At 42.8% G+C, this 144,179-nt stretch overlaps 1 protein-coding gene across 1 annotated transcript; it reads left to right on the top strand.

The window, feature by feature from the left end:
- Positions 1-65,749: 65,749 nt before the first annotated feature.
- Positions 65,750-130,237, top strand: LOC121444708 (acrosomal protein KIAA1210-like). The gene is given in 14 exon segments (XM_041646612.1): positions 65,750-65,804; positions 71,788-71,935; positions 78,180-78,306; positions 86,786-86,941; positions 107,595-107,774; positions 111,134-111,239; positions 112,957-113,649; positions 113,738-114,617; positions 114,753-115,367; positions 115,584-116,970; positions 116,972-117,536; positions 118,654-118,841; positions 121,190-121,286; positions 129,736-130,237. Coding segments are annotated over 14 exon segments (5,340 nt in total). The 3' UTR covers positions 129,879-130,237.
- The last annotated feature ends 13,942 nt before the right edge of the window (positions 130,238-144,179 follow it).

Here is a 144,179-nt window from a genome sequence, read left to right as displayed (position 1 = left end):
ACTGAGCTGTACCCATCATTAAGTACAAAATGCCCACAGACTTGCCTGCAGACCCAGATGGTGGAGAGAGTCTCTCAATTCGATGTCTCTCTTTCCCAGATAACTCTACCTTGAGTCAACTTGACAGCAAGGTCTAACCAGGGCAGTCCTGGAGAATGGTGACATTTGCGGTAAAATGCTGTGCTCCGGACATGACGCATCAACTCACCGCATGAGACCCTACCTAAGAGCTAGCCAGCGCTGTCAATATCCCAGCAAACAAGACTAATCGCTCCTAGCTGGGCTACCACGTAAATGCATACAGAAATAAGTAGGACATGAGATTGGGAGGGGGACATGTTGGGGAATTTCTGAGAGGAGTTGGGGGTGTGTATTACCCAAATACACTGTGCACATGTATAACATTGTTAGTAAATAACTAAAAGATGTTTTAAAAAAATATAATTTAAAAAAAGAAAGAAGGAAGTATCACATTGTGTGGCCCAGGAACATATACATGCTGTTTCTCTGTATGACTGTCTTTCCTGATATCTGAACTGGTTGACTCCTGATTAGAGTTGCTTTGTTTGGTCTTTCTGTGATTTTTTTTTTCTTTCTTATTTTTTCCTCCGGTGCTGGGTCTGACTGAACTCAGGCCCTTGCACTTACTACATAAGCATCAAGTTAAATAAGTTTTAAAGTCTCAGTTCTATCAATGTCATCTCCTCAGGGAAGTAGTCCTTGGCACTTCCACACAGCGATATCTTCCTTATTGTATGGTCTCGTTCAAATTAATTAGTGTGATCATAATTAATTAGCTATTCATGCAACTGTTGTCACCTCTTTAATTGACTAGACCGTACCTCGCTGGGAGGCCATGGCTGTGGAGTTCACTTTTAAATCCTCCAGCCCCCGTAAAACTGCCAGTGTTTTGCGGCTGCTCAGATATTTCTGGAGTGAGTATTTGCATGAAGAAAAGCAGATGTGAGCAGTTCTAAGTACTGCGCCTTTAAGACAGGGAGGGAATTTATGGGGCTATAGGGAATAAGGGATTAGGGAATGTGTGCAGAAATAGATGGCTAGCCAAGAGGCCTCTTTGCAGCCCCTTTTCTCCTTCCCTAGTCAAACCCTCTTGCCTGCTGCTGAGAGGCCTCGAAAAGGGAAAAGGTTTTAGAAGGTGCTAGGGACCCGTTTTTCTGAGGCTTGTACTGCTGAATGCTGGCAGTTTCTCGGGGCGGCTGTTGCACTTTCGGTTTGGCAACACTACTGGAAAGCATCTGTGGACCGTTAAGAAGTAACCCTTACAGTGTGACATCACGGTAATGAGAGACCTTTCTTAAACCTCCACCACAAGGAGGACCCCCGCCCCCCCCCACCCCTTCCCTTGTTTTCTTCCCTGCTAGGCTGTGAGCCAGTACAACAGCACTGCATCTCCGGGGCTCAGTACAAGAGAGCCCAACAAGTACTTACTAAGTGAAGGAATGGCTTAATAAGCAACAGTGAATGAGCACAGACAATCCGAGAGTTGATTGAGAGCATCCCCCTCCCCCATCCCTACTCCTGATCAAATAGTTTTGCCTCATGCTTTCACTGGGAGCACTCTACCCACTTTTTGACAAAAAGCAACCAAATATGAGGCTTTCTGGAACATCACAGGGGGCTAGACACAGAGAGAGTATTCTTTAAAGGACAGCCCAGGGACCTCCTGACTATGAAGGCTCGATGTTTAAGAGTTTCAATACAACCCCAACCCTTATCCAGACCTTCACGGCCTGAGAGCTCTGCTCTGTTTTCCACGCTGGCAGCCAGCAAAGGACGAACTAAGGCAAGCAAAGGGCTGCGGCTGCCCCGAGTCCTCTTCCAAGCGCTGTTTTCATTTCCAAGGCCCAGTTTTCACAAGCGTTCTGGTGGGGGCACCGGTGGAGAGACAGAGAGAGCCTCCAGAGCCTGGTGGGAGCTAGCAGGGTCGGGGTGGGACCCAGGGGTCTGGTACCTCTTGAAGCTTCCTTTCTTAGGGAGGCCCCAATTTGGCTTTCTTCAGTCTGGGGTGGGGAGCTTTCAGGGGATGTGAGAAAAGCTGCCTCCCTCCTCCCCCCACCTCCCCATTCCTGCTATGATAAAGAGAGGTTCAAAGAGAGTGCCTGAGAAAACTCTGGACGGAGAGCTCCTCCTCCCCACGAGAGACACTGCTTGCTCAGGAGATACTCAAACCCCAAACTGCTTTCTCTGCCTTTAAATAAGTCTCCGAGCCTTCAGAGCTGGGAGGGTGGGAGGCTGTCTCAAGCAGCACCCCAAACCTGCCAGGCCATTTTTGGCAGCAGCTCCCTCATTTAGGGAGTAAGAGAGCAGGGAATGACAGGGAAACAGCTGGCTAGCCAAGCGCCCTCCCTGCAGCTGCCTCTCTCCTTCCCTAGGCAAACCCTCTTCCCTGCTGCTGAGAGGCCTCAAAAAGGGAAAAGCTTTTTGAAGGTGCTAGGGACCCGTTTTCTGAGGCTTCTAGGCTATTACATTTGCCTGTAGAAAGAACTAGGGAGGCCCAGCTACAACTCCCTGGAAAGAGGCTCCAAGCCAGCAAAGCTACATTTTCCAAGTCTTAGCTTCTTCCTGTGGGCACTATGTGATGTGGGAAATGCCTGGGCCCAGCAGGGCATGAGCTTATTCACTGTGTGAACACGTCTGGCTTCAAGGATTGCAAATGGGTACTGATGGGCCCTGCTCTGCTGGTGTGGTCAGGAGCAAGGGACACAATAGAAAGGATAGCTCTCAGTCAAGGTGAGAAGTCTTTCTTTCCTTCCAGGCCTCACAGGGTGTTTCTGAGAGAAGTTATGCTCTTAGGCTGCAAACCCTGAACAAAGGGCTAACTGAGGTGCCTATTTAGCATATCAAAGTGGACCTGGTCCCTAGGTTCTCCCAGCATCCCCCAGTACCTACCTGTTACAGGGACCGGACTGCTATTCCTCCAGCTGCCCTTCCATATAGAATACAGCTTATCTTGGTTACTCAGCCTTTTGTCCCCGCCTTTTACTCCCCCTCTCCTCTCGCCCCTCTCCTCACATGGTCTGGCTCAGTCTAGTAGTGACCACTCTGGGCTCTCTCAGATGTTCCAGCTGTTGGTTATGTTCTCCCTTTCATCTACAATGAACTTTCTCCTCCACCATACCTAGGAGCAGTCATGTCTTTTTTTCCCAGTCAATGCCCACAGGAAGCTGTTTACATGGGACGTTGTGAAAGTGCCTTGAACATTTCAGTAAGCAAAGAGCTCCCCTAACCAGGGAGCTGAACTTCCCTTCTCCTATATTAGCTTTAAACAGTCTGCCATTAGGAAACATTGAGGGTACCCACTAAGTGCTTTCTGGGGCAGGTACTTGTGCTAAGCGTATAAAGTATAGGAATGCCTAAGACATGGTTGGCTTCTTTAGCTGAATTAATGAAGACAGCAAAAGGAGAAGGTAGGAAAGAAATCTTCCTTCAGTGTACTGGCTTATAATTTACGAAGTGAAAATATCATTAGTGCCTCTCTCTCTCTTTCTCTCTCTCTCTTTACACACACACACACACACACACACACACACACACACACGCACAGCAAATCTTTCTCTGTCTCACCAGTCAGATCCCAAAGAATCACATGGAGACTTCTTATGAATTATGAAAACTTGGCCGATAGCTCAGGCTTATTTCTAACTAGCTCTTACATTTTTAATTAACCCACTTTCTTAATTTCCATACTGCCACATGGCTCCTGACTTGTTACCTTGTTATCTCCTGCACGTCATACATCCTCTGTGTCTCCTTGGGACTCCTGCTTCTTCTTCCCAGCGTCCTCTGTGCCTGGAAATCCTGCCTAGTTATTGGCCATTCAGCTCGTTATTAAACCAATCAGAGTGACATATTTTTATACACTGTAATCAAATATTCTGCAACACACACACACGCACGCACGCGCGCGCGCACACACACACACACACACACACACACACACACACACACACACAGGTTTTATGTTTAAAACACCCACTTTCCAGACTCTAGAAATGAATTATCCCCTACCTTTTTGTCCAATAGTATATCATAAGATTCTTTACACAGACCTTTGGGGGAACATTCTAGATCCACACTATAGCAATCCTTCTAATTCAAAAAGGGTCCTGCTCAATGCCCTGGAGAAAGGATTGCTGTACAGAGAGAGCAAAAATCAACCTCAACTTTTCTATTAACAACCATGCACAGGCAATGAAACCTCCATAAAAACTCAGGTAGCTGAACCCACAGAAGTTCCTGGAGGGTGGTGTTGCTCAGAGGAGAAGGAAACTTCCCCCTTCCCCCACATCCCACACTGTGTGTCTCTTCACACTGACCGTTTTCAATATCATTTAATATAAAACAGGAAGCAGAACTGTTTTCCTGAGTTCTTTGAGCTGCTGGAACAAGATAATGAAAGCCAGGAGGAGGTTGTGGGGACCTGTGAAGCCAGTTAATTAGAAACACTGATACAATCAACTTGTCTGTGGGATCCAATACTTGCAAGTGTCAGAACTGAATTCCAATGGAGGACATCTAGCTATAGTTGGTCCACTACAGAATTGCTTGCCTGCATGTTGGTAGAAAGAAACGCCCAGACCTTTTGACATAATCTGTATTGTAAGTGTGCAGTGGGGGAAACTGAGTATTTGGGGGTTGCTTTTCTAATGCACAAATCTTTCCACTTAACCCCTTCAAGGTTTTTCTTTTCTCCCCCCTCTCCATACCACATCAAACATACCAGCCAAATGGTCCACCATTGAACCATATCCCCCACTTCCTTTAAATGTTTTTCTGTGGGTGATGAAATGTAGTGTCAGAGAGAATAAGCCCCTTTCCCAAGGTTGCAAAGCATATTAAGACTAGGCTTCAAAGTACCACAATTTAAAGTCAAGGCAGGCTTTTTCCCTATAAAATATTGCCCATCTTTGATCTCCAAGATATCCTCACTAAGATATAAATGAGAATTGGGATAGCGGCTGTGCCTTCATTACCCACTAGAAAAGATTGCCATGAAGAGGCCTGAAAGAAAGACATAAACAGATGAACTAGAAGGGCCCTTTCAGGCTCCAATTAAACATTTTATTTATTCTTTGTGATCAATATAGTAAATATTTTATGTCTTATTCACATATATCGTAAGAAACCTTGCAAAAAGGCCTCAGGTACCCTTTACTCGTCAGTTGGCAGTGGTGACTTCTCTGCACTTCACAATTAGGACAGTAGCATTAGCACAGTCAGCATTCAGAGCATCCATCACTACCAGGATGCTCTCATGCTGTCGATTTGTAGCTTCGTGAACTTGCCTTTCACCCAGCCCCTTCTGTAACCCTTGGAAACAACTACTTTTCCATTTCTATAACTCGATCTTTCAAGAATGCTATCGAGTGCAATCATGTAACACATGACCCTTTAGGATTGACTTGTTTTTTTTTTTTGTCTACTCCACACAATTTCCTAAAGATTTGTCCTAGTGATTGTATGCATTGATACTTAGTTCTCTATTGTTGAATATTATTGCATAGTACAGACTTGTCAATTTACTTAACCATTCAGCTGTTGAAGAAAATATGGCCTGATTTTAGCTTTTGGCTGTAATGGATACGGATCCATACCTATAAGTAGGTGTGTGTGTGTGTGTACGTTTGCATACATGCATGTTTTCACTTTCCTGGGACAGAGATGTAAAAATGTAATTACTGGATCATATTTTTGTTGAATACTTAAGTATTTTTTCCTTTCTATAAGAAGTCATCTAACCATTTTTTCCAGAGTGGTTGTATCATAACATTTTATATATCCACCAACAACATATGAATGTTCCACATTCTCCAAGACCTCCTCAATATTTTATATTGTTACTATTTATTTATATTTTAATCTTTCTGATAAGTATCTCATTGTAATTTTGATTTTTCATTTCCCTAATGCTTAGTAGCATTGAATATATACTTTTATGTACTTACTTTCTATTTATATATCTTTTTTGGTGAAAAGTCAGTTCCTGTCACTTGGCCATTTTAGACTGATTGTATATTAGTCAGTTCTCCATCATTATAACAAGAATATGAAATAGGCAACTTTTTTTTGACTGAGTGTTTGGGGTTTCCGTCCATAACCAGTTCCTCTGTTAGCTTGGGCCCATACTACAAATTATATAGCAAAACCACTCACCACATCTAACTGATCCAGGAAGAAAAAGAGAAAAAGAAAGAAGAAAAGGATTCCTTGGTTCTTTCAAGACACTCCTCCAATAACCTAAAAATCTCTGATGAGGTCCACTTCTTGAAGATTCTAGAATATCTCAGTAGCTTGATGGGAACCAAGTTTTTAGTACATGGATTATACCAAAGATTCAAATTTTAGCATTTTTATTTAGCAAAAACTAGATATTTAACTTTGGGACTCTTACATCTCTCCACCACTGACCTGCAGCCTCAAGCCCCTAGTGAAATTTGAACATTATATATTAAAAATACTAGATCTTTGTTGACTATGTGGTTTGCAAATATCTCTCATCTAATCTGTAGCTTACAATTCCTTAACAAGGTCTCTCTTAGATCAAACATCTTTATTTTAATCATGTACTGTTTAGCAATTTTCCTTTTATGAATTGTGCTTTTGACTCTTTGCATACTCTAACATCCTGAAGATTTTTCTCCTTTTTTGTTTTTTTTGTAACTAAATTATTTTATTAACATTTTAATCCACTGGCCAGCTTTTTCAATGCAAAATTTTATAAAGCAAATATTATGTTTATACATATATTGATTGACATAATTGATAACTTTTTTCTATTGATTTTATTGAACTATACATTTTTCTCCGCTCCCCTCCCTTCATCTCCCTACCCCTTCAACCCTCTCCCATAGGTCTCCATCCTATTTAGATTAGATCCATGTATGTCTCTCTTAGGGTCCTCACTGTTGTCTAGGTTCTCTGGGATTGTGAACTGTAGGCTGGTTTTCTTTGCTTTATGTCTAAAAACCACTTATGAGTGAGTACAAATGATATTTGTCTTTCTGTGTCTGGGTTACCTCACTCAATATGATGCTTTCTAGCTCTATCCATTTGCCTGCAAATTTCAAGATGTTGTTATTTTTCTTCTGTGTAGTACTCCACTGTGCAAATGTGCCACATTTTCCTTATCTGCTCTTCTGTCGAGGGGTATTTATGTTGTTTCCAGGTTCTGGATATGACAAACAATGCTGCTATGAATATAGTTGACCACATGTCCTGGTGGCATGATTGAGCATCCTTTGGATATATATACCCCAAAGTGGTATTACTGGGTCTTGAGGAAGGTTGTTTCCTAATATTCTGAGAAATCACCACACTGACTTCCAAAGGTGATGTATCAGCTTACACTCCCACCAGCAATGCAGAAGTGTTCCCTTTTCCCCACAACCTCTCTAGCATAAGTTGTCATCAATGGTTTTGATCTTGGCCATTCTTACAGGTATAAGATGGAATCTCAGAGTTGTTTTGATTTGCATTTATCTGATAACTAAGGATGTTGAGCATTTTCTTAAGTGTCTTTCAGCCATTTTAGATTCCTCTGTTGAGAGTTCTCTGTTTAGGTCTGTACTCCAATTTTTTTTGGTTTTTGATTTTTCTTTTTTTATTGATTTTTATTGAGCTTTACATTTTTTTCTCTGCTCTCTCCCCTGCCTCTCCCCTCCCCTTCAACCCTCTACCAAGGTCCCCATGCTCCCAATTTACTCAGAAGATCTTGTCTTTTTCTACTTTCTACTTCCCATGTAGATTATATCTATGTAAGTCTCTTAGGGTCCTCATTGATGTCTAGGTTCTCTGGGATTGTGATTTGTAGGCTGGTTTTCTTTGCTTTATGTCTAAAAACCACCTATGAGTGAGTACATGTGATAATTGTCTTTCTGGGTCTGGGTTACCTCACTCAAAATGATGTTTTCTAGCTCCATCCATTTGCCTGCAAAATTCAAGATGTCGTTATTTTTTCTGCTGTGTAGTACTCCACTGTGTAAATGTACCACATTTTCCTTATCCATTCGTCGGTCGAAGACATTTAGGTTGTTTCCAGTTTCTGGCTATGGCAAACAAAGCTGCTATGAACATAGTTGAGCACATGTCCTTGTGTCACGATTGGACATCCTTTGGATATATACCTAAAAGTGGTATTACTGGGTCTTGAGGGAGGTTGTTTCCTAATTTTCTGAGAAATAGCCACACTGACATCCAAAGGGGCTGTACCAGCTTGCATTTCCACTAGCAATGTAGAAGTGTTCCCTTTCCCCCACAATCTCTCCTGCATAAATTGTCATCAGTGTTTTTGATCTTGGTCATTCTTAAAGGTGTAAGGTGGAATCTCAATTGTTTTGATTTGCATTTCTCTGATGACTGAGGATGTTGAGCGTTTCCTTAAGTGTCTTCCAGCCATTTTAGATTCCTTTGTTGAGAGTTCTCTGTTTAAGTCTGTACTCAAGTTTTTTATTGGATTATTTGTTATTTTGATGACCAATTTCTTGAGTTCTTTGTATATTTTGGAGATCAGATCTCTGTCTGATGTGGGGTTTGTGAAGATCTTTTCCCATTCCGTAGGCTGTCGTTTTGTCTTGTTGACCCTGTCCTTTGCTTTATATAGGAGCTTTTCAGTTTCAGGAGGTCTCATTTATTAATTGTTTCTCTCAATGTCTATGCTACTTGGGTTATATTTAAAAAGAGTTCTCCTGTGCCAGTGTGATCAAGTGTTCTTCCCACTTTCTCTTCTATGAGATTCAGTGTGGCTGGCTTTATGTTGAGGTCTTTGATCCATTTGGACTTGAGTTTTGTGCATAGTGATAGATATGGATATATTTTCATTCTTCTACATGTTGATAACCAATTATGGCAGCATCATTTGTTAAATATGCTTTCTTTTTTTATTTGATATTTTTTGCTTCTTTGTCAAAAATGTTTGAAGATGTGTGGATTGATATCTGGGTCTTCTATTTGGTTCCATTGGTCCTCCTGTCTGTTCTTATGCCAGGCTGTTTTCAGTACTGTAGCTCTGTAGTAGAGTTTGAAGTTAGGGATTTTGATGGTTCCAGAAGTTCTTTTATTGTACAGGATTGTTTTGCCTATACTAGGTATTTTGCTTTTCCATATGAAGTTGAGTACCGTTCTCTCAAGGTTTAAGGAATTTTTTTGATGTCTTCCAAAAGACAAGAATGTTTGTCTTTTCCCCCATTTCTTTGAGGAAATTTTTTATTTCCTCTTTAAGGGCCTCAAACATTCTCCTAAAGTTATTTTTAGGTCATTTTTTTTCCTGCTTCATCTATATTTGGTTGTTCAAGTCTTTCTGTTGTAGGGCCTCTAGTTTTTATTGGTATCGTGTTGCTCTTTGTGGTGTTGCATGTGCTCTTACCTTGTCTACCCATATTTTCCTCTGATTGGTGTAGTTGGGGCTGTCTGTGTCTCTGGTGCTCAGTCTTCCAGGTGCCAGTGGATCCAAGGCTTAGATGGTTGTTCCTCATGGTGCAGTCAAGACCACAGTTCCAGTCACTCTGTTGGTTATTCCATGTTCCTGGAGGTTGCTCAGTTCTCCTGGGGGTTGCTCCACAATACCAGGGGCCTTTTGGGCCTGCTCCCACAGAAATTGCTTGCTTAGGGCTGTTGCTGCTAATGTTGCTGCCTTGGGCCTACTTCAGCAGATGCTGCTGGCTCAAGCCTATTCTGGAGGATGTTGCTGGCTCAGGCCTTCTATATAAGACATCACTGATTCAAGCCTGGTCAGGCAGAGGTCTCTGGTTTTGGCCTGCTCCACCAGGGGTAGCTCCCTTGTACCTGCTCCTGTGGAGGTCCTCAGGCCTGCTCTGGCCGAGGTGGCTGGCTCGGGCTTATTCCCACAAATGTCCATGACTTGGGCCTGCTCCTAAGGAGTTCCCTGGCTTCAGCCTGCTCCAGCAGAGGACTCAGGACTCGGGCCTGGACCCACAGAGTTCTCTGGCTGTGGCCTACTTCTTTAGTGGTAGCTCTCTTGTACCTACTCCTGTGGATTTCGCTGCCTCAGGCCTGCACCAGTGTAGGTCACTGTTTCAGGCCTGTTTCTGTAGATGTCCCTGGCCTGGGCCCACTCCCATGGAGGTCCCTGGCTTGGGCCTAGTCCTGCAGAGGTCTCTGGCCCGGGCCTACTCCCTCAAAAATCCCAGATTAGTGCCTGTACCCACAGAGGTCTCTGGCACAGGCTTACTCCCTCAGTAGCTGCTCTCCTGTACCTGCTCCTGTAGATTTTGCTGCCTCAGGCCTGCTCCTACAGAGGTCACTGTTTCAGGCCTGTTTATGTAGATGTCCCTGGCCTGGGCCCACTCCCATGGAGGTCCCTGGCTTGGGCCTAGTCCTGCAGAGGTCTCTGGCTCTGGCCTACTCCCTCAAGGGAGGTGCTCCCTTGACCTTCCAGTGGAGGTCACTGGCTCAGACCTGTTTCTGCAGATGTCCCTCTTTTTGTTTTTCTAAATGTCTTCTAGATTTACATATAACTATGTCACCTATTTTGAGTTATTTTTTCTTTGGGGCCTATAGCTACTCCCTTATCCTAGGCCCATTTACTTTAAAAATGTTCTTTCACTGAATTGCTTTTGCACCATCAATTGCCAACAATAGGCATATTTGTGTGGGTCTAGTTTTACAATCTCTATTTTATTTGTTAATCTATGTTGATCTCTTTGCTAATGTCATACTGTCTTGATTTTGGTAGGTATGTGATAAGTTTGAAATCAGATAGATAGATTCCTCCAACTTTGCTCCCTTTCAAAATTATTTTCTGTATTTCAGTTCTTCCTTTCCATATAAATTAGATTATACTTTTGCATTAAACTGGCACATAATTTCAGAACAGTTGACATTTTTATGTGCAAATATTTTTATTCCATGAACATACATATGTCTATTTATTTAGATTCTTTTATTAGTGTACCAAATAAGTTCTATACATATTTTTGGATTCATATTTAAATATCTTCAGTTTTATAATTGGTATTGTATTTTTAATCTTTGTGTCCATGAATTTGTTGCAAATATGAAAGAATAAATGGACTTTTCTGTATGGATGTCCTACTCTGTATATTCTGAGTATCCTATCTTCTGTATTATATTCTGATGTTTTGTTGAATTCATCTAAGGTTTTTTGTTTGTTTGTTAGTTACTGAGGAAGATTTACCTTTGCTTCATATTGTATGGAAAAGTTTATTGCTACTACTCATTACTTCCTATATGATCAAAGTTATGCTCCTAATGGCCTCAGGTAAGAGGGCACTTAAGCAGGATGTATCTTTTGGCATGAGGAGTGAAGGGCAAATTCTGATAAAAAATAAAGTCTGCAACAACATAAACAATGACAAAAGTTACATTACTTGTAGGCATGTGACAATTAAGCCTCAATGTGAAAGGAAAATTTTATTTTATTTTATTTTTTTTTTACTGATAGGAACTTTTTTTTATTGAGAAAAGGAGAAAAAAAAACAAGTTTCCACCTCCTCCCAGCCTCCCATTTCCCTCCCCCTCATCCCCCCCTACGCCCCCTCCTCCCACCCTTCTCCCCCTCCCCCCACTCCTTTCCCCCTCCCTCTCCAGTCCAAATAGCAGTCAGGGTTTTCTGCCCTGTGGTAAGACCTAGGACCTCCCACCTCCGTCCATATCTAGGAAGGTGAACATCCAAACTGGCTGGGCTCCCACAAAGCCATCACATTACATAGGATCAAACCCCCGTGCCATTGTCCTTTGCGTCTCATCAGCCCTCATAGTTCGCCATGTTCAGAGAGTCCAGTTTTATCCCATGCTTTTTCAGTCACAGTCCAGCTGGTCTTGGTGAGCTCTCAATAGATCAGCTCCACTCTCTCAGTGGGTGGGTGCATCCCTCGTGGTCCCGACTTCTTTGCTCATGTTCTCCCTCCTTCTGCTCCTCATTGGGACTTTGGGAGCTCAGTCCAGTGCTCCAGTGTGGGTCTCTGTCTCTATCTCCATCCATCACCAGATGAAGGTTCTATGATGATATGCAAGATATTCGTCAGTATTGCTCAAGGATAGGGTCATTTCAGGTTCCCTATTCTCAACTGCCTGAGGAACTAACTGGGGACCTCAGCTTGGGCACCTGGGAGCCCCTCTAGGGTCAGGTCTCTTGCCCACCCTAAAGTGGTTCCCTTAACTAAGAATTGTGGTTCCGTGCTCCCCTGTCCAACCTTCCTTTATCACAATCCTCCTGCTTTCCCAAGGCCCGACCTCCTTCCCTTCTAACTTTTCTCTCCCCATCTCCCCTTACCCCCAACCCACCCCACCCCAAGATCCCAATTTTCTCCCCGGCAATTTTGTCTACTTCCCTTAGCCAAGAGGATAACTATATGTTTTTCCTTGGGTTCCCCTTCTTACTTAGCTTCTTTAGATTCACCTATTGTAGACTCCGTGACCCTTATTTATGGCTAGAAAACAATTATGAGTGAGTACATCCCATGTTCATCTTTTTGGGTCTGGGATACCTCACTCAGGATAGTGTTTTCTATTTCCATCCATTTGCATGCAAAATTCGAGAAGTCATTGTTTTTTACCGCTGAGTAGTACTCTAATGTGTAGATATTCCATACTTTCTTCATCCATTCTTCCATTGAAGGGCATCTAGGTTGTTTCCAGGTTCTGGCTATTACAAATAATACTGCTATGAACATAGTTGAATAAATGCTTTTGTCATATGATAGGGCATTTCTTGGGTATATTCCCAAGAGTGGTATTGCTGGGTCCAGGGGTAGGTTGATCCCGAATTTCCTAAGAAACCGAAACACTGACTTCCATAGTGGTTGCACAAGATTGCATTCCCACCAGCAATGGATGAGGGTACCCCTTCCTCCACAACCTCTCCAGCAAAGGTTATCGTTGGTGTTTTTGACTTTAGCCATTCTCACAGGTGTAAGATGATATCTCAAAGTTGTTTTGATTTGCATTTCCCTGATTGCTAAGGAAGTTGAGCATGACCTTAAGTGTCTTTTGGCCATTTGAACTTCTTCTGTTGAGAATTCTCTGTTCAGATCAGTGCCCCATTTTTTAATTGGGTTAATTAGCATTTTAAAGTCTAGTTTCTTGAGTTCTCTATATATTTTGGAGATCAGACCTTTGTCTGTTGCGGGGTTGGTGAAGATCTTCTCCCAGTCAGTAGGTTGCCTTTGTGTCTTAGTGACAGTGTCCTTTGCTTTGCAGAAGCTTCTCAGTTTTAGTAGGTCCCATTTATTCAATGTTGCCCTTAATGTCTGTGCTTCTGGGGTTATACATAGGAAGCGATCTTCTGTGCCCATCTGTTGTAGGGTATTTCTCACTTTCTCTTCTATCCTTTTCAGTGTGTTCGGGCTGATATTGAGGTCTTTAATCCATTTGGACTTGAGTTTTGTGCACGGTGAAAGATGTGGGTCTATTTTCATTCTTCTACAGGTTGACATCTAGTTGTGCCAGCACCATTTGTTGAAGATGCTTTCTTTCTTCCATTGTATACTTTTAGCTCCTTTATCAAAAATGAGGTGTTCATAGGTTTGTGGGTTAAAATCTTGGTCTTCTATACGATTCCATTGGTCGACTTCTCTGTTTTTATGCCAGTACCACACTGTTTTCATTACTGTAGCTCTGTAATAGAGTTTGAAGTCAGGGATGGTAATGCCTCCAGAAGATCCTTTATTGTATAGGATTGTTTTGGCTATCCTGGGTTTTTTGTTTTTCCATATAAAGTTGATTATTGTCCTCTCCAGATCTGTGAAGAATTTTGATGGGATCTTGATGGGGATTGCATTGAATCTATAAATTGCCTTAGGTAGAATTGCCATTTTTACTATGTTGATCCTCCCAATCCAAGAGCAAGGTAGATCCATCCATTTTTTGGTATCCTCTTCAATTTCTTTCTTCAATGCCTTAAAGTTCTTGTCAAATAGATCTTTCATTACCTTGGTTAGATTTACCCCAAGATATTTAATGCTGTTTGTGGCTATCGTGAATGGCGAAGCTTCTCTGATTTCCCTCTCTGCTTCCCTATCCTTTGTGTATAAGAGGGCGACTGATTTTTTGGAGTTGATCTTGTATCCTGCCACATTACTAAAGCTGTTTATCAGCTGTAAAAGTTCTTTGCTGGAGTTTTGGGGGTCGCTTAAGTACACTATCATATCATCTGCGAATAACGAAAGTTTAACTTCTTCCTTTCCAATTCGAATCCCCTTGATCCCATTATGTTGTCTTATTGCTATTGCTAGAACTTCAAGTACTATATTGAAGAGGTATGGAGAGAGTGGACATCCTTGTCGTGTTCCTGAGTTAAGCGGGATGGCTTTGAGTTTCTCTCCGTTTAATTTGATGTTAGCTGTCGGCTTGCTGTATATAGCTTTTATTATATTTAGGTATGACCCTTGTATCCCTAATCTCTCCAAGACTTTTAACATAAATGGATGTTGAATTTTGTCGAATGCTTTTTTAGCATCTAATGAGATGATCATATGGTTATTTTGCTTCAGTTTATTTATATGCTGGATTACATTGATAGATTTTCGTATGTTGAACCAGCCCTGCATCTCAGGAATGAAGCCTACTTGATCATAATGGATAATTTTCCTAATGTGTTCTTGGATTCGGTTTGCCAGTATTTTGTTGAGGATTTTTGCGTCGATGTTCATGAGTGAGATTGGCCTGTAATTCTCTTTCCTGGTTGAGTCTTTGTGTGGTTTTGGTATCAGAGTAACTGTAGCTTCATAAAAGGAATTAGGTAATGACCCTTCTGTTTCTATATTGTGGAATACATTAAGGAGTATGGGTATTAGCTCTTCTTGGAAGTTTTGGTAGAATTCCGCATTGAAACCATCTGGTCCTGGGCTTTTTTTGGTAGGGAGGTTTTTGATAACAGCTTCTAATTCTTCACGACCAACAGGTCTGTTTAGATTGTTCACCTGGTCCTGGTGTAACTTTGGTATATGGTATTTATCTAAAAAAGTGTCCATTTCTTTTACATTTTCCAGTTTTGTGTTATACAGGCTTTTGTAATATGATCTGATGATTCTCTGAATTTCCTCTGTGTCTGTGGTGATGTCCCCCTTTTCATTTCTGATCTTATTAATTTGCGTATTCTCTCTCTGCCGTTTGATTAGTTTGGATCGGGGTTTTTCAATCTTGTTGATTTTCTCCAGGAACCAGCTTTTTGTTTCATTGATTCTTTGGATTGTTTTCTGTGTTTCTATTTTGTTGATTTCAGCCCTCAGTTTGATTATTTCCAATCTTCTACTCCTCCTAGGTGAGTCTGCTTCTTTTTTTTTCTAGAGCTTTCAGGTGGGCTGTTAAGTCTTCAATATGTGCTTTCTCTGTTTTCTTTAAGTGGGCACTTAGTGCGATGAACTTTCCTCTTAGCACTGCTTTCATAGTGTCCCATAAGTTCGAGTATGTTGTTTCTTTATTTTCATTGAATTCCAGGAAGACTTTAATTTCTTTCTTTATTTCTTCCTTAATCCAGGTATGGTTCAGAAGTTGACTGTTTAGTTTCCATGAGTTTGTAGGCTTTCTGGGGGTAGCATTGTTGTTGAATTCTAACTTTAATCCATGGTGATCTGATAAGACACAGGTGGTTACTAATATTTTTTTGTAACTGTGTAAGTTAGCTTTGTTACCGAGTATGTGGTCAATTTTCGAGAAGGTTCCATGAGCTGCAGAGAAGAAGGTATATTCTTTCCTCTTCGGGTGGAATAATCTATAGATGTCTGTTAAGTCCATTTGCTTCATTACCTCCATTAATTCTCTAATTTCTCTGTTAGGTTTCTGTTTGATTGACCTGTCCATTGGTGAGAGAGGAGTGTTGAAGTCTCCTACTATTAGTGTGTGTGGTTTGATGGCTGCCTTGAGTTTTAGTAATGTTTCTTTTACATACGTGGGCGCTTTTATATTAGGGGCATAGATATTCAGGATTGAGACTTCATCCTGATGAATTGTTACTGTTATGAGTATAAAATGTCCCTCTCCATCTCTTCTGATTGATTTAAGTTTGAAGTCAACTTTGTTAGAAATTAGTATGGCCACACCTGCTTGTTTCTTAGGTCCATTTGCTTGATAAGCCTTTTCCCAGCCCTTTACTCTGAGTAGGTGCCTGTCTTTGTGGTTGAGGTGTGTTTCTTGTAGGCAGCAGAATGTTGGATCCTGTTTTCGTATCCAATCCCTTAGCCTGTGCCTTTTTATAGGTGAGTTGAGCCCATTGACATTAAGTGATATTAATGACCAGTGGTTGTTAACTCCGGTCACTTTTTTAGTAGTAGGGTTTGTGTGTTTCCCATCTTTGAGTTGCGCTGGTGAAATGTCTCTAGATGACTGAGTTTATTGTGGGCATTGTTGGACTCCTTGGTTAGTGATTTTCCTTCTATAATTTTCTGTAAGGCTGGATTTGTGGCTACGTATTGTTTAAATTTGTTTTTATCCTGGAAAATTTTGTTTTCTCCATTTATAGTGAACGAAAGCTTGGCTGGATATAGTAGTCTGGGCTTGCATCCATGATCTCTTAGCTTCTGCAGTACATCTATCCAGGACCTTCTGGCTTTCATGGTTTCCATAGAGAAGTCAGGTGTAAGTCTGATAGGTTTACCTTTATAAGTAATTTGGCCTTTTTCCTTTGCGGCTCTTAATATTCTTCTTTATTCTGTATATTTTGTGTTTTGATTATTATATGGCGAGGGGATGTTTTTCTTTGATCCAGCCTATTTGGTGTTCTGTATGCTTCTTGAACCTTCATAGGTACCTCTTTCTTCAGGTTGGGAAAGTTTTCTTCTATAATTTTATTAAGTATATTTTCTGTACCGTTGAGCTGCACTTCTTCTCCTTCTTCTACTCCAATTATTCTTAGGTTTGGTCTTTTTATTGTGTCCCAAATTTCCTGAATGTTTTGTGATGAGAATTTGTTGGTTTTGCTGTTTTCTTTGATCAGTGTGTTTATTTTTTCTATGGTATCTTCAATGTCTGATATTCTCTCTTCTATCTCTTATAATCTGTTGTTAGTACTTGTCTCTGTCATTCCTGTTCGTTTACCCAGATTTTCCATCTCCATTCTTCCCTCGGTTTGTGCTTTCTTCATTGCTTCCATTTCATTCTCCATGTCTTGAACCGCTTCCCTAACCTGCTTGATTGCTTTTTCTTGTTTCTTTTGGTTTTCTTGCGTGTCTTTGAGCGATTTATTAATTTCCTCTACCTTTTTGTTTGTAATCTCTAATTGTTTATGGCAGTTTTTCACCTCCTGTTTAAGGTCCTCTATTATTTTCATATAGTTCACTTTTGAGTCGATTTCTTCTATTTCTTCAGGAGTAGGGTGTACAATTCTTCTTATTTCGGGATCCCTGGTTTCTGGTGGTGTCATGTTGCCTTTCAGGTTGTTGGAGGAATTCTTGTATTGGCGCCTTCCCATCTCTTCCTTCAAATGGAGCCAGGAGAGGCATGGTCTCTTGGTCCAGACTTTGCTGAGATTGACTCTCAGGGTATATCTCTTCAGTGTAGAAGCAGGAACCGTTCCGGTCCAGATGGGATTCCTCTGCAACCGTCCTGATAGGATTCCTCAGCAACTAAACAGGGCCGCCGGTAGCACAATGATCCAGGGCCAACCTGAAAGGAAAATTTTAGTAAAATTATCAAGTTGATCTAATAAATGTTTATTATGTGGATATCCTCTTAATATTTGAAAACAATAACGATTGTTAATTTATAACTTTTAAAGCCAATTAAGAACCTGTTTCCCAAGGAAATACGAATTAAAACTGCTCCAATTAGAATGGCTATCTTCATGAAAAATTACAACTAATGCTGACAAGGATATGGGGAAAGAGGAGTTCTTGTTCACTATTGACAGGGAGATGAGGGAAGAGGAGTGGATTGTGAGGAAAAGATCATCCCAAACTAAGTGTGTGTGAAAATGTCATGAAAAAAAACCTGTTGAAATTTATACTAATTTAAAAAATTAAAAAGAAGCTTGAAAAAAATCAAAACAAAAATATATACAGACATATTATTTCAAAAAGTACACATCAAAAAGTAAATAGGAATTGGTCATAATGGCGCATACCTTTAACCCCATCACTCTGAAGGCAGAGGCAAGCAGAATTCTGGGATTTTGGGGTCAGCCTGGTCTACACCCTGAGTTTCAGGCCAGTCAGGCCTACATAGTGAGGCCCTGTCCCCCCAAATCTTTTTAAAAATAAATAGGAAGCTGGAGATATAGTTCACTGGTTAAGAGTGCTTCGTGCTTTTCCAGAGGATTTGGCACCTGCATCAGGTGGCTCACAAGTTCCTGCAGCTCAGCTCCAGGAGATCTGATGCCTTTGTCTGAAGTCCCAGGACAGCCCCAGGACAGCAGCATGCGCATGGCATATACTCACTGAGACAGACAGATGCACGTGCATTCACCCATACACACACACACACTCAAATTATAAAGTGAGGAATTGTAAATACACTGAAGACATTATTTCATTTGAGCAGAGGGTACATGTATATGAAGGAGAAGAACCTATTACATGAGTCCAATAGGAAAGACCCACAACTCTCAAAAGCTCATCTTGATGAACTATTAGACATACTTATTTTAAAATGACCTTAAATTATTATTGATGCCATTAGAAAAATATCAGATAAAGATACTTGTGGCCACCCATTAATTCAACTTGGTTCAAAATACAAGTAGAGAAAAACTTGACTGGCCTAACTATAAAAGACATTATTAAAGTCATTCACCTGGGAGAAATATTATTTTCATCATAATATTTATTTTCAAGAATGAAATTAGAAGGGCACAGCCCACAGATCTGCTTAAAGAATCAACCATTGATAATATATTTGTAACTTTTGGAGCATTTAATTCAGCTTGAACATTCCTTACAAATTGCACCATGTTCTCCTATTACAGACGACGCAGTTTTGCTCCATACGGCTTTTGAAACTACTGTTTACTGTCAAGTTTAGCTTTCACGTTTAGAAGATTTTATTAAGAGTATATTTGCATGTGTCTTCTAACCAAAATTTCTCACTATGCTGTGTTCGGGAGTATTTGGGAGTTAAACTGAGAGGACTAGAGCTGTCCCACACATTTTATTTGGATAAAGATGGCCTTTATTATGTCATCAGGTTTGCAAAAAAAAAAAATCGGTGCTAGTAGGGCCTCCTCATGCTCTGTATTTAGAGATTCTCTAAGTATGGGAAGTCTTAAAGAAAAACTGGTAAAAGGTGGTTAAAAACGAGAAAAAAAAACAACGAAGCACAAAGAAAAAACTAAAGATGAAAGGCTTATGTGACTGATGTAAATGGGGATAAGGTCAGGTAGACTTGGGACGCCCGTCCTTTTCTTTTGCTGATGTTGAGCCTGCCTTGCACAAGTCCAGGAGGCCTCCTGGTGGCTCCGGTTTAATAGCTTCCTTTTGTGTGTGTGTGTGTGTGTGTGTGTGTGTGTGTGTGTGTGTGTGTGTACTAGCGGCCTCTGGTGGCCACACTTAGTTTTTCAGCCTGTGTTCTGGGCAGGTTCTCCCATTCCTCAGACTGCATGCCTTGAGCTAAGTTCCTAGCAGTTAGGTTCCAGCAGCTCGCAGCGTTTCTTAACCTGGGGATCGAGTGACCCTTTCACAGGGGTCACCTAAGATCATCAGGAAACAAAGATATTTACATTACAATTCGGAACAGCAGCAAAATTGCAGTTATGAAGTAGCAACGAAAATGATGTCATGGTTGGGGGTCACCACGACATGAGGGACTGTATTAAGGGGTTGCAGCATTAGGAGGGTTGGGAACCACTGCTAACTGGAGGGTTGGGGGGGGGGATGAGCCATGCAGTTGCTGCTGGCTGCTTCTCTGCTTTCTCGAAGGATGGCCTAGCTCATATATACTGCAGTAACCCAAAGGAGGCAGCCTTAATAAGAACCGCCTGTATTTCCTGAGTGGATCTGTTTCCAGGCCTTTCGGGGGTCCTTACCTGAACAATCTTCCTAACCCTCACACCAGAGCTGGAGCCATCTCAGTGTTAGAATGTGCCTGGTTCAATTTCCAGTGCCGCAAATGAGGAAGCAAAGCCCCGCCCCCCAGGAACCCTCCGAGGCTTGCTATTTCTTTTTCACAAAAATTACAGTGGTAGAGAGACATATGCCGTGTGTGTGTGTGTGCGCGTGTGTGTGCCCGCGCGCGCGCGCGCGCGCGCAAGAGCGCATGTGTGAAAACCCAAGCTGGCCTTAAATTCACCATCTTCTTGCCTTGTCTTCTTCAGCATGTGCCTTCCTGGGATGTGAGGAAAGAAATGGAACAAAGAAAGGAACTCATGAGATGCAAAAGGGGAGGGGGACTATTGAGAGCAGAAAGGTGCGGTGAGGTTGGGAGAAAGAGAGAAGGAGCCAGGGGTGGGTATTGCATCTGAAATGAACATGGATGTGTCTTGTCATTATTTCAGTTCCGTGTCCTATTTTATAACTGTCTTCTCTGTTTCCTTGGTGTTTAGTTTTCTGAATTCTCTGTATCTTCTAGAAACTAATCCTCCAGCAGATGTGTATAGGGGTGACAAAGATTTTTCTCCCATTTTGTAGACTTCCTCTTTGGTCAGTCAGTGGTTCCCTTTGCAGTAGTCCAAAAGGATGTGGAGTAGTAAACTGTGTAGTCAAGATTGACCTTGCGTCCCTGACCCTACTGCCTCCGACACCCAACTATTAGGATTATAGGTGTGTGTTACAACGTCCGGTACAACAGCTGTGATTCCCAACTGAGTGACATCACTGAACTTTGTTACTCTTCAGATGATACATGGTACCCAACCTCATGAGGCCACCAAGACTTTACAACTTCTGAGTGCCTCCAAACCCCTCAGTTTGGTATGTAGTGTGGTTTCCTGTGTACCTCCTCTTCAGGTCTCTCTGTCTATAGGTCTCAAGTGGGGCCTGGAAATCTGCTTGTCTTTCCCAAAGTCTGATCTTGAGAAAAGGGATGCAGGGATTAAGAGACTGGGGTTTGGAGTTCAACAGATCTAGGTTTAAAGCTTGATTCTGTCTCATTATTAGCCATGTAACCTTGGACAAGTCACTGGGGTTTTCTGTGATGTGGGCTTCCTTGGAGAGCCTCTGGGCCAGTGGTGCGCTAAGAAATAGGTTAAGTAGCGTGTGCATAGTGCCACACATCCAAAATCTCCAAACCTCTTACTCTCTACTTCAAAATCAAATCAAATCTCAGTCGGATGGTAATTATTATTCTCGTTTAAAACAGCCCAGAATGACAGGCCATGGAAGGACTCTATCTCTTCTCCGTCCAAGGATGAAGTTTATAAGGAGTTTTTGTTTCTCTTCTCGAATTGTAGAGGGAAAGAATCAACAGGGATGTGGTGGGACCCATCTGGGATGCCAGCCCTTAGGAAGCAGAGGCAGGAGAATGAGGAGTTCGAGGTTGCCATGAGCTACATACCAAGCTTGAGGCTAACCTGAAGTACAAGTGATTCTCCCCCCCCCCCCAAAAAAAAACACCAACCAACCAAACAACAACAACAACAACAAAACAGTCTCAGAAAGATGACTGCATTGGAACATGTCTGGAATCCTTGCACTGAAAAAGTCAAGGCAAGAGGATCAATAGTGCCAGGCCAGTTTGACTCCACAGCAAGGACCTTTGTGAAAGAAGTGTGAGAAAGTCGCTTTAAAGCATGGACGCTCAGGATTTCATTGCCTTCTGCTGGCAAGCCTGTTATTATCAAACTGCCCAGGCCAGGCTGGATCTGAAATGTTTCATTCTCTAAGAGGCGCCTTTGTGAGTTGGCGGCCACGTTATCGCTATTGATTGAAACTCAGCGTATCAGGCAGGAAGCCTGTGATAGCAAAGCCAGCCCCAATTTGGCAAGTATGTTCCATTAGCCACAGTGAAGATTTGATGAAAGAATGTGCCCAAGTCTGGGTCCCTCTGTCTCACCACGCAGGAAAACAATCGAAAACTCACGTCCAGCTCTGAGGAAGCGGCAACAGCGATGTGTTCTGTATAGCACAGCCCCACTTAATGCCAATAACCTTTATTAGCTTCAACATTTGGGGGACCCAGGGTTCTAAAACACTTGTGGTAGCTTTGAATTACCTCCCTGCCAAGAGGGGGGAAAAATCTCTGCTTAATTTCAGAGTCCCTGAGGACAAAGTTCTGGAAAGAGGCTGGACCAGAAAGCCTCTAACATCTACCCAAGGCTGATCCTGGACCTGGACTTTTAACCCAGTAATGCTGCCCATGAACCCCTGAGGCGTGTGGCTTTTCTGCAACTCCTTGTACCTACACCATGCTGCCTCCAAAGTAACTGGATTTTCTCACAGTTCCCTTACCATTCCTTCCTCACCTTATCCCCATCTGACACACACCTATTTTGAGAGAGTGCTGGCCAGTTAGCTTAACTGGCCCTGCTAAGAACAGTCTTTGCATGGGTGCTGGGGATTTGAGCTCAGATTCTCTTGCTTTTGCAGCAAGCGTGCCTACCCACTGAGCAAATGCGAACTTCCATCTGGCTTTGATCTCTTCTCTCCTGTCTCTATGTTTGCACTAGCCTTCAGAAATTAAGAAGCAACACTGGGCTTCTGGCTTCCTACAATACAACTTGGACTTTCTTGGGATGCAGCAGGGGGTGCTTTGGGCAACCGTTCTGCCTGAGTACATGTAGCCCTGGTCGTTACACTTAGGCAAGCATTCCGATTGCCTCTACCCTCAGAAGGGGGAGAAGACAAGCTGCAAATGCAAAGGATTATAAATGGGCTCTGAGAGCACACTAGCTGTGCAGAACCTCACAACTGACATGGCACAAGTCAATGAGCAAGTCCTTCTGTCCTCTAACCAGGGTCCCTGCCTATCCTGCAAGTCACCTGTCCTTCTGTCCTCTAACCAGGGTCCCTGCCTATCCTACAAGTCACCTGTCCTTCTGTCCTCTAACCAGAGTCCCTGCCTATCCTCCTGTGCTGAAGGAATCATAGACCAAGTAGGGGCCGGCCAGTAACAGAAGGATGTTGAGGGCCACGCTGGGGTCATGACTAGCAAGTGTGTGGCTTCTTTTCTTTCAAGAGACCTCTGACTACAATAGAGGCAATAGAGACTTGCTTGATAGCTCTGAATTTTTCAGCAAAGGAGAAACTTACCTGCTCAAAATCTTGTGGAAGGAGCTTGGTGGTGATTTTGGAGAAACTAAGGTGGAAGCAGAGAGCTCATTTTGTCACCCTACTTGTTAGAAGGTAACCAAATATCTGAAGCTACCATTCTGCCCTGAACAAGTCAGTCTGATAACCATAAGGACTGTGTGTGTGTGTGTGTGTGTGTGTGTGTTACACCAACGTGTGTAAATGTGCTTGGAAGTGGATTTGCCTGTGTGGGAATGTTGTGTGGAAGCCAGAGGTTGAGGTTGGGATGTCTTTCTCAAGGGTTTCTCCATTCTATTTCTAGAGATAGGGTCTCTCACTGAACCAGAAGTTCATTATTCTGCTAGTCTTGATGGCCAGCAAGCTCCAGTAACTCTACCTACCTCATAATAATGGGTTTATAGGCATGTACACCCATGCAGAGATTTCATGTAGGTGTTGGGAATTGGAACTTAGGTCCTCATGCTTGCACTAAAAATATTTTACCCACTGATCCATATTCCCATCCCTGTTAGTAAACTCTAGGAAGTGTCAAGTCCTCCTAGTTATTTGGGATTCCTGCCCAGGCTGAGCATAGACACCAATGAGCCTAAGATTGTGATCCTAGTATATGTTCAGGTAATCATGTCAATTTGTTTGATGATATTCTGTTTTTTTTTCTCCTAAAGGAAACTCAAGAAAAGCATTTGAGGAAACCCTATATCATCCTAAGGAATAAAATCTTCCAATCTGAAATAATTTTCCTTAAGGGTAACCACGATGATGGGAAAATCAGAGAAACAGCAGCATTTGGAGATGGCTGTCAGGCCAATTCTTCCTTGATGCTCATAGACTGATTTGAAGGTGATTTTCTGTCTCCGTTGTCATGTTTTGTGTTTGTTTTTAATGAGAAAGCATCTTAGGAGCTAGGAAGTGAAGAAACCTGATGTAGTGGTTAATAAACCTGATTGCTAACTTGACGGGATCAAGAATCACAAAGGAGGCAGAGCTCTGGGCATGCCTGCGAGGGAATTATTATATTGAGCTGAGTTGCTGAAACTCATCCTGCCTGTGAGTGGTACAATCCCATAGACTGGGCTTGGAGGTCTGGATAAAATGAAGGGGAAACTCTAACTGAGCAACAATATCCATCTCACTCGAAGCTTTCTGACTGCAAATGCAATATGACCAGCTGCCTCAAATGCCTGCCACTGAGCTCATGAACGACTGTGTCCTCCGTGAGCATTTCCTCCTCTTGTCGCCTTTTTCAGACATTTTGCCCCGGCAACAAGGCAAGTAACTAATCCACCCATATAGGACACTATCATGTTGAATATAAGGAACTAGGAAGAAAGAGCCCGTGCTGCCAGATCAAGACCCCTAAATGGTAACGGGTTGTTTGGAACTCAAAAATAACTTTCGAATCCATCCACAACACACCCTCTCTACTGAAGTGCTGAGTCATCAGCTCTCTTGGAAACAGATATTTGTCTCAAAAGTTCCTTTGCAGTAAAAGTTTATGACATCACCACTATCTACAAAAGTGAATCCTTTAGCCAAATCTGCCTGAGTTAAGCCCCTATTTTCCAAACACCTCCACGCCTTCTGCTGAGAGGCTAGCCCCAGCCCCAGCTAAATGCTTTCTGACACTCTTCTTTTGAGAACTCCAGACAGTGTCTATCAACAAGAGGGGAAAGACTTGAACTGAAAGAATTCCCCTTTTCCTCCCCAGTGTAATAAATCAAGACCTCCTCAAGCCCTACGTGGCTCTTGGCCTCCCCTACAGCAGCTCCTCCTTTGCACATGAATGCTCCCTGTGGGGCCCTGAACAGGCTATCACATTGTAACTGTCTGCTTGAACCCAGGCCCTCCAAGGGCAAGACCCATATTTTATCCATCTCTACTTTCGGCACTCAACACAAAACTTAATCCAAGACAGGTGTTCAAATGAAGGCTTATGAAATGAATTAATGGCCTCATTAAGTCCTTATCCCAGAGAACAATAGGTCAGTGTATAAAGAATATTCTCTGACTTTGGAAAGGACAGAATGAGAAATTTTTAAGGGACTGGCCTTGACCTTGATGGGGGTTCTGTGTGCTTGACTGCTTGTTCCCAGTCAAACTCATCCACCTCCACTCCCCAGATAAGAAACACACATAGTATCAACCCTGCTAGCTACTCGATCCTTGGTTTGCATAGTTGTTCTGGCCTTTTCAACATCATCCCCGATCCTTTGGGCCTAGTTACGACTTCCATGTGCAGAAAGACCACAGCTCTCCGCATGAAGAAAGGCCATGCTCTTCCCATTTACTCTCCTTGGGACACCTTAAAGACTCATGGCCTGGACAAGTCCCAGGCTAGAGCACTGTTCTGGGCTTGTTAGCTTATTTTGTCAGAGCAGAAAGAGTCCCAGGAAATCATCTGTTTCTGATGTGTCATTGCACAGAAGGCCCCAAGATTTAGAGGGCAAAGTGCCTTGCCTGACATGCCCTGAGGAGTACAGTGAAAAGGATCCTGGGGCGGAGGTAACACACGTTTCCGGGATTAGTTGGTACTGGGGTGCTGAGCGAGAAGACAACTGAGGATAACTTTCTTGGCTGCAAAATTGACTGGCAGGGGAAAGTTTAGGGCATTGCAGGTTAAGGGGTGAAGAGGGCTCAGTTTTGGGTGGGTTAAACCTTGCAGTGCCCATGGGACGTGCAGGTAAAGATATCTAATTGAACAAATCATAGAAGTCAGGGTATGGGATATAGCTCAGTGTTAATGTGCATTTCTTGAACACGCCAGTCCCTTGGGTTTCATTTGCAGTACCAGGAAAGTGAGCAAGGGATAGAGAAAGAGAGACAGAGACTTGGGACAGCTGAGTAACTGCAAGGATATATTCTCTTTTCCAATGTCACAAGACGTTTATAATCTGCCACATGTGCAACCTCGAATTCTCACAGTTCTTAATGACATTTCTCTAAATAATGAGGACAATTAAAAAAGGAGCCGGATTCCTTGCATTTAGGTGTTGCTAACTCGGAAGACAACCAGTGTTTATTCAAGGTCCTTTGCTGGGGATAAGAAGTAACAATAGACCAAGCTTAGAGCGATTTCCCGATTCTTGCCCTCTTGGGATGGGTTGATACTTCTCTCCTCACCATCAAATGGCTCATGGCCTGACGCATTTCCTAGGTGACATGCTAGAGGATCTTACTACAACTAGGCTCCAGATCAACAAGGTAGGGCTAACCATCCCACTTTTATGAATAAGATGAACAAGGCACACGGAGTGCAAGCAGATTGCGTGAGAGTGCACATTTAGAATGCGGTACGGCCGGGCTTCTAACCTCCAGCTGTCTACACTAAAATGCTTGTTCTTAATCATATTCAGCCTACTTAGGAGGGCCATTGGACTGTAACTTCTGTCTTTTTTTTTATTTCAGAAACCCTTCCAGTTTCCTTTCATCTTCAGGGAGTAACTGATGGATGATTCTGTCAGTGCGTCGGCCACCTGGGGCTGCTACCGACTTCTCAAGAAGAGCTCTCCTTTAATGTAGAGAATAGAAGGTGAGGCCAAAGCACTCAAAATCATGCCCTGTGCTCAAGGATCCCCCTATAACAAGGCACCCATGAGATGACTTGAATGGGATGTGAATTCACAGTGTGTGCCTGGGCCTGGGTGTCATTCACCAAAGGCAAAGCTTCCTAGAGGTGGCAAGTGAGTGTTAGCTGGTTCATCTAAAAGGGGAGCATAAGGGGTGAGCTATTTGAGATAACAGTGGGAAAATTCAGAAATCACTAGAACTTGGAAGGACCAGAAAGGCATATCATTGTTAGATCCTTACTCATCTCTTCCTCCTCTTCCTTCTTCTCCTTCCCTCCTCAACTTCCTTCTCTTTGTCCTCTGTCTCTTCCTTCTCCTCCTCTTCCTCCTTCTTCTCCTCCTCTTTTTACTTCTTCCTTCTTTTCCTATTTCTCCCTCCTCTGTCTCCCCTCCCTTACTACCCCTCAGAGTCTGACCGTGTTAACCCAATGTCTTTAAACTGCTCAAACCCGTGATTCTCATGTCTCCTAAATGTTAGTATGACAGGCAGGCACCCACGCTTCTCATTTTCTTCACGAGTAAACACAAAAAGAGGAGTGAGGAGCTGCCTGGATTAGGGTTCCTGTCATATCAACCAGTGTCCTTCTATTTATGGGCAGGACCTCTACACATGAAGTTCTGGAGGTGCTGACTAGGAGGTCAAGTGCTAGAAGAATCGGGTAAGTCCCCGCCACAAAGCTGCCTTGTTCACAGTTCTTTTGCACGTCAGCAAAGCCTGGAAAGTTTTGCTTTGATTTTGCTCAGCTCCATAGGCCTTCTTGACTCTGGCAAGAGCATGTGGTTTGCTCTTGCCATGTGTGCCCCTGCACTCCTGACCGACAGTGGCCATTTCATTTGGCCCATGCCAAAACTGGAGCGTCAGTGGGACAAGCTTCTCAGTTCTATTTGCCCAGCAGGAAACATTTCCAGTAAAGAACTAAAGTCGCTTTATTCCAACGACACTTTTAGATTTTAAAAAATGGAACCATAGAGTTTTCATTTATAAACTCCTGGCTGCCCTGTTGTTTGGGCAGGAAATACCAGATTTTTACACGGTGTCAAAAATTAATTGACTTCCCCTCTGCTCCCACAAAAAATGTTGCTCTTGACATCTAAAGTTATGGGGGCTGGAATCCCACCTTGCTTGGGTCCTAGCCTACCTCGTCATGGAGGACACATAAATTAGACACCAGTCCTTTCTTCTGGGTCTTTATTGACCTCTTCTCATCAACAGAGATTGCCAAGTCATGGAGAAAAACCACTTCTTTCCGTTTCGCATTCAGAACTCGCTGGCAGTGGGGCTTAGTTTTGGGCAATGCGGATAGCAGAGGATGTACAATTCTTGACTCCTGAGAGGGTGTTCTATGGGCCCCCAACTTTCCCCTGGAGTCTCAGGGCTCTGCCTCTCACCCTGAGTTTTTCTTTTGCAGGTAGGACTTCGCCTTCTATGCCTATCAGGACTTGAGTTTCTCAACCTTGAATACTACACTCAAAAGAACTGTCATCCTCTTGAGGTAGCTACATGATTCTAGATCAATATATGTTTCTTGTTAGGTTCCAGGATGGCCTGCTTCGAACTAAGCATCAGCACAAAGCAGACTAATTGGGCTATGGGATGAAGGAAGCATGCAGTTCATGTGACCTACACATCTGTCTCACCTAATCAGAATACGGTCTTCTTAAGAAAAGGAACTTGAGCTAGCAGTGGCGCACGCCTTTAATCCCAGACCCTGGGAGGCAGAGGCAGGCAAATCTCAAGGCCAGCCTGGCCTACAGAGTGAGTTCTAGGACAGCCCGGGATGTTACACAGAGGAACCCTGTCTCTCACCACCCCCAAGGGACTTGGAGAACCTTTAAGACTCAGAGAAAATCCCTCTGCTTTACTCCTCTTCCTCCTTCCCTGCTTCCTCTTTTCCCATCTTCTTCCTCCTTGGCAGTGCTGAGGCTCAAACTCTAGGACCTCATATTTAGAAGGCAAAGCACTCTACAAACTGAGCTGTGTCCCCAGCCCCTGGCTATTTTTCTGTTTTAAGTTTGAATTTTATTTAGTGTTGATATCAAGTTTCACTATATAACCCAGGGTGACCTTGGAATTACTATGTAACCTAAGCAGGCATTGAACTCATGATCCTCTTCCTCCAGCCTTTTCAATGTTGGGATTACAGAAGAAAACTAAAACACCCAGCTATTATTGGGGATCTTAAGATAAGAAATTTGTATTTTGGAAATACACCTATGTACCATTTTACTCTTTTGTAATTATTTTATTTTTAAATATTCATTCTATAAATTCATAATTATTTATCAAGTACTCTACTTTGTTGGACACTATGCTGTCTACGATGACAAGCCAACTCAATGAAGTGTTAGTCAACTTATTTTTAAAATTATAGCTATCCTAGTGGGTGTGAACTAGTGCATCATTATGGTTCTGATTTGCATTTTTCAAAAGGCTTGTTCACTTGCATATTCTTTGAAGAAATGTCTATGTCGTTTTCTCCAGTTTTAATCAGGCAGCTTGTTTGGTTTGTTGAGTTCTAGGAGTCCTTTATGTGTTTTGGATATGAATCCCTTATCACATAATTGGTTTTTATATATTTTCTTCCATTCCATTGTTGTGCTCACGTTTATAGAATGCCTTTTCTCAAGATTACAGTACCATTTCTGATGCTCCAAGTCTATAATTGACTGAAATATGGATAATACATCATGCAACAACTAAGTAACAACAAGCATTTATTAATTACTTACTAAGTCTCAGGGATTATTCTTAATGCTGCATATTAATTCATTTAGATAACTACTTAACATTACTTTCATACTTATTTTTCTAACGAGTAAATTGGGTTGCAGAGAGTTTAATTTGCCTAAAGTCATCCAGCTAGTAGGTACCCACACTGGGAGGCTCCCAAACACTATAGTTTAAATCCCATGCATGAGCCGGATGGTGGTGGTGCATGCCTTTAAATCCCAACACTCGGGAGGCATAGGCAGGTGGATCTCTGTGAGTTCGAGGCCAGCCTGGTCTATAGAGTGAACTCCAGGACAGGCTCCAAAGCTACAGAGAAACCCTGTCTCAAAAAACCAAAAAAAAAAATCCCATGCATGCAATCTTGCTACCCTGTACTCTGCCTTTTCCAAGATAGGAAAGGAAGCCTACCAACTATCTAGAGAGAAGAGGTGGCTTTCGCATCTGAGGTTAGAGAAAAGTAAGGTTTTGTTGGTATGGGAAGATCCAGAGCACATTAAGGTCGTGTGGAATCAGGGAGAGAGGCCTTTGTGAAGGCAAACACAGGGTAAACTGGGAGTTTTGGGGTCCAGTTACAAGATGTGAATAATCATTCCATCCTCCTTGGACCTTTGTCTGCTTGGAGTCATACTGGAAATATATGCCTCTTAGCTATATTTCCTTATGGTTGAATAACAGAAAAGTAAACACGGCTTCAAGCACAGTGTTCAATTAGACCTTTATAATGATTCTGCCATCTAGGAAGTGTCAATGGCATTTCTATTATATAGATGGGGACACTGAGGCCCAGGAAGCGTAATGTGGCCATTATGTGGCCAAGTTAGAGGACAACAAGACCCTTGGACCTTTTCATCTCTCAATGAGTATTTTGTACAACTATCAAAAGGACAAGTGTTTTCTCCTGCATGTGGGCCAAATAGAAGAACAAAGCCAGATATGCTAATCTTTCTGTGACCTGGGCCAGAACCACCCTGATGGTTCCCACAGGAAAGTTTTGTGGGTCATTAACTGGTCCCTCCTCAGACTACTGCTCAGCAGGAGGTACTTGGCTAGGACCATTGGTTTAAGAATCAAGGATCCAAACATTCAGATAACTCTTTGCATCATATGCCTCCCTCTGAAGAAGCAGGAATAACTCTACAGGAAAGGAGCAGAGTATAGTGTCCTCTTCACTCCAAACACCTAGCAACTGAGTAGTTGCGTGAGGCCATGCAGCTAAGTGTTGGAGCTTCAGACTTCAATACCAATCTTAGTATTGATTTGTTCATTTTTATAATTGTATATTCATTGTACCCAGCACTGGGCTCCCTAAAGACAAACCCCCATGTACAGTAGGTATTTTAACAGTCTTCTTTATCTCCCTCTCCCTCCCCACGTTCCTTCTAACCTTCTCCCCTATCCCCAGTCTCCCTTCTGCTTTGTTGCCATGTGTTTATAAGTAATTTTATGCATCAATATAAAATCTACAATCCACAAATGAGAGGAAACATGTAATGTTTGTATCTTTTCATTTTGCTTCCTTTGCTCAATATAATGATTTCCAGTTGCATCTATTTTCGAGTAAGCCACACAATGTCCTTCTTCACTATGCCTGCACAAAACTTCCCTGTGTACATGTATCCCATCATCCTTATCTGCTCATCTATTGGTGGACTCCTAGGCTGATTCCATATCTTGGATATTGTGACTACTGTTGCGATAAACATAGACATACGAATATTTCTGAGTCATGCTTTATACTCCTTGAGGTATATGTGCAGGAGCAGTATATCTGGGTAACACCAAGATACCAAGCTGCCAAGAAGCATTGCAGGAGGTGTGGACTTTCACCATGGGGCATGATGTTACAATGAGGCTGAGATATTTCAAGCGTTGCCACTAAAGACCGTGTGGACAACCTGGGTAAATGGTAGGCAGCAGGCTGGAGAGCGAGCAGCCAGCTAGTATGAGTATGAATATGTGTGATAAACAAAGACCACGTAAATGAGAACCAAACAGGGCCATCCATCCTTTCAGAACTCAGGTTGGCTTGGAACTTGCTATGCAGCTCAGGGTTCCTTTGAATTCCAATTCCAAGCTCCCAAGAGTTGTGTTACAGGCATATACCCAACTTGGAAAATTTTGATATTAACACAAATAGAATTAAAATTATCTGATCTGATTGATGCCAATTTATTCATGTGTGTATCACATTGTTAAGTGTTAAATAGTAGTTTCCTGTGTGGGGGGAAAAGAAAATTCATATTAATAGTGTTTTGTGGGAGTAGGGTCCAGTGTCTGGGGTCCTGAAGACGCGATCAACCTACCGAAACTAAAATGAAGAAGAGAGAAAGTATTCAAGAACGGATGCTTCCAAATTTCAGTGGGGTGGGAGTGAGGGGAATCCAAGGCAATTTTTACAAGGTCCTCTTTTCAGAAGACTTTTCCAGTCAGCCAGTTGTCTTCATTCACCTGTGCCATGTCGCACTAGAGAAAACTGTCTTATTGAGAGGTGGATTAGATGGAAAAAGGAAAGACACTGCTCACCCCCATTTCCACCCAGAGGCACTCACTATCTCCAGATAGAGGGACCTCTGCCTTAAATAAGAAGTCACTAAGAAATGAATTCATCAAAAAAAGTTACCTTCAGTAAGAAGTCATATACACATGAATCATTCTCTCCCATGTTGCCGAAACTGTCAGACAAATATATATATGTAAGATTTCAGAGCTATCATAAATCAAGTCTCTATCATATATTAATATTGAAACAATGAATTAAACATGTATATAGTGGTTTCCAGACATTAAGGAAAGGGGTAGTCACCTTGCAAGCCCATCATTAATGCTCTTTTTTGGGACTCTTTCTAGGCAGACCTAGGTTCTCGATAGCATGAGTTAGGTGTGGTCCTCAGCATTGTTTGTCAGTTTGACAGGCTCTGCAGTCAACTAGGAGAGAAGCCTCTGGACGTGTCTATACCGGAGAGTCTATACTGGGTTAATAGCATTGGGAAGATCCACTTTAACCATGGGTGGCACTATTCTATGGACTGAGGGTTCGGACTACACACAAAGGGGAAAGTGAGCTCGTTGCCAGCATTCATCCCAATCTGCTTCCTGACTAGGGACACAGTGTGAGCGCCTACCTCAAGCTCTTGCCACTTTGCCTCCCCTGCCATGATGGCCTGCATTCTCCAACTGTGACTTAAAAGAAACCCTTCCTTAAGTTGCTTTTGCTGCTTATTTTGTCAGGGCAGCAAGAAAACTAATGACTATGACAGGAGTTTGGTTCGGTGTCTTGCTGGCTCCAGCTATCGTCACGTGACACCCAGCAGCTCTCTGAGGTCCTTAGGAAACAGGACAGAGACTTTGATACTGACGAGAGAGGCAAATCTACCAGTCCTCCAGTTTTTATTCTCAGTGGGATTGAAAGCAGTTGCCACACAATTATCAAAATAAATCTGTGGGGATTGGAGCAATGGCTTGGTGTTTGAGACAGCAAACTGCTCTTGGAGAAGCCCAGAGTTTAGTTCCCGGTATCCATGTCAGTCAGTTTTCAACCTATAATTAGTCCAACTCCAGGGGATCAGATGCCCTCTTCTGTACCCCAAACGCCTGCACTTACATGCACATACCCACACACAGGGGTGTACATGCACGCCCCCACTAAAAATAAAATGAAATGTTAAAAAAAATAAAACCCAAAGTTGTGTTACATACAAATGTTTTGGTCACTGATGAACTGTATCATTATCCCTAGTGACCTCAGAGTTGTCTTAGTTTCTGTAAACACCCTCTATAATGTTTGGGGGGAAATGAGAATGAAATTTCTGCCCTGGCAATGCAGAAGCAGGCATGGGCGGCCCATATTTGGTGGTTCTGTCTATGATGTTTACTCAGCAGTAAATGTTGAACTCCCCAGAATGTGTATCAGGTCCCAAAGAAACCTGGGACAAGTCTCACTCAGTACCTGTGTGTCTTCCTAGCCCTTCTCTCCCTGCCCTTAATCTAAACCTCTCCAGCTCAGGGACTGGGCTTTGCTTCCTCTGGCTCTGGATTGCTATATAAGTCAGCCCTTTTAGCCATACACTGTGTGGACTCTTCCTTTGGCCTCTCTGTTCCTCGTGAGTCCTCTCTCTTTGTCTGCTTGCCTTCTCTTGTCTCCTCTCTCTTCTCTTCCTCTCTCACTCTCCCTCCGTCCCTTCTCTCATGGCTTGATTCAGTCTGGAAACTTCCAGATCTCTCTGGCTATACTCTTCCTCATATCTATAACAAAACCATCCTTCTCAACCATACCTAAGAGTGCTAATGTCCTCATTTTCCCTCGGTGTCTTCATTGTCACATGTAGGGGTGCTTTCTTGGCATGAGAAGCCCAGATTTTCAAGATCCAAGAAACATGATAGGGGTTCCATCTAAGTGAAGGTGGAGAAGGCTTTTATGTTTCAGCAACGCACACTTTCAGCACAGCATCCTGATGCTTGTCTGTAATCCCAGCATTTGAGATGCAGAAAAATTGTAAATTTGGGGGCTGCCTGGGCTATATTGCAAGAAAGACCTAGTCTCAAAATTTTGTTTTATATTTCCATGTACTGTTAGAATTTCCTTTTTTGTTAAGAATATTTTAATACAGTCTTTTCTCATTTTACATAGCTATTTCTGTTCCCCTCCCTCCCCACCCTCCCCCCAACCCCCATCCACTCCTCAGAAAGGGTAAGGCTTCCTTCCCCGATGGGGAGTCAAACAAATCTGACCCTTCACTTTGAGTCAAGACCAAGGCACTCCCCCCTATATCTAGGCTGAACAAAGTATCCCTCCAAAGAGAATGTGCTCCTAGATGCGAGTTCATGCACTAGGGATAAATCCTGGTCTCACTGTCAGTGGCCCCACAGACTGCCCAAGCCTCACGACTGTCACCCACATTCTGAGGGCCTAGTTTGGTCTATGCAGGTTCACCCTCCCCACACACACCCCAGGTATCAGTTCAGAGTTAGGGAGCTCCCACTAGCTCAGGTCAGCTGTTTTCATGGGTATCACCATCATGGTCTTGACCTCTTTCCCATATTATTGCTTTTCCGTCTGTTGGACTGGTCTCTGGTAGTTCGGCCCAGTGCTTTGCTGTAGATCTCTGCATCTGGATGAAGGTTCTATGATGACAATTAAGGTAGTCATCAATCTGATTACAGGGGAAGGCCTGTTTAGGCGCCCTCTTCACTGTTGCCTAGAGTCTTAGCGGGGCTCACCGTTTTCCACCATTCACTTTGGAGAGTTCTTGGAGGTCAGTTTCTTTTTTTTTTTAAATTTTTAAATTTATTTATTTATTAAAGATTTCTGTCTCTTCCCCGCCACCGCCTCCCATTGCCCTCCCCCTCCCCCAATTAAGTCCCCCCCCTCAGCCCGAAAAGCAATCAGGGTGCCCTGCCCTGTGGGAAGTCCAAGGAACCCCCACCTCCATCCAGGTCTAGTAAGTTGAGCATCCAAACTGCCTAGGCTCCCACAAAGTCAGTGTGTGCAGTAGGATCAGAAACCCATTGCCTTTGTTCTTGAGTTCTCAGTAGTCTTCATTGTCCACTATGTTCAGAGAGTCCGGTTTTATCCCAGGCTTTTCCAGACCCAGGCCAGCTGGTCTTGGTGAGTTCCCAGTAGAACATCCCCATTGTCTAAGTGTGTGGGTGCACCCCTCACGGTCCTGAGTTCCTTGTTTGTGCTCTCTCTCCTTATGCTCCTGATTTGGACCTTGAGATTTCAGTCCTGTGCTCCAATGTGGGTCTCTGTCTCTGTCTCCTTTCATCGCTTGACACTTAAGGTCATGCTCAACTTCCTTAGCGATCAGGGAAATGCAAATCAAGACAACTTTAAGATACCATCTTACACCTGTCAGAATGGCTAAAATAAAAAAAATCCTCCTGGAGGTCAGTTTCTTTGAGCACATGCTTCTGTTAGTACCACCGACCCATCAATCATCGACTCAGGGTTCCAGTGACATAGGGCAGCACTTCTCAACCTGTGGGTCGTGACCCTTTTGTGTTGAACAACCCTTTCACAGGGGTCACCTAAGACCATAGGAAAACACGGATATTTACATTCTGATTCATAACAGTAGCAAAATTACAGTTATGAAGTAGCAACGAAAATAACTTTAAGGTTGGGGGTAACAACAGTGCAAGGAAGTGTCTTAAAGGGTCACAGTGTCAGGGAAGTTGAGAGCAATGGGCCTAGGGAAAGTACCAGGAGCTCTTCTTCAGTGTGTTAAAGATAGAAATGAAAACGGAAAGCCAGTTGGAGACCATTTGGGTAGGCCAGTGTGAAGCGTTGTGTGCTGACACAGGGGGTCACTTTTCTCTCAGGTGCCTGGGCAGGAAATCCTATACTGTTCTTTGCCTGCCTAGCTAAATGCTAGAAATGCTGTAAACTGAGCCAAGCAAGTCTCCTGTCCTCACCGGGAGTGGCATCCTTGGCTGGGTCCTTCCCGATGGTCGGGGCAGGATGTAGGATTTGGACAGATTGCCCGTAGGGGAAGTTCCCGGCCCAGCTCCTCCTGATCTTAAAGGCAGCAGCTGGGGAGCCTTGGCAGTTCTGTTCCAAGCTCCAGGCTGAGAGTAATGCGGACGTTAATGTGTGTGCTTTGTCTATACCCGTGGTTTTCAGGTTGGAGATCATTATTTTGGCCATGGTTGAAGGCAAGAGGAAAGAAAATTGGATTTGTCCTAAACATTCTTCCATTCCCAGGCTCTTGAAGGCCAGGAGTTTGGAGAAGGTGGAAAGAATTATTTCACATTTCTCTCCCAGCTAGAAGAGAGGAAATGAATGCATCCAGCCCCCCCAAAAAATTGGCAAGAGCCTTCCATATTTTTTCACCTTTATTCCCAACATCTGCGGCCTCATCTGAGCCCCAGGTTCCTCTTAGGAAGTCAGGCAGATCACACAGGCAAGAGGTGGACATGCTTAGAATGCTCATGATGTCTGTTTACAAACTTTGTCATCTCTACTCAGTCAAGAGGTCCCTTAGGACCACACCTGGGGCCAAGTTTGTGTTATTGACTATTTTAAACATTCTGTAGAATTCATACTTCCTCCAAGTCTCCTTGCTCTCTACCATACACACAAAACCCAAACCCGACTGTGGTATGTGATCGGGATGTTCCTGGCTCTTTTTGTTTTTCTCAATCCCCTTCAGAGGCCTCCGAGCAAAGGTGAAGATTGTTTAATGATGGAGGAGGGAAAAGTAGTTTGGCTTGGGAGCATACATAGTAGGCTCCCTTTATCAGAGGTTTGTCCGCAGTATTTTTCACTACCCATGGTCAACCACAGTCCAAAATTTCATTGCTATAACATGAGAGAGAGAGAGAGAGAGAGAGAGAGAGAGAGAGAGAGAGAGAGCATTCACATAACATTAATCATCATGGTATGTGGTCATAATTGTTCATTCATTTTTACTTCTTATTGTCACTGTCTTCCATACCATACTCGGCCAACATTTTCCTTCCAGAAGTCTGTCATAAATAACGATGGGTCTTGGGCTATATCATCATTTTCAATACTATGACCACAGATCCCCACAGAACAGTACCTGAGAATCATTTTACAAAGTGCTTTAATTACTCTGTCTCAGCTACTATGGTGGATGAAAAAAAAAAGTGCCTGGATCTCCAGAGGCTTAAAATGTCAGCTAAGGAGACAAGGTGTGTGCGTGTGAAACAACCTGAAAATAAGAAAAGACAACATTTGACGTAAGATCAATTTCCTATCAGGGTTTGAGCCTTTGGAAGGGACCGTGTGCAGTCATGTTATCATTTCGGTCCTCATAACAATTCTTTGGTCTCGGATGTGTTAGTGTCTTCACTTTGAGCCAAAGACTACATCATTTTCTCTCACACAGTTGATAAAGGCAGACAGAGCTATATCCTCAACTTCTTATTTTGACAACACCTGACACGCAGAGAAAAGTGGGAACAATGCTAAAGACTCGTGTGTGTATGTGTGTGTGTGTGTGTGTGTGTGTGTGTGTATTTGTGTGTATTTCACTTAGATTAACCAACTATTCACTTCCATGGTTGCTTTGTCATTCTTTTCTGTCTCTGTGTATATAGAAGCACAAAACCTATGCATTTTCTGACCAAATTGAGGCTCCATTGCAAGAATCACTGTGTTCCGTTCTGAATATTTCAGCACACATCTGAAAACATCTTACAAGATCATCATGCAGTTATCACACCGCAGAAACTTCACCTTGAGACAGGATTTGCTTGCTTCTTATTTATATTTCGGGGTACTAGGATTGAACCTGGGGCCTTGCACACAAACCACCCTAGCACTGGGCTTTGTCCTAAGCTCTCCTTTGACTTTTTAATTTTGAGACAGGATCTCATTGTTTCCTATGGTGTCTTTGATCTCTGTCTCTCTGTCTCTCTCTCTCTTTTGTCTTGGAGTTTCAATCCTCCTGCCTCTGCCTCCTGAGAAGCTAGGATTACAGGCTGGTGCCACCAGACTCAGTACATATCAGGACTTGAATTTTTCTCTGACTCCAGAGACTGATCCCAAGTGCTCTAGAAGATCAGTAGAGGTTTTCCCCAGTAAAGTCTTGGGATAACAGGGCAGATTTTCTGTGGACTTCTGATTATTCATAGGCAAACAACCATGAACTGTGTATGACATAAGAATAAAATGAACTCTGTGTGGGTTTTTGAGAAATGCTACTTATTTGCCTTCTGAATTGGCATCCCTGGCCAGTATTAAAAATTGGCCCTCCTTAGCCAGACGGTGGTGGCACACACCTTTAATCCCAGCACTCGGGAGGCAGAGGCAGGCGGATCTCTGTGAGTTCGAGGCCAGCCTGGTCTACAAGAGCTAGTTCCAGGACAGGAACCAAAAGCTACGGAGAAACCCTGTCTCGAAAATCCAAAAAATAAAAAAAAATAAATAAAAAAATTGGCCCTCCTTGAGGGAGGAGTGATTATATGAGCAAAGGGGTCAAGACCATGATGGGGAAACCCACAGAGGCAGCTGACCTGAGCTAGTGGAAGCTCACTGACTCCACACTGGGAGCTGGGGAACCTTCGTGGGACTGAACTAGGCCTAGCCCAGTGTTGTATTTTGATCCCTATGTGTATGTACACAGGAAAAAGCTTGACCTTGTTTTCTGGGTCTCTTCCAAAAAGTAGAAGCCTACACCTATGTGTGTTTGCTTCCCCCTCTAGACGATTCATGTCATATGTTACACACTGGAGTATTTCAAATGCCAGCCAGGGTCACATCTTTGTAGATCTTGCATTTCAAAACAAATCCCTAGTGGATGTTTCAGGGAGTGGGCTGATTGGCAATCTCCTCGAATCCATGTAATGGACTAATCGTGTGTCTCACTCAATCTTTGCTAGAGACTTTTATCTCACAGAAGGGAAAGATTTGACACCCTAAAGCAACTATTGGTGTGGGCAGGAGCGTAGAGTCCTGTTATGAAGCTCAGGTGAGCTTTGAACTCACCATGTAGCTCAGGCTGGCTTAGAACTCATGATCCTTCGCCTTCAGTCTCGCCCGCAATGACTAAACATACCTTTAATATTTTGGTTGTGGCCTCGGAATGGCTTTCTTTACAGTCCGTTAAGAAAAGTTTTGAATTCAGTAGTTCGCAGCCTTCCTAATGCTGCTTTTTGTTGTTACTGCATGACTGTGTTTTTGCTACTGTTGTGAATTATAATGTAAATATGAGATGTGCAGGGTGGTCTTAGGGTGACCCCTGTGGCCCCCTAAAGGTCTCAGCCTCCATGTAGAGAACCCTGGTTGAGACGGTTCAAAAACAGTGAAATTCCTTTTCTGTCCTGGGCACCCCCCCCCCCCCCCCCCCCGCCACACACACACCATGCCCTGGTAAGTTTCTACTCTGCTCTCTTTAGAATTTTCTACCAGCTGATACCTTGGATTCCTTAGCCCTTTGGGGTTCAGAGAAATACGAAAGAGTATCTGGTAGTTAGCACTGAGGATGCTGAGGAAAAGTGAGCGTTCACAACTCCTAATCTTGTAAGAAACAAGTCCAGCCCTTTCTGGATCTGGTTCAGGAGACAGTTCTTTTAGCGAGTCCTTGCATCCGCCCACAAGTTGGGAGCCATGTGTGTGTGTGAACTTGAAGCAGAAAGGTACCCCCACGTGGCAGTTACCAAGGCTGTGTCCACAGCGCAGGCTCCTAGACACTTCAAAGGGTGAGCTGCATAAAGAACTAGCGGCTGGCTGAAAAGCTCCATGGCTGGCAAATAAGGTTGCCTGAAGACTTAATGTAAGTGGCTTGTGCAGCCCATCTGGTCCCACTAGACAATGGAGTCGTTTGTGGCAGAGCCCTGAAAGGCGGCGTAGGGCCTTGCACCTGCTCTAGAAGGATGCTAGCAGGAAAGAGGGGGAGTGACAAGTAACCCTGGGAGGAGATGAGGGGATGCAGGTGGTGCCCCTCTTAAGAGCTAAACTTGTAGCGTTTCTCCCGTGTGTGTGTGTGTGTGTGTGTGCCCACGTGCGCGTGCGTGCATGTGTACATAGGCACAGCAGTGTATAGCTGAGAGAGCTTGCACAGCACTGCAAAGCTTGGCCCAGCTTCTAAGACTTGCCAATTAGGGTGCAAAGCAGAGACAAGTGCATCCCTTGAGAAGCAATCTGGAGTCTCTGAAGCCTCCGGACTTCTCGGTGTTTGGGCTTTTTCTTCTTCCAGTCATAGTTCCAACTTGGCTCACCCAAGTCACCGAGCAAGTGATTAGCAAATGCTAGCGTTTCCTCCAAACCACTGCAGTACTTGATTAATTTACTTTCTGACTTCATAAAGACACAGAGAATGGCGGTACTGCGGGGGAAACTCTGCAGGGCTGCAGAGGATAGGAAAGTACCTGTTATTTGGGCCATTCCCTAGGTCTCGAGGTATTTTATGGCAGTTTAGCTTCACCAATATTTGTAAAAAGTGACTCGAAAATTGAAGAAGGGGGGCTTTTACATGGAGGGTTCTGCAGGACACACAGGCTATGGAGAGAGACTTGGACAAGAGTACAGGCCTTGACTTGCATATGTAATAAGCAAAACAAAACAAAATTAAAAAAAACCCAGCCTTGTCAGGGTTTACTAAACGACTAAACGCACCCCACAAGCCTGGATTAAAATCCTAAAGACTAAACCAGTATTAACTGGCAAAACCACTCATTAGCATTCATAGTGAGGGTTCCACTAAATATTGCTTTGCAATTACACTGAATAGAGTTGTTCTGACACTAGGCAACAACAGCCACAGCCTCATTGACCGAAAGTAAACAAGTTTTGAGATGGAAGGGGGACCTTGGTGACAAGAGAAGAGAAAGGAACCAGAAGAAGGGAGAATTTGGAATCAAGAAAATCACCTTGCATTTTTTTAAAAAAATCTGTCCCGATTTTCTAAATCTATTCCAAGCTGTATTTTGAAAATGTGTTCTGTGTAGTTACTGGGTTACTTAGTGCAGCAGTTTTTCAAAATAGTATATTCTTTATGCGATGTGGACTCACTGTGTAGCACAGGCTAGCCTCAAGCTTAGATTCTCCTTGCCACTGCCTTGTAAGTGCTGGGGTTACAGGTGTGCGCTCTGCCACATCAGGCTTTCAGCGTATTTTTAATGTATGTGTGTTGTTGCTTTTGGATTTGTGTCCATATTTTAAGCATTGCCAACAAGGAAAGTATAACCAAGACAAATATAGTCAGTTGTGCGCTTAATTGGTGAGAATGTTGGTAGACATGGTCATTTGTCGTTCACTAATGAAGCTATTTGTCCATTTACAGAACTCTCTCCGGCTAATGCTTCATCTTGGATGCTAAGGTGAGCTGTTTTGGGCATGGTGATGTGGAATTAAAACCACTTTCTGCTTTTTTCCCTCAGCATTGCTTGCACATCATGCTCCCAGTCCCCTGGTGGTGACAAGATATGGAGCATTTAACAGTTAGGAGATTTATACTAAACTTCATTGGGGCTCTATTAGGGAAAAAGTGTTCTTGGCCGAGGGTACTGATCAGAGGGAGAACTTGAAAGTCACTATAGTGAAAATTAACCTTGTGGCCACACATTTGTGTCTTGTGGGCCTGGGCTCCGGAAACCCTGCTGGTCTCTGTAGGCAGTGTCCCTGGCAATATTTAGAGGACCATCCCCAGATCTCCCCCCACTGCCGTACCTGGTCTATGACCTTGGGCAGATGCTGTGTGCGTTTACAGGGCTGCTTCTGTGTTAACACACTATAGTGTCAGATGACAGAGAAGTTGAGCGTGGATGGCGACTGCTGGGACATAAAGGGTGACGATGGTCATGATGGTGGGAGATGGAAATGTCACCATTCCCCGATGAGCAACGAGCTGGTCCTCTCTCGGGACTCAGGGCCAGTTCATAGGAGATTTTTCTTTTTGCAAATGGCTTGCTTTTTCAGGGCTCCTTCAGCCCAGCGTTGGTTTTCCATGACAGGATCTGCTGCTGCCTGAGGTATTTGGGGTGGAAAAGGGAGACACCGTGGACACAAAAGCCTGTTTTCATGGTCTCAGGTAGATAAATCTGGACTTGAACTCAAGGGGCAGATCATTTTAAAAGCAACCCAGGGACTGTAGCTCAGTGGATAGAGTACTTACTTTGAATGTACAAAGCCCTGGGTTTGATCTCCAACACTGAATAACCGTGGCACGGGGTTGCACACCTGTTATCCCAGTACTTGGGAGGTAGAGGCAGGAAGATCAGAAGTTCAAGGTCATCCTCTGCCTCAGAAAGTTTGAGGCCAGCTTGTCATATATGAGACCCTATTCACCCCCTCCCAAAATGAGAACAAGAAGGCAGAAAAGAAAAGGTGTATGTGTGTGTGTGGGGGGGGGGGGAGGAACAAAGATAGTACTTTGAGAAGGTTGACCAGGCAGGGTCTATATAAATATACGGCATGGACCCTCTCACAGGACCTGAACTATGCAGGAGACCCAGTACACAGCAATGGCATGCACTATACAGCTAGCTTTGGGCTGACTCCCCCAAGTGAAACCGGTCCGTTTCCTTCTTGGAGCCAAGCGAGCACAGCATCTGACACAAATACCCGCAGAAGGATGTCGACGTAATCCGACTCTAGCAGAGGAGCTAGCTTCTGAGCAGGTGCTCATCCCAGCAAACCATAGTTTGGAAGAGCTGGCCTGTGGAGCTGTGGCTCAGCAGAGACTAAGGAAAGGAAGACAAAGGTGCTTATAAGTAAACAGGGGGAAGAGCTTAGGTTTTTCTTGCTTTTGTTTGGGTTTGGGAGAGGAAACCTGGGGCACTTGCCCTGGTCCCAGTCATTTTCTCTTTGCTCCCCACAGGGGTTTTCCTAGAATCCCCATTTGGCTGTATCTCTAGGATTGCATCCTTTTAAAAATCCCAGTTGACCTTGCAAATGGAATCTACCAAACAAATTAACAAACCACGCCCAGCCCCAAACTCAGACTTGGGTCTGTCTCCTCTCTAGCTCCCAAATGCACTGCAGATTTCCTCTCTAGAAATATACATTTATTATATGAGTTGGAGGTGTTTGGGCTCTTTAGCCAGTGGTAGAAATGGGTATGTTGAAGCCACTTAGTACCCAGCAAATGTCGACCCCCTTCTAAGAATCTCACTGGAACTTTGCTCGAATGGGATGAGTTGCTGGGATAGCACTTCTGGTCATTAAACTCTGAACTGGCTATTGTACGTATAGCTTTTGCTCCAGATAACTAGTTATTAAATCCTGTCATTGTCATAGCCATAGAATGGCGTCAGGTAAACAGAGAACTATCAACATGTCAGTAACCATGCCTATCGGAAGAAGGAAGAAAATAGCTCCAGCCTTGCCTATGTGACACCATGTTGTGGATAGGCAATGAAAGAGTCACAAAAGAGTTTGGAACATGATCAGAGCCCGTTAAGGGTAGGAAAACAGAGCCCGTGGGTGGGAGAATGTTCTGTGGTTCATTTGCCAGCTATAAGATGAGACTGCTGCAGAGTACAGGAGAGAGAAAGGATCCGCTTATTAGCAGTAGAACAAAAGCATGTATCAAGGAAACTGTGACATCCAGAGGGGTCTTCTGCAAAGATCCATTCGTCATAAGGCAGAATAGTGTGCTATGATGAATTGTTTTTGGCATTCTCCTGTGATATACCATTCCTGTCCTGAACAGTTTCCACTCGAGGTATAACTGGGCTTGCGTCTGGTCAATCTCTCTGGACTTTTCTTCTCCAAGCCTCTGGAAGCCAAGGCTGTGGATTTCCCCTTGGCTGATACCTTGCCATTCTGCCCCTCAGACAGTACCTTTGGATATATTGACATGTGCTGGTTAGTCCTTGGGCATTTGTGAATTAACCCTTGACGGTGTGCATTCATGGGCCCTGTGGGCTTACTGGCGGTCATCTGGAGGAACCGATCAGGGTGATGAGACACTCATACTATGCTAGTCAGTTTCTCCCCAGTAAAGAATAGAATTCAGGAAGGCGAGGCTGACAGCTCTGTAGTCCTGCTTGTGAAATAGTTATTATCTGTCATGCATTCGTAATGCTCCCCAGACTGGGTGCAAAACTTCTTTGATACCCCTGGGAGCAATGTGGACTGCTACTTGAAGTTGGAGACCACAAATAATTGAGATTTCCTAAGATCCAGTTGCTAATAATCAAAGTCCCATGCATGTCCCGAAAGTGGCCCACAGCCTTGTATCGAATTCTCTATGCCACCTGCAGCCAGTACTCCTGAACCTGAAGACTGACTGTATGCCAGCTGCATCTCGGGAAAAATAACGGTGGCGAAGTCTGCCTCCCCATGAGTTCTCAGTTGAGAAAGACAAGTTTAGGCCATTGGAAAGCACCAGGAATGTGAGGCTGTGATTTCTTAGACAGTGAGCTCAGACCCTGCTTCCCTGCCTCAGCGTAACTCAGAGTGTGTTCGATGGCCACTAGTGATCCTTACAGCACTCAGATTCCCTGCCCTCTCTTCTCCCTGCTTTCAAAAAATTAATTTATTCGGTGCCGGAGAGAGGACTCCACAGTAAAGAGCACTGGCTGCTCTTCTAGAGGACCCAAGTTCAATTCCCAGTGCCCATGGTGGTTCACACCTGTCAGTCCCAGAGGATCCCACCCCTTTTCTGGTCTCTGCTGGCTCTAGGCATAGATGCAGGCAAAATACTCACATACACAAACATAAGTACATAAATACAAAAATAATTTATTCTATTTTAATTAAAATACAATTACATCATTTCCCCACTGTTTACTCAAAGCAACACCTTCCAGCTCCCTGATGTTCCTTCTCAAATATATAGCCTCTTTTCTTTATATGTATGTACACACACACACACACACATACACACACACAACACATAATTGCAACCTGCTGACTTGATTTAGTGTTGCTGGTATATTTTGGTTTAGGGGCTGGCCACTTGGTATGGAATAATTAATTAGGAGGTTCATCCTTTCTGCCTCTTTTGGCATTTATTAATTGCCTGTAGCAATTCACCTAGGGATGGGACCCCATAAGACTACCATCTTCCACACTCCACAACACTGGGATTATAGATATTCATGGACACACCTAGCTATTTTTTCTTACACCTGGGTGCTAGCGATCTGAGCTCAGGCCCTTATGCTTGGACAATGAGTGCATTTACCACTCAGCCATCTGTGCAGCCCTCAAGCTTGACGTCTTAATGCACTGCATAGATTGCAGTATGATTGACAGGTTTGTTTCATTATGTAATTCGCTTCTTGCACCAATTTCCTTTCAGTCCTTTAACAGTGCATGTTCTGCTGAGCTAACTACCATTCTAAGAGTTGGTTCACCACTTTCTCAAGTCACATAATTCTTTGTCATTTGCTACTTCCAGAAACTAGTAACCAAAGTGTGGTGCATAATAGCATTGCCATTTCTCGCTTAATTCTCTATACTTTCCTATCTTCTTGGTTTTTCTTTATAAACCAATCTATCTCTTCTACACACATCACAAATTTCCTAGTTATGATTCGTGGCCATCCAGTTTGAAGAGGTAGTCATACTATTTTTCCCTTCTTGGCATAGTCCTCATAGTTCAGGTGCTTGCAGCTTCAAGTTTTTATGGCTTCTTTAATAGCTATTAAAGCCACCATTCAACACAAGCAAATGCACTTTCTAATCCACCAGAAAAATGTGTCAACGAGCTGGCCGACTTTCAGAAGGCCAGGTTAAGTTAGTAAGTAAAAAGCTTTTGCCATTTGATTGCTTCAAGTATATACGATACCCTTTTGCTAGAGTTCCCAACAACCAAAGGAGGTGGAGGGCACTTTTACTCCCTCCAGAACATTTGACCAAAACCCTGAGATGGTGTTTTGGTTGTCAAAAGTGGAAGGCACAATACTGACATCTAGTGGGCACAGGCCAGAGATGTCACTAAAAATATCCATGGGCTCACTCCTTCCAAATGCGCTGCTAGTGAAAGATACAATCTTTTTTTAATTTATTTTTTTCCACTAAAAAATTTACACTTCCTCCCCTCCTCCCATTCTCCTCCTGCTCTCCTACTCCCCCTCCTCCCTCCCCCTCCCTGCTTAAGAGAGGGCAGGGAACCCTGCCCTGTGGGAAGTCCATGGGCCTCTCCCCTCCATCCACTCCTAGGAAGCTTTGCATCCAAATAGACTAGGATCCCAAAAAGCCAGAACATGCAGTAGAAACAAGTCCCAGTGCCTTTATCAATGGCTTCTCAGTCAGCCCCCATTGTCAGCCACATTCAGAGAGTTCGGTTTGATCGCATGCTTGTTCAGTCCCAGTCCAGCTGGATTTGGTGAGCTCCCATTAGATCAGTCACACTGTCTCAGTGGAAGGACCAACCCCTCATGGTCCTGAGTTCCTTGATCACCTTCTCCCTTCTTCTGCTCTTCAACTGGACCTTGGGAGCTCAGTCCAGTGCTCTGATGAGGGTCTCTGTCTCTATCTCCATCTGTCACCGGATGAAGATTCTATGGTGATATTCGAGATAATCATCAGTGTGATAGTGGGGCAAGGCCAGTTCAGGCACCCTCTCCTCTGCTGCCCAAGGACTAGCTGGGGACAGTCCCATGGACACCTGGGAACCCCTCTAGAGTCAAGTCTCTTACCAACCCTAAAATGGCTCCCTTAATGTAGACATCTTCTTCCCTGCTCCTATATCCGCCCTTCCTCCATCTCCACCCTTTCACTCCCCTAAGCTCTCTCTAGTCTTTCCTTTCTCCCTTCTCTCTCCCCCTCCCCTTCCCCCAGTCCCACCCCTACCCCCATGCTCCCAACTTTTGCCTGGGCTATCTTGTTTGCTTCCAATTTCCAGGAGGATCTGTGTATGTTTTTCTTTGGGTTCACCTTGTTATTTGGCTTCTCTAGGCTTGCGAACTATAGGCTTAACTAAACCAAGGCATAGGTATGGAGGACTAAGGGAGGAAGACTAGCATTGAGAGTTTTCAGATTATCCCTGACCAACAGAAGTTTCTTCAGTGATGGACATATTCTCTGCCTGTGCTATTTAATGTAACAGCCATAATTTAAGTTGCCTTACGTTATTTGTGTCTTCTTTATGAAATTCTGCTTTGTAACCTTTAACTTTTAAATATTTATTTCTTTTTCAAAAATTGACCAAATATATTTGCTTTTAGTGTACTTATTTATAGATAGTTAAGAAACATAAGTAATTTGTGAATCATTTACTTCCAAATATCAATAAAATAGAATTTAAATTTCTCTCCATTAAAATGACAATTAATATCAAGAGTTGAATAAGAGATTATATAATATGATGTTGCACTATGTGTGAAGTTTTTTTAGATAGCACACAACATAGAATCAAAACATTCTATGTTGTGTTGAGAATTGATTAATTATTTCTTAATGTTTTTATTTGTTATCTGAATTATTTTGTACAATATACTTTGATTATATTATCTCCACTCTTCTAACCCTTCCCAAATTGTGCCCTTTCCTACCCATCCAACTTCATGTTCTTCCTCTGTTAAAAGAAAATCAGAAAACAAGCCCTGGAGTGTGGTTGATGCAGCCAGTGTCCGTCCGTTAGAGAAACCTGACTCTCCTGCTGATAGCTCTCTGTTGCCAATAGCGCCTTATCTAGGGCTGGTCCTTCGTGTCTTCTGCCCCTCTTGCACGCTGGAGTTTTGTCTGGCTTTAGCTTGTGCAGGTCCCGTGCGTGCTCTCACAGTCTCTGTGAGTTCAAATGTCCATCGGTCCTGTTGTGTCTGGGAAGGGCCGTTTCCTGGGACTCACCCACCCCCTTTTACTCTTACAGTCTTTTTGTACCATTTTCCACACAGATCCCCTAGCCTCGAGGGGGCGGGGTGTATATAGACATTTTTTTTTTATGTATGTGGTGTTTTGCCTACATACATATATATCGCAAGTTAGAAGGTGCCAAATCCCCTGGAATTGGAGTTACATGGTAAGTCATCTGATTTGGATGTTGGGAATCCAACCTGGGCCATGTGGAAGAGCAGTAAGTGATGCTAATGACTGAGTTGTCTCTCCACGCACCACCAATTTCTGCTTTAGGGGTGTCGTCCATTAGAACATTAGATTATGTTCACAATACCACTTCCTCACTTTGTGGCCTTGTGTCTGTGACTTATGCCATTTGAGTATCAGTTCCCCCATCTCTATAACAGGAATTAGTCAAGAGACGCACTGTTGAGGCCTGCGAGTGCCCCTGAAATGAGGATTGGGATGAACGTGTGTGGTACAATCTCCAGTGCAGAGGGCTGAGGGATTTAATTGACAGAGGTCTGTGATAACGTTTAGCAGTTGGTATTATGTAAATGGAAGGCTCAAGAACAAAAGCTTCTGTAGAAGCAGAGACCTGGCTTTTGGGCCTCACAGTAACTCTAGAGACATGTCCCTATGCCTCTTTGGATCTTGGCTGGTACCTCTCTCTGTGTGGGAATAGTGGCCATTGACCCTCACAGGAAGGCTGTTTGCCCAGTGGTCCACCACACAGAGTTGCAAGGAAGTGGAAGGGCCTCACAGAGAGTCCCACTCTCTTTAAGCTTCAGGCTTACGCTGGTAGTTTGTCCAGAGCGGTGCTGCCTTGTTGCCATGGGATCAGCCTCATTCTGGAAGAAGAGTGTCCGGACTGGGGAGACGCACTGGAGAGTAGCAGGAAGGCAGCTGCTCCTCACAGTGATGGGTCCTGCTGTGGCTCACCTGGCCAGTAGCGTGGCAAGACAGCTCGCTGGATGTTTGGGGCTAGGAGACCAGAGCACTGCATGGACTGGACTGATTCCAGGTTTCTAATGAAAGAGTAAGGCACCTGGCTCAAGGGAAGAAAAGAGGTGTCTCATGGCAACTCCTTAGCTAGGGAGCTACCATGCTGTCTGAAGCCATAGCTACCCAAGAGCTCCGGCACCTATCTAAACCAAGAGAGTATATACACTTTTGTATATACTTACTTACACCTACCAAACAGTTTGGCTTCATACAGTAGGAGGAGAGTGAGACTTTGGAGTCAGAGACGAGAGGAGAAGAGGGATCATTTTTACCATGAGGAGGGAAGTCTTTCCATGGGGAAGCAGAGTCAACATGTTTGAACTCTGCCTATACTGTGCCCCATGCAGAGATTCATCGCATTATCTGTAATAGAAGTGCCCTTCTCGATTTTGACCACTGTTGGGAGCTTTCTAAAGTACATAGCAGGCATTCAAATGACTGTTAGTGAGTTTATGAGCCATTCTCATTAGCCTATGATATAGGCACTAAACAGCTCCATTTAGCAAGTTAGGCCTCAGTTCAATGTTTTGCCCAAGATCAGAATACACAAAAGTGGTTGATTAAGAGGCACGATTCAAACCTACATTTGTCTGACTCCACAGCTCCCCCCCTTTGCAAATGTGTTATATTTCCTCCCCGAAAAGATTATTGTGTCTGATTTCTGAGAAACATCTTCTGAGAAGCTACTGGATCAGAGAAGCAAGAGAATGGCCCCAAGACGTGATTTTATCATTTCCACACCTGCGCCTACCTACTTGAGCTATCTCTCGAATTCGGTCGCTAGACACATTCGATCGTGTCTATTTTATAGGGCAGGGAACTGAGGTGTAATAGTGTGTCTGACTTGGTCAGAGTCTAGAGCAGTGGTTCTCAAACTTCCTAGTGCTGCGACCCTTTAATCCAGCTCCTTAGGTTGTAGTGACCCCCAACCATTAAAGTATTTTCATTGCTATTTCATACCCGTAATTTTGTTGCTGTTATGAATGAAATATCTGACAGTCATGTGACCCCAAAGGGGTTGAGGACCCCTGGCCTACATTAACTGGAGCTTTTGATCTTTAAAAAAAAAAAACCTTAAATTCGGTTAGGGAGACTTTCACCCAACTTAGTCAAGGCTTGGTGGGGGAAATCAGCAATAGGCTTTGTATTGTTTGAGCCGTAAGGATTTTTGAAAGTAGAAACATAAAGTAGTTTATTCGTCTGATTTGAACTCAAGTATGAACATTTCATACTGAGTTATCTGTTTCAAGCAACAACTTTTAACAATGGAGCTCAGTTATCTACTCCAGCACGTAAGGGAGACGCTCCCACTGAGGGCTAGAAACAGTTAACGGCCCAGAGAAGAGATAGGAGCCTGGGAAAGTCTAGATATGGATAAGGAAAGAACAGTGGCACAGTAGGTATTGTTTTTTAGAAAAAAAAATGAGGTTACTGAAGACCGATTGAGTTGTGTTGTATTTGTATAGGCTTTGGTCCTTATTTCCCACCGTGCGGCCTTCATGGGCCAAAGAGCAGATTCTACAAGCTGAGGGTCATGGCGTTACTTCTGCATCCTCATTTAGATGTTGTTTTCCCATAAACCCACCTGTCCTGGGAAAATGGAAAGTTGGTCAGTCAGAGGGAAACTCCTTTGAGACCCACGGAGGTGGTATGGAACAAACCTATGACCCCAGGGTTGCAGAGGTGGGGAAAGGAACCCTTGGCTTTATCTGGCTAGATAGTCTAGCCTAATTAACTGATCAGCCCCAGGCCAACGAGAGACTGCATTATAAAACCAGTGGGTGGTTCTTGAGGAAGAACAATGTCTGCTGCTGTCGTTCCCCCCCCCCATGAGAGTGTGCACCCACCTACCCCTGGACAAAGGGAAAATCAAGAAAAGTTTCTTTAGAAGCAGAGGAAAGAGTTCGATGACTTTTCAAGTCTAAATCTATATACATTTTAAATGAAAAAAAATCACTTAAATTTCTAAACAACCAGAAAAAAAAAAGAGTTGTACTGAAAACATAGCAGGCTCTCAGAAGGTCCTTGTCCTACAGCCAGGCCAGTGGGCTGACTCAGGCAGGGTTTGTAGGGAAGCTGCAAAGTGTGACCTCACTAAGAGGAACTGGGAGTTTGGCAAGAGGGTCCCGGCGACTGTAGAATCCAGACTGCCCAGACAAACATGAGCACTGAACTCCAAATCTAGCTTTACCCTCTGAGCGCTGAGATGAGGAAACTGAGGCCCAGTGAAAAGACTTGCTTTGTTTAAATGTCATGCAACGAATTGATGCCAGGGCTCAGGTTTATGATCTCTAAAAATCCTGGGAGTCCGCTATGGAGACTCAAACTCTACAACTTGGTTTCTGTTTTTAAATAACGTTCTGCTAGGTCTTACAGGTGGCACCCTAATTAAAAATGCTTGCTGCTCTTCCAGAGGCCCCTTGATAGCTTTGGGGCATCTCCAGGTTGGACAGCTTACCACAGCCTGTAACTCCAACTTCAGGGGATCTCGTATCCACTTCTGACCCGGGCTGGTAACTGCATACACATGGCGTACATACATGTAGCACACCATACACACGAATACAAATACATCTTTTTTTTTAATTGTAAACTGATTGGCCTATTAGTTCAGGCTTCTTATTAACTCTTATAACTTATATTAGCCCATAATTCTTGTCTGTGTTAGCCACGTGGCTTGGTACTTTTTTCAGCGAGGCAGTCACATCTTGCTTGCTCCGTGTCTGACTTCCTCTCTGAGTGACAACTGCAGACTGACTCTTTCCTTCTCCCAGAATTCTCCTGTTCTCATTGCCCCTCTACAGGTCAACCAGCATTTTATTAAACTTAAACAATACAAGTACAAGAAACAAATCTTTGCAGGGTAAATGCCACTCTCCCCCACACCAAAAACGATTTTCCTTTTTTTGGCCACAGTAATGTCCGAAGCTCATTCAAGTGACATTTTCTTCACCTCTCTCACCTTGTCGCCTGCTTTCTTATGACTTGTGATGTTTCCCGTTGATCTATAGGCTTCTTTTTGAAGTCTGACTGCCCACCACCACCCTTATCTGCGGTCGAAGTTTGCAGAACTCCCTGGGGGTTCTTCTTCTGTGCGCGCATGTGCAACTCTCCACACATGATCAAATTTATTCCTCATGAACTTCCTTCACCCCTCAGCAGACTGCACAGCAGTCTGGACCGGAGCAGGCCCACCACTGAAGTGTCCTTGCTGGGCACTGGGAGGGCAATGGAGACTTTACGTCCAGTGTGACCCTTTTGTTACCCAGCCCCTAATGGCCAGGGATTCTTGTGCCTAAGACACACCAGAGTTTTCAGCCCTCCTGCTTCTCCTTACCACTTTCCCTCAAGGGAGTGTTCCCTAATGGATAGAGCTTTGCAAGAATCAGTGATTTCTTACCATGGCAGTCAGTCCTGTTTCTTTTCTTGCTTAGGAATGATGTATAGTAAATTAGTATAGAATACTTGGAATGCAGGCCCTTGGATTGGGTGTTTTGGGGGAGGAGGAGGCAAAAAAAAGAAACTCCTTTCTGCTCTTGACTTTGGTCTTTCCCTTCTTCCCTCCCTCCCTCCTTCCCTCCCTCCCTCCCTCTTTCCCTCCCTCCCTCCCTCCCTCCCTCCCTCCCTTCCATACTTCTTTCCTTCCATGTTTTTTTTTTTAAACAGCATCTCATTGTGTAGCCCCAACAGGGCGATATAGACTAAACTGGCATAAAAATCCCCTGCCTTTGCCTCCCAAGTCCTGGGATTAAAGACACATGCCACTGTGCCTGGCTTTATTCCTTTGTTTTAAGACAAGATTTCTCTATTGCAGCTCACACTGGCTTTGAACTTGAAATCCTCTTTCCTGCTTCAGCTTCCAGGGTGCTGGGATTACAGACATGCCACCATGGGTTCTGGACCTTTCTCCCTTCTCTAACTAGCTGCCCTCTGTCCTTGCCCGGTCCTAGGCCATGTTTCAAGTAAACCCCTTTTCTGTTGTTGTCCAGTGGAGCTCTAGGGCTCCAGGACACCCCATTTCCCAATCCATTGCTCTGCTGCCTCCTTTTTTGCCCTGCTAACACTGTTTAGAAGTTTCACGATTTTGCTCCAACCCCGAACCAAAGAAACATGAGTCAAATTCAACAGCAATCTCAACTCTGAACCAAAAGATCTGAGGAAGGCAGTCCCATCCCAATGTCGAGGCTGGAGTCCTCAGGATCTTCTGAACCACCTAGGATCTGTGACCGTCATTTGCTTTCTCTGCCTCTTCTCTAGCTCGCCCATGTTGATCCCTTAGTGTCTCAGTGTTCACCGGACCCACAGAGTAATCTGAGTAGTAAATGGTGCATTGCTTCCTTTAGCACTGTTGCTTTAAATGGAGCCATGCACAGCAGCACCTCTTATGCTGGCATGTTCTCCTAAAAACGTGCTTCTCTCTCTCTCTCTCTCTCTCTCTCTCTCTCTCTCTCTCTCTCTCTGTGTGTGTGTGTGTGTGTTCCTGTGGATCTGCACCTATGTGTGCATGTTGGCTTGGGCGTTGTCTACCTTGTTTTGGGAAACAGGCCCTTTCATTGATTTGGAGCTCACCAAGTAGGCTAGCCGGGCAGCCCAGTGAGCCCCAGAGATCTGCCTGTCTGTATCTCCATCCCTGGGGTGATAAGAGCCCTCTGTTATACCTGGCTTTTGAAAATACGGTTTCTAAGGATCACGTTCATGTCCTCAATGCTGGCAAGGCAAGTGCTTTCCTGGCTGAGCCATTTCTCCAGCCCGGGCCAGACCTTTTGGCATTGTGACATAACGCTCTCTCTTCTGCAAAGTTTTTGCCTACGAACTGCAATGAAGTTTTCAAAATCGTAAAAGTCTCTCATAACAATTGAAATAAGTGTATGGTTTTGTGTTTAGCTGTATTCATACCTGTCCTCAGGCACATGCGACCTGTAGGACGGGGTGACGCATGCCTGGAAAGTCCTCCTGTGTCCATGGAAGTTTCCTATGATCACTTCCTCATGTTGCTCCTCCCAACATCTGCCTTTACATCTGTAGCCTCACTCAGACGTAAATCTCAGCATCCTGTTCTGGCTTGCTTGCTGCCCACTAAACACACTTTGTGGTATATCGTGGACACACTTCTCCGGCTTACTAACCATCCTCACCTCTGCCCTCTGGGCCCCTGTATGACGCATGCAGACAATACACCTTGTAGTTCTCTGTCTCGTAAATCCTAGGGATGAAAACATCTGTCTGTCTAGTTAGCTTTTCTGTGCCTTGGAGAAATACCTTTTAAAGATTTGTTCTATGGTTTTTAATGATGTGTATGTGTGTTCGGGTCTATGTGTGAGCAAGCGTGTGCCATTGCTTGGGCCCGAAGAAGCCAAAGGCTACGGTTCCCTGGGAGCTACCTTTCCAGGTGGCTGGGAGCCACCCAATGTGGGGGATGGGAATTGATTTTAGGTTCTCTTCAAAAGCAGCACATACTCAGAACTATCGAGCCCCCTCTCCCTGGCTCCTCCTGGGCACTCCTGTCTTCAAATGTTATTTCCTAGCTCATGAAGATGGGTACAAAGCCTTCCCCAGGGTAAGGCAGATGGTGCTGGCAAGGAAGACTAGACTCCTACACACCGCTCTGGATTCCTCACTCCAGCAGAGGTTCCGGTGAGTGGCTGCTCTGGCTTCCCTGGTCAGCAGTGCTGAGGGCATTCGTTCTGTCTCACCCCATGTCTTAGAAGGCTATGGCTTGGTGCTGTCTTGAGAGGAAGCCTATTGTTTTAAAACTGATCACAGAGAACAATCACAAATCAGGACTTGATGGCAACTTGCCACTGCCCATGGGCGGCTAATGGTTTTCATGAGGAACTTAGTGGATCGAGGTTGGGTGGGGGGAGACTGGATGCAGAGTCTGGGAATTTCAGGCCACCAGAGGCTCTTGCAATGAAGGTATCCATCCTTTTAGCTGCTTTGGAGACTAGTAGACCCCAACGAGAGTTCCGTGGGCTGCTCCAGCCCAGTAGCTACCCTTCTACTTTCCCTGCCCTGTGATTGTGTGAGGGGACAACAAAAATCAACCCTGGGGTAACTGTGGAGATTGATAGTACCAAGCCAGAGGCCAGCCGGCCACTTGAACTCTAGGACAATTCTACAGTGCAATTTTCTGTTCACATGATGGAGAATTCTAACGCTCAAGTTCAAACCTCCTCACTCCATTGGGCATTTAAAACTGAACAGGATCAGAGAGAAGATAGCACTGACATGGGCCTTAAAGTAACAGATCTCAGTGCTCCACCTACCCCCCCCTCCCATGCCAGCACACTTGGGAGACATTCCTTGGCTTGGAAATTACTTACCCAAAGCATAAGTGTATGTGTGTTCCTCTGAAGTCGGTGAGAACCTACCTAGGACAGAGGTTAAAATTCTGGATGGTGTCCATGTGAAGCAGCCTCTACAATAACTATAATACCATGGAGTAACTGACCTTCAACATCTCAGGGTTTGGCATAAGCTTGAACTGGTGCAAAAGTCACCAAATTCAACTGACTCTCTGCAGGCCCCACTGTTAGTGAATTCAGAATGAAGCCGTGTCAATGCATTGTTTTGGGGATTTGGGTTTTTCTTCTTATTTTTGTCTTTGTGGTTTCTATTTTCCCTTATTCTTATTGCTTGCATGCTATTTTTTAAAGTAACATTATTTTTATTCCTCTTCTTACATTTATATAATGAGGCTTACACGTTTTCCTCTATTGTGAAAAAGGTTCTTTGTATCTCTTTTCTCTCACTCTTCCTAATTTTCTTTCCATCCCTTCTGCTTGTTTCTCTTTTCATTTAAACTACTTTCTTCTTTCCCACTCCTCTTTTATTTCATTCAATTACCATTTCTATTTTTTTTACCATAAGTAATTTGACTCATGGTTCACATTTTGTTGTTCATTTATTTATTGATTTTTTAACTTTACTTTTTTAATTTATTTTTTATTTATTGTTTATTGAGAAAAGGAAAAAAAAGTATCCGCCTCCTCCCAGCCTCCCATTTCCCTCCCCCTCCTCCCACCCTTCTCCCCCTCCCCCTATCCCTCTCCCCCTACCTCTCCAGTCCATAGAGCAGTCAGGGTTCCCTGCCCTGTGGAAAGTCCAAGGTCCTCCCCCCTCCGTCCATATCTAGGAAGGTGAACAACCAAACTGGCTAGGCTCCCACAAAGCCACAGAACAAGTTTCACTAAGGCATTTTATCCCTTGGATGAGCCTCCCTCGGCCTCTCCCCATCTGCCCATCTTTGCTTGTGTCCTTCTGGCTCCTGGCGGTCTTCTTTTCATCTTCATCCCTCATTTATTCCATCACCTCGCCCAGCTCTCTTCCTTTTTTTTTCTTCCTGCCTTGAGACAGGTTTTGTCTCAAGAACTTTACACACACTCACTTCCATATAAACACATGCCTGAAGGTTAGAAGCTACACTCTGTGTGTGACAGGCCTGCGGCATTTAGCTTTCTAATTTGGGGATAGCTCACATCATATACTTGTATTCAGATCAATTCATTTTCTTTCTGATTTGGGGATAGCTCACATCATATACTTGTATTCAGATCAATTCATTTTCTTTCAGATTTGGGGATAGCTCACATCATATACTTGTATTCAGATCAATTCATTTTCTTTCAGATTTTGTAATGTATTTTTTGTCTTTATAGTGGAATAAAATTCCCTTGTGTATGTGTATTGTGTTTTCATTATCCAACAGTTGGTGGACATCTATGCTGATTCAATGTCCTTGCTCTTATGAAAAGGCTACAATAAACACAGATGAGCAACTGTCTCTGTTGGAGGATACGAAGTCCTTTGAGTGTGCATTCAAGAGTAGTACAGCTGTCATATGTGATTTCTAGAATTAGTCTTTTGAGAAACCTCCATATTAACTTCCATGCTGACTCAACTAGTTTATACTCCCACCAACAATGAATAAGTCTTTGCCCCCACATTCTTAGCAGCCTTTGTTTTCTGATGCTAGCCATCTGACTGTAGTGAGAAGGAATTTTAGAGTAATTTTAGTTTGCATTTCCCTGATGGATAAAAATGTCAAATACCCTTTCAAGTATTTCTTGTACATTTGTATTTATTCTTTTTACTTAAATATTTTATTGAAATTTTTCTCATAAAATATATTCTAATCACATTGACACCACTCCCATTATCAAAATAACAATAGTAGATTTCTTTCTATGACCTATGACTTCACCAGCCATGAGTTTTTGGCCAGGTTTATAGTACCATGTTTGAATCTTCCTGTGGAATGTGCCTTACATCCATCCAATCAAAAAGTGGTTGGTTGCCTTAAAAACACTAATGCCACTATTGAATGAGTGGGCACATCATTTTTGGCTGGCTGATATGTTAACTCATAGGATTCACATCTAGGGAAGACCATCAATGTCTTTTCTCCCCCAGTAGCCTGCATAACATCTTCCTCAGCTATGAGAAAGAGCTAGCAGGGGAGAAACTTGCAGGTAAGTTCCAGCAACAGCATGTCTTCAACAACAAGATCTTACAGCCCAGTCCTAGCCGCAAACCAAGAGCAATGACAATGGCTTGTATTGCTTTGGAAGCCTTTAGGGTCTTTGATGGAGGAAGGTCATTGGTTAAATAAAAAGAAACTGCTTGGCCCTCATTGGTTAGAAGATAGGTGGGAGAAGTAAACAGAACAGAACGCTGGGAGGAAGAGGAAGTGAGCTCAGATTCCACAGCTCTCCTCTCGGGAGCAGACGCCTCAGAGAGACACCATGCTCCCAGCTCCCAGGCAGACGCAAGCAATGTAGCTCCGACCCAGGATGGACATAGGCTAGAATCTTCCCAGTAAGCGCACCTAGGGGCGCTACACAGATGATTAGAAATGGGCTAGATTAATATGTGAGAATTAGCCTAGAAGAGGCTAGATAGAAATGGGCCAAGCAGTGATTAAATGAATACATTTTTTGTGTAATTATTTCGGGTAAAGCTAGCCGTGGGGGCGGCCGGGTGCCGGGGACGCAGCCCGCCGCTCTTATTACTACAGGTCTTCTATACCTGCACCCATAAGGAAGTATCCCATTGGGATTTTTCTTAAATAACATGGCTTCTGGGGGTGCATCTTTCAATCTCTCTTTTAAATTTGTATTTTTAATTAGCTTACCAAAAGGTTTCCATATAGCTTTTTATACACGTTTGGCTTTGTTTAATCCTTCCCCCAGTCCATTGTCTCCTCCAACACTCACTTCCCATCCTCACCTAAACTTTTCCACCACCATTATTCCGTGACAGCATTAGTCATGTCACATATGTTCTACTGGCCTTCGCCCATTAAAGCCTCTCCTTCCCACACCTACTGGTCCCTGTCTATTATATTGGCCTACACAGACACTCCAGGTTAAAAACACAGATCTTAAATTTAAAGTTGGGATTCACACGTGAAAGAGAACATGGCCCATTTGTTTTTTGGGACCTGGTTTACTTCACTTGGTATAATATTTTCCCCTTCCATCCATTTATCTGAAATTTTCACATTTTCCTTTTTGTTTTCAGCAGAATCAATTTCATTGCATATATGGACCACATTTTTATGACCCATCCATCAATTAGCAGCCATCTTTGGTGACCCCATACAGATCTTTGCATATATGCATAAGAGTGTTACGGCTGGGACATACACATAATAGTTTTATTTTTAGCTTTTCTGAGGTTTCCATGGTAGCTGCATCAGTTCAAACTTCCACCAATAGTGAATAAGGGTTCTCCTTTCCCCCACATCCTGGCAAGAAATTCGTTACCCATTTTCTTTGGGGTAGACATTCAGTCTGGGATCAGATGGAACCTCAAAGAAGACTCGATTCTTGGTTCAACAGATTCTGTATACTGCTCTGCCATTTTTAGTTCTGTAATTTCTAGGCTGCCATGGTTGTTTCTTTTCCCGCTTCTTTTGTGTTTGGATTTTTTCTCTAAGGCCCTAAGGTACATCTTTAAGTTGCTTATTTGAAACCTCTCTGAATTTTTTATTTAGGCATTTAGACTTATGGACTTATGTCTTAAGACTTCTTCCATTGTAACCCCTAGATTTTGGATTTTGGTATTTTGTGTCTCCATTTTCATTCAGTTCTAGGAATTTTAAAATGTTCTTGACTTTTGCAGAGATTCACTTAATAGTCAGTAATATGCTGTATAATCTCCACAAGTTTGTGAATTTTCTGTGGTTTCTCTTGCTTTTGATTTATAGATGTATTCTACTGTGATCAGATAGTATGCAAAATGTTATTTTAATTTTCCCATATTTTTTGAGAAGTTCTTTGTGTCCTTAAATAGGATCTGGTTTACAGAAACTTTCGTGGGCTACCCAGAAGATTCTGTATTCTGCGGTGTTTGGATAGGCTGTTGTGTAGATGTTGGTTAAGTTCATCTGTTATGTGTCTTAATTACTGCTCCATTGCTATGAAGAGATACCACGACCAAGGCAACTCTTCTAAAAGAAAGCATTTGATGGGTGACTTGCTTACAGCTTTAGAGGTTTACTCCATGATCTTGATGGTGGGAAGTGTGGCGGCAGGCAGGCATGGTGCTGGAGAAGTAGCTGAGAACATTGTATCCTGATCTGCAGGCAGAAAGAGGCCTGGTGTGATCTTTTGAAACCTCAAAGCCCACTCCTAGGGACACACCTTCTCCAGCAAGGCCACAACTCTTAACCATTCTAATCCTTCTCAAACACGTTAACCACAATGCAGAAATAGGATGGTTAATGTGTGATTTTATTTATGGAATGTGGTGCACCTCTGCCAAATGACTGTTTGTTCAGAACTGCAAGTCATCTTCGTGGATTGTCCCCTTAACTACTATGAAACGACCTTTCTGTATCTTCATCAGATCTGGTTTGAAATCTATTTTGTGAGATATTAGATTAGTTTTATCATTTTGTTTCCCAGTTCCATTTGCCTGGAATACCTTTTTCCATCTTTCCACCCTAAGATAGCATTCATCTTTAAAGGCAAAATGTATTTATTAAGGTCAAGAAATAATTGATTCTGTTTTTATTTTTAAGTCCAATCTGCTAGTCTGTATCTTTTGATTAGAAATTTGAGATCATTAGCATCCAGAATTATTATGGGATGTATATGGTCTCTATCACGGTTGATTTTGTAGTGTTTGGTGTTTTTCTAATTCTCATTTGTTAAAATCCTGTTGTTGAATATTTAATCCCATTCCTGTAGGCTCTTTAAAGTGTTTATCATTCTCTTCCACCCAAAGCCTCTGCAGAGTTGGCTTAGTATTCATAAACCCCTTTAGTGTGCTTTTTATCATGGGGCATTTTTATCTCTCCTTACATTATGATAAATGTTTTTGCTGAATATAATAGCTTTGGCTGGCAGTGATGACCTTTCAGAACTTGAATTACATCTTTTTATGTCTTCCTGGCTTTTAGTATTTATTTATTTATAAATCAGTTATTCCGTTGGACCTGCCTTTGTATGCCACTTGGTGTTTTTTTTTTCCTTCTTGCAGTTCTCAATGTTCTTTCTTTGTTCTTTTCTGTCTCTGCCTATTTGTTGTTCACTTTTTCTAGACATGGAGAATTTTTGAGCAATTTTTTATTTAAAAAATTTATTTATTTTTCATCATGATCACAGTTTCCCCTCCCTCCTCTCCTCCCAGCCCCTCCCCCAACTCCCCTCTACCTCCACACCCACATCCACTCCTCCTCTATCTCCATCTAGAAAGGGGCAGGCTTCCCATGACATGGGGAAATTTTTGCTGTGGTTGTAAAGAAAAGATTTTCCATACCTTTTGCATGGAGCTCTTCTGTGTCTAGAATTTGTTGATTTGGTCATTTCAAGGTGTCTCAATTATCTTCCATTTCAATGTATGTGTTTTAAAATATTTATTGTCATCTTTGATAGAACATACCAATTCCTCTACCTTGCCTCTGTACTCTGATATTTCATCACCCCCATTCATTCTATGGTAAGACTTTCTACGGAGCGTTTTGTTTGACTTCCTAAAAGTTTTTATTTCCAGCATTGTTTCAGTTTCAAGTTTCCTTGATATTTTTTACCTCCTTGCTGAATTCTGTTTTAATGTCCTGCATTGTCTTTCTTACTTCATTCTGCTGTTCATTTTCTCTTAAAATTCCTTAAACCATTTATTTGTTTCTTTGAATATTGTCATCATTCTTCATTTGAATGATGCAGCTGGTCACATACCATCCATAATTAGAAAATAGAGATGAAAGCCTGCATGCATGCTGCTTGTTTTGCTTTTTCCATTTCATACACTGCGAAATCCTTTGCTCAGGGAATAGTCCTACCCACAGTTAAGATGGGTTTTCTCATATCGCTGACTGTAATGAATTTAATTCCCCCTAGGAGGGCCTAGAAGTTCACCCAGGTGATTCTAGAGTCTATCAAGTTGATAATTAAGTTAATATTTAAACTGTTTTCTATTTCCTTACTATTGTTAATCTAGCCTCAGTAAACATGGACGTGCCAGAAACTCTGCGATAGGATGTAGAATCTTTGGGGTATTTTTTGGGAGTAGTATAGCCAAGTAGAAATGAAAAACTTAATGAATCAAAAAAATACAGTGGAAAGCATCACAAATAGATTAGACCAAGCAGCAGAAAAAAAATGTCAGGCATAGAAGGGTGGACACAGAAGCACAGAAGGAATTTAGAGTCCCAGATAGACAGGACTAGAGGAGAGTTTCTCCATAACTTAACATTGAAGTCAAGATATCAAAGTCACAAAACAAGGAAATATTATCAAAAGCTGTAAGAGAAAAAAATGCCAAGCACTTAAAGAGGAAAGATATCAGAGCATCCTAAGTGCATCCAGCAGAAAACTCATCGCATGGTAGATGCCAAAGCCCTGAAAGCAAATGACTGTTATTTAAGATTGATTAATCCAGTAACTTTGTCTTTAATAATGTGTGGAGAGGGGCTGGAGAGATGTCTCAGAGCACTTTAGAGCACTGGTTGCTCTTCCAGAGGACCCAGGTTTGATTCCTAGCAGCTACGTGGTGGCTCACAACAGTCTATGACTCCATTTCTACGGGCTCTGACAGCTTCTTCTGGCCTCTATGGGTACTGCATGCACATGGTGCCTAGACATACATCCCAGGTTAAGCACTCAGACACATTAAATCATTTTTTTAAAAAAAGATAGGTAAATAAATCTTAAAAAATTAAAAAAAACTATGGAGAAATAAAGACATTTAAAGACAAGTAGAAACTAAAGCAATCCGTGCCCACCAGTCTAGCATTTCAGGAGATATTTAAAATAATCTTGACAAGCCAGGAGGAAAAAGGCAGTAAGCAGCACTTCTTCATTGTTTCGGCATCAGCTGCTGCCTCCAGGTTCCTGCCAGAGTGCCTTCGATGATTCTGCTCATGGGTGAGGTAGCAGCTGCTGCCTCCAGGTTCCTGCCAGAGTGCCTTCGATGATTCTGCTCATGGGTGAGGTAGCAGCTGCTGCCTCCAGGTTCCTGCCAGAGTGCCTTCGATGATTCTGCTCATGGGTGAGGTAGCAGCTGCTGCCTCCAGGTTCTTGCCAGAGTGCCTTCGATGATTCTGCTCATGGGTGAGGTAGCAGCTGCTGCCTCCAGGTTCCTGCCAGAGTGCCTTCGATGATTCTGCTCATGGGTGAGGTAGCAGCTGCTGCCTCCAGGTTCCTGCCAGAGTGCCTTCGATGATTCTGCTAATGGGTGAGGTAGCAGCTGCTTGCCTCCAGGTTCCTGCCAGAGTGTCTTCGATGATTCTGTTCATGGGTGAGGTAGCAGCTGCTGCCTCCAGGTTCCTGCCAGAGTGCCTTCGGATGATTCTGCTAATGGGTGAGGTAGCAGCTGCTGCCTCCAGGTTCCTGCCAGAGTGCCTTCGGATGATTCTGCTCATGGGTGAGGTAGCAGCTGCTTCTTTGAACAGTCCAAGGGATGCCTATGCATTTAAGATCTAAGGAGATCAGAGGTCCAGAAGGCTTGCAATTGTCAGTCTAACTGAGACTCTTCAGGGGTCTCATTTTCTGGGAGGCATTGTTATTTCATTGAGTGTACACCCACTAAGGATAACAAAATGGCCTCTCCTTAGCCCAACTCCTCCCTGTTAAGAGTGATTTTTATCCAGAGGCTGCTCTATTTCATGCGAGACACAACTGAGAGAACAAAGACTATTTTTTGAGAGCATGGGGTGACCGGCAGATTGTGTCTTCCAACCCACACAGTACAGACTACAGGTTCTCAAGAAGAAACCAAAAAGTTACGAGTAACTGTCATGAGGGGTACGGGTGATCCAGCGTGGGACGAGAGCATGCTCTTGGGGCCTGGTTTCTCATCTTTGCTTCCTGACTCTATATCCAAGGTCCAGGGAGTGGCTTTCGGTGTCTCCCCTCCCGAGTTCCTGTTGCCGACTCCCCTCCCTGGTGCCTCTGGAGTTGTAAGGACAGGGATGAATTGAGTCAAACCACACAGAGTCTGACCAGCTAAGAGAAATTCATAGCCCACGCCAACATTCACTTTTCTTTCTTCTACCTCTGTTCTTGCCCCACTTTTTGAAGAGGTTCAGTTCTCTCAACTAATGTATTATTGACTGTTAGGATCTGTAATAGCAGGAACTATGACAAAAACTAATAAAATAAAAAAAAATCTCAGGCACACCCTGCTTGAAACAGAAGTGAAGGCTAGTGGGGAGTTTGGGGACAGTGCCTGTAACACATGTTCCCAGTAATACCCTCATCCAGACTTTGTCTCCAAGTTCCAATCACCTCTCACCAATACCAGCAAATTACAAAATTCAGTGGGTGAATTTATTTATTAAGTCAAAGCTCTTGAGTTACTTTTGTTTATTTATAATAGGTTCGCCTATGTAATCCAGAAACTCTGTTCGCAGACCATAGTGACTGGCCTTGAACTCACAGACATCCTCCTGCCTCTGCCTCCCAAGTGTTGGGATTAAAGGAGTGCACTACCATGCCCAGCAAATCATCTTGATGATTATTTCCACCAGCTGCTCTTCAACAATGCCTTTGAGAAAACACTTCATATCCAAACCCTAATACTGAAGCCAGCCCAAACTTCTGAGCCCAACTCATCCTCTTGCCTCAGCCTTCTGAGTGCATGTATTACAGACATGCACCACCATGAGGTTTCTTGATGGCTGTTAACCAAAGGCTGCTCTCAGCTACAAGACTGAGAACACCCAGCTGCCCGATGGTCTCTGCCTTTGTGGTCTTTACACCATGACAATTTGTTTCGTCAAGGCCAACAAAAGCATCTGCTACAGCCTCAAATCTCAGACTTATGTATCTAACATCTAGACCCTCTTTTACTGGGCTCACATAGTTAGGTTAGGCCCACCCATAACCAAGGGGAGGGAAAAACAGGGCATGCATACTGGGAATGCAAAGCTTGGGATCTAACCACTTGTAGTGAGTACCTTGTACACAGAGTGCTCCTAGGCAATGATGCTACTTAGCTAAGCAAAATGCTGTCCCTGACCACCAGGTGATGCTGGTTATGGAAGATGTATGTGCAAAGAGCCAAGAGCAGGATGGGATACACATGGCTGTTTGAGTCACCAAGAACAAGAGGGAACTTAAAGGTATAGGCATTTGGGAAGATGGCGTTCCAGGCATAACGGACAGGCTGTGCATAGTTCAGATAAAGCAAAATAACATAGTACGTTTAGGGAATGAACGGTTCTAGGACACCACAACTTGGGGATAAGAGTACAGGAGGCTGCTGGGAGATGGAGGGCAAGGGGCCACCCCGAAAGTATACAAAGTTAGGGTTTTACCCTTTATGCAGCAAACACTTGGTGACTAAGTTTAAACAGAGAAAGGAACTAATGCAGCTCGTCAGGCAGTTTAGTGTGACAAGAAGAATGCAAACACACTGTTCATATTTTACAGCAATTCCACATTGAACTGATATTTTATTTCAATCAGATTCAATAAAATACCTTATCAAAAATAATTTCACCTGTTTTCAGGGTTGCTCCTTTTTAAAGTGGTGCTGCTAGGGAATTTTTAATTGTGCATATGGTGGACAATTGTGTTTCTGTTCATGTTTGTTGGGCCAGGACTTTACTGTTGATAAAGAAGAAGGCCAAGGGCAAAGCCCGAATGCTATGTTTCAAAATCAGGGCTAGGAGAATGGGCCGTTAGAGGAACCTGGGAAGGGCCAGCCAATAAAGAAAGAGGAAAATTCGGGGAGTGTGATGTTCTGCACAGCAACTGATACAAATGTTTTAAAAGGGAGAGTAGGAGAGAGAGAGATACTGTGGGAAGGCTGGCTCTGGGCAGAGCAGTTCTGTTCCCGGGGCCGAGCAAGGCAGGTGGTTTTGGAGTCCTCGCTGGGACGAGCATGGAGAAGTCCGAGTGAAGCCATAGAACAAGTGAGTAGAGACAACTCAGGGTTTTGTCCCACAGAAGATGTGGAGGGGACAGGGAAAGACTTGCAGTAAAGGGGAGGTTTATTCATTGTGCCTTGATTTTGGGCTTGGTGACGAGTGGACCCGCCTGAGATAAGTGATTGCTGGTGATGTCGTGGGGCATTTAGGATCAGTTGGGGGAAATGAGGCATGTATTCCAGGAAAAAAATTCAGACTGAACTCTGGGGTTTAAATGGAATTGCTTCTCATAGTGACACCGAGTTGCAGGAGAGTTAAAATACCCCTTTGTCTTTGTTCCTCCTTTGTCTTTTGTCAATTTCCCTTTATTGACTCTCCTTCCTTCTACCACTGGGGATGGCGAAGCAAAGGTGTGAGCCTAAGAGGGCCTGGCATCGTATGCAACAGGCACCTTTGCCAGGGGCTTCTGAAGTTCAGACATAGCTTCTTCCCCTCTGTGTGGTGTGAGTGCTGAGAAGTACTGCCATGTTCACTAAGATGGCCACAGTGTCACAGTGAGTCCCCATTCATCAATCCCAAACACTACCACCCCCTGCAGCCCTAGGCAAGCTAACTTATAAATCCATGCATTTGCGTCTTCTATTATTGGGATTACTGTCTTTTTAAGAGATGATACCTACCTCTAGTGGTAATTACTTTGGTATATTTTTCTTAAATAGTTAAAGAAAATAACTTAAGGCAAAATGATTTTTACTGTATCCTATACATTGAAGGAATCATCTTTTCCTCTTATATTCTGCATTTTTTAGTGAGTTTGCCATGACTGAGTCTTTAAGTGAAGTGTCCAGCAGCATGGAAGGTTTGGAAGATGAGGGTAAGTCACCCGATAAAATCTTAATTAATGACCAATGCTGGATTCACTGTGTACCGTCATCAGGAAAAAGCCCAGTCCTATCAGAAAGGGGACCAATAGAGGGGGATAGAAGGGAAAAGGGGTTTTAAAGGAGGGATGAGGAAGAAAAAACAATAGAATCTACCTGACACAAAACTAGGCCTAGGAAGTGGAGCAGCAGAGAGGAGGGTGGGGCATGGGAGGGGAGGAGCAACAAGGCCTAAAACCTTTGCAGATGCTGCTACTCACTAAGGTAGAAGTAGTTCTGTTTATTTAGAAAGAAAAAGCAGAACAGAACCATAGCATCACGAATTTCATTAGGATTTCATTGCAGATAGTAATGCAGATTCAGCCTAGGGAGGGAATTGTAATGAGGAGTAAAGGGGATAGAAACAAAAGAGGCCACCACAAGCATCTAAGTTCAGAGCATGAAACGGCTCATATGCATATCCTAGCTGTTAATGTTTATGCATATGTGGGTGTGAGTGCCGAAGGGGCCACCATGATAGGAACTGTGGAAGAGGCCTTGAAGAAGGAAGAGGCCTGCAGAGGAACACAGCCACCAGGTTGCTGGGAGTGGAAGGGGGCAGGAACAGTAGAATGAGGTGAGGAAATAGGAGGAGAATCCAACAACAACAACAACAAAAATCCTTACTTGAAAATGTCACAATGAAACCTATGTGTGCTAATTAAAAAATAAAAATAGTAAAGTAAAAAGTAAAAATACATGTCATTTGCAAACTTTCTTCAGATATGTATTCATGGACTAAGCTGTGGTGCTATCTATGAGTGACAGATGAACCTGAGAGGAATGATAGAAACGGAGAGATAAATCACAAAGACTGGTTATGAATTTCTTTCTATAATTAGTGTATATTAATTATATAAAAATGTTTTTCATTGTCAAGTTTTTATATATGTATGTATCTCAATTTTAATATGGTTGCCCCATTACTATTTCTCTTCCAAAAGTATATTTAAATGGAACTGTGAGACACAAAGCGAAAATTTACTTTAAAGATATAAAGATATAAGCAAATGTAATAGCCAATTGGGTTGTTTTTTTTTTAATTTATTTGCTGAGTTTTCTTCAGTCGTGTATGGCGTAGAAGACTGCCTATCTAGAACTCCTTATGGCTTCCTGTGGGGAGGTGAGCTCACTGGACTTGTGAGGTATGGCATACTGAGATTACTCACGGAGCCTTGAGTGCTCTCGAGCTCTGGTTAGCAGGGTCTCAGAGAGTTTAGGCACCCCAGAATATTTATGAAATGGAGGCATGGATGAATGAGTGAATGGATGGATGAAGGAATGAGCAGAATGCTACTCACCAAAGCAGACCCAACTAAGTTATCAGCTGACTGAGACTGATTCCTACCGGCAAGGGCAGCAGTGTGCTAATCTTGATGAAGGGTGGATAGCGAGAAATTCTTTTGCTCTGTTCTCTAGAATTTTCAAAACATTAATTAAAAAAAAAACCAAAAAGGCCATTTGGAGATGGAAGGTAGGAAAAGTTAGGTGTGTGTGTGTGTGTGTGTGTGTGTGTGTGTGTATGCGTGTCTGTCTGTCTGTGTTTATTTCCCAAGGATCAAAGCAAGAAAAAAATGTTGTCATTTTATATTATGCATTTTAAAGCTGTGTTCAACCCAGATGGAATGGATTGCCCATGTACATGGTGGATAAACAAACACAGGAAGCAGCAGAGACAATTGCTTCACGGATTTGTGATTGCTTCTGCAGGTGGCATGGAGCAGCCTTTAAAGGGATGTTCCGTGGCACGTGACACGTTCATTCAGGCTTTGTTGAGAAATGATACTGAAGGTTGCTTGTTGTTTGGAAATCAATGGCTTTGTTGGAGAAAGCTAGATAGCTGTCACTCTCAGTTGTCACCACTGTGTTTTCTGGCTGTAATAGTGACACCTTGTGGTGACATGAGTTAAAGGCAAATAGGTGACTTAAATACTCCAGGGCATAAAGTTTTTACCCCATACCTGCCTAACTACCCTTTATATTTTTAGTGACTTTTGAAAACAAGAATTGTGTGGCTCATTTGCTGGCAAGTTAAAGGAAATCCTTACAAAAAGAAAACTTGAAAAAGCATCTTTATATACTCAAACATCTGGCAAACCTCTTTGACTGTATTAGGACTTCACAAGTGTGTGTCTAGCAGCTGGTTGCTGTCTAAGCTAGTGCCCTGCTTCCACACCACTGTTCAGGATCAGTGAGCAACCAACACACCATGTTTGCCAGTTGGGCCTCTTTGTGTTGCCCCAAATCCCTGCTAGCAAAGCTATGCAAATCCCATGCTCACAACAATTAGACCCCCCAAGGGTACGATGGAAACATTCTTTGTCCTCTAGTGCCTCTAGTGGAAAGAGACACGCATCGTTTAAAGTATTTTGAATCCTTCTGGGAAAAGAAGTTGCTGCTTCCCTCCAAAGAGTGCAGAATGGGTGAAAACTGGAATCGGTGCATACCGAATGCTAGTACACAAGTCATCCTGTTAAGTCAGAAGGATAAAGCATGTGAGAGTGTGATTTGGTCTGCTCTGCTCATGATTACACTTGGCAAGCTCGGTTTTGCAGCCTTAACCACTTATTGGTAAACAGCTATCCCATGTTCACTGGTTGTGTGGCAAATGGAGCTATCCGCTGTGGCTGCATCTATCTTGTCTTTGTTGCTTTGTAAGAACTCTGAAACATCTAGCTTAGCTTTCCTGGCATCCGTTCCTGGATTCTGAAGCAAGGGGGAGAGGGGCAGTAGGCTCTGTATTTCTAGGCATGGTGAACATTCAGAAAGTCAGTCTTGGTCCTCCGGTTTTGAAAGCAGATGCTAATGCTTCTAATGGCTGGAATGTAGCAGGTTCTTTCCTGCTTAGCCCAACTCTTCCTTAAGGGCCTGCACACTAATGTGGTGGGTTGGAGCTGGCTCAGGCTGGCTTAGGCTGGCTCAAACTGGTTCAAGCTGGTTTCAGAAACTGATTCAACACGGCCATAGTAGGAGTGTTTCCACTGCACCAACAGGTGAAGTGTGCACACCAGGGCATTTCCCTACAAGGGGCTAACTGTGAAGCATTGTCTAGGATAAAACTGCAATTATGATTGCACCAATTAGAACTGCACATTACCTTAGTCTTATAATCCCAGCACTCAGGGCATAGAGGCAGGAAGATCGCGGGTTTGAAGCTCCCCTCATCTGTGAAGTGAGACCCTGTTTTTTTTTAAACTGTACAATTCCCTAAATTAAAAAAAAAATCAGATGATTAAAAAAGAAAGCGAAGTCTGAGGTAGAGGCACTCACCTGCATCCCAGTACTCTTGGTTACAGCAAGTGGATGGATCAACAGTCTGAGGACGGCCTAGGCTACACATCAAAATCCTTAAAAAACTCACAGTTTCATAGATTCACAAATTTAAAAGATTAAGAGATTGATAGTGTAGGCCTAGAATACCAGGATTTTGAGGTGGAGGCAGGAGGGTGAAGAGTTTTGAGGCTAGCCTCAGCCACATAGTGAGACCATGTTTTTTTTTTCCCTCACAACTTTGATGTAAGAAACTAGAAACTTAAATAAGAACACCTAGCGTTGGTGGTGGCACAGGACAGCGATGCCAGAACTCAGTGATATGGAAGCAGGAGGATTGTGAGTTCCAGGCCAACCTGGGCTACAGTGTGAGACCTTGGTTTTTAAACTACCACAATTTCTAAGATTTAAATATTAAAAGACTAAAAGAGGAAGCCTAGCCTGTAGTGGTGGCCTATAATACATCAACTAGGGCACAGTCAAGCCTGGGGTCCTTGCAAATTCCTATAATACCGAACTCCGTATGTGAAGGGACAAAGATCAAGAGATTGAGGATAGCCTGGGCTATAGAGCAAGCCTCGGTTTTTCTTTGTTTGGCTGGTTTGTTTTTGTTTTTTTGAGACAGGGTTTCTCTGTAGCTATGGAGCCAGCCAGTCCTGGAACTCTCTCTGTAGACCAGGCTGGCCTCGAACTCACAGAGATCCACCTGTCTCTACCTCCTGAGTGCTGGGATTAAAGGTGTGCACCACCACTGGCCTGCAAGGCTCAGATTTTTTAACCACCACAGATTTCTAGATTAAAGAAATTAAAGAGTAAAAAATAAGGCTAGGATTGAGGTGGTATTCCTCTGGGTGTGGACGTAAGAGAATCCCAAAAGTGAGGGCTATAGAATGAGCCCCTGATGCTTTAATCCCCACACTTTCCTAAATTTAAGTATTTAAATGGTTAAAAGAGATAGACAAGCCTGGGATGGTGGCCCAGGCTTGTAATATCATCCCTGAGGGTGTAGAAGGCAGAGGATGGAATTTAAGGACAACCTAGGCTACAAAGAGAATCCTTTCTAGAAAAGAAACATGGACACACAATTCCCTAGATTTAAGACATCAGAAGATTAAAAGAGCAGGTCAAGCCTCGGTAGGTGTCATAGGCCTGTAATAACAGCACTTATGGTGTGGAGGCCAAAGGATCAAAGGTGCGAAGTTAGTGTAGGCTACATATTGGGACCTTAAAACACCTCACAATTTCATTTATTAAAAAAATAGAATATCGAAAAGAGAAGGCAATGTCTAGAGTGGTAGCACAGGCCTGCGATACCAGAACTTAAGTTTGGACACAGGGGAATCAAGAGCCCCACCCATTTCAGACCATGCCCTTAAGTAGGCCCAGTGCTCCCCAAGCCCCTCTGCTCCAGGCTCCGCCCCTGCTTGGTCACACCTCCCTTAGTCCCCGCCCCTCAGCTGCCCGACTCCACCCTCAGCATGCACTACCTCCCCTTCTTATCTCCCTAAGCCCCGCCCCCAGACCCGGCTTTCATCTTCTATGGCCCCGCCCCTTCACAACCGTGGCCCTTAATGGGGCTGGCCTCTACCAAATAGTGAGGTCCCATTTTTAAAACCCCCTCAATTTTATAGATTTAAGAAATTAGTTTAAAAGAGAAGACAAGGCATAGGTGGTTTTATTTATTACAGGCCTGCAATACCAAGACTTGGGGTGTGGAGGCAGGAGAATTGAAAGTTTGAGATCTGTATTTTTTTTAACCTCTAGAATTTCCCACATTTATAAAATTGAAATATTAAAAGACAAGGTCAGGTCTGGGTGGTGGCCCAGACCTGCAATAACAGCATGGGGTGCTGAGACAGGAGGATCGAAAGTTTTTGACCAGTTTGACCTACAGAGTTTTGTTTGTTTGCTTTTAATTTTGTTTTTTTTTTCTTTTGCTCTTGCTTTGTTTTGTTCTTATCCTCTCCACTTTTCTAGATTTGATACATGTGTTGTTATACCAGCCCTCTGGCTGCACAGGCAGGAAGAACCTAAGTTTGAGGCCACCCTGGCTTACAGAGTAAGACCCTGTGCTTTCTAAAAATCCCTACAATTTCCAAGATTTGAGCAATTAGAAGAATAAAGATGAGGTCATGTCTGAGGGTGAGTATCACAGGCCTGTAATATCAGCACTAGGGAGCTTCAAGCAGGAAGATCACAATTTCAAGGCCAGCTGGTATATATATATATATATATATATATATATATATATATATATATATATATATATATACACACACACACACACACATCCTGGGCCTTCCCTTCCACAAATTTAAATAAAATAAAATAAAGAAGGTTGAAAGCTAAAACAATAAAATGTAGATGAGCTTTCTCAATCATTGAAATTAACAAGCAAATTGGTACTTTGTGAGTATTGGCCTGGATTGAGGCTACCTTAAGACCCCACAAGCTATGTCCTGGGTTGTTCCTTCCCACAGCAATCCAGATACCTGCTTATTGAATTTCTAAGGATGTCACAAACACATGAATGGTATGGTGGGTACCAGAGGCAAAATCTTCAAGGCACCCGAGACCATAGGCCTCTTCCTGCCGCTACAGCTCTGTCTCTCCCCTACCTTCACTTCTTCTGCTGCGCTCAACCTCATGGCCATTTCTCATTTCCAGGAAAGAAGAAATCCAAGTTTAAAGCCTTTAAGAGCTTTTTTGGCAAGAAGAAGAAGAAAGAGCCGGAAGATGTCCAGGAAGGGAACGTGGTAAAGCCAAGGCTTTCTAGTAGCAGTCTGAAGCCAGTTACGGAAATCAAAGTGCACAAGTAAGCTCAGATGGGGTCAGGGGCTGGGGCTGGAGCTGGATTCAAACATGCACAAGCAGGTAGAACAATCAGACTCCAGGCCTACTGCTCACGAGGAGCTCGTGGCCCATTTCAGACAGTCAGGATGGCTCATGTCATGCAGAGGTTTGGTCTTTTGACCTGGTTTGCTTACCTCATCTCCAGACTGCAGATCAGGAAAATGGACTCTAGGTTCCTATGTAATAAAATCTCAGGAAAAGGAGTGTTGAAGCATAGAAGAGCTTAGCCATAAACTCTTTGGTTGTTTTAAAGTACACAAACAAACTAGCATGCTCAATCCATCTTTCACTCCCCCTCGGGATACTGGGTGGTCACAGGGATATGGGGAAAGCTGTTTCTTAGCCACTAATTGACACCCATTCACATTTTTATATGTGGTGTTCCAATTTAAACATTACCTTTCTCATTCATTGGGATCTTCTGTACCTGCAGCTGTCCCTAGACCAATCAGATCTCCCTCTATGGAACATTTTGGTCAATTCTCAGGATGTTAAACTGCAGACATCTGGAGGTGCCACACAGAGTTCACCATTGCTCCTCACCATTCTCTGAGGCTCTGCCATGCCAAGACTCTCCCAGTACTCTCCTCTCCCAAACACTTCCCATGGCATTATGACATTAAAGTATCTGTGGTTCTTTAATGACCGTACCCATGATGAGGACTGTCATATAGCTTTGCCAAGAGGAGGGGGTTGAAAAAAAGGGCTCATTTCATACTGTTCAAGCAATACCATTGTAGAACATTGTCTCAGAGTTCAAGGTAAGACTAGAAGAAGCCTGTCTACACAACAGAGTGGTGGGGGATGGAGGGAATATCTAGCATATTCTGCATTGCTTCTGCAAATTAGTAATGGCTATTTCTATAACAATGGTAACTTCTCACTCCAAAATGGTCTGTTTAGTCTGCTGTTTTTGCTACTGTCTTAGTTAGGGTTTCTATTGCTGTCAAGAGCAACTCCTATGAAGGAAAACATTTATTTGAGGTGGGAGCTTACAGTTACAGAGGTTTAGACCATTATCATCACTGTGGGACATGGCAGCATGCAGGCAGACATGATGCCAGAGAAGGAGCTGAGAGTTCTACATCTTGACCCTCAGGCAACAGGAAGTTAGTCTGAGACACTGTGCTTGGCTTGAGCATGTAGGAAGAGGGCCTGCTTGTTCACCCTGGCCGCCTGGATAGCTTAGCCCCGAAATAACTACACAGAAACTGTATTAATTAAACCACTGCTTGGCCCATTAGCTCTATCTTCTTCTTGGCTAACTCTTACATCTCAATTTAACCCATTTCTATTAATCTGTATATCACCATGAGGTCATGGCCTACCAGCAAAATTCCAGCACATCTATCTCCAGCGGCTCCATGGCGTCTCCCCGACTCTGCCCTTCTTCCTCCCAGCATTCAGTTCCATCTTCCCTGCCTACCTAAGTTCTGCCTTATCAACAGGCCAAGGCAGTTTCTTTATTCATTAATGCTAATCATAGCACACAGAGGGAACTCCCACATCATGAGTATATATGAGACCTCAAATCCACCTCCACAGTAGCACACTTCCTCCAACAAGGCCATACCCACTCCAACAAGGCCACATCTCCTAACAGTTCCATTCCCTATTTGCGAGGGAGGGAGGAAGCATGGGGGGTTAGAGGAAAGAAGGGAGAGGGGAAAATGTAGGTGGAATTTTCTTATACTAGGAGGTGCTTACAAATTACCACACAGAGGCTTATATTACCTATAAATGCTCAGCTGATGGCACAAGGTTATTACTAACTAGCTCTTATATTTAAATTAATCCATTTTTATTAATCTATATTTTGCCACTTGGCTTGTGGCTTGTTATCTCCTTTTCTACACATCCTGCTTACTCAGCAGCTAACTGGCATCTGCTGTGACTGCCCTGACTCTGCCCTTCTCTCTCAGTATTCTCCCAGTTGTCAGGCTGCCTTGTCCAATCTCTTTCTGCCCTGCTATTGACCAGTCAACTTTATTATTAATAATGAGTAAAATCCACAGAGTTTCCCCCTTTTTGTTTAGTTAAAAGGGAAGGTTTTAACTTTAACATAGTAAGATTAAATATAGCAAAAACAGTTATTAAGAATTACAGTAGCAAGGGCTGGAGAAATGGCTCAGTGGTTAAGAGCATTGCCTGCTCTTCCAAAGGTCCTGAGTTCAATTCCCAGCAACCACATGGTGGCTCACAACCATCTGTAATGGGGTCTGGTGCCCTCTGCTGGCCTGCAGGCATACACACAGACAGAATATTGTATACATAATAAATAAATAAATATTTTTTTTTAAAAAAAAGAATTACAGTAACAATATCCAATCCATTTGTATTTGGCAAAATTAGAGAAAATATTATCTATCTTATCTTGGTGAGTATCTAATTTACATTTTATCCTAAGAAAAATTTTAACTATGACTATTTAGTCTTTAACTCTGTCAAAGACCCCAGAAGGGTGAAATGTTACCTAATGACAGGAACATCAGGCTGCCTGGACAGTCACCCAAAGTTCCTTTGTAATGTTGGGGCATCCAACTCTGGCCTACAGGCCTAGCATATCTGATAGACTATCCTGTGAAGAAGAGAATTTTGAAGAACTGTTATTCCTTGTCTTGGCAAAGTTTGGCATTCACCTTTCTTGAGTCCTACTGGTCCAGTTTGAATAGTGACTGACTACCAGCAATTGAGGCAAGGGAAGCTTATTTGTTTATGACTAGATTTTGCCATAAAGAAAGAAAACTCCATACAGAGTTTCTTCAATGCCTATTTTCTTCTCTAAAGTATATTGGTGCTGCCAGGAGCAGATGTGTCTCATTGTCACGAAAAGCCTTAGGTTATTAACCATATTAAATGTCATATTCTGTAGGTCTTTGAAAAGTCTGAAGATCATCTATCTATCTAAACCTATGTTTATGACTTTGAAATGTATCTAACATGACTATAATTTTGACTATTATAAATGACTATTAATCTGTATTTTGAAATTACATATTACATTTTTAATTGAGCTGTATAAACACAATACCATAAACAAGAGTAGAAATATACATACAGTATAATAAAATTAACAAATTTGTATCAATAAACTAAAATCCATATCAATGTAAAATATTTTGAGGTTAACTATTGTTTTTTGGTTTAAAGTAGATTCAATAATCTACCCCTTCTCCCCATTATTTTTTTTAAAGATTTTATTTATTACATATACAATACAGTGTTCTGCCTCCATGTCAGAAGAGGGCACCAGACCTCATTACAGATGGTTGTGAGCCACCATGTGGTTGCTGGGAATTGAACTCAGGACCTCTGGAAGAGCAGTCAGTGTCCTTAACCTTTGTGCCATCTCTCCAGCCCCTCTCCCCATCATTTTTATAGTATATTTATATTTATTATTTTAGAAAGAGACATTTATTTTTTGTTTAGTCCTTTTTGATCATGACCAATAACAATTTATAACCAACTGACCTTAAATGAAAATAAACATTTATAATCAGTATTTTGGAAATGTGGACATAGTTTTCTAAACTACTTCCTGATGATTGGGGGCACTGGCAATCTTTGGAGAAACCCAGAGGAAAAGAGAATAATTGTTTAATCTTAGCTGGAGTATTTTGTAAGACTGGATGATCTCAGTCAGTAGCCTTGAAGTTGGGTCACCTGGACTGTCTTTATTGGTATCTTGTCCCCTTGCTCTGAAAATACATAAATTTTAAAAGGTAACATACATATCTGTATCAATATAAATACTGAATGTGCAGAGTACACGAGTTAGCCAATGAATCTTTGTTTTATGTGTTTGAGCAGGCAAAATATGCATTACATGTCTTGTAGTTTCTTTAGGTTTATTTTCCCATGTCTGTAGTCAAGATTTTAGGGGGTCTTTCCTGATCAAATCTGATTTTCTTTACCCAAGAATGAATCCATCGCCTCTTATTTTATGTGGAAATAAAAGCATAACCTTTCACCCAAAGTAACATATTTTTTAACTTAAATTTTAAAGTTATTTTTAAAATATATAGGTTGGTTCAGTCTATTGGTTTTTATTGTCCAGTGTCTCTTAGCAGCCAAAAAGTTCAAAGATAACACAATAATACACAGTATTTAGACTCTCTGTGTATTTTACATTTTATGTGACTTATTTTTATTACTCTATTCTTTTTTAAGGATTTTATTTTAAAACTGTACTTTTTACATCAAAGACTGTATATATTCTTTTTTCTCTCTCCCAAGCCTACACACATTTTTTAATACATTGTGACCCATTTAGAGGCTTTTTTGGGGTCTGAATCTGTCCTTACTGTGCATCTTTAACCCTTCCTGTCTACATGAGCAAAACTCATAAACCCATCATGTAGCGTGCTGGCAGAGCTCTCAAGCCTGCAGGCAGCAGCTAGAAGAAGCCTCTCTGTGCTGCTAGCCATAGAAGAGATTGCAGGAACCCATTATGCCACTTAAGCTCAAGACCACATGCTGCAGCCAGGAGATGTGTCTCCATACCATGGCCTACATGAGAGACACAAATTAGGAAGCTGCTCTTGGTTATATTTCTTTTTTGAAAAAAAGATTTATTTTATTTTGTATACAATATTCTGTCTGCATGTATGTCTGCAGGCCAGAAGAGGGCACCAGACCCCATTACAGATGGTTGTGAGCCACCATGTGGTTGCTGGGAATTGAACTCAGGACGTTGGAAGAGCAGGCAATGCTCTTAACCACTGAGCCAACTCCCCAGCCCCTGGTTATATTTCTGTGCGTCTAGAATTCCTCCCTTTTAAAAAGCCTTTTCAGGCTTTATGTGGACGTATGCCTGCCACAGAGTGCCACATGTAGGCAGAGTTTTCCTGTCCTGGGAGTAGCTTACAAATTACCACAGATGACTAGTGTTATTACTAACTAGATTTTACATTTGAATTAACTCATTTTTATTAATCTACATTTTGCCATGTGGCTCGTGGCTGGTTGCCTCATTTTCTACGTGTCTTGCTTGCTTGGCAGCTGGCTGGTGTCTGTTGTGTGATGCTTTACTCTTTTGGCTTTTTGAGGGGCTCACCACCCAGCTCTCAAATAAATCATACACAAAGGCTTATTCTTACTTATAATTTCCCAGCGTTAACTTGACTTGTTTCTTGCCAGTTTTTCTTAAATTATCTTGATTACCTTTTGCCTCTGGGCCTTTATCTTTTTCTATTTTTTTTTTCGAGACAGGGTTTCTCCTTAGCTTTTTGGTTCCTGTCCTGGAACTAGCTCTTGTTGACCAGGCTGGCCTTGAACTCACAGAGACCCGCCTGCCTCTGCCTCCTGAGTGCTGGGATTAAAGGCGTGCACCACCACCGCCTGGCTTATCTTTTTCTATTTTCACATACCTTTCTTTACTTCTTTCTCTATCGTTTGCTGGCCCCCGATGTCCCCCTCTTCTTGTTCTCTTGCTCCTTTTCTTCATCATTTCTCCTTCTTTCTTTTATACTGTCTGCCTGCCAGCCCTGCCTATTCTTTCTCCTGACTCACTATTGGCCATTTAGCTTTTTATTAGGCCATCAGGTGTTTTAGACAGGCAAAGAATCACAACTTCACAGAGTTAAACAAATGTACCATAAACAAAATTCATACACCTTAAAATAATATTCCCCAACACTACCCTAACTCCACCCCTTTCTCCCAGGATTCTCCCTTGTCTGGCTGTCTTGTCCAATCTCTTTCTTCCCTGCTATCAGTCAAACAGCTTTATTTTTAACAATAAGCATAATCTACAGCAGGGAAATGACATATTTATATTTATGTGGCTTCACCCAGAAACTGATAGAAACAGATTCAGAGACCCAAAACCAAACATTAGGCAGAACTTGGGGAATCCTGTAGAAGAGGGGTAGGAAAGATTGTAGGAGTCAATGGGGGTCAAAGGCATCACAAGAAATCCTACAGAATCAACTAACTGGGCTCGCAGGGACTCACAGAGACTGAATCGACAATCAGGAAGCCTGCATGGAATTAACCTAGGTCATCTGCACATATGTTACAGTTGTGTATCTTGGTCTTTGTGTTTTTGTATTCTCACTCCCCATCTCACAGACTGATTTATGGTTCAATATATATGCATCTCTGCATTCTTTCTGCGCTGTCTCTTGTATCTATATCATGAAAATATCTTGTACTTTGATTCTTAATCTTGGACTGCTTTTAAAATACTTTTTCTTTCCATGTAGGCCTAAGAGTAGCTTGGGAACCAAGTCCATATCCCATGACAGTGTCTTCTGTTTGGAATCTGAGCCTGAGAAACGGGCAAGCAAACTGCCCTTGTCTCAAGAGCCCCAGAGAAGCAGACCACAGGAGGTAATGATGAACTTGACCTCAGTCTAATTCGACACTATTCCTCTATCATATCCTCCTCAAAGGAGGGAGAGATTTAATCCTGCTCAAAAGTTAATTTTACCTCACAGCAATATCTTAAACATCAAATAATCCAATATTTAAATAGGTGTGTACTCATGTAACATGGCCAACACAGAGTGTTGGCTGTTGTTAGTGTACTTAAGACACTACAAGGATACTATCATTATTTTGATAGTGGGGTGTTCACTATGTGCTAACATACCAAACTCAAGCTTTTCTCTCTCTCCCACAGAGATTTCCTATTTCCAGAACTCTGCCTAGAGTGACAGGAACTGATGTCCTTGGAGCTTTGAGTACATCTGTGGGCTGCTGTGGTCCCAAAAGTGAACTCTGGGTCTCAGGCTCCATGGTTGCTGAGGTAATACCATGGAAATGTATGGAGCATGGGCAGCTAAGTCAGATAGACAGATTGTCCTAGTCAGAATTTCTATTGTTGTGAAGAGATACTGTGAGCATGAAAACTCTTTTAAAGGAAAACATTTAACTGGGGATGACTTATAATCTCAGAGGTTTGGTCCATTATTGGTCATGGCAACAAACATGACAGCATGCAAGTAGACACGGTGTTGGAGAAAAAGATGAAAAAATTCTGTATCTTGATCCACAGGCAGCATCAGAAGAGACTGTGTGCCATACTGGGCATAGTTTGAACATATAAGACCTCAAAGCCTTCCCCCATAGTGACATCCTTCCTCCAATAAGGCCATACCTACTCCAACAAGGCCACACCTCCTAACTTTGCCATTCCTTGTGTGCCTATGGGAGCCATTTTCCTTCAAACCAGCACATTCCACTCCTTGGCCCCTATATACTAGTAGCCATGTCATAGTCCAATTTCAAAAGTCCCCATTGTCTATAACAGTGCTGGCATTGTTTAGAAGTTTGAAGTTCAAAGTCTCTTCTGAGACTCATGCAATCTCTTACCTGTAATTCCTTGTAAAATCAAAATGAAAAAGCAGATCACATACTTCTAATGCATAATAGCACAGGGCATACATTACAGTTTAAAAATGTAGGAAAAGGAACATAAATGAGAAAATCCTGGACCAAAGCAAGACCAAAAACACGCTGGGCAAACTCCAAACTCTGCATCTCCATGTCTGGTGTCAAAGTGCTCCTCAGATCTTCAACTCTTTTCAGCTTTGTTGACTGCAACACACTTTTCTCTCTTGGGCTGGTTCCACTTCCTGTTATCAGCTCTGTTTAGCAGGTATCCCATAGTTCCTGCATCTCCAAGATTTGGGGATCTCCAAGGCAATTCAGGCTTTACCTTCACAGCTTCACACAGTGCTGTCTCTGGGCCTCCATACAGGGACACCCTGGCACATACCTAGCCTCAGAAGCTTTCTTTAGCTGTGTAGGGAGATTCCATAATTCATTTCTTCTATTCTTGACCCTAAAGCCAGAACAGTGTGGCCGAAGCTGCCAAGTTCTGCTCCTTGCTGGGGCTGAACAGGACCTCCTTGTTCAAATATATTTTCACCAGCTTTTGTTTTCAGTGGTTTCTTTCACAGCCTAATATTGACTTTGCTGGAACTAGTGCTGTAGACAGACCAGGCTGACCTTGCACTCGGACATTCGCCCGCTTTTGCCTTTTGAGTGCTGGGATTAAAGGTGTGCACCACCACACCTGGCCCTAAACTTTTCTCTCACTCCCTTTCACAAATTGGAAGCTTAGCTGGGTGGGATCTTGCTCTGAGGTCACCACTCCCTTAATTCCACTTAGCATCAGGCTTTTCTTTAATCTGTTTACACTTCCTGGTGCCCCTTTTCTCTTCCAATTGTCCATTTTGTAATTTTTCTTGTTCAGCTTGCTCGTTTTCACTATAGATCTGCATATGACTTGCCACTAATAACCACACAAGACAGTTAATCCTAAATTGTTTGAAAATGTTCTCTGCCAAAGCTGTTAATCTATAATTCTTTAATTTAGCTACGGACAGATTTTTTTTAACAAGGGCAGAAAACAGCCTCATTCTTCACCAAAATATCATAATAATGATCTCTAGGCAACCTACTAATATTCTTCTCTGAAACCTCATGTGCCAGGCCCCCACAGTTCACAACAGCCTCAGCACCACTGTCTTTCATGCTCCTACTAGTTTGGCCCATTAAGGCCCACTTAAAGCATTCAGATGTTTCTTTTAATCCAAAGTCTCAAAGCCCACATTCTTAACAGAAGTACGGTCAGGCCCATCACAGCAATACCCCAGTACCTGGTATCAACTTCTGTCTGAGGGTTTCTATTGCTGTGCAGAGACACCATGATCATGACAACTCTTATAAAGGAAAACATTTAACTGGGGCTGGCTTATAGCTCAGAAGTTTAGTCCATTCTTAGCATAGCAGCAGGTGGGCAGGCATGGTGCTAGAGAGGGAGTTGAGAGTTGGACATCTGGATTGGCAGGCAGCAGGATGGGAGTGAAACTAGGTTTGGCTTGAGCATCTGAAACCTCAAAACCCACCCCAAATGTCATATTTCCTCTAACAAAGCCACACCTCCTCCAACAAGATTACACCTATTTCAACAAGGCCACACCTCCTAATAGTGCTACTCCCTATGAAACTATGGGGGCCATTTCGATCAAATAACTACATAAATCTATGCTTGAATTCTTGTCCTGCAACTTAGTGGCTGTGACCGTAAGACCTTAACTTCTCTTAGCCTTCATTTGCTCATCTACAATGTACAGCATTGATAACTCCCTCAAAAATTTGCTTATGGGGATTGAGTGAAGAGTCTGAAAGTTTAAATAAGTTATTAAAGGGACTGGAGGTATGGTTCAGTGGTTAAAAGCATTCTTTCAGAGGACCTAGGTTTGATTCCCAGTATCCCACAATAGCTTATAACTGTCTGTAACTCCAGTTCCAAGGAATCCAATTCCTTCCTCTGGCCTCCATGGACACCAGGGACATGGTGCACAGACATACATACAGGCAAAATGCTCACACACATAAAAGGAATATAAATCCATCTAATAAATATTTTTAAAATAAATGATTCACCCAGCTAGTATATTGTTGACTTGGAAATGTATTTCAGGTGTATTAACCTCAAAATCCATGGGCTCCCTCTACCTCACTTCCTAAGATTCTCTAATTCTTCATATCTGCCCAGATATGGTAGCACTCTTAACAGTCCCAGAAAAAAATTATCATTTACATTAAGAAAGCCCCTTACCTCCAACTAATCCTAAACTTATAAGATGCAACCATTCCTCAGCCAGATACTTCTAGAACTCTGATCCAGGAGTGCTCTTCATGGAGTTGGATTGAATGCCAGGGCATCAATTTTTAGCAGCTTGTTTCTTGTTTACGGGTGGGTTTCTGCCTGAGCATCCCTGTGAAACTGGGGAAGCTGCACAAGGAGACCATGCCCCACTGGAAAGCTGTTTTGATATGATTTTTGTATTTGGCAAAAAAGAAGTTGAGTTTATCTTTGTCACATCTGTTTGAGGCTTCAGGTGACTGGCTCTGGCTTATGCAGAGTGTGTGCAAATTGTGCTGGGTGCTTTAATCTTGAAGGGTGGGGAAGATGGCACTGAGGAGATCAGCAGAGGGCATGGCTCTGGGGTGGGGGTCCCTAGTGTCACTGGAGTGTTGCCTTCTTGCAGCACATTAGGGAAAGCCTCTTCTCCTGTACTTTCTAATATCCAGTCTGAAATAGCAACACCAGCTTTTGCATGCCCGCAGTTACATTCTCTACCCCTTCTTGGCCATGGCAAGTGTTACAGGTTGTTTCTTATATTTGGAACCAAACAGTTCGGTACTCTTTCCCTCCTGTAGTAGTAGAGTTTCAGACATTAACAGTACAGACATTCAGTTAAAAACCAAGATTAATTTTTGAGAAGAATGCAAGGAAATATTATAGGAGCTTTATTTGTCATGATGAAGGGACGGGAAAAACCACAATAGTTCAAAGGCAAGTTTTCTTTTTTTTCTCCAACTCAAATCAACTTAAATGGGTTTTACTTGCTTCCCACTAACAAATCTTTATTTCCATTCATGAAAGCAGTAAGTTGGCCATATTCAGCTTGCTTAGCCAGTAATTCAAAGGAAAACCCCCAAAAGACTAGTAAAGAAAAATGGAGGAATTAATACTCCCTAAATTTTTAAAAAATATGATTAAGGTTGAAAAGTGTTTATAATTCCTAGTAGGAAAACATTATCTAAATGAAGACCCTAATGGCAAACCACTGTAAAATGCTTCAGCCGCATTTGATGCAGAAGGGTAGGGATAGTCTTCGAAGCACCCCAGCTCTCCTGATGAGGTCAGAGGTACACTGGTTTGTTTGCATTATTGCAACATCCAGTGAGCGAGCTAAGCTGCTCTTCATTCAGCAAGGGCTCTGTTTGACATTACGCTTGACCTCCCAACTTGGCTGACAATTTACTGATGAGATTCATAACCTTTGGGTTGTTCTGATATTTTGACATATTTGCTGGGTTCTGGGCCACAAATGACCAGTGTGGGCCTACATCTCATGTGTTGATTGGGCCTGCCTGATCCTTCAGGCCTCTTCCTGTCAAACATGTCCAGGGACAGCAGAGGGCGCTGCATTAGTGATTTTTTTTCCTATTACTGTGATAAAGACCATGACCAAAAACAACTTGGGGGGAGGAAATGGTTTATTACATCTTCTACTTCCAGGTAAACAATCCATCACTGAGGGAAGCTAGGGCAGGAAGTCAAGGCAGGAGCAAGGGGGCAGGAACTGAAGCAGAGGACACGGAGGAACATAGGTTACTGGCTTGCTCTGCGTGGCTTTCTCAGCCTGCTTTCTTACCCCACCCAGGATCACCTGCCCAGGGGTGGCACTGCCCACAATGGGCTGGGCCCTCCTCTATCAAGAAGTGATCAATTCCCCATAGACTTGTCTACAGGCAATCTGATAAAGCATTTTCTCATTTGAGGTTTCTCTTTCCAGATAACTGTGGCTTGTGTCAAGGTGTGTGTGTGTGTGTGTGTGTGTGTGTGTGTGTGTGTGATGCCAACTAGGTTAGGTGACAATAGATCCTCAATGACCATTTTAACCTCTGGGTAGAAAACTCCCTTCAAGTGCCAAGATGGCTGTACTTCATGAAGGTTAACTGGTGGCAAGGGTCTCAGATGCCCGGCAAGGTGGCTGTCACGTTTCTATAATATAAGCATTTATGATGCTGAGGCCGGAGGATCATAAGTTCAAGACTTGTTTCTCCTACACAGTGAATTTCAGATTGCCCTGGAGTATGTTCTGAGGCCTTGTCTCAAAACACCGAACACACATACATACACAAAACTAAAACAATCAAGGCTCCTGACATGCAGTGCTCCAGAGATCCCGGTAGAACTATAGAATTGTCCACTGTCCGGGTCCCTTGAAGAGTTTGGGTTAGTTTTTAAATTAAAAAAAAAATCTATCTATATGTGTGTGGGGTATGTACACATAAGTACAATTGCCCACAGAGGTCAGAGGGGTTGCATTCCTCTGGAACTGGAGTTGCAGACTGTTGTGAGCTGCCTGATGTGGATCCTGATGGCCAAGCAATCACTCCAGCCCCAGAGCAGGGTTCTTAGTGGGTCATAAATGACCTTCGCAGCATCTAAAGAGTGTGAGAGGGAAATCCAGGTATCCACTTTTGTCCCAAATACTAAAATGAAGCCAATTTTCTTCCTTTCCAGACATTCACCCGATGCCCTCTCTGATGTGCTGGGAATGTGTGTGCTTAGATGAGGCTTTCCTTATTTGATTACAAACAGTTAAGATGTGATTCTGTGTTAATAGCATCTTCATGCCGTTGAGTTTATCATTTAAAAAACCCTGTAAGAAACACCTTTCTTACTGCTCTCAGGCCCCAACCCTCTTTCTGCAGTTCTTCTTTCTTTTTTTTAAATATTTATTTTACATGTATTTGTATTTTGCCATGGGTGTTGGGTACCCTGGAACTGGAATTATAGACAGTTGTGAGCTTCCATGTGAGTGCTGGGAATTGAACCCAGATCCTCTGGAAGAACCACTGATCCACCTCTGTAGCCTTCTGCAGTCCTTCTAAATGGAGCAAATAGACCATTGGCTCTGCCTGTTGCCTTTCAGCTTCCTAAACATGGCCTTCAGTATGGGACCTCCCATCCCTGGCACTTATTGCTGGTGGGGAAACAAGAGTGCATAGTGGGTAAGAACACAAGCTATCAATTTAGCAAGAGATTACAAATACTTGCCTTGTAAGTGGTAGAACTATGATCAGTTACATCTATTCTCAAATCTCATTTCCCCCCACCTAGATAATGGAGCTCATACTAGCAAACACTTCTAAGAACCGTGATTTTTAAATGAGATACGCCCGCGGAGATTTCGCACTGCCTGGCATTTTATCATCCTTTAGTGAAAGTTATTTGTCGTCATTTGTAACTATTTTCATTAGACCTTGGCTTAGGGATGGTTTATTGAAGCAATAGTTGATTTAGGCTTAGTTCCTAAGTTCCCAGTAAAGACTGGTAGCAATAAAGGAGCACCAGAAACCCTAGCCAGGAGTTATCCAGGAGTAAAATCTTGGCAAACCTCTATTGTGTCCATTTTTCTTTGGCTAATGTCTGGAGGCTCTATGTCCTGAGCTATGTAGACCCTTAGACAGAAGCAAGAAATGTTAGCTCTGAAGAATAAAGAACCGTGAGTTATTGTAGCCCAGTTCATAGGATCGGGTGAGGCAAACTGCAGATGGTACAATCTTGCTAAGCACCAGTGAGAGGCTCTCGCTTTGATTTCCCACAACAGATGAACAAATAGATAAATATAATTTAAAATCTATAGTCTAATGACCATGATGCACTTGCCTGGCCATGGTCCTCTTGTATCATGGTCCTTAGTCTGAAATTAGTCTACCCTGCAAAGAGACCATTTTTATCTTTTTTTATAAAATTAAAGATTGAACTATACATTTTATTTTTTAAAGATTTATTTTTTATTTTTAAAATTCATTTTACATACTAACCACATTTTCCCCCTCTGTTTTCTTCCTCCCCAACTTTCTCCCACCTCCCCCACACCTCACACTCACTCCTCAGAGAGGATAAGGCTTCCCATGGGAAGTCAACAAAGCCTGGCAGATCAAGTTGAGGCAGGACCAAGGCCCTCCTTCCTGTATCTAGGCTGAGCATGGTATCTCACCATAGGGAAAGGTCTCCAAAAAGCCAAGAACTAAAGGTTTTAGATTTTATTTATTTAAATCTAGTCTCAATGGTACAGGCTTGCTGAGCATGAATCTCTAGATTTTTCTTTAGCATTCCCAGAAAGATAGACCATAATTATATGAAGACAAGAAGTGAATATTTTTAAGATCCAGGCCAGAAGATTCTTGGAGTAAAAGGACTGAGAGATTATATATAGTGTGGAAGTCAATCTCAGATCATAAAGATTTGCTTCTGTAAGCACTAGGCTCCAAAGACACGGCCAAGATTCAAAGAAAGATCAGAATGAAGCAAGATTTCTAGACAGAATACAGAAGGGCCTAAAACCAAGACTCTGGCTTTAATTAAACATACTTCTGACTTTGTTTGGGGATTGGCAAAAGTATGTAGAAACCCAGAGGCAAACCCAAGACTGCTGGTCGTTGATTTCAGTGGGTATTAGACGTGAAGGCAAGGAGGCAGGAGATTCCTTCTTGAACCTATTTCTCAGTTGTTATTTTATACACACACATACATATTTATATATACATACATAAATAAAGGTATACATACACATAGACAATTCATGTCTACACACATACACACATAGATGTATACACACACACATCCCGATGACTAAGCATCCCAAATTTGAGCCTGTGGCGGCCATTCTTATTCAAACTACCACACAGCACTTTCAGCTTAGACACTGATCTACAGAGACTCCAAGGGCATTGCTCACATTCAAACACATGTATACACACACACTCACACACACACACTCAACGTCTGTGGGTGTGCACACATTCAAGGCACATTTGTAGTAGTTAGAGGACAAATTCACAACCTCAGGTGTCTAATCTTGCCTTTCAACCCCCTTGGTTTCAGCCAGGGGTTCTTTGCTGTTTTCTATTGTATACATCAGGCCACCTTGCCTGCAACTTTCCAGAGATTCTCCTATCTCTGGCTCCCATCTTGCCATCGAGGCAGTGGCATTACAGATGCTTCTGCTACCCATTCTAATTTTTACATGAGTTCTAGAGATTTAAACTCAGATCCTCGTCTTTGCTACTGAGTCATCTCCCAGCCTGTATTAGAATTTATTAATTTTACATAATGCTAGGTTTTATTATGACATTTTTTATATGTGTCATTTTTTTTTCTTTTTGGCCTGTCAGTCTTTCACCTGGTTAAGGAACAAAGGACACCAGTAGCCGGGGTAGGGGTCGGGGAGAAAAGCCTAAGCTTGAACCTCTTCTATTCTCCTTTTAACAGATCCCACCAGTGCACTCACGGAGACTCAGTGTCTCTTCCAGTGTTACCCAAGCTAAGAAAGACTCGAAGGACTTGGAAAAAAACTTTGCCAGAGACGAGAAATCCAAGATCTCCCCAAAGAAGTTTCCAGCAGACCGTTCAGCAACATGGAGCAAGGTGAATTTTAGTTCTACTCGCAGGGATAAGTTTGAGGGTGGCCACCCATCAGAGGCATCATTTCTTGTTCTAGTTTCTATTGCCATGCCTCAACTCTAGGGGCAAACCAGAATGGTACTTTGGGAAAGATACTGCCACTCTTGGTTTTTGATTTGCATCAAAAATGGTTTACTTTTTCCATTCAGATTTACAAATCAAATAATCACCAGTTTAACTCATAAACAATGGAAGATATTGTTTCTGAAATACACAATAGTTTGTGGATATGTTCAGTTGTTTTATGAAAACTAAAATAGAGATTCTTTAATGAATACCACTATACACTTTTTCAATATAAAGTCAGAGGTTAAGTAATACACTATTATTTCCTAACTGTCTACCATAATAAAAGGGAGCTGGCACACTAGTGGGCATACATGCATAAGTGTTTTGTATGTTTAGATCTGCCAACCAAATAGTATTTATTTATTTATTAAGGATTTCTGCCTCCTCCCCACAACCGCTTCCCATTTCCCTCCCCCTCCCCCGATCAAATCCCCCTCCCTCATCTGCTCGAAGAGCAATCAGGGTTCCCTGACCTGTGGGAAGCCCAAGGACCACCCAGCTCTATCGAGGTCTAGTAAGGTGAGCATCCAAACTGCCTAGGCTCCCCCAAAGCCAGTACGTGCAGTAGGATCAAAAACCCATTGCCATTGTTCTTGAGTTCTCAGTATTCCTCATTGTCCACTATGTTCAGCTAGTCCAGATTTATCCGATGCTTTTTCAGACCTAGGCCAGCTGGCCTTGGTGAGTTCCCGATAGAACATCCCCATTGTCTCTGTGTGTGGGTGCACCCCTCGTGGTCCTGAGTTCCTTGCTCGTGTTCTCTCTCCTTCTGCTCCTGATTTGGACCTTGAGATTTCTGTCCGGTGCTCCCATGTGGGTCTCTGTCTCTGTCTCCTTTCATTGCCTGATGAAGGTTAATATTCATGAGGATGCCTATGTGTTTGTCTTTGGATTCACCTTCTTATTTAGCTTCTCTAGGAACATGAATTATAAGCTCAATGTCCTTTATTTATGGCTAGAAACCAATTATGAGTGAGTACATCCCATGTTCCTCTTTTTGGGTCTAGCTTACCTCACTCAGGATAGTGTTTTCTATTTCCATCCATTTGTATGCAAAATTCAAGAAGTCCTTGTTTTTTACTGCTGAGTAATACACTAATATGTATATATTCCATACTTTATTCATCCATTCTTCCGTTGAAGGACATCTAGGTTGTTTCCAGGTTCTGGCTATTACAAACAATGCTGCCATGAACATAGTTGAGCATATACTTTTGTTGTATGATAGGGCCTCTCTTGGGTATATTCCCAAGAGTGGTATTGCTGGTTCCAGGGGTAGGTTGATCCCGAATTTCCTGAGAAACCGAAACACTGCTTTCTAGAGTGGTTGCACAAGTTTGCATTCCCACAAGCAATGGGTGAGTGTACCCCTTTCTCCACAACCTCTCCAGCAAAGGCTATCATTGGTGTTTTTTATTTTAGCCATTCTGACAGGTGTAAGATGGTATCTTAAAGTTGTCTTGATTTGCATTTCCCTGAATGCTAAGGAAGTTGAGCATGACCTTAAGTGTCTTTTGGCCATTTGAAGTTCTTCTGTTGAGAATTCTCTGTTCAGCTCAATGCCCCATTTTATAATTGGGTTGATTAGCCTTTTACGGTCTAGTTTCTTGATTTCTTTATATATTTTGGAGATCAGACCTTTGTCAGTTGCGGGGTTGGTGAAAATCTTCTCCCAGTAAGTGGGTTGCCTTTTTGTCTTAGTGACAGTGTCCTTTGCTTTACAGAAGCTTCTCAGCCTCAGGAGGTCCCATTTATTCAATGATGCCCTTAGTGTCTGTGCTGCTGGGGTGATACGTAGGAAGTGGTCTCCTGTGCCCATGTGTTGTAGAGTACTTCCCACTTTCTCTTCTATCAGGTTTAGTGTGTTCGGACTGATATTGAGGTCTTTAATCCATTTGGACTTGAGTTTTGTGCATGGTGATAGATATGGATCTATTTTCATTCTTCTACAGATTGACATCCAGTTTTGCCAGCACAATTTGTTGAAGATGCTCTCTTTTTTCCATTGTATACTTTTAGCTCCTTTATCGAAAATCAGGTGTTCATAGGTTTGTGGGTTAAAGTCAGGGTCTTCTATTCGATTCCATTGGTCGACTTCTCTGTTTTTATGCCAATACCAAGCTGTTTTCAATACTGTAGCTCTGTAATAGAGTTTGAAGTCAGGGGTGGTAATGCCTCCAGACAATCCTTTATTGTATAAGATTGTTTTGGCTATCCTGGGTTTTTTGTTTTTCCATATAAAGTTGATTATTTTCTTCTCCAGATCTGTGAAGAATTTTGATGGGATTTTGATGGGGATTGCATTGAATCTATAGATTGCTTTTGGTAGAATTGCCATTTTTACTGTGTTGATCCTCCCAATCCAAGAGCAAGGGAGGTCCTTCCATTTTCTGGTGTCTTCTTCAATTTCTTTCTTCAATGCCTTAAAGTTCTTGTCAAATAGATCTTTCACTTCCTTGGTTAGATTTACCCCAAGATATTTTATGCTATTTGTGGCTATCGTGAAAGGTGATGCTTCTCTGATTTCCCTCTCTGCTTCCTTATCCTTAGTGAATAGGAAGGCAACTGATGTTTTGGAGTTGATCTTGTATCCTGCCACATTACTAAAGGTGTTTATCAGCTATAGGAATTCTTTGGTAGAATTTTTGGGGTCGCTTATGTATACTATCATATCATCTGCAAATAACGAAAGTTTAACTTCTTCTTTTCCAATACGAATCCCCTTGATCCCCTTATGTTGTCTTATTGCTATTGCTAGAACTTCAAGCACTATATTGAAGAGGTATGGAGAGAGTGGACATCCTTGTTATGTTCCTGATTTTAGTGGGATGGCTTTGAGTTTTTCTCCGTTTAATTTAATGTTAGCTGTTGGCTTGCTGTAAATAGCTTTTATTATATTTAGGTAGGACCCTTGTATCCTTATTCTCTCCAAGACCTTTATCATAAAGGGGTGTTGAATTTCGTTGAATGCTTTTTCAGCATCTAATGAAATGATCATATGGTTTTTTTCTTTCAGTTTATTTATATGGTGGATTACATTGGTAGATTTGCGTATGTTGAACCAGCCCTGCATCTCTGGGATGAAGCCTACTTGATCATAATGGATAATTTTTCTTATGTGTTCGTGGATTCAGTTTACCAGTATTTTATTGAGAATTTTTGCGTCGATGTTCATGAGTGAGATAGGTCTGTAATTCTCTTTCTTGATTGGGTCTTTGTGTGGTTTTGGTATCAGGGTAACAGTAGCTTCATAAAAGGAATTTGGCAATGACTCTTCTGTTTCTATATTGTGAAATACATTAAGGAGCATAGGTATTAGTTCTTCTTGGAAGTTCTGGTAGAATTCTGCATTGAAACCATCTGGTCCTGGGCTTTTTTTCGAAGGGAGATTTTTGATAACTGTTTCTAATTCTTCGCAAGTAGCAGGTCTATTTAGATCATTCACCTGGTCTTGTTTTAGCTTTGGTATATGGTACTTATTTAAAAAAATTTCCATTTCTTTTGTATTTTCCAGTTTTATGGCATACAGGCTTTTGTAGTAAGATCTAATGATTCTCTGAATTTCCTCTGTGTCTGTGGTTATGTCCCCCTTTCCATTTCTGATCTTATTTGTTTGCGTGTTCTCTCTCTGTCGTTTAATTAGTTTGGATGGGGGTTTGTCGATCTTGTTGATTTTCTCCAAGAACCAGCTTTTTGTTTCATTGATTCTTTGGACTGTTTTCTGTGTTTCTATTTTGTTGATTTCAGCCCTCAGTTTTATTATTTCCAGTCTTCTACTTCTCCTGGGCGTGTCTGCTTCTTTTTTTTCTAGAGCTTTCAGGTGTGTTGTTAAGTCCCCAATGTATGCATTCTCCGTTTTCTTTAAGTAGGCACTTAGTGCTATGAACTTTCCTCTTAGCACTGCTTTCATTGTGTGCCATAGGTTTGAGTATGTTGTCCCTTTATTTTCATTAAATTCAAGGAAGACTTTAATTTCTTTCTTGATTTCTTCCTTGACCCAGGTGTGGTTCAGTATTTGACTGTTCAGTTTCCATGAGTTTGTCGGTTTTTTGGGGGTAGCATGGTTGTTGCCTTTTAACTTTAATCCGTGGTGATCTGATAAGACACAGGTGAACACTGATATTTTTTTGTATCTGTGGAGGTTTCCTTTGTTTCCGAGTATGTGGTCAATTTTTGAGAAGGTTTCATGAGCTGCAGAGAAGAAGGTATATTCTTTCCTATTTGGGTGGAATGTTCTATAGATGTCTGTTAAGTCCATTTGCTTCATTACCTCCAATAATTATCTTAATTCTCTATTAGGTTTCTTTCTGATTGACCTGTCCCTTGGAGAGAGAGGTGTGTTGAAGTCTCCTACTACTAGTGTGTGTGGTTTGATGTCTGCCTTGAGTTCTAGTAATATTTCTTTTACATAAGTAGGTGCTTTTATATTGGGGGCGTAGATATTCAGGATTGAGACGTCATCCTGATGAATTGTTCCTGTTATGAGTATAAAGTGACCATCTCGGTCTCTTCTGATTGATTTTAGTTTGAAGTCAGTTTTGTTAGAAATTAGTATGGCCACACCTGCTTTTTTCTTAGGACGATTTGCTTGAAACACCTTTTCCCAACCCTTTACTCTGAGTAGGTGCCTGTCTTTGTGGTTGAGATGTGTTTCTTGCAAACAGCAGAATGTTGGATCCTGTTTTCGTATCCAATCTTTTAGCCTGTGCCTTTTTATAGGTGAATTGAGCCCATTAATATTAAGTGATATTAATGACCAGTGGTTGTTTACTCCGGTTATTCTTATTGCTTTTGGTAGTAGAGATTGTGTGTCTCCCTTCTTTGAGATGTGCTGGTGAAGGGTCACTAGATGCCTGGGTTATTGTAGGCAGTGTTGGCAGTGTTGGATTCCTTGGGTTGCGATTTTCCTTCTATTACTTTCTGTAGGGCTGGATTTGTGGCTACGTATTGTTTATATTTGTTCTTATCCTGGAATGTCTTGTTTTCTCTGTTGATAATGAACGATAGCTTGGCTGGGTATAGTAGTTTGGGTTTGCATCCATGGTCTCTTAGCTTCTGCAGTACATCTATCCAGGACCTTCTGACTTTCATAGTTTCCATAGAGAAGTCAGGTGTAAGTCTGATCGGTTTACCTTTATAAGTTACTTGCCCTTTTTCCTTTGCAGCTCTTAATATTCTTTCTTTAACCTGTATATTTTGTGTTTTGATTATTATATGGCAAGGAGATGTTTTTCTTTGATCCAGTCTGTTTGGTGTTCTGTATGCTTCTTGAATATTTAAATGAATATCTTTCTTTAAGTTGGGAAAGTTTTCTTCCATAATTTTGTTGAAAATATTTTCTGGGCCTTTGAGCTGTGACTCTTCTCCTTCTTCTATTCCTATTATTCTTAGGTTTGTTTTTTTTTTATTGTGTCCCATATTTCCTGAATGTTTTGTGTTGAGAATTTGTTGGCTTTGCTGTTTTCTTTGATCTGTTCGTTTATTTTCTCTATGGTGTCCTCAGCATCTGAGATTCTTTCTTCTAGCTCTTGTATTCTATTGATTATTCTTGCTTCTGTAGACTCTGTTCGTTGACCTAGATTTTCCATATCCAGCTGGTCCTCAGTTTGTATTTTCTTCCTTACCTTCATTTCAGTTTTCAATTCTTGAACTGTTTCCATTACCTGTTTGATCATTTTTTCTTGGTTTCCCAGGGTATCATGTACGTATTTACTCATTTCTTCAAACTTTTTGTTATACTTCTCATCTATTTCTATAAGGGCATTTTTTACATGTTGTTTAAGGGACTCTATTGCCTTCCTAAAGTCATTTTTTTTCCACTTCTTCTGTGTTAGGTTGTTCAAATACTTCTGTTGTAAGATCATTGGGTTCTGGTGTTTTCATGTTGTTTTTCAGATTATTGGGTGAATTCTTGCCTTGGCGCCTGCCCATCTCCTCCTCTTGATCCTATCTAATGGGTCTTTTAAAAACCGGATCAGGTTTCCCTGCTGGCCAATGGCTCCGCTTACAAAATGCCCTCGCTCTGTTTTCTGGTTCCTGCCGCAGGCCAAGAACCCTCTCACCCCTCCGAAGGGTCTTCAGGACAGGACCAGGCTCCCCGTGTGCCAGTGACCTGGCCAACCAAAGGCATACCTCTTTGATTTAATTGTAGTAGGGCGATCTGCTCTCCTTATTGCACGCCTGTCCCAGCCGCTTGGGTCTGCCGCTGCGCCGGTCCCCCAAAGCCTCTTCCTGAATGCGGTGTTGCTCCACCGCGTCTGGCTGCCGTGCTGTGCCACCTCTGTGCGTCTGGTCGCCGCGCTGCCTCTGTGTGTCTGGCCGCCTCACCGCGCCGCCTCTGTGCCCAAATAGTGTTTATTAACAATTGGCAAATTAGTAGATTGTAATCATATTAACAGCTCCATTCTCAAATTAATTTGTGTTTATCTTAATTCACTGTTGTGAACTTAAATTGATTTAAAATTTGGAGCCATTAATACTGGGAACTAAAAGTGAACAGAAACATAATTTATACCAAAACCAACTAGCCTGCTGGAACAATGCTATTTTGTTGCTAAAAGATCCTGTAAAAGCATATGGGCGTGTAGCCCAGTGATATTATACCTGCTTAGCATTTGTAAGGCTCTGACTTAAAAAAAAGGTTGCATAAAGAAAAGCAGCCTTTGGCTACCGATGTCAAAAATTAAGTTAGACCAAAATTAGGTTTGACTAAAGTTAAAACACAGACTGATAGTAAGTGAATGAGAAATCATTAATTTATGAAATTAGGTTATGACTGTTTACTGGAGAGCACCACTAAATCAAATGGGTTGGAATGGGCAGTCTGAGTTGGTGGAAGGATTAGATTGGAAACTATTTTTTATTGTGGGAAAATGTGGTTCGCATAAAATGAATCATGCAAACTATTTTAGAGTATGATTTGGTGGGGTCATGAAGCCCACCATCGCTATCTAGGTCCAGAGTTTGTTTGACTCTCCCAAGTGGAAGGCTGTGAAGCAGTGGCCCCACTTTCCTCTCTTCTATCAACTCCTGACAGCACCAATTCAATTTCTCTGTCTTTAGTTTTCTATCTGATAGGCGTGGAATGAATACTATGAGGTCTTCGTAGATAGCTTCTTTGTTTAAGCGTATTGGTTTTGAAGTTCATCCATGTTGTGTAGCATGTATCGGAGCTTCATTCCTGTTCAAGGCTGAGACGTTGCCCTTTGCTTGTAGGTGTCACACTTGGTTTAGTCATCAATCCTTTTGTGGATGTTTGTGTCTCAAAAACAAAACCCAGACCCTCAAATCGAACTGCGTCGAGGCAGGTTGCTATAAGGTAGTTATTGGGCCGTCAGATAGAAGTGAAGTCTTTGGTATTACAGTGTATTTCCTAATTATCCCCAGACATGAGTGGCTCTGCCCTGTCATGACACCACACTTGTTACTTTACTATGGTAAACCCAAGGGGCGTGCAGTTGGCAGCAAGCAGTTTCTAAAGGAGCAACTCTCATAGGCATTGGGAAATAAACCAGCCTGGGTAGAAGATTCTTTAAGCAGATAGGTTGCTTACCCATTCTAGCCCCTAACTCCTATCCCCAAATGTTTCCCCATCCCCTTCTCACCGAACAACAAGCAGAAAACTAAACAGAGTAGAAAACACCTAGATAAGTCAGAGTAAACAGTGACTAAATCTCAGCTTTTTGGAGCGATTTGCAGGCTTTTTCTTCTCTCAGCTGCTTCCCTCTGCTGGCGGAATGGGGAAATGCATGCCATCAATTACTGCCCTAGGTGCTCAGTCTTGCTTTCCCTGAGTGCCCTGGGTTGGAAATGGGAGGCTTGCTTAAGCAGTTGCCTCTGCAGTTTCTTCCTCCTACAAGTCCTTCATTGGAGAGTGGGGTCCCTGGTATGTTTCAGCTCCAGTCTGCAAAACACGTAGTTTCCTCCTGGATTACCGCTCACCCCCCTTGCCCACTCGGCGCTCCCCCGACCCTGACTTAGGCCTCTACTCTAGTACGGGGCCTCCAGGTCTTTACATTAAGCAAGAAAGGCAGTGAGTACCAACAGGTATCTCAGGATGTCACATATGACATGTGACTGTGTCTGATTGCATTCTTTGTCATGCAGAGGAAACTAAACATCCCCTAGTAGATATTACTACTGAGCAGGGCATAATTCACCTTACACTTTAACCAGAGGATCTCCTTGCCTAATGCTTCCCAGCACCCCATCATCCCTAGAACTTTGGCCATCTCCAGCCATAATGCAGTGATGGAACTCTTTTTTTTCCCGTTTATTTATTTATTAAAGATTTCTGTCTCTTCCCCGCCACCTCCTCCCATTTCCCTCCCCCTCCCCCAATCAAGTCCCCTCCCTTGTCAGCCCATAGAGCTATCAGGGTTCCCTGCCCAGTGGGAAGTCCAAGGACCACCCACCTCCATCCAGGTCTAGTAAGGTGAGCATCCAAACTGCCTAGGCTCCCACAAAGCCAGTACATGCAGTAGGATCAAAACCCATTGCCATTGTTCTTGAGTTCTCAGTAGTCCTCATTGTCCGCTATGTTAGGCAAGTCCGGTTTTATCCCAGGTTTTTTCAGACCCAGGCCAGCTTCTTTTTCAGTATTGCTTTTAAGAGGAAAAAGAATAGTATGATAAAGAAATCATGCACACAGGACCAATACATTTTCTCACTTGTGAACAGGGTGGAATGGGTTAAAGGAACAGAAGATTAAATAGCCCAGCCTCAGTCCCACTGAAGGGTAAATGTTTCTGTGGTCACATGTTGTAGGTTAGGTTGTTTTCAGTTCTTCCATTATTTCAACTACTGGAGTTCATTTAGATTGCCGCCCAGCTGCTTCCTTCAATCGCGATTCTTGTGTTTTTTTGGCAGTTTTCTTCATAATTAATTCACTCTTAATGTTGATCAGTAAGCCTCTGAAACTTAGAGCATTCCTTGTTAAGTTCATGTGATAAATCAGAGGAGAGTGGAACAACACCTTCCAATTATCACATGGAAATTGGCAGTTTACAGAGCACTTGGTTTTCTCTATAAGACTTTAAGATATAAAAGGAAAGATGCTATCTGCCCATTTCAGATGAAACAAGGGAGGTTCAGAGAGGTAAGATGACTTGGACAAGGCCACAGAGCTGATCGGTGATAAGCTGAGATGTGAGCCTGGGATCCCTATTCATATTCCATAGCATTTTCTTTTTTTTATTATTTTATTTATTTATTTATTTTGGTTTTTTGAGGCAGGGTTTCTCTGTGGCTTTGGAGCCTGTCCTGGAACTAGCTCTGTAGACCAGGTTGGTCTCGAACTCACAGAGATCCGCCTGCCTCTGCCTCCCAAGTGCTGGGGTTAAAGGCGTGCGCCACCATCGCCCGGCTCCATAGCATTTTCCACTGAGCCATGTGACAATAGCAATGACATTGTTTATTAGCTAATACAATGGGGAAGCTGACAATTATCTCACCTCCAACATGAATATGGAGTAACACGGGGGGGGGGAGGTTTCTTGTGTGAAAGGCACTGTGCCAAGCACTTCTTATGGATCATCTTATTTATTCTTTGCAACACCACATCAACATCTCTATTACTGCTTGAGACTTAAAGAGGTTAGGGAACTTGAGTCAGGAAATGATACAGCCAGAACCTCAAATTAAGAGCTATTTAATTTCAAATAACCTGTGTATGTGTATGCAAACACACACATACACACACACACACACACACACACACACACACACACACACGAAACCCAGGGCTTTAGGTGGAGACTGCTTGTTCGTTTCCCGGCCACTCAGACTTAAATAATCACACAGAAACTATATTAATTATAACACTGCTTGGCCAATGACTCAAGCATATTTTTAGCTAGCTCTTACATCTTGAATTAACCCATTTTTATTAATCTGTGCATCACCATGAGGTTGTGGCTGACCGGATAAGGTTCTGGCTGGTGTCTTTCTCCTTCAGCAACTACATGGCATCTCCCTGACTCAGCCTACTTTCTACGTATATCTCTGTTTGGATTTCCTGCCTGCCTGCATTCTGCCGTGCCATAGACTGAAGTAGCATTATTCATCAAGCAATAAATCAACACATATACAGAAGGACATCCCACATCATTTGCTCTCTTCTGTCTAATTAAAAAGGAAGGGTTTAACTTTAACATAGTAAAATTACATATACAAAATAGCTATAAAGCAAGAATTATAGTTACAATATTTAGTTCATTTACATGTGGAAAATGCTCTATCATCTACCCTATCTTTGTGTGTCTAAAGCTTTATATCTAATTTAACCTTTATCATAACTAAGGAAAACTCTTTAAAGACCCCAGAAGGATATAATATCACCTAAGTAATCAGGAAATACATTGTAAACAACTTCCAAAACTCTAGAATTAACAGAGACATCTTGCTGCCTGGACAGCCACGCAAAGTTCCTCTGCAATGTTGGGGCATGCTTCTTCAGCCTACAGGCCCATAGTATCTGTCAGACTTTTTCGTGAAGCAGGAAATTTGAAAGACTGTTTTGCCTATCTTGGCAGTTTGTCAGTCACTTTCTTCTGTATCCTGCAAAATGTCTGGCAGTTTTTCTGTGAAGCAGGAATCCTGAAGGACAATCCCATCTTTTGGAAAGTTTAGCAGTCACTTTTCTGTGGGTCCTGCATGTCCAGTTCATACAGCATACCATCAAGCAGTCCAGGCAAGAGTAGTTTCTTTCCCAGATGGCTAACCTTGCCACATTGAAGACAAATTACATAACGAATTTCCTTAATGTCCATCAGTCTCTCTGAAGTAATCGGTGCTGCCAGAAGCAGACATGTCTCACTGTTGAGAAAAGTTTAAGTTTTTAAAACCTTTTAAATGCTGTGTTTTGTAGGTCTTTGAAAGATCTGAAGAATAGCTATCTATCTGAAATATATCTCTGTATATCTAGAAAACCTAACACGACTATATTCTAGATGACTATTGATTAGTCTGTAATTCTAATCATACATTACATTTCTAAATGAGTTGCACAAACATTACTTTTACTGTCTCTTTAAAGACGTTGTTTTATTGTAGTAGGAGTGGCGGGCTGTGTCCCGCCACCCGGCTAGCTTTACACCTGAAATAATTACACAGAAACTGTACTCTTTTAAACACTGCCTGGCCCATGAGTTCTAGTCTCTTATTGGCTAACTTTCACATCTCAGTTGACCCATTTCTATTAATGTGTGTAGCACCACAAAGTGGTGGCTTACCAGGAAGGATCTTAACCTGCGTCCATCTTGGAGAGGAGAGCTATAGTGTCTGCCTCACTTCCCTTCTTCCCAGCATTCTGTTCTGTCTACTCTGCCTATCTAATTTCTGCCCTATCAGGCCAAGCAGTTTTCTTTATTAATTAACCAATGAAAGCAACAGATAGATAGAGGCCCACCTACATCATTTCCCCTTTTTCTGTTTAAACAAAAAAGAAAGGCTTTCACTTTAACATAGTAAAATTACATACAACAAAACAGTTATAAAGCAAGAATTACAGTTACAGTACTTATATCTATTTTATCTTTGATCATAACTAAGGAAAACTATAACTATAGCTAACCATTCTTCAACTCCATCAAAGACTCCAGAAGAATATAATATTACCTAAGCAAACAAGAAATAAGCAACTTCCAAACTCTAGAAATGACAGAGACATCTCGCTGCCTGTACAATCACCCAAAGTTCTTTTGTACCATTGGGGCATCCATCTTCGGCCTACAGGCCCATAGTATCCAGCAGACATTTCCATAAAGCAGGAAAATTCAAAAACAGTTCAGTCACTTTCTGCTATATCCTGCAGAATGTCTCACAGACTCTTTAATGAATCAGGAACCCCAAAAGACCATCTCACCTTTAGGCAAGTTCAGCAGTTCTCTCTCTGCGGGTTCTCTGTGTCCAGTTTATGCAACAGTCCAGGCAAGAGCAGTTTCTTGCCCAAATGGCTATCAAACTCCATAAGGAGCCTCTTTGATACCCATCTTTCTCTTGAAGTAGATTGGTGCTGCCAGGAGCAGACGTGTATCATTGTCATGAACAGCCCTAAGTTATTAAAACATTAAATGCCATATTCTGCAGTCTTTGAAAGATATGAAGAATGCCTATCTAACTGAAATATATCTATGCACATCTAGAAAATCTAACTAACACGACTATAAGCTTGACTATTATAGATGATTATCCATTAATAACCTATATTTCCTAATTATACATTACATTTTTAAATAAACTACACAATCACAATACCTTTATAAAGATCAGAAATACATATACATATAACCAAATTGACCTTAACTTAATACCAATAAAGCAAAATTTATACCAATGTAAATTATTCATATCTATATCATATCCCCCTTTAAATGTAAAAGAACATTTATAAACAATATTTGGGAACATGGATGCGGTTTTTTTCTCTCCAAACTGCTTCCTGCTGTATGGGGTGGGCGCTGTTAATCAGATCTTTTATGGTGTAACCTGTGTGCCAGGTTCATCTCAGTCGGCAGTTGAGTGAAGCAATTTTTTTGAGCGTGTTCACAGCAACCTTTCAGGAGGGCGTGGTCTATCATAACAAATTTGGATAGAAGCAATCCACAGGGTCTCATCCTCTGTGAAAACAAAAGAAGACCCTCTCCAAAGCATCATATCATTAGATCCAAATTCTGAAGTCATACCCTTATGATATCCATTCTGGTCTAGCTTGGTAGCCCATATAATGAAATGTCTCTCTGTACTTAGCTACTTTACAGTCATAAATTTTAAAGAAAACACAATGTACATAATCCAGACTCTCTGTGAATTTTCCATTTTTATGTGGCTTATTTTTCTTTATTTCTTTTAATCTATAACTGTCTTTACTCTGTCCCTTTAAAGACTTTACCCCCCCCTTTTTAAATCTCTCTATATTTTTTCTCTCTCTCAAGCCTACATACATTCATCCAACATTGTGACACATTTAGTGGTCTTTTATGTCTGAATCTGTCCTATTATGAATCTGTAATTTTTTACTATCCAGGAGCACTTCTTAAAATGTTAAGCACTTCTTAAAAACTTAAGTTGCACCATGTAGAGGTAATACGGTACCTCCTGTTTACTGCCATTCTAAACCTTAATTGTGCTGTTATTAGAATAATTACGATAGTTCCTGCTTGAGACCAGCACAGTTCAGCATGGCGGAGCTGCTTGTGCCTCTGAGTCACTTGTGCCTCTGAGCTGCAAAGCCAAGGGCTGCTCTAGATGTTGGCTCCACCTCTCTCCAATTTCAAAATGGAGGATGTACCATTTTGTGCAAGCTCTGGGGCCGCCAGGTAGGAGCCACACTCAACACTTTAATTCTGATACTGAGCTTTTGGCACAGAAACTCTTTTCATCCAAGTTACAGCCAAATCTGACATGCAGAGCACTGTGTAGCCTGAAAACATCTCTCTGTATGGCGGCAGGAATCCGCCATGCTCTCCAGCCTGCCTAAGTCTGATTCCGTCGTCTTCCCAGGCAGGAAGAGCTGAGCCAAGGGCATGGTCTCAGTTACTTTCTTCCAGATCCCGAGCAGGAACACAAACATCCAGTCCCATAAAAGCCATTGAAATGCTTTATAGCCAGAGTTTGCATTGGTGGCACAGCCTAGGAAGCTGCGTTTTAAACCTGCGCAGCTTTTTTCCTGCTACGGCTGCTGAGTCAGGGAAATTTCTTTGTAGCATGCCACCCACGAACAGCAAAAAGCTGTGTTAAACTCTGTGTTTTCTATGTTCAAAATTAAGCTCTCTCAGGTTTTATGTGGAGTTCGTTACCACCTTGGAGCACCACTCTGTAGTAAGGAACTACTGTAGCGGCAGGCTGCGTCCCTCCACCCGGCTAGCTTTACACCCAAAATAATTACACGGAAACTGTATTCTTTTAAACTCTGCCTGGCCCATTAGTTCTAGTCTCTTATTGGCTAACTCTCACATCTTGATTAACCCATTTCTAATAATGTGTGTAGCACCATGACGTGGTGGCTTACCATGAAGGATCTTAACCTGCGTCCATCTTGGAGAGGAGAGCTATAGTGTCTGCCTCACTTCCCTTCTTCCCAGCACTCTGTTCTGTCTACTCTGCCTATCTAATTTCTGCCCTATCAGGCCAAGCAGTTTTCCTTATTAATTAACCAATGAAAGCAACAGATAGATAGAAGACCCACCTACATCATTTTATCTACACTTTTTTTCTCTCTCCTAAGCCTATGTACATTTTTAAGCACACTGTGTCTCATTTGGACGTCTTTTATGTCTGAATGTGTCCTATTGTGTATCTGAAATCCTTTTCTGACAAGCAGCATTTTAAAATGGTAAGCAGTGTGGTCATGGTACCCCTGGATCCTAGCTCCACCTCTCTCAGCCTTTAACATGGTGGTGGTACTTCACTACCAGCTATGGGGACCACCGGGTGGGAGCCATGCTCATCACCTCAACTCTGGGAAGCAGTTGGCCCATGCCACCATCAAGCAACTTGTAGCATGCTGCCCACAAAACCCATTTAAGTGCAGGAATTCTCAAAAGAACCAGAGTTTATGCTGCCAGCACGAACCAGGAAGCCTTCCCTTAAAGAAGCTGAGCAGTTTTTTTTTTGCCTCTAATACTGAGTCAGGAAGAATTCTCTTAAAGGAGTTGTGCCTCTGATTGCTGCCAGCAAACAGAGTCTATCTGAAAAAAAATGCATACCAAGAAGTTGTATTTAACTTTGTTTTTTATGTCTAGAATCCTTTTCCAAGCTCTCTCAGATTTTATGTGGATGTAGTCATCCCATGTTGGGTGCCATTTGTAGGCAGAGACTGCTCATTCATTTCCCTGCCACTCAGACCCAAATAATCACACAGAAACTATATTCATTACAATCCCTATATCTCTGTTAATATTTCCTGCCTGCTTTTATTCTTCCCTGGCATAGGCTAAAGCAATTTTATTCATCAACCAATGAAGCAACACATATACAGAAGGACATTCCACATCACAGGGCCTTGTTTGATGAAACCTCAGGCTAACAGTTCCCAGATTTTCCAATTTTTAAAGGTTGATTCTCATCACATAGCCTAGGTTGGTTATGCACTCCAAATTCTCCTACTGCAGCCTCTCAATTGCTTATAGACAATGCCACAGCACATGACTGTTATTCTTATTTAACACAAGACACGACTTTTCTCCATCCTGAGAAACAGACCCAATTGCTCTCTCTCTCTCTGTTAATCCCAAAGATACAAAGAGAAGATACAACTCAAATCACCATGGCCAAATAAAATAAAGGATGTTTTTGTTTTCATGTACATGGGCTGTCTTCCCTTAAAGTGGGGTTCAAGAGGTCAGCATTGGATGTGAGGAAGACAAGGATTGTTTACAGCTCAGGGGTAGGGGGTATAGGAGCAGAATATAAGCATAACAAGTTAGTCATAACAAACACCTGAAACAAAGACATGATTGCAAGATGGTCATATCATGGTAGTCATCGTAGTCATAGGTGGTCATATAACCTTTTAAAACAAAGATAGGGTTGTAAGATGGTTATAAACATTTTTTGAAATGAGGACATAATTACCATTATTGGAACAGGCAGTACAGAATCATTTGTCATTAGGGTTACAGGTGTGGCATAATCCAACACTTGAGAAACATAATTAATCATAAGCAGGAATGAACCTAGTTTGTCTTTACTATAAGATGGCTTTTAAACCTATGATGGAGGCAGGCTGGTTGTTCATATCCCTTCACCAGTATCTTATTAACTACAAAGAAAGACATGGAAGTCTAATAACACACAGAGAAAATGATGTAGTTGTTGAAATGATGACCTAAGGATTCATAATTGATCGAGCTGCTTCCTCCTGTGTCTAGATACTTGATAGGAGGGGAAATGGGACTGAAATGTGTTTTATTTTTTCAAAGCACCCCCATTAACCTAGCTAATAGCAAGAGTGTTCAGTCCAGTCACAACAAACCAGTACTGAGGGATCCCTTTGCTTTTCCCAAAGCCCTAACTAGCTTTCTTCCCCAGGAAGGATGTCCATGTTCAATCTCCTTACCCACAGATGTGAGGAAAACACCTCCATCTACCTCAACACTGTGCACATGGGTACAGTTAGTGTGAGCTGGTCTGAGTTCAGATGGAGGAGCTGGGGAAAGAGAACTAGAAAAAGGAGTCCCATCCCCTTTCCTCCCCTTTCCTTCCAGAACTCTACCAGAAGGGGATATGATTTGCTCTTCCTGGGTAACTCACACTCTCTTATGATTGACTCCCTTGGTAACTATTTTAGGGAGACACTAAACAATATGGCTAAGGGTAGAGATGAGGCATAAGAAGGAACCAGAAGAAATCTGTAGATTCCTCTAAGACAATTGATGGGATTATTTAAGAGCTCCATGTGTTTTCATCTGAAGATGTGCTAGATCAGTTGTCAGGTTTTATTCTCCACTCTGGCCCTAAATTATCTATCATAAAAATCAGAGAGTCTGTCAAACCTTTTGGAGGCCCTTCGTCTGATATTCTTAGCCTCCAGATCTGTTTTATTTTGTTCTGATACTGGGTATTGAACTCAGTGCTTTTCACATGCTAAACCTATGCTCTACCCCGGAGTTACACCCCCAGCTACTGTCAAGTCTTGATATGTCCCCCAAATGTACATTTCAACACTCACTTCTAGATGATTTTAATGTGGGGGAGTCCCTGAATCCTATGCTAAGAAATACAGTCCAGAACTCCAGAGAATATAGGGTTTTTTTACCCCACTGGTGGGGTAAAGGAACTATGTAAATATAAAGTTATGCCACTTCTACACAACATACTGTGAGCCTACGAAAGAGGCTTTGGAGGCTAGTTTGAATCGTATGTCTGAGTTCAAGGCCCCATAGTAAGGGGATTTTTCTTTGTAGTTTTTAGTTCGGGTTGGAGGATATATGTAGGTCAGGGCTTAGATCAATGAGAGTTGACCTAGTACAAGAAGACTACTGGTTGGGGTTAAGTTTGATAGCTTCTTGGCTTTGACTGTGATTGGGAATACATGAACTCCCTCTTCTATACACCCAGTTTGGAAAATTACAGGTTTTTCCCTGGCCTGATCATTCTGTTGTACTATAGAATGTCACTGGAGCAAAGAATGCTATTATGTGGTTGTTCATACTGCAAGGTTTGAGAGATCAGTCAAATGAAAACTGGTCTATATTGTTTACTATTTTCACATCCTACGTTCACTTTCATACAAAGCAAGTTGCAAGTTGTGTGGTATGGTATCCTTTTAGTGTTCCACATCTAGATCTTTTGTTTTTTCTTTTTTTCTTGTTTTTTCTTTCTTTTCTTTCTTTTTTTTTTTGGGGGGGGGCAGGATTTCTCTGTGTAACAGTCCTGGCTGTCCTGGAACTCACTATGTAGACCAGGTTGGACTTGAACTAACAGAGATCTGCCTATCTCTGTCTTCCGAGTGCTGGGATTAAAGGCGTGTAGACCTTCTTCTTTTAATTGGAAACAGTGAGGTCTTGGCATGACTAAAATGACCCAGGAAACAGAGGCGCTTGCTCGACAAATCTGGTGGAAGCTTTTAACACAATTAATTCACCAGTTAAAATCATTGCTTAACAACAGCTATGCATTCACACACAGAGAAAGTGTGTATAAAGAGTATATATTATAAGGAGTATACTCAGTATAAAGAGGCAAAACAAGGGGTGGGCAGTTAGCACATTTCTGATCATGTCATCACAAGGAATTGAGTTTGACCCTCAAATTCATTTCCAAAAAAGAAAAAAAGAGTTGCACAGAATAAATAAATAGATAGATAAAGATAAAAACTCTTCTTTATGAAGTTCAAACTGCAATGGGGGAATACGGGCAATGAAAGAGATTAGGAAGGAAACACATAAGACAGTGATGAAAGTGTCAGGGGAAAGACAATGCAAGAAAGAGGATCCTAAAATGTCAGAGCTGGAGCTGGGGAGATGGCTAAATGGGTAACATTTCTTTCTGTACAAGCAGGAGGACCCGGACTCAGAATTTATGGAAAAACCAGGTGTGGCAGCACCTGCATCTGTAACCTCAGTGCCAGCAGGAAAGGAGCAAAGACGGATGGCTCCCAGGGGCTCACCAGCCATTCTAGACAAAATGGCAAGTTCTAAATTCATTGAAAGACCTTTTCTCAAGAAATGAGATGGATTGTAGTTTGTTTGTTTGTTTGCTTGTTTTTACACTCTGGGGGCCCTCACCCAGCTCCCAAATAAATACATGGAGACCTATTCTTACTTATGAATGCCTGGCCTTAGCTTGGCTTGTTTCAAGTCAGCTTTTCTAATTTAAACTAACCCATTTCTCTTCTTCTGCATTTTGCCTCTGAAATTTTTACCTTTCTTTATTTGATATGCCTTTATTCTCTTCTTAATCCGTGGCTGGTTGTGCGACTGGGGGATTGGCCCCTCACATGCTCCTCTCCTTCTCCTTTTCTCGCTCCTTGCTCTCTCTTGAGCCTAGATTTCTCCTCCTATTTATTCTCTCTGCCTGGCAGGCCTGCCTTGCTATTGGCTGCATGGCTCTTTATTAGACCAATCAGATGTTTTAGACAGGCACAGTATCACAGTTTTAAAGAGTTAAACAAATGCAACAGCAAAGCAATTTGCCACTTCTTTGCATCGCTAAACCAATGCTCCACCGCATAAACAGATGTAGCACATCTTCAACTAATATTGCACAGCAGTGGGGAGGGACAGAGAAGGACACCTGATGTGTTGACCTCTGGCCTTCATGGGTGCATACATGGGCAAGGCTACCTGCATGCACATACATAGCACCCCCCATACACACATCAGTGATAAAATGTTCAAAGTAGGTTGGCCTTGGAAGGCTTCCATGAGAAGACAGATTCTGAGCAGAGACTTACTTAAGTGAGGGAGGGAGCTAGCTACGTGGACAAGGTGGATAGCAGACCCATCACCATTGGTACAAAGTCCCCTGGAGAGCATGCTGGGACTGTTTTAAGAGAAGCAAACCAGCAGTGTGTCTGGATCAGTAAATGGTAAGAAGATGAGGACAAAGGAGCAAGAGGGGGATACAGTCACGTGAAGTTAACTGGGACATAGATGGTGCTCATACACTTGCAAGAGCCAGAGCTATGAGATGGTCTTTCTGAAGTTCAGAACAGCAAAGCACGAGATGTCATTCCATGTGCTGAGCAGTCAGCTAGTAATTGTAGGTGATGGCTCAAGCCAAATAAACTATACTGGGGAGGGATGTTTATAAATTAATGGATAAAGTTGCATAAAGAAGTTAAGAAAAGCCAGGCAGTGGTGGTGCATGCCTTTAATTCCAGCACTCGGGAGGCAGACACGGGCAGATCTCTGAATTTGAGGCCAGCCTGGTCTACAGAGCGAGTTCCAGGACAACTAGGGCTACACAAAGAATCCATGTATCGAAAAACAACAAGTTAAGAAGAGCTTGGGGCCTCGGCTAATGCTGTGTGGTTGACCCCCCAAAACAGCTGCAGTGTTCCTTTAGATTAGAGGTAAAGCCAGAAAGGTGATCTCTGTTTATCAGTACCCCGACCCATTAACACTGCTCAGTCCCCCCCCCCCACTGAAATCACAGACCATAAAAGGACCATAGCTGGAGTCTCGATAAGCAGCTGAAGATATCCCTGTGTCAGCATACAGTGTTCGTAGGCAATGTGGCTGCATGTGTACTCTGCCTCTTGCCAAGGGCAAGTCCTTCGAAAAGGACTTAGTGGATAAACACAAAAGGAACATGCTGTCATGTGCTGCTGATGTCCGGGAGTGAACATGTCCATTACCTGCTATTCAATGTGACTTCTTTGCAGGTACTTAGGAGTAGGTGACCTCATGCGTGTCTCTTGAGGGTGTAGAAAATGTTATGCCCATAATCCTCCAGGGGACTATTTCAAAGTTCCTACCAAGGAATGCAACCAGGTGCCCCAGATCCAAATAGTTTTGGGAGATGGAACCAAGCACAAGGAGGACAAGGCTATGGGCTCTGCCTATGCTTCCTTGGAAGTGGGAAAAGTCAGTTCCCAGAGACTTCCTGTCAGCTTTGGACCCACAAACAGTAAATATAAAGTTAGTGTGCTCTCTACAAAAACAGAGCTTGCAAAGAGGGCTTCTTCCAACTGGATTTTCTCCATGCATCTAACACTCCAATACAGCAGCTCCAGAGCCCATGGAGTTTCTTTCGTACAAGGTTGCACCTTGCTCCCTAGACAAATGTCTTTCTGTCACTAAGAAGGGAAGATGGGACACGAGAACATGCAAGGATTCCACCTTGTAAACTCCACTATGTGTTCCATTTGTGAGGGCAACAGGACACCCTGGTTGCTTCCTGAGTGAGGAAGCACCCCAGTTTCTTCCTGTTTCTCACTTTACAAAGGATCCCAAGTGACATTTGCACAGGAAGGGGAAGAAAAGAGGGCAGTCATCCACGAAAGGTTTCTGTAAGCATTTCTCAACAAGGAAGAGGCACCTCTGGCTTCAAGGGCAGGGCCAGTGTCTGCATGTATTGAGTCACGTGTTTTTCCACTCTCCAGAGCGGCTTGGAATTGTTCTCGGAGCTTGATCTCTCGCAGTCTTCTCAAAGCAGCGCTCAGCTGCTCTCAGGGTTCAGCACCCCAGCCACCTCACAAGGCTGCTTGGATTCTTCCGCTGCTAAATACAAGATAGCTTTAAATCCCCGGAAACAGAAGAGGAAGAAGACAGCTTCCTCTTCTGTAAGTCTTCTAAGAGATTCTAAGAGAAAAGACGAGTTCTGACCCGTGCCCTCTGCTGTTAAGGAAACTCTCCGTGTATAGATGTGTCCCGCTTTTGAACATGGTGCCATGGCATTGTTATCTACAAAGTTCATGCTTCAGAACCGTGCAATTGAATTTTCTTTTAAAAAAAAGACGCCCCAAATATCAAGCTTTAAGTTGGTGGCTTTGTGTTAGGCCACATTCATAGATACCCTTGGCCACATGTGGCCATGTGCTGCCTGACGGCCACAGCTGGACACAGTTGATGGGTGGTCCACACCCTTTAGTAGGGATAGTAATGCCCATATATCACTGTCCTGGCCTTGATGCATGCAGTGGGTGAGCAAGCTTGTGCTGACTGCGTGAAATGTCCCGTCAATTTGAAACTTCTATGAAAGGAAATGGGGGAAAGCAGAAACAGAGTTAACCCTGTTCAACCTACTTATTGGTTAAGTTCCTGGAAATCCCTTCAGTCCTCTCTGCAGAGAGTATTCAAGCCTAGCAAGGATGAAGATTCATTGATTGATTGATCGTTTGAGACCCATGAGCTATAAACTGCTGGGCTGCTCCACTCTTTCCGAGACCAGGCTTTCGGCAATTCTAGTCATTCAGAATTCAGCCCTTCCAAAGACCTCCACACGCTGCCAAAGAGTTCTGCATGAATTACTAGCAAGTCAAGCTATACTTAGGCAGAGCTAATAAGTTAGAATCATAGCAACGAACTCTGGCGAGATCTCTCAATGGTTGCCAGATCATACTGCTCTTACGAAGAACCCAGGGTTGGTTCTCAGCACTCACTCATCTCATGTCAGGTGACCCCCAATTGCCTGTAACTCCAGCTCCAGTAATCCAATGTCCTCTTATGGACTCTTTAGGTATCTGCAGACACATGTGCACAGACCCACACAAAGACACAGCACATACATATATCTAAAAACAAAACAAAAAATTTTAAGAGTATTCTCTTAAAATCACGTGTTCAAGGCTACTCCTCACTTTCTCTTCTACCAGGTTCTATCTTTGATCCACTTGGACTTGAGTTCTGTGCAGGGTGGTGGATGTGTCTCTATTTGCATTCTTCTATGTGCCAACATCCAATTATGTGGCACTATTTATTGATGATGCTTTTTTTTCCCATTGTATAATTTTGGTTTCTTTGTCAAAAACCAGGTGTGCATAGGTGTGTGGGCTTATGTCATGGTTTTCAATTCAATTCCATTTATCCATCTGTCTGTTTTTATTCCAATACCATGAGGTTTTTATTGTTATTACTCTGTAGTAGAACTTGAAATTAGGGATGGTGATCCTCAGGAAGTTCTTTTATTGTATAGGATTGGTTTTAGCTATTCTGGGTTTATTGTTTTCCCATACGAAGTTGAGTATTGTTCTTTTAAGGTCTGTAAAGAACTGTGATAGGTTTTGATGCAGTCATTGAATCTGTAGATTGCTTTCGGGAAGATTGCATTTTTACTGTGTTGATCCTACCTATCCAAGAGCATGGGAGATCTTTCCACTTTCCGATGTCTTCTTCAATTTCTTTCTTCAAAGACTTGAAGTTCTTGCACAAAGGTCATTCTTTTGCTTGGTTAAGGTTACCCCAAGATGTTTTATATTATTTGTGGCTATTGTGAAGTGTGCTGTTTCCCTGATTTCTTTCTCAACCTGTTTATCATTTGTATTGAGGAGAACTACTGAGTTTTTGAATTAATTTTATAACCAGCCATTTTGCTGGAGATGTTTATCAGTGTAGGAGTTTCCTTGGTAGAATTTTTGGGGTTGCTTATATACAGCATCATACTATAGCAAAAATTTGACTTCTTCCTTTCCAATTTATATCCCCTTGATCTCATTTTCATGTTAACTAAAACTTCAAGTATTATATGAAATAGATATGGACAGCCTTGTCTTTTCTCTGATTTTAATGGAATTGCTTTGAGTTCTCCTCATTTGATTTGAGGTTGGCAATCAGATTGTGGTATATTGCTTTTATTATGTGCACATATATTCTTTGAATCCCTCCAAGACTTTTATCATGAACGGGTTTTGAATTTTGTCAAAGAGTTTTTCATCATCTAATGAGATGATCATGTGTGGTTTTTTCTGGATTGTTTATATCGTGGATCACATGACAAAATTTTGTATGTTGAACCATCCCTCCATCTCTGGGATGAAAGCCTCTTGGTCATGCTGGATGAATTTTTTGATGTGTTCTTGGATTTGTTTTGCACGTATTTGGTTGAATATTTTTGTATCAGGGCCCACAGAGACTGCACCAACAGCTAGGGAACCTACATGAGATTGACTTCAGTCCTTTGCATTTATGTTACAGTTGTGTAACTTTGTGTTCTTGTGGGACTCTTAACATTGAGAACAGAGGCTGTCCCTAACACTTTGTCTTGCTCTTGGGACCCTACTACTCATACTGGGTCACCTTCCATGGTCTTAATGCATGAGGAGGTGTTTGGTCTTACTGCGCCTGGTTGATAGCTATGAGAGGCCTGCTCTTTTCTGAATAGAAAAGGAGGAAGAGTGTGTGTGTGTGGGGGGGAGGTGGTATGGTTGGGACTGTGAGGGGAGGGAGGGGAAACAGCAGTTGGGATGTAAAATAAATAAATAAAAATAAAAATATCACATGTGTGAGGACATGAGTTTGGTTCCCAATACCCATTTAAAAAGATGGGTACAAAGAGAGATTAGTGGAACAATGACACATATATAGACATGTCAAAGTGACTGGGACAAATCTTATGATGCCTCAGCCCGCCACAGGTAACTACAGACAGCTAAGAAATACTAAGATTGGGAAAAATAGTCTTCCCCAGGGAAAAGAATACCAATTAATTTACCAAATGATCAGCCCTAAAAACATACAAATAAGCAACATTATATAGATCTAACAGGTAATATTTAGGAATATTTGTGCACACATAATATGTGCGGGCATATAATGATAATTAATGAAAAAAGAGACCATAAATGTGAAAGAGAACAAAGAGGAGGATGTGGAAGTGTTTGGAGGGAGGAAGAGAAAGGGAAGAATGTTGTAATTATATCATAATCTCAAAAATAAAAATTGTAAAAGATATCTCAATTTTGCTTTTAAAACAAAATATGAATTGGGAGGGCAGCTCTCAACTGGGGAGCCTAGGGGCCAAAGCCTATTCACATATTGGGCCCCATGGACACCTCCCATCACCCAGAGAGGCAGGCTCTCCACTATGGGAGACTTCCTGTGAACCTTCTGGCATGCCGCCTCTGCCTTGGTCACTTGTGTAAAGATCTGGGGAATATGGCAGTCAGAATGAAGTTCTTTGTTTTTCTTTGAAATTTTGTTTCAGGCCAAAGCAAAGCAGGAAGAGCAGCCTGCGTCACTGGTGACTAAAGAAAAGGCCACAACCAAGACAAAACACGCCGACTGGAAGGAGCACAAAAGGGACAGCACAGGTTAGAATCCCTTCACTGCCCGTCTGTGGATCTCATGTGTTCTTCCATGAACAGTACAGTGTGCTGGGAGTATAAACAAAAACGCCCTCTCATCAGGGCTGCTACCCTGGGTCCTCTTGTGTGTCGGATACACACAAGTGAGCTGGAGAGAGGGTTCTACAGCTAAGAGTGTGCACTGTTCTTACAGAGGACCCCAGTTTGGTTCTCAGCACTCAAATAAGGCAGCTCACAACTGTGCATAAGCCCAGCCCCAGGGACATCTGACACTTATGATTTCTGTGGGCACCTGCATGTATGTACCCATACCCAGAATTAAAAAATAATGAAAGCCTATGAATGTATTAGGGCCCTGGGCACCTCACCACAAGCCAGGGAGGCAGGCTTTCCACTGTGGGCGACTCTGTGTGACCCTTCTGGCGTATTGTTTGCTGCCTATCTCAGTAGTGAAAGGGTTAAGGACCCTTTATGAGGTATATTCCCAGATGCATCACTTAAAAATATCACAAAAACAAAACTTTTAATTAAATTAAAGATATGTTTACAAAAGTATGGCCCGAGATTCTCCTCCTAAACCGACAGAAACAATGGTTTCTTTGTGGAAAGGATCACACATGTTTTTTTTTTAATTTTTTTATGATTTATTTATCTTTATGTGCATTCGTATGAAGGTGTCAGATCCCCTGGAACTGGATTTTCAGACAGTTGTGAGCTGCCATGTGGGTACTGGGAATTGAACCCCGGTCCTCTAGAAGAGCAGTCAGTGCTCTTAACAGCTGAGCTGTTTCTCCAGACCCCACATATTTTTTTTATCCTATCTAAATGAATTTCCAACTGGAGAGGCACGTTGTTTGTAAATGTGTTCAGTTCTTTCAAATGGCTATGCTTGCTGAGTTCTGTGGAGTGCAGCTAGTGATGGCCTATTCAGTATTCTTCCCCGACAATGCAAGAAGATAGGAACAACAGAACTGGCTCCCCCAAATTATTCTCGTAGGAGCCACAGTTCTCTTCCAGTTTAGAGAAAGTGGTTGCTGTTCCACAGGAAAGGCCAGATTTAGAAAGAGCACAGGCCCTAAATCAAGGAGCTCTGTGCTGTATGCTGCAGATGCAACCACTAGGTGGCGCGTCAGACTCAATGTCTGTGAAGAAGGACCCAGCACAGCGGGGCTGTTAACTTAGATCAAACTGAGCTGTAGAGGAAAAAGTCCCGAAGGAGTACCTCACAGATGCAGGAGGCTCACAAACATCTGTAACTTCAGTTCCAGGGCATCTGAGGTCTCTTCTGGCTTCTCCAGACACCAGGCACACACGTCATACAAAGACTTACATGCAGGCAAAATATCCACATCCACACAATAATAAAATAAAAGTCATTCAAAAAGAATCTCCCTTGCTCCTGCTCCAGTTAGGTTTCTCAAATGTAATCATTGTTACAAAAATCACCATTTGCCTCCTTTGAATCTCACACCTAATGGTCAAGCAGAATACTGATGGCATGCTAATGACCCAGTCCAAGACTATCTGCTCATAGGATCGAAATTGCCCTTCACTAGAAACATTTTCCATCGCTTAAAGCTGGCAGTGAACAAGGGAATATCTCCTGCATAGTTCCATGTTCATATCAGGGAATTTGGTAGCAAACATAGCCAGGGGAGAGTGGTACTCTTTTAGGAAGTCGAAAGCACACACATCTCTCCTTTCCTTTTTACATTTGGTACAGGGCCTACAATCCAGGAGCAGAGTTACAAACCTGACTCTCAGGATAAGAAGAAGACAAGACATCAGTCTCTAAGTACTGATGCTGCCTCGAGCACAGGCCACTCGGTTTCAGGATCCCATCCAAGAAGACGCAGAAGAAGAGTCAAAAACGAGTTGGGTTTAGTAGAGAAAGACCTTCTAAAATCCACGAAAGAACATGACCTGGCTGGGAAAGCTGGCTCCTCACCTACTGAAGATTTGCCTGGTAAGGAGCACTCTTTCTTGAAGCTTTGTCTGGAGAAGCAAAGCACAGAGCAGAACCCAACTGCACAAGCAGCAGTTACTACTCCTCAGAAGATGCCTTCCAATAAAGGGAATGTGAAGGGGAAAATGGCTACTGTAGATGTTGAAGCCCAAAGAACACCAGCACCACAAGTGGCAGAATTCACAGTGAGCAGTCCACTACTCAGCCGTGAAGAAGGGTTTTCTGAAGGCAAGAAGAAAAAGGAGAAAGCCAGTTCACGGATAAGACAAGCATCCACAAGCCAAGAAGAGGCCACTGTCTCGAGGACAGTGGAGGCCCAAGCGTGTGCGTATCCTTCTCAAGTCCATGGAGAAGAGGGAGAAGCATCCAGCCTTGTTTTGCAGAAGTTTCTACCAAGAAAGGAATTATCCTTGGAGAGCACAACTTACCCCAAAGGGAGGCATCCCAGAGGTGGCCTTCGGGCCTTTTCAGCAAGTGTTTCAAGCACTACCGCAGGAGATGATGTTTCTATGCCCATGTCGCCTCTTCCCCTCAGGAGGTGGCCTTCGGGCCTTTTCAGCAAGTGTTTCAAGCACTACCGCAGGAGATGATGTTTCTATGCCCATGTCGCCTCTTCCCCTCAGGAGGTGGCCACCTGCAGGGGAAATCTCCACCGATTCATACAGTAGTTCAGAGTATGAGAGTAGTTCTGAAGTGCAACTGGGCTCCGTGCATTCTTTCCAGCTTCTATGGAGCCCTCAAGATGACGATGTCTTCCTGAAAGCAGGAAGTGCAGATGCAGAACTGAGCAAGACGGGGTGGCAGCAGCCTCTCAGAAAGGCCAAAGCTAGAGAAGTCTCCTCAAAATCAGACAGTTCCTTAGACGATCAGAGAAGCTGCGAGATGACATCTGCCCAGTCCTTCCAGTCCTTGGACGAGTTTGAAGGATGCTCAGAATCAGCAAGTTTTATCAACGATTCTGTCTCTGAAGAGAAGTTGGCTTCCAGGAGATATTCCCAGGCCTTGCTGGAGTCTGAAGAAAATGAAGTCTCCACAGAGTCAAGCAGTTACTTTGAGAAGTATCACAGTTCTGAGGATATGAGCAGCTCGGAGGAAGAACAGCCTCCTGAACCTTTCAAGCAGGCCCTGGGTCAGTCCAGAGACCAGCAAGAAGTGTCCCCAGTTTCGAAGAGTATCCCAAAAGAGTGGAGTGGTTCTGCCAAGCCAGTGCACCCCGTACACACTTCTCCACCCATTGTGAGCCCTGATACTCAGCAGCACCTCCCCATTTTGGGGAACGTTTCTGCAGCACAAAGCAGACCCGTGGAGTTACTACCTCCCGGCCACACTGTCAGGTTATGGATGAGCCCTCAGTCTGAGCATCAAGTGTTTGCAGAGGACACTGCTGCTGACTGGGACATTTTTATGCAGCCACCATCCCCTAGAAAGGCTTTGAAGCACCCAGTGATGCACACCATTGAGCAAAATATCCCCCCAAGTCTAGACGTTTCGACCATGGGAGAGGCAGCTTCCATGGAAGCCCTGCTTCTCAGCCACCACTCTCAGGCCCCAATCAGACCAGTGCTTGAGCAAGATATTTCTGCAGGCCCAGAGCTTGGCATTTTTGAACAATGTGTTGCTGCACAGTCTCCCAGATACCCTTCTCAGCCTTCAGTGGGACCAACCATCAAGAAAGAAGTTTCACTGGGTGCAGAAAGTGCTGCATTTGAGGGAAGTCATTTTATGGAGCCCCTGCTTCCTCAGCATCTTCCTCAACCCCTGTTGAAACCCTTCACCCAGCACCAGGCTTCGACTTTTGAAAGAGGTGTTCCTATGGATTCAAGGCTTCTGGCACAATCTTTCCATCCATGGCTGAAGCCTCAAGGGAAGCAATCATTTTCCGGTTCAGAGAGCACAGCTTTCGAAGGGAACTCTTCTATGGAGCATGCGTCCCTTTCCCTTTCCCAGCCTATGAAGCAGCCTTATCAAAATGTGCCTTTAGAATCTGAGGCTGTCGCTGCTCAGGTCATTGCCATGGGCCCACTGCACACCAAATATTCTACTCATTCCTTACTAACTCCTCAAAGTCAACCAGTCGCAGAAAGTACCTCAGTAGAAGGTGCCTCTTTGATGGAGCTATTGCCTCCTCAACCCTCAGTAAAGTCCAAATTCCAACCACAGATGACCCGAGATCCAATGCGTGCTTCCACTCAAGGGGGATACCCTATGGAGTCCGCACCTACTCAACATATCTTCCAAACACAGCCTGTCCCTAAATTTAAGCAAGTGCCTACAGGTTCAGATAGTCCTGAGGCCCAAGAGATCATGTCTGTACAGCCAGGTTCTTCCAGATGCCCTTCCCAGCTATGGGTAACTCCTAACTTTGAGCAAATACCTGTACTCCCTGGCAACGTTCCTGCTGCATGGGCCATTCCTATTCATCCACCAGCTCCCAAAATGCCTTCTCAGCCCTTGATGGGATCAGGAGTCCCACAGTCAGCCTCCACAGGATCCATGAACACATCTATACAACAAGTCACTGTAGAGCCATTGTCTCCTAGAAACCCTTTGCAGCCATGGCCAACTTCTCCATTTGAACAAATCTCTGCGTCCCCAGACAAGGCTGCAAAGGCAGCATGGAGCTTTCCTGTTGATCCACCAGCTCCCAGAGAGCTTTCTCAGCCCTTGATGGGATCAATAGTCCAACAGCCAGTCTCCACAGAGTTAGTGGCTATTTCTGTACCACAAAGCGGCTCTGTGGAGCTCATGCCTTCTAGATTCTCTTTCCAGTCAAGAGTAGATCCGGAGACTTATGCAGCAGATGAGAAAGTTTCTCCAATTATGAAGCCTGGAAGACATCAACTCCCAAGAAGCACAGAATTCAAGGAAGAAGTTTCCTCAGATTTATTGGGAGCTTCTGGAGAATGGGGCATTCCTATTGAGCCAATGCCTTCAAAATATGGACCTCATCCATGGTTGGGTTCTGAGTCTGAGCGCCAAGCCTCAAGTTTAGAAGGTTTTGCCAAAGAGGGGGACATTTATAAGGAGGCATGGATTCCCAGAAATCCTTCCCAAAGCATTACAAAACTTCAAGTCCAGAAGACTCCCTCAACGTGCGAGAGTCCCTCTTTTGAGGGAGGCATTTCCTGGAAGCCACCGCCTCCCAAAGTTGCCACCCAGTTCTTAATGAGTTCTAAAGTTAAGGACATGCCCTACAGTCTGGAGAGTGCTGATGATCAAGACAGCTCTAAGAAACAACAGGGTAGAAGTGCTCCTTCCCAGTCCTTTGTGAAATTTATGGCAGATCAAATCTTCTCAGAGAGTACTGCTGGGGAGACGGCCATTTATGGAAAACCTGTGCTTCAGAATCGAAGCCGTCCTTCCAGATCTTTGGTGAAGCCTAAACTGGAGGAGCAAGTGTTCTTACAGAACTGGGATGGTGAGCCTAAGGAAGACACCACTTTGAAGAAGCTGCCCCTGAAGCAGCCTCCGCAGTCGCCCAGAAGACCGAAAGAGTCCCAGGAAGTTGTGTCATATTCTAAGGGCGCCCCTGGGAAGTGGAGCAGCTCAGCAGTGGACAGTTCTCAGTCCCTGGGAAAGCTTGAATACAGGCAGAAAGTCTCCGTTTCTGTGAGTTTTCCCGAAGAGTGGAAGAGGTCCGAAGTCCAACCGCCTTCCACACAGCCTTCTCAAGGCTTCGATGTAGCTAGGTCGCAGCCACCGGTTTTATCAAAAGCTCCTTTTGCAGGAGCTTTTGTTCCTGTGGAGTGGCGCAGTTCTGAGGGGCATCGGTCAGTCTGCTCAGGCTTTAGTGATCTCTGACTATCAGCAACAAGTTTACTTAAGTTCTTCCAATGCTGCCACGGAAGGATCCACTTCTAGGAAGAATACTGGCAGCTGGTCCATGCCAAAAGGCCCAGATTCTACAAAGAAAACCATGAAAGACACACAAGGCTATGGGGACTTCATTAAAAGCACCCCAACTTCCGTTACCAAACCTGGCAAGTTCACTTGGGTTCCTGCCCAGAAAGCATTTGCTTCATCTGGCGCTTACTCTAAGGAGGAAGTTCCTCAGCGCCGTGACGAAAAAGAGCTTTCTTCGTTTCTCTCCACCAGCAAGTCTGATGTAGAAAATGTTTTTGGAGTGCGACTGCGGAAAATCTCCCAGAGGAGTGGGATCCCAGAGCCTATCGCGCCAGTTGTCCCAGCAGGCAAAGAACAGACGAACAAAGGAACTCCCCAGGGCTTCAGCGGAGGCCATGAGAAGTCCAGCCAAGCACTTAACTGTGCACAAAAGCAAGGAAGCAGGCCCAGATATGAAGACATTTTCAAGAAGCCAACAGTTTTCCGACCTCCAGGTAAGAGTTTTGTCTCTCCAGAGAGAAGACCTGTAAGACAAAGCCTTAGATGAATGGGCCATGAACTCTGTGGCCTCTAGGTTTCCAACTGTACGACTTTGACAGAACTAGCTGTGGATTTAGAGATGGGGCTAGTGCTGCATCTTGGATGAAAATATTCAGAAGTAACTCCTTTGTACTCTTCCTTTTCCCCAGGAGGCAGCGGTCAGGGCATCCATTTACTTCTCATTAATAGACGCAGGACCTCCTCCTCTCCCTTCTCCATCTACCTCATGTAGAGCGTTCTTTGGGCAGAATCCCACGAGTTCCTAAAAATTAAATAATAACTTTACATACACCATGTCACTTTAATCTGTCAGATCCCCCAAACCCAGTTCATCAAGGGCAATACGAAATCATCTTAATTTACTCCAGATCAAGGTGACCTACTCTTTTCAAAACACATTGTGTCCTTAGTATCATCCCTGCCTGTTCTTGTCTCTGCCTCTGATCACACCTATTTCACAGTGACGTTTGCACAAGGGACCAAGAAGTAACAATCTGTAAGATTTTTCTTAGAGTTGGAGGGATTGCATCAATGGTCTGAGTCTTTGGCATCTTAATAATTTTCTCAGCCTGTCTGACAACCATTTTCCTGTCCTGATCTGGGGATGGGAAGAGGGATGGCTAAAGGAAAGAAAGGATTCGGGAGCTGGAGAGATGGCTCAGTGGTTAAGAGCATTGCCTGCTCTTCCAAAGGTCCTGAGTTCAATTCCCGGCAACCACATGGTGGCTCACAACCATCTGTAATGGGGTCTGGGGCCCTCTTCTGGCCTGCAGGCATACACACAGACAGAATATTGTATACATAATAAATAAATAAAATAAATATAAAAAAAAGGAAAGAAAGGATTCACTAAGAGTTGCCCATTTGAATGCGCAACTATTTAACTACTTAATCCTGCCTTCCCACTTTGTAGGAAGGGTACAAAAGAGAATGGCCTTTCCCTAAATGGTCTCTATTTTTGATTGACAACCAGAAATGATCCTATTTGGATCACTGTTGTGGGCAATCTAAATCAGACTGAAGACTCTTTCTGCCTGGCTTCCTTTCTAATTCTTTTCCTTTCTTTTTCAGAAAAGACCTCTAGTTTGAAGTCAGATTACACTACAGAACCATCTTGGATCAGTGTGGCAAAACAGAGGCAAAAGAGCTTTGCCTCCCACTTCCCTAAAAAACCCCGGACCAGAGCTGAAATTAGGGCTGAGACCAAGGAGCAAAAATATCAGTCAAAATATGATCCAGGCATGGAGAGTTCATGGAAGGTTAGTGGATCCACTGACGGAGCTTGCACTAGGAGTTCTGCCAGACACGCAGTCACCATCTCTTACTGGGAGCATTAGCCAAGGACAATTCTTTATTTTGTATTCACACAAATGTGACAGCCTAGATGCTCTTACAGCATTTATGAAAAGTAATGGATATGAAGTCTATAAATTAAGCCTTGTCCGAAATATTCTGAAGTGGAATTCCATGAAATTGGGTGCCTAAAAAAGGAGATAAAACAACAGCCCTATTACTACAAACAGAAATAATAAGACAGAGATAACAAATAAAGTAAAAACGGAGCAACTATTTGTTATACCTTTAAGTACATGCACATGTTTTTGTTTTTCATAAATGAGAATCAAACTATGAACACAGAAGGCCCCTTTATCCCAAGAGTCTCTGAGGGGAGCTGCACACAGTAAGGAGCCCTGTAGTTGAATGTCCTTTCCACTTTAACTCGTTATTTATATGTTATGATGGTTAACTTTTCAGAATCTGAGCTCAAAGATAGTATTCCTCCCAATTTCAAAGTTCGAATTATTTTTACTATATATTTTAGCAACCTCAGCCTAAGATGTTTCCAAATTCTCCTTGTAAGTCCAGGATTTTTGCTTGTTTGTGCAATGAAGGCCCTTTAGAGCTTCTCTCTCTTGGGTCTCAATGGACAGCATCATTGCTCTTGCACTTTGGGGCACTCATGATGACACCATCCCAGGGCATCAGACACTTAAGACAGCTAAGTAAAAGACAGGAAACATGAGCATACAGTGTGGGATGCTGGACCAAAGGGAAATTCACAGCCAGGTGGGTATGAGAAGGGGTGAGGATTCTGGGCCACTAGAAATGGCTGTCAGTGTAAACTTTATCAAGTGTTTATTTATGAAAAATCTCACTGAATATTTTTGGACCGTGATTGACCATGTGTAATTAAAACTGGGCAGTGAAAGCTTAGGGAAGGGGAGCTCTTTTTTCATTTAATGTTTCGTTATGCACTCCTTTCCATATCAGTCCCTAAATACGTACTTTTAGGTGTTGATGTTCACACTTCTACATACCGATTTGGTTGGTTTCACACTTACCTGTAGATTTTAAAATGTTACAGGATGTACTAGACATGAGGATAGGGATGATGGAATAATGCTTTCTTCTTAGGAAATCTGCCGAAAACGAACCTCAAGAAAGCAAATTACATTTACATATCAAAAGCTGTCTCTGAGATCCTATAGAAGTGCTTACTAAATTTATTAAGGGAGTCATGCTTTAATCATCACTCTGCTTTAAAGATCTTTCCAATTTTTTTGTCATTGGCTACCTCTTTTGTCAGGGGAAAATACCCTAGCGTGTGTAAACTGTTGACTTAGAACAGTTGTGGAGAGATCAACTTTAAAAGGCTACACAATACAGTTACATCGTTTCCTAGTGGAAAAAGCACTTCTAGTCGCATACCAACCAGTTTTGGAAGGTAGAGATCATATAGTGCTTCCTTCAACCAACTGGATCAGATTTGCTTGGAACCATCACATCTTGTTAGCTCACAGCTAAGTGATGGTACAATGTTATAGAGAAGGTTGTTCTCCCATCCAAGTAATAACCAGCTCCAGCACTACTTAGCTTCTGAGATCAGAAGAGACTGGGAGCAGTCAGGATGCTTTGGTCATAGACAAGAGAGAAGGTGTTCTCTTATCAGTTTGTTTACACTATTTGTGTTACTAGACAGCTTTTCTTCCTGGTCTGAAAGAAAGGTGGCAAACTTGATGCAGTTTGGGATTTGTTAATAATTTAAGTTCTGGTACTGGAGAGATTACACAGTGGTTATGAACATTTAGTGCTCTTTCAGAGGACATGGATTCCGTTCCCAGCACCCCCAGAGCAGCTCATAACCAAGTGTAACTCCAGTTCCAGGGATGCAATACTCTCTTCTGGCCTCAACGGCAGTGTCTGTGGTGCACACACATATATGCAGCAAACCACTTGAATACACACACACACACACACACACACACAGATACATAATTAAATAATATATATGCCAAATAAATCATTAAATATATATGTATTATATATGTGTGTATTACAAGCCCAAGGAGCTTTGTGCTAACTTTTGTTATTGATCTATATAATCAATTTTTAATAGTTAGAGATTTCTAGCCAGATGTATACTTCTGCATCAATATCTATATCCTCTATCTTTTTTTCCTAGTGTTTTCAAGTGTTTATTTTTTTTTCTGATTATTGTTGAACTCATAATACCCAGGACAGGGTTCACACCATGTTGTCTTCTAAGTAGCTTGCTGTCTTTATTGTAAGGGCTTACAAAGATTTTCTTTTCATTTTGCTATTACAGGAACCAGAACCCTCAACTGATATCCCCTCAAGAATGACTTTTTATTCCACTGTTCCCAGAGAGGAGTCGTCAAGGCTATCTAAGTCTACAAAATCAGGTGAAAGTACTCATTCTCACATGTCAAAAAAGCCCAGAGGAACGTGGTGAAACATTTTGCAATTTCAAGTTCAGGCAATGTATTTCTCTTATTGATCGAATCAGCTTCATTATTCTTTCATGTCTCTTTCATGAAATGCCACAGACATTAGCTTACTTTAAGGAAATCCAATTGTTATAGCTGAGTCCAGTGTGCAATTTCCATAGCTCTTTCTAGTCTCTCACCTCACTGATGAAGCGATCGAAGCAAGGCACAAAATCTCCTTGTGGCTAGGTAGGAGAGGAAAGTACCATGCCATTTTCAAGCTGATAGCAAGGCAGTGTTTCTTCACCTGTTCTAACCTCAATGAAATCTGTTGACAATAATCCACTGTATAGGCCCATCAGCACGATTCACGATTACTGCAAAGGCTTGCTTCACATGCCCTTTATTCTGACTGAGGGTGTGAGACATGGGGGTATGATGTTGAAAGCTGCAAAGAAATGTGACAGGTAATGATAGACTGTGGCCTCATCGGTGAGAGTTATGTGCCAGAGGGATTTCCTCAGCAGGAGCTGATGTTGAGGAGGATGAGGGTTTTTTTTTTAAAAAATAGCATAATTACTTATTGATTTTTTTTAGGAATCTCACATCCTATACCCCAATCCTGTTCACCTCCCAGTCCTTTCACATCTACTCCTCACCCCTGCAGCACGCCTCAAAAATAATCTTCCAAAATTTAATTTAAAACAAAACAAACAAACAAACATCAAACCCCACCTTGGTCCTCCATCACTCCAGCCTCAGTTCATCCCAGCGACATTGAGAACTGCGGTGTGTCACACAGTGTACCCTTTGTCCAATCAGCCCCATCCACAAATGTTCATTGCCATGAGTCATTGGTCTGGTTCAAGGTCTCTGGTCTCTGGCACACCATCATCCCCCGGACCCTCACCAAAACTGGAGAGGAGGATGATTTACATTCGACTCAGGAACCCATTATTTGGCTGTGGAAATAGCTGTGATCGTACTGATCCATGTCTTTTTTTTTTTTAATTTTTTTTATTAAGAAAAGAAGAAAAAAAACATAAACAAAAAACAAGTTTCCACCTCCTCCCAGCCTCCCATTTCCCTCCCCCTCCTCCCACCCTTCTCCCCCTCCTCCCACCCTTCTACCCCTCCCCCCACTCCTCTCCCCCTCCCTCTCCAGTCCACAGAGCAGTCCGGGTTCCCTGCCCTGTGGTAAGTCCTAGGTCCTCCCCCCTCCGTCCATATCTAGGAAGGTGAACATCCAAACTGGCTAGGCTTCCACAAAGCCAGCACATTAAGTAGGATCAAAACCCCGTGCCATTGTCCTTGGCGTCTCATCAGCCCTCATTGTTCGCCATGTTCAGAGAGTCCGGTTTTATCCCATGCTTTTTCGGTCACAGTCCAGCTGGCCTTGGTGAGCTCCCAGTAGATCAGCTCCACTGTCTCAGTGGGTGGGTGCACGCCTCGTGGTCCCGACTACTTTGCTCATGTTCTCCCTCCTTCTGCTCCTCATTGGGACCTTGGGAGCTCAGTCCAGTGCTCCAGTGTGGGTCTCTGTCTCTGTCTCCATCCATCACCAGATGAAGGTTCTATGATGATATGCAAGATATTCGTCAGTATTGCTCTAGGATAGGGTCATTTCAGGTTCCCAATCCTCAGCTGCCCAAGGAACTAACTGGGAACCTCATGTTGGGCACTTGGGAGCCCCTCTAGGGTCAAATCTCTTGCTCACCCTAAAGTGGTTCCCTTAACTAAGAATTGTGGTTCCGTGCTCCCCTATCCACCTTTCCTTTATCCCAATTCTCCTGATTCCCCAAGTCCCCCCTCCTTCCCTTCTACCTTTTCTCTCCCCATCTCCCCTTACCCCCATCCCACCCCACCCCCAAGATCCTAATTTCTCACCGGCAATTTGGTCTCCTTCCATTAGCCAAGAGGATAACTATATGTTTTTCCTTGGGTTCACCTTCTTACTTAGCTTCTTTAGGTTCACCTATTGTAGACTCCGTGGCCCTAATTTGTGGCTAGAAACCAATTATGAGCGAGTACATCCCATGTTCATCTTTTGGGTCTGGGACACCTCACTCAGGATAGTGTTTTCTATTTCCATCCATTTGCATGCAAAATTCGAGAAGTCATTGTTTTTTAACGCAGCGTAGTACTCTAGCGTGTATATATTCCATACTTTCTTCATCCATTCTTCCATTGAAGGGCATCTAGGTTGTTTCCAGATTCGGGCTATTACAAATAATACTGCTATGAACATAGTTGAACAAATGCTTTTGTCATATGATAGAGCATCTCTTGGGTATATTCCCAGGAGTGGTATTGCTGGATCCAGGGGTAAGTTGATCCCGAATTTCCTGAGAAACCGAAACACTGACTTCCACAGTGGTTGCACAAGATTGCATTCCCACCAGCAATGGATGAGGGTACCCGTTCCTCCACAGCCTCTCCAGCAAAGGTTATCCTTGGTGTTTTTGACTTTAGCCATTCTGACAGGTGTAAGATGATATCTCAAAGTTGTTTTGATTTGCATTTCCCTGATTGCTAAGGAAGTTGAGCACGACTTTAAGTGTCTTTTGGCCATTTGAACTTCCTCTGCTGAGAATTCTCTGTTCAGTTCAGTGCCCCATTTTTTAATTGGGTTAATTAGCATTTTAAAGTCTAGTTTCTTGAGTTCTTTATATATTTTGGAGATCAGACCTTTGTCTGTTATGGGGTTGGTGAAGATCTTCTCCCAATCAGTAGGTTGCCTTTGTGTCTTATTGACTATGTCCTTTGCTTTACAGAAGCTTCTCAGTTTCAGTAGGTCCCATTTATTCAATGTTGCCCTTAATGTCTGTGCTTCTGGGGTTATACATAGGAAGTGATCTCCTGTGCCCAGCTCCTGTAGGGTACTTCCCACTTTCTCTTCTATCAGGTTCAGTGTGTTCGGGCTGATATTGAGGTCTTTAATCCATTTGGACTTGAGTTTTGTGCACGGTGATAGATAAGGGTCTATTTTCATTCTTCTACAAGATGACATCCAGTTATGCCAGCACCATTTGTTGAAGATGCTTTCTTTCTTCCATTGTATACTTTTAGCTCCTTTATCGAAAATCAGGTGTTCATAGGTTTGTGGGATAAAATCCGGGTCTTCTATACGATTCCATTGGTCGACTTCTCTGTTTTTATGCCAGTACCACACTGTTTTCATTACTGTAGCTCTGTAATAGAGTTTGAAGTCAGGGATGGTAATGCCTCCAGAAGATCCTTTATTGTATAGGATTGTTTTGGCTATCCTGGGTTTTTTGTTTTTCCATATAAAGTTGATTATTGTCCTCTCCAGATCTGTGAAGAATTTTGATGGGATCTTGATGGGGATTGCATTGAATCTATAAATAGCCTTTGGAAGAATTGCCATTTTTACTATGTTGATCCTCCCAATCCAAGAGCAAGGGAGGTCCATCCATTTTTTGGTATCCTCTTCAATTTCTTTCTTCAATGCCTTAAAGTTCTTGTCAAATAGATCTTTCACTTCCTTGGTTAGATGTACCCCAAGATATTTTATGCTGTTATTGGCTATTGTGAATGGTGAAGCTTCTCTGATTTCCCTCTCTGCTTCCATATCCTTTGTGTATAAGAGGGCGACTGATTTTTTGGAGTTGATCTTGTATCCTGCCACATTACTAAAGCTGTTTATCACCTGTAGGAGTTCTTTGGTGGAGTTTTTGGGGTCGCTTATGTACACTATCATATCATCTGCAAATAACGAAAGTTTAACTTCTTCCTTTCCAATTCGAATCCCCTTGATTCCATTATGTTGTCTTATTGCTATTGCTAGAACTTCAAGCACTATATTGAAGAGGTATGGGGAGAGTGGACAGCCTTGTCGTGTTCCTGAGTTCAGTGGGATGGCTTTGAGTTTCTCTCCGTTTAATTTGATGTTAGCTGTCGGCTTGCTGTATATAGCTTTTATTATATTTAGGTATGACCCTTGTATCCCTAATCTCTCCAAGACTTTTAACATAAATGGATGTTGAATTTTGTCAAATGCTCTTTCAGCATCTAATGAAATGATCATATGGTTTTTTTCTTTCAGTTTATTTATATGCTGGATTACATTGATAGATTTTTGTATGTTGAACCAGCCCTGCATCTCAGGAATGAAGCCTACTTGATCATAATGGATAATTTTTCGGATGTGTTCTTGGATTCGATTTGCCAGTATTTTGTTGAGGATTTTTGCGTCGATATTCATGAGTGAGATTGGCCTGTAGTTCTCTTTCCTGGTTGAGTCTTTGAGTGGTTTTGGTATCAGAGTAATTGTGGCTTCATAAAAGGAGTTTGGTAATGACCCTTCTGTTTCTATCTTGTGGAATACATTAAGGAGTATAGGTATTAGATCTTCTTGGAAGATCTGGTAGAATTCCGCATTGAAACCATCTGGTCCTGGGCTTTTTTTGGTAGGGAGGTTTTTGATAACCTCTTCTAATTCTTCGCGACTAACAGGTCTATTTAGATTGTTCACCAGGTCCTGATTTAACTTTGGTATATGATATTTATCTAAAAAAGTATCCATTTCCTTTACATTTTCCAATTTTGTGGCATATAGGCTTTTGTTGTAAGATCTAATGATTCTCTGAATTTCCTCTGTGTCTGTGGTTATGTCCCCCTTTTCATTTCTGATCTTATTAATTTGCAAATTCTCTCTCTGCCGTTTGATTAGCTTGGATAGTGGTTTGTCAATCTTGTTGATTTTCTCCAGGAACCAGCTTTTTGTTTCATTGATTTTTTGTATTGTTTTCTGTGTTTCTATTTTGTTGATTTCAGCCCTCATTTTGATTATTTCCAGTCTTCTACTCCTCCTAGGTGAGTCTGCTTCTTTTTTTTCTAGAGCTTTCAGGTGGGCTGTTAAGTCTCCAATGTGAGCTTTCTCTGTTTTCTTTAAGTGGGCACTTAGTGCTATGAACTTTCCTCTTAGGACTGCTTTCATAGTGTCCCAAAAGTTCGAGTATGTTGTTTCTTTATTTTCATTGAATTCCAGGAAGACTTTAATTTCTTTCTTTATTTCTTCCTTAATCCAGCTATGGTTCAATAGTTGACTGTTCAGTTTCCATGACTTTGTATGCTTTCTGGGGGTAGCATTATTGTTGAATTCTAACTTTAATCCATGGTGATCTGATAAGACACAGGTGGTTACTAATATTTTTTTGTAACTGTGGATGTTTGCTTTGTTACTGACTATGTGGTCGATTTTCGAGAAGGTTCCATGAGCTGCAGAGAAGAAGGTATATTCTTTCCTATTTGGATGGAATGTTCTATAGATGTCTGTTAAGTCCATTTGATTCATTACCTCCATTAATTCTCTTATTTCTCTGTTAGGTTCCTATCTGATTGACCTGTCCATTGGTGAGAGAGGAGTGTTGAAGTCTCCTACTATTAGTGTGTGCGGTTTGATGGCTGCCTTGAATTTTAGCAATGTTTCTTTTATGTACGTGGGTGCTTTTATATTAGGGGCATAGATGTTCAGGATTGAGACTTCATCCTGATGAACTGTTCCTGTTATGAGTATAAAATGCCCCTCTCCATCTCTTCTGATTGATTTAAGTTTAAAGTCAACTTTGTTAGAGATTAGTATGGCCACACCTGCCTGTTTCTTAGGTCCATTTGCTTGATAGGCCTTTTCCCAGCCCTTTACTCTGAGTAGGTGCCTGTCTTTGTGGTTGAGGTGTGTTTCTTGTAAACAGCAGAATGTTGGATCCTGTTTTCTTATCCAATCTCTTAGCCTGTGTCTTTTTATAGGTGAGTTGAGTCCATTGACATTAAGTGATATTAATGACTAGTGGTTGTTAACTCCGGTCATTTTTTTTTAGTCGTAGAGTTTGTGTGTTTCCCTTCTTTGAGTTGTGTTGGTGAAGGGTCTCTAGATGTCTGAGTTATTGTGGTCATTGTTGGACTCCTTGGTTAGTGATTTTCCTTCAATTACTTTCTGTAAGGCTGGATTTGTGGCTGCGTATTGTTTAAATTTGTTTTTATCCTGGAAAATTTTATTTTCTCCATTTATAGTGAATGAAAGCTTGGCTGGGTATAGTAATCTGGGCTTGCACCCATGGTCTCTCAGTTTCTGCAGTACATCTATCCAGGACCTTCTGGCTTTCATGGTTTCCATGGAGAAGTCAGGTGTAAGTCTGATAGGTTTACCTTTATAAGTAATTTGGCCTTTTTCCTTTGCAGCTCTTAATATTCTTTCCTTATTCTGTATGCTTTGTGTTTTGATAATGATATGCCGAGGGGATGTTTTTTTTTGATCCAGCCTATTCGGTGTTCTGTATGCTTCTTGCACCTTCATAGGAAAATCTTTCCTTAGGTTGGGAAAGTTTTCTTCTATAATTTTATTAAATATATTTTCTGGACCATTGAGCTGCCCTTCTTCTCCTTCTTCTACTCCTATTATTCTTAGGTTTGGTCTTTTTATTGTGTCCCATATTTCCTGAATGTTTTGTGATGAGAGTTTGTTGGACTTGCTGTTTTCTTTGATCAGTGTGTTTATTTTCTCTATGGTATCTTCAGAATCCGAGAGTCTTTCTTCTATCTCTTGTATTCTGCTGGTTATGCTTGTTTCTGTAGTCTCTATTCGTTTACCTCGATTTTCCATGTCCAGACGGCCCTCTGATTGTGTTTTCTTCTTTGCCTCCATTTCAGTTTTCAGGTCTTGAACTGTTTCCATTATCTGTTTGATTGTTTTTCCTTGGTTTTCTAGGGTATCATTCACTGATTTATTCAATTCTTCAAACTTTCTGTTATATTTCTCATCCATTTCTATAAGGGCGTTTTTTACATGCTGTTTAAGGGTGTCAATCACTTTCATGAAGTCAATCTTTTCTCCTTCCTCTTGATTAAGGGGTTCTTGTCCTCCCGTTGTGAGGTCGCTTGTTTCTGGTAGCTTCATGTTGCTTTTCAGCTTGTTGGGCGAATTCTTGCCTTGACGTCGGCCCATCTCTTCTTCCAAATGCTCCCTATGGATTTTCTTTTACCGGATTAGGTCTCCTAGCCTACCAAACGCTGTCTCTCCCCAATGTTGGCGCTCCCAATGCTGGGTCTCCTGGCGCCGAAAGATCAGGCCTCCGTGCTGGTTGGGCAGCTCGCAGACAAAGCGCCTACCCTGCTTGGTGCAGGCAGGCCACAGAAACAAAGGAACTGCTGCCCGCCCGGGAGCCCTGGATACTCGGACCCAGCACCCAGATAGGCTGCGCTGGGCGATGCCACGCGCCAAAAGAGGGCAGTGGGGGCGAAGTGGGGAGGGCTCTGGACGGAAGCTGGGTGGGCCAGGAAGAAAGAGGCAGCACCCGGGGAGTAGAGGCCCTGCAGAGAGCCCAAGCAGGACAGGGGGCCAAGAAACCCCCGAGCTCCCCGTCCCAGGCTGGCGCCGTGGGCCAGAAACTCACCCCAATGCTGGGTCTCCTGGCGCCGAAAGATCAGGCCTCCGTGCTGGTTGGGCAGCTCGCAGACAAAGCGCCTACCCCGCTTGGTGCAGGCAGGCCACAGAAACAAAGGACTGATCCATGTCTTATGAGCAGTATATTTTTAAGATGTGGTTCTCGGCTTCCCCTGTAGAATAGATCCACCAGGAATATTGTTAAATGATAGGCGGCCTTCACTCCATCCCTACTGTTTCAGTGGGTTCAAGAAATTGCATAAGCACTGCCAGTTTTGTGTTTCTTTGTTTTTTTGGGGGGGGGCATTGTGGTTGTCATTTGATTTCAGCAATATAGCCCAAGCTAGAGCATCGAACTCCTGGTCCTCCTGTCACAGCATCTGAAATGCTGGAATTAGAGGCATGAACCATCACATTCAGACACACTGGTATTTTTTAAATGTTCCTAGTTGTTTCCGATGTGTAGTTAGAATCGAGAAACACTTGTTTAGTCAAAGGGAGTGGAGTTGGAGAACAGATAGTAGTCTGTCGGACCACAGGGATTGATAGAGTATTATTTCTCTGGATTTTATTAGATAAATTCATTGAGTCATCAGTCCTTTTCACAATGTCAGTGACTGGTGAAAACAGATCTGATGTGTAAAAAAGGGAATAGGTAAAATGTTTCCCTTTGGGTGACATTTTGAGTTTGAAAGTATAAACTCGTGAAATAATAAAAGTTAAAAGATGAGCTGTTACACTGCAAGAATCATCTCACATCCCTTCCCATGGCTATGATCCTACAGCTATTTCCAACCTGATGCTGCCCCTGGACATACATACTTACTGGGCCATTTGCCCAAGCTCTGATTTTTATAAGTCTGCCTTCTAAGAGAACAATAGTTGGAAAGTACTAAGAACTGGGGGATCAGAGCAAACCTGAAAGAATGGTCCATTGCATTTCATCTTCACATGTGCTTTAGTGTCTCTGGGGTTTCTGACAGTGCATTGTTTTCTGTGATTTCAGTTGTGTTTGATGATCAGAACAAACTTCACCCAGGGAGAGAAACACCAGACGCTCTTCAAGTGTGCCACCCAAAGTTTCACCACCCAAGGAGCCTGTGTGGTTCTCAATGGCCAAGAAGAAAGCCCAAGCATGGAGCCAAATGGCAGATATCATGCAATGAATAGCTCCTGGATGGAGCCTCAGCATTTTCAGTAGTAATTGCCAGTAGCTGTGGTAATTCCATACAACAGTTTTTCTAGAGCTAGTTTTTATTAAGGAAAATAACTTTAGAAATAGCAATTAACATTTTGAATTATACTACTAATGTCTAACCCTCAGAAAGTCACTACCAATATCCCCAAACCCAGCATGTTCTCCAGAAAAGTTTTGCGAAATCATTAACTTCAGACATTGTGCCTTAGAAGAAAGAAAACAACCACATTTTGCTTCAAACTCTCTCCTTTTATCTTTATACTCCAGGATCCAAGCCTAGGGAATGGTATCGTCTATGGCAGATGGGTTTCCTCCACCTTAATTAACCTTTCCATTGTCAAATTCTACACATTTATTCTATCTCTCAAGTCCAGCTCACATTATGAGAGATCTACATTTAAATGCCTTAACAGTAAATCTAGCTCCTTTTCCCTAGATCCAAAGGACATCTACTTCTGTCATGTACTTGCTTTGCTTAAGCAGACATGCATCTTGAACATCTATGTTGGATGCTTCCCCATTCAAAACCATGTCTAGAAAGGCAATGAGAGTCTATGACTAACTTAAATTACTGGCGCTGGGTTTTGCCGATGATGCTATAATGTCACACTGTACAACATGCTGAATTTTTTTCATTTAATCTATAAGACATCTCCTTATTTTGGTCCTCTAGCTTTGCCTTTTGGTAATGTTAAGTTTTTGATTGATTGGATTTCATTCCATTTTTTTCTATAGTGAATAGTTTGTTTAAACTAAGGCTCTTAACATAGGTAATCACAGTATATTAGTTCTAACACTTCCCTTCCCCAGTTTTTCCCATGTAGTCATTGCATCGTTCTCACTATGAGAACTCCCCATTAATGATATCTCTCCAATTACTAACAAGTCTCAATTTTTAATCATAAGCTTAAGGTTTTTCATTGCCTAGGAATGTATTCTGATAGGTTTGTTTCTTTTAACTTTCTTATTTTTCGATTAACACAAAGCAAATAAATTCAATAAAGCTTATTCTGTAGTTTATTTCTGTCTAGGGAATGGGGAAGGAAGGGAAATAGAATATGGGCAACTCAGATTGAAGATTGTCAGTGGACCAAAATATTTTAAGAGGTTACCCTATATAGAAGTAGTTTCCACAGTGATGTGAGTGACCAAGCTGGTGGCCTCCATGTGGGCTTTGGTGGGATGGGAAAAGGGACCCAGCACATGGTGGCTGCAAACCAGGAAGTTTGAGGACTGTATCAAAATCTTAAACAAGGATAGGCTTCTAAACTGGTCATTTTCAAAATCTTGGAAGCACTGGGCTCATGCAGATATGAATGATACACAGTAAAGGAGGAAAGGGTACTGTGGGACAACGGTCTTGTACCCTGTAAAGATTTGTCACTTGTATTGGTTTAAATAAATGCTGATTGGCCAGTAGGCAGGCAGGAAGTATAGGTGGGGTGACCAGAACAGGAGAATTCTAGGAAGAGGAAAGACTCAGTCTGCAGTCATGACCCAGACGTAGAGGAAGTAAGATGAGAATGCTTCACTGATAAAAATACCAAGCCACATGGCTAGCACAGACAAGAATTATGGGTTAATTTAAGACGTAAGAGTTAATAAGAAGCCTGAGCTAATAGGCCAACCAGTTTATAATTAATGTAGGCCTCTGTGAATTTCTTTGAGACTGAATGGCTGTGGGACCTGGTGGGACAGAAACCTCTGTCAACAACAAGGAGTTATAACACCAACTATTTATTTAGTCTGGCTAGTGAGACAGCTGAATTTCAGAACAGGAGCTCAGTTGGAGAAATCCACATTTAAATCAACCAATAAAACATGTTTTATACAATGGTCTATCTTTTTCATGTATATTTATAATGACCAGAGAGACTAGAATGGATTTTAGAACATTCAAACTACTAAAGACCTAACCAATAATGTGGGCCTTATTTCCCACTCCTATTTTGCTGCTAGGCCCTAGCCTGTCCCCTAGACCCAGCTCCAGGTCCTATTCTAACCACACTTAGCTCTGGGAGCCTATGCCTTGATAGGACAGTCAGATTTACCAAGGATGGACCTTCCTAAGGGCAGAGTGCAGCCTCTAGAAGCAGAGGAAATAGTCAGAGATATTGACTACATGGGCCGTATTCTAGCAGGATTAGGAAATGTTGTTTTCATAGGTTTCTGACCCTCTATAGAGGAATAAGATTGGAAAATGGCCAAGGTGTGGCTTAAGAAATATGGAGGGCAAGGAAGGCATCCTTTATAATTAGACCTAAGAGCAATGCTATTTTAACAGCTTATACAACACAAACTACACTATGCTAATACCCATCTATTGACTCATTCTGTCCTTCCAATGTAGGTAATAGGGACAAGCGTCTCTGTGCTTCTGCTTCATTATCTAGTCCTAGCCATAAGGAATACTATATGATGGTATGCTTTAAACATCAACACTGATGTTAATAAAACAGGTTACAGAATGGTTAAATCTACTTCAACATAATGTGTGCTAAGAGAGTATCCATTCAGTCTAAAAGCCAATGCCTAGGGCTTTGGGAGGGTAAGACAAATAAAACCATTTAATAGACCCATAAAGTGTAATGAGATGAAAGCAGTGATTAAGACTCCTGGCAAGGAAACCCACAACTGAATGTTTTCACTGACAAATCATGTGACTTTTTGAAGAATAGCTAATATCAATGCTCCTCAAACTTTCCCACAAATTAGAAAGAAAAAGATCCCCACAAAAATGCTATATAAATCCAGTACTGCACTGACATGAAAACCAAAGGGAAAACTGCAGACCACTTTCCTTGATGGACATAAGTGTAAAATTTCTTTGAAAAATTCTTTCAAATTAAAGAACAAATAAATTTGAAAGAGGGTAAGGAGGGGTATATGAGAGAATTTGGATGGAGGAAATGGAAGGGGGGAATGGTATAATTGTAATCTCAAAGAATGAAAGAAATGATTTTAAAAGTCCTTACAAGTTATAGAACACATTAAGAAGATTGCACATCAAGCCAACCAAGTTGGTTTCCTTCCATGGTTACAGGATTGGGTCAACATTTCTGGAGGCTCCAGTGATATCTCCTTCACCAGGACCCCAGTTGTTGCAGAATGACTACTGCTCTAGGAACTCTCAGTTCACTCAAAGTCTTTGGAACATAGAAGTGTGTACCCCTGACTGGATTCTGGGCTCTTATTCCAGTGGCCAAAGGGACTGTGAGATCCAAGAGTGGGAAAAAAAACAAGACTAGGCTGGACATTCAGGTCATGTAAGGATACCTGGGAAGATAGGCAAGAAAGTCAGACAGGCTTGATCACCCAACAGGGGATTGCCTCTGAAGCTGGCCATGGTAGTGTTACACTGCCAGGCTCACAAAGAGTCAACGTCCAGTGAGTTAAGGAAACCAACTGGCAGACTAGGCAGCCAAATAGCCTGCCTTCCATGAGGACAAAGGCCCCCAGTCCCCTCTCACTATCTGCTAAGGCTGTTTTAACAATTGATGAAGAAGCTACTAAAGATCAGGACTGGCTGATTGCTACAGATAATAATTCCAGGGACAACAGCACCCAGTCTAATCCCGAAAGCTTATGAAGCAAACCACCTGGGAAAAAAACTGCCATACAAATTTTTTTTATTGATTTTTATTGAGCTCTACATTTTTCTCTGCATCCCTCCCTGCCTCTCCCCTCCCCTTCAACCCTCTCCCATGATCCCCATGCTCCCAATTTACTCAGGAGATCTTGTCTTTTTCTACTTCTCATGTAGATTAGATCCATGGCCATACAAGAATTATTACAAAGATATTTGGTGGTGCCAAGGTTGCCAACACTGACCTAATGAACTAGCAAAAACTGTGTGTTCTTGGAAAATCTCAAGCAGGGATTCAAGGCCCCCATGTTGACACAAAACAGGGGTCTTACCTATTTAACATATAGAGTAGACTTTTCAGACACTCAACTCAGGAGAAGCTAACAATACCTTCTGGTGATAGCATGCATTTTGAGGCTACATAACTTATTCCATCTGCACAGAGAAGTGCCTAAGAAACTTGCACACGCAGTACCACCCCCCTGATCTTCAGGCCTGGTTGAGAAAATAAAAGGACTTTAACTCTACCATATATCTATGCTGTTTAGGATGCATTGCACATCCTGTAAATGATTACTACCTTTTTGAGATCATGTCTGCCAGCCACCTCCACTGCTCCTAAAGGACTCAGGGGACCTATGAGAGTATTGACATAACCACCTCTAGAGGTTCTTGAAGACTTGGCTGACACTGCACAAAAAAAATGCCCAATCCTCATCACCCCCTCATCTCTTAAAGTTGTAGGCATCAAGTCATGGGTATACCACACTCAACCAAGGCTGCTGAGGACCCAAGCCAGGAGTGGGCTGTGAGAGCCAGATCAGACTAGTCACTGAAACTGACCATATCAAAAATGACCTGGAAATAGGGACAGTGGCTCAGCTCCTGACATCCCACCTGGTCCCCTGAATGTGCATCCAAGCCAGTTCCCACTCCGCCTCTCTGACTCGGTTACATACATTAGTATGGAGTTCCAAGGAAACCCCAATTTCTGGACGCCCATCAGTGTAACATACTAACTCCTCCAGGTGGTGCTACTTTGGAATAAACAGCTGTGGATTACCCCTGAGACCTAGTATGCGGTTATGGAACTGCCTACACCAGTAAAACAATAAAATCAGTAAAACTGTGGTCCCTTTGGCTATGGCTCCAGCTAGTAACAGCCTCAGATGAATAGCCAGAGGACAAAATAACTATTGTGAGGAAACCTCTTGGTCTTATCTTAAACACATGCAGACTTCCTCACAAAAGGGGCCTTGAAGTGGGGGCCTCCTATAGAGTGACAAGGAGATAAGACCATAATGGGCCTTGGGGGTGAAGAGGAATAACGTGGGAACTGACCATAGAGAAGTCTTTTGTGAGGGAAAGCCATGTCTCAAAATGCTGGCTTTACTAAATGTCAGCCTTGATCTCTTCAACCTAGGCCCAAATTGTAAGATATGCATATAGGCAAACCTGTTTACTTATACTGGAGTAGGAACGACTTGACCAAAGCCTGACTAACAACAACACAAAAGGAACATATATAATTGGGCTGCCTGTTGAAGTCATAGGAAAAGCCCAGCGTGTGAAAAATGAAAAGGGCTGTATCAGACTAGCTAAAAAACAATAGGACATAGTTAGCCTGCCCCAAGGGTTTTATACCTGCTACCCAGGAGAGAGGCACACACTAGTATTATTGGCACTTAGTTGTGCTCACAGGAAATGAGGCCCAGAAATAATTGTATCCCCTACATTCAAGAAATAAGAGAAGGTTGGGCCTTGTGTCACATGCCTTTAATTCCAGCACTGAGCAGGCAGAGACAGGAGAATCTCAGTCTGAGATCATAATGAGCTCCAGTATAGCTAGGGCAACATCGTGAAACCCTGACTCCACTGGCCAAACATTCTGCTCTGGCACCCAGATGGGTTTTTTGGTTCCTGGAGGGAAGACACAAATGGCTCCCCCCACCCTAGCCAGCATAGGTGTGGGTGATTGCCATTGTCCAGTGATACTATCCTTCCATATAACCCAGCCCAGAGATTGAGAGGGTTTCTACCAATGTCTTTCCATTGCTGATAGACCTTGTTTATCTACTGTTAAAAAATTTAAAATGTATAAAATTGTAGATAACTGGGTATTTGGGGAGGTGATATACTCCCCCTTCTTTATTTTACAAAAGAACTGTTTAAGGGTAGCATGTGTGCGCTCCACTATGGCCTGTCCTATAGGATTATGTGGAATTCCAAAGGTATGTGTAATTTGTTGTTCTTGGCAAAATTTTGCAAACCGTTGGCTGGTATAAGCTGGTCCAAGAAAGTCTGGGATGTCCATATAGGCAAAAGCCTGTAGGCAATGGGCAATAACGTCCTTAATCTTTTCCCCTGAATGTAGGGAGGCCTAAATTACCTTGGAATAAGTATCTACAGAGACATGTAAAAATTTAAGTCTACCAGCTTGGGACAAATGGGTGACATCCATCTGCCAAAGGCGGTTAGGATGGAGGCCTCGAGGATTAACAACTTCGTTGGGGGCATTATGAAATGGAGCACAAGCTGGACATTGGGACGTGATTTGAGTAGCCGTGGCTAAAGAACAGCCAGAGTGAAACTTTAGAGAAGAGGCATTTAAATGATACTTTTTATGAAGATGACGGGCTCGTTGTTCCTCAGAAAGGAACAATGCCATTGGGCGAGTGAGGGAATCAGCAAGCTTATTTCCCTCTGCCAAGGGCCCTGGCAGATCAGTATGGGCCCGAATGTGGCCAACAAAGGCAGGAAACACTCTTTGGCATATAAGACTTTGTAGCTGAACCAAAAGGTGGAAAACCTGAGAGGTAGGTAATATGTATGGTGAGGTTTCCAATGGCCCAACAATCCTTGCCACATATATACTATCAGTATACAAGTTGAAGGGTTGATCCTTGAAATGAGAAAAGGCCATAAGGCAGGCCATGAGTTCTGCAGCTTGGGCAGAAATTGGACCTAGGGGCTGCTTTTCTTTAATTGAATCAGAGACTACCACTGCATAGCCCTTGGAAGAACCATCAGTGAACACTGAGCACACTCCCTTAAGGGGGGAAGTTTTAATAATTCTTAGAAAAATAACAGGATGATTCTTAAAAAAGGAAAATAAATGGGAATCAGGATAATGGTTATCAAAAATGGCTCCAGTGGTGGCGATGAACAAGGTCCATCCATCTTGAACCCTCTGTAGCCTTGTTATTTCCTCTTTTTGATAAGGGATTAGAAATTTATTTGGGATCCTACCAAAAACTTGTAAATTAAAATCATATGCCTTCCGTAGGAGCTGTAGCACCATTTCATAATATGGAGTCACCACCTTCTTAGGGGAAGCGGGTAAATGCAGCCAATTAATGGGTCCCCCTTGCCAAAAAACTCCAGTAGGAGAAAATTGTGAAGAAAAGACCATGAAATAAAAAGGGTGGGCATAATCAAGGCGGCGGAGATGTGCTCGCTCAAGAGCATTATGCAAGTCATATAGGGCTTCTTTTGCTGCTGGAGTCATGATCCTGGGGGAGGCAGGGGAAGGGTCCCCAGGTAGCATGTCATACAGGGGCTTAAGAGTTCCCGTAGGAATGGAAAGGGAGGAACGGATCCACTGAACATCTCCCAATAATTTCTGCCAGTCATGGAGGGTCTGTAAATGGGAGCAATCCAGCTGCAGCCTCTGAGGCTGAAGCCCAATGGATTGGATTTGAAAGCCCAGATAGGAATAGGGGGGCTGCCTCTGCACCTTCTCTGGGGCCAAAATGAACCCATGTCCCTCTAGAAGGGTCTGTAACTATGTAAACATTAATAAACTTTCCTCTTTTGTTGGTGCTGCCAGAAGTATATCACCCAAATAAAGGACACTATGGAAGGAGGAAAACTTATGCCTAAGTGGATCCAAACAAGCTGCAACATACATTTAACAAACTGAAGGACTGGCAGCCCTGTCCTGGATTGTTAGGGTCAGGAATTTTTACAACAGGGGCAATCACTGGGCAGCACTTAACGCCTCCACAGGGAGCCTCCTCCTAGCAGAGCCTCCTCAGAGCCCAACCAAGTGGGAGGGGCTGGAGAGGTCCTGAACTGGTCAGAAAGAGGGTAGGGAGGGGGCTTGTCCTGCTCCCCAGAGGTCCCCTTTGTCTTTTCTTTTAAAGGAGCCCTGCGTAATTCTCGCTGCAGCGCTGCGATTTCTCCCTCCAAAACTTCTTCTTCTGAACCATCTCTCTCTTTACAAAAATTGTTTTAGGCACGATATTTTAATCTACTTTGGGTTATATAATGAAATTTGAAACAAGGTCACTTCTCAATGAAATTGAAAGTGTCCAAAGAGGAAAAACACAGATTTTAGTCAAGATTATGTAAAGAAAACATGACAGTATTTCTGCCTATTCATCAAATTTAATTCTAACATTAACAAACATTGTGAGATACATTTCCAACAGGAAGGAGAAACAGCACGTGCCATTGAAAGCCGCCTTGGAGTGATGAAAAACAGACTGACATCATCTTGCAATTTCTGGGGCCTTCCGAGAACAGAAAATCCTAAAAACAGTAACGAGCGAGCCATGTTTCTTCTCATTCCTCCTTCTTTTGATATCTCCTAACTGTGGAATCAGATGAAAGAACGGTGAATCACTAAACATCGAGCAGCCACAATGATTCCCTAAACCAAACAAAGTAGACAGAGAGCTTCATAGATCTTAGACATCTGTCTGCTGATTCGTAACCAGCAGAGGACGCAATTTCCTTTTTTTTTAAATTTATTTATTTATTAAAGATTTCTGTCTCTTCCCAGCCACCGCCTCCCATTTCCCTCCCCCTCCCCCAACTAAGTCCCCCCCCCCAGCCCGAAAAGCAATCAGGGTTCCCTGTCCTGTGGGAAGTCCAAGGAACCCCCCACCTCCATCCAGGTCTAGTAAGTTGAGCATCCAAACTGCCTAGGCTCCCACAAAGCCAGTACTTGCAGTAGGATCAGAAACCCATTGCCATTGTTCTTGAGTTCTCAGTAGTCCTCATTGTCCGCTATGTTCAGAGAGTCCGGTTTTATCCCAGGCTTTTCCAGACCCAGGCCAGCTGGTCTTGGTGAGTTCCCAGTAGAACATCCCCATTGTCTCAGTGTGTGGGTGCACCCCTCACGGTCCTGAGTTCCTTGCTCGTGCTCTCTCTCCTTCTGCTCCTGATTTGGACCTTGAGAATTCAGTCCTGTGCTCCAATGTGGGTCTCTGTCTCTGTCTCCTTTCATCGCTTGCTGAAGGTTAATATTCAGGAGGATGCCTATATGTTTTTCTTTGGGTTCTCCTTATTTAGCTTCTCTAGGATCACTAATTATAGGCTCAATGTCCTTGGTTTATGGCTAGAAACCAAATATGAGTGAGTACATCCCATGTTCCTCTTTTTGTGTCTGGCTTACCTCACTCAGGATAGTGTTTTCTATTTCCATCCATTTGTATGCAAAATTCAAGAAGTCCTTGTTTCTTACAGCTGAGTAATACTCTAATATGTATATATTTGTAGCCTGTATGCTGCAATGTCAGGATCTTATCAAACTGATAGCTTCAACATGTGAGGCCAACAACATTGTATCCTTTCCTAACTCCAGGTTTTTCCACTCCAGAGAGCATTTGGAGATTTAAAAAAATTCTCCCAACCTTTAAGATCCTGATTATAAAAAAGCAGGAGGAAGACGTGAAGGTGAGGGGGGAATGTAGGAAAGGGAATCTGGGAGGAGGAGGGGAGAAAAAGAGATTTAGGAACTACACAACTGAAACCAGGAAGAATGGAAATGTAACACTGAAGCTGGGGTGGGTGTTTGCACTTGTGACCCCAGTACTTCAGAGCCTAAGACGGGAAGACTTTCCTGAATTTGATGCCAGTGTGTTCTATATAGTGAATTTCAGCCCATCCTGGCCTAAATATTGAGACTCTGTCACAAAACATAGATGTCTTGCTAAAAACTAAATAGAGTACCAAAAAATTTCTGATCACTTAAGCTTAATTAAAAACAAGACAGGAAGTAAACATTACTTACCACTTTAGTGATAATACTAAGGTTAACTTGTACTTTCAATGGCTCAGTATTCCAGCACTGAGCAGGCAGTGACAGGAGAATCTCAGTCTGAGGTCATAATGAGCTCCAGTACAGCTAAGGCAACATCATGAAGCCCAGTTTTTTAAAAAAAAAAAAACAAAAACAACAACAAAAAATTTATGTATACACACACACACACACACACACACACACACACACACACATATATATATATATATATATATATATATATATATATATATATATATATGTCACCGTTAGTTATTAGTCATATGGATGGTCCGGTGTGCAATCAACAACTTTTTCTGTTTGTCTAACAGTCTAAAAGTTATTGTCTTCTCGTCATTACAGAAGACTGGCTATGTAATGCAAGCAGTTTCTGGTAACTGTTCACTAAAGAGATACTAGTCCAGGTAGAACACAACTACTAAGTCTGATGCAATAACCGCTTGCTAAAAGTCTTTAAAAAAGAGGTACTGAAGAACTATCCTATATATTTCAAATCAAACTGCATTTTCTATTACTAGCAATATCAATAATGTGGCAACATTTCAAAAAGGATCAACCGAATTTCTACCTAAATTTAAATATATTTTTCTCAGCTTCTTGAGTAGACTTTAAACAATAAAGTTATGACAAAGGCAGGGATGGGGAGTAGCGCTCAACGCGGCTCACGGATACCTGGAGGAGCTGGAACAGACTTGTGCGGGAGTCGCTTCTCCTGGCCCCCCTCTTTTCTTCCAGCTGGTTCTTTCTATTACTTCCATCATCCTGATAGATTTCCTCAAAATGATCAAACTCATATTGATTTATGGCTAGAGAGAAGAAGAACAGTGTGAGAAGAGATGTGAAAAAATTACTCAGCACGTAATAGTAGCAGCATCCTTGGGAAAAGCTGGCAAGAGAAGCAACTAGGAAAAGAATAGCTGGGCACCTTTCCTGGCCCTCACGTTTCAGACATTTGATCATTACCATGGCTCTGTTTCTTTCCTTTTTCCAGTAACCTGTTCTGCTCATTGCTGATTACTTCTTGAAGGAAGGAAGGCAGCAGAGTCATGGGGTCAACTTGCTTGCTTTTACACTATGGGGACAGATGTGCTGGTAAGATATTGTTTGCCTCAAAGGCAAACTATATGGCAAAGCTTATTGTTTTCTCACCTCCTTGTGGATTTCCTTTCCACAAAGGGACCCTTAACCAGCTAATCACATTGAGGGATCAAATCTCCGAGAATCTCTCCACACAGGTCAGAAGAGGGCCTTGGGTCCCCTGGAAATTAGAGTTACAGATGGTTTTGAAGTACCATCTGAGAGCTGGAACCAAGCCCTGTTCTTCTGCATGAGCAGTAAGTGCTCTGAACTGAGCTATATTTCTCCAGCCCCTCTTAACAATTTTAAAAGATCTAATTTGTTATCCAATACCAAGTGGTCAGCCCTAAAAATATACATATATGAGCAACACTATAGGACTCAACAGTTCATTTACACACACACACACACACACACACACACACACACAGAGAGAGAGAGAGAGAGAGAGAGAGAGAGAGAGAAAGAGAGAGAAAGAGAGAAGTGGATATGAATTTGAGAGGGAGTACGTGAGGGAGTAGAGGTCACAGGCATGGGAGGAGCTAGAGGAGAGAGAGAGGGTAAAGTTATGCAAATACAATACTCATATATGGAATTCTCAAAAGTTAAAATGGAAGGGGTTGGAGGGAAGAAAAGGAATGGGGAAACAATATTATATTTTAACTTAAAACTTTTTAATTAAAAATTAAAATTTAAAAATCCTTGTACTTAAAATGAGAAACATATCTACCGGTTCTTTTTCTTCAGGCTTTCTTCAAATTTTCTCCCAAGCACCCTGACCCCCACCTCTTTGCCATGAACAGCCAACTGTGGGCTCACAGGTTTAGAGTTTCAGCTCTCTTGTTAAATACAAGTTTTAGAGAGCAGATGTGCTCCTGGAACTTAAAACATCCTCCTAGAACTTGGCTTTAAATCTGACCCATGTAGCTTCCGCTTTAGAGGAAAGAAACATTTAGCACTTCCCCAGTCCTAGGCCAGAGCTGAGCAGGGTCAACAGATGGGACCTGCACCAAGGCTACTTAGTCTGAGTCTGTAGCCCGGATGCCTCTCTGCCACCCTCTCATGTACTCCTTCCTGCCTCCCTACCACTGTCCACCACTTACTGCCTTGCCAGCAACCTACTGGCCCTTTGGTTCCTTACCCCATATGTCTTTAACCAGTATGCCCATATCCTCTTGTATCAATTCTTCCTTTTCTTTCTTCTTTATTGCTGACTCCACAGAAAACTTGGTGGGGAAGACTGCATCCCATTTGTCTGATTCCTCAACTTTGTTTAACTCCATGTGTTCCAGCCGGGCGGTGGTGGCGCACGCCTTTAATCCCAGCACTCGGGAGGCAGAGGCAGGCGGATCTCTGTGAGTTCGAGACCAGCCTGGTCTACAAGAGCTAGTTCCAGGACAGGCTCCAAAACCACAGAGAAACCCTGTCTCGAAAAACCAAAAAAAAAAAAAACTCCATGTGTTCCTTGACTTTGGGAGCCTCCTTGAGCATGCCTAGGCCCAGACAGATGTACAAGAACAGTCCCAAGAAGAAGGCAAGAGTAAGTTCTGTGCTAAAGATCAGGCTCAAGGCCAAGATCAGGGCCAAACTAAGGCTTAGACTTTGGCCTGCACCATCCCAGAAAACAACCATAGTATTTAACCTCCAGGACACCTGGAATAGATAAAAATGTAGTACAGTAGACAAGGTGCCGAATGGGGTGGAAATATCCAAAATCATGACAAGAAAGTCAGCCATGGGGAACTTAAAGTTGTCTAGAGTCATGCTCTGTCTTGGTCGCTGCCTCTTTTTCAGGTACACTAAACCAGTCTTCCTCCAAATAAAAACCCTCTTCATCTCTGGTCAGGACCCATGTTCCTCCACCTCATTCTTCCTTGAGGCCTTTCTCAGACTGGTGTCAACTTCTGTTACTCAGTCTGCAACCAGGCTTCCCAGATTACCAATGGCATGGGGCCCAAGTCCTGGCTGGGATTTGAGCCTATCTCATTGCATTCTCTAATTATACTTCCACACTCACCAACTCATCTAACCATTTTTACCCCACCAGGTCCAGTTTCCTTCCCTGGGGGCAGGTATGATACCAATAGGTAACTGCTGCAATGGGCCTGGAACCACCAAAACTGTGAAGAAAAATAATTACTTTACTGCAAATGGTGCCTGCCAATGCCAAGCTAAGGGCTGGTGAGGAGAACCCATGGGTGTTGTGAGACGTGAGAGCTGAGGTTAGAGGTAGGGGTCAAAGTGAAGAGGCGTGCATGGAAAAAAAGAAATAGGGGCTGAGTGAAAGTGGGCTAAAGCAAAGGGCAAGGCCAAAGTGACAGTGTGATGAAGGGAGAGGAGCTGAGGTGAAAGGGTAGCTGAAGTGAGAAGAAATCTGAGGAGGAGGTGAGAGAGAAGTAGAGACCCGAGGACAGAAGTGAAGGGTGGGGCTGTGTGGCAAGGGGTGGTTGAAAAACATGGGAGGAGATTGGGTGAAGCCCCAAGGCTCAGGTTCCTGGGAAGCTGAGATGAGGGATGGAGGCTAGCATGAGAGGTACAGAGTAATGTGAGGAGTGGGGACTGAGGTGCGGGGCTGGGGCTAAGGTACGGGTTGCCTGATATGAAGGAGCCTGGGGATGCTGAGATGGTGGGGCTGAAGTGAGGTGTAGGGGTCAAGGTGAGTAGTGAGAGCTGAGGTGAAAGTGCTGGAAAGAGAGCTAGAGTTAGGGCTGAAGTGAGAGGGAGGGACAAGAGCAAGGACTGGAGGTAATGGGGTAGCTGAAGCTAAAAGTCAAAGCTGAGGTGAGAGCGGATCTGAAAAGAGGCATGAAAATCAAGGAGGGGTAGGGGCTGAAGTGAGAGGTGGGGTAAGAAGTAGGGGCAAGGGGAAAAGGGGCAGAGGGGGCAAGAGGGTAGGGGCTGAGGTAAGAAGTGGGGGCTCAGGTAATGCTGAGGGCAGTGTGGAGGAGATAATCTATAAATTGAGATTCTAATTTAGTGTCACGTGAGAAGTTCCACAGGAAGACAGGAGTACAATCTCAGGAACCGAAAACCGAAACTGCTTTCCGCAAGTTGGAGTAGAAGAAAAAGATAAGCCTATAGCAGACTATAGGGGGCAGCGTTACCAAGGACCAACCAAGAGCCATTTCTCCTCCCCTTTGCATAGCAAACTCTGCACTGATTTGCTGAAAAGTTGAGTGATGTGCCCATCATTCAATGAATGACCAGCCTACCCATCTATTAATATGAACATCTCACTTTTTTCTAGGGTCTGTTACCAAGGTTACCTTTTAGATACAAACACATACAGCCATTTTGAGTTTATATGTAGTCCTTATAGTATAGGGAGCTAGTATAGACTTGATCCTGAGACAGGTTTAAAGGGAGTACTTTGTCAGTTCCCACCTGATATTGGTTCTGGCAAGCAGAATCATCAAATTTCAGCAACAGAAAAACATTCTGAAGATTTAGAATTTGGTTGATTTGACAAGGCCAAATTTACTTTTAAAAGGTTCAGGGGACATGATTCATTGAGTGAAATTCTGGTGCTCAAACATGGAGAGCTGAGTTGGATGGGA

This window comes from Microtus oregoni, unplaced genomic scaffold (genome assembly GCF_018167655.1).
Source record: "Microtus oregoni isolate MIOR12 unplaced genomic scaffold, Mior012 000138F_ref0000102, whole genome shotgun sequence".
Taxonomy (NCBI): Eukaryota; Metazoa; Chordata; class Mammalia; order Rodentia; family Cricetidae; genus Microtus; species Microtus oregoni.
Note: the sequence above shows the minus strand (reverse complement) of the source record. Positions and strands in the feature narration are given on the sequence as shown.